Source organism: Piliocolobus tephrosceles, chromosome 12 (genome assembly GCF_002776525.5).
Source record: "Piliocolobus tephrosceles isolate RC106 chromosome 12, ASM277652v3, whole genome shotgun sequence".
Classification (NCBI taxonomy): Eukaryota; Metazoa; Chordata; class Mammalia; order Primates; family Cercopithecidae; genus Piliocolobus; species Piliocolobus tephrosceles.
This window is the reverse complement of record NC_045445.1, coordinates 100,256,029-100,399,036: the sequence shown is the minus strand read 5'-3', so window position 1 is coordinate 100,399,036 and position 143,008 is coordinate 100,256,029. Positions and strand designations below refer to the sequence as shown.

At 40.2% G+C, this 143,008-nt stretch overlaps 2 protein-coding genes and 1 pseudogene across 4 annotated transcripts; 1 reads left to right on the top strand and 2 right to left on the bottom strand.

The window, feature by feature from the left end:
- Positions 1 to 22,315: 22,315 nt before the first annotated feature.
- On the bottom strand, positions 22,316 to 23,026 carry LOC111535748. Its single transcript, XM_026451536.1, is given in 5 exon segments — positions 22,316 to 22,770; positions 22,773 to 22,858; positions 22,860 to 22,897; positions 22,899 to 23,005; positions 23,008 to 23,026. Coding segments are annotated over 5 exon segments (705 nt in total).
- Positions 23,027 to 23,147: 121 nt separating this feature from the next.
- On the top strand, positions 23,148 to 121,916 carry ZNF81 (zinc finger protein 81). Of its 3 annotated transcripts, none has more exons than XM_023201979.1 (5): positions 23,148 to 23,233; positions 32,383 to 32,599; positions 89,664 to 89,790; positions 97,865 to 97,960; positions 111,197 to 121,916. In XM_023201979.1, exons 2-5 carry the CDS (start codon positions 32,546 to 32,548, stop codon positions 112,903 to 112,905), a joined length of 1,986 nt encoding a protein of 661 aa, XP_023057747.1. In that variant the 5' UTR covers positions 23,148 to 23,233; positions 32,383 to 32,545; the 3' UTR covers positions 112,906 to 121,916. The 3 variants fall into 3 exon arrangements, with proteins under 3 accessions (XP_023057747.1, XP_023057749.1, XP_023057748.1); XM_023201981.1 differs by having other exon boundaries at positions 23,204 to 23,253; XM_023201980.1 differs by lacking the exon at positions 23,148 to 23,233 and having other exon boundaries at positions 31,508 to 32,599.
- On the bottom strand, positions 27,202 to 27,939 carry LOC111535741 (annotated as a pseudogene).
- Positions 121,917 to 143,008: the final 21,092 nt, after the last annotated feature.

Sequence of the window (143,008 nt, the reverse complement as noted above, 5' to 3'; positions counted from 1 at the left end):
TGGGACGGAGTTTCGCCCTGTCGCTGGAGTGCAATGGCACAATCTCAGTTCACTGCAACCTCTGCCTCCCGGGTTGAAGCGATTCGCCTGCCTCAGCCTCCTGTGTAGCTGGGACTACAGGCGCGTGCCACCATGCTCAGCTAATTTTTGTGTTTTTAGTTGAGACGGGGCTTCACCATGTTGGCCAGGATGGTCTCGATCTTCTGACCTCGTGATCTGCCCGCCTCGGCCTCCCAAAGTGCTGGGATTATAGGTGTGAGTCACCATGCCCAGCCTAAACTCTTTCTTCTTCTTTTTTTTTTTTTTGAGACAGAGTCTCCCTGTGTTGCCCAGGCTGGAGTGCAGTGGCGCGATCTTGGCTCACTGCAAGCTCCGCCTCCCGGGTTCACGCCGTTCTCCTGCCTCAGCCTCCGAGTAGCTGGGACTACAGGCGCCCGCCACCACGCCCGGCTAGTTTTTTGTGTTTTTTCCGTAGAGACGGGGTTCCACCATGTTAGCCAGGATGGTCTCGATCTCCTGACCTCGTGATCCACCCGCCTCGGCCTCCCAAAGTGCTGGGATTACAGGCTTGAGCCACCGCGCCGGGCCCTAAACTCTTTCTTTACTGCAATACTGTGGTCTTTCTTTGTGCAGTGGGCAGGAAGAACCCCTCAGGTGGCTACAGTTGCACAACAATGTGAATATACTTAACACTACTGAACTATAAACCTAGAAATGGTTAAGATGGTAAATTTTATGTTATGCATTTTTTACAATAAAAAATGGGATGTTACAATAAAAAGTGGGATGCAACATATGCACACCTTTGGGTGGTCCCCAGGTGTGCATACATTGTGACTGTACATGCTAGTATATATGTTACATGCCTTACATCTCCACCCAGGGGTGTATATATATATACATATATTTTACTATTAAAATGAGCAAAACGTTACCTTTAGGGCAAGCCAAGTTGAAGTGCATGTGCTTACTGCTGGAGAAAGTCCCTACTGAAGTTATGTCCTGCTAGGGCCAGATAAGTCCCAGTTAGGGCCAGATAAGCCTAACTGCAAGTCCAGATACGGCCATTGTTTTTTCTGATTGCTAGTAGGATAAGGTTTCCACGGCTTCCTTACTTTGAGGCTGCCTTTCCTGCTCATGTCTGTCTGTCTGTCCTGTCTGCCTATCTATTCTAACATCTGTCTATCTATCTACTCTAACGTCTGTCTATCTATCTATCTATCTATCTATCTATCTATCTATCTATCTATCTACTCTAACATCTGGAGGTTTTTTTTTCTGTCTTGTAGATGGAAAGATCTTAAATAACATTTTAGCAGTTTGAATCCAGCAAGTATGAAAAGAAAAATTTACCCCATGACCAAACTGGATTTTCCAGTAAGGCTGTTGATGGTGATTGTGAGTCCTCAGTTCTTGTCTTCTTGGTTTAAAGAATTTAAGCAAGAGACACATAGCAAGGGAGATACAGCCATAAAGCAGTTTATTGCAAAAGTGAAAGAGAACTCTGAGAGCTGAGTCAGAGTGAGCTGCTCAAGAGTGAGACAGCCCTGTCTGACACTAGGGAAGCTCCCTTTATGGGAGTTTTACATGATTATTCATAAGAGGGTGGGAAAGGGCATTGCTAGTAAGTATGTTATGGGTGGTCCTCTAGGTGCACATGTTCAGTAGCTGTACATGCTTGTTCATATACCACATCTCATTAGCATCTTAAATCTCCACCCAGTGGTGTGTTTTTCACTAGTATAATGAGCAAAAAGTCAGTCCAAGGACAAGTAAAATTAAAGTGCATGCTTTCTACAGGCTGAAGTCCCGACTGAAATTAGTTCTTGCCTAAGCCAGAGGAGCATGACCACAAAGCAAGCACTGTGTTAACACATCCTGATAGACATGGTTACTTTCTTGACTACGTCTCCTACTTCAAGGCAAAGATGGTTAATGTTAGTACATCTATCCATTTATTTCACTACACCAAGAAATAAAGGAGAAAATGACAAAATCACATCAATGGATACTAAAAAAGCATTTGACAAAATTTGGCAGTATTCTCAAACTAAAACCAGACTAAAATGGGAATATGAAAATTCAGAAAAGATTACAGACTGAAAATCGCCAGGAAGCCTATTACTAAAAGGTAAAATGCTGAAGCTGCTACCAATAAAACTAGTAACAATATACAGTTGTTCCTATCACAGTAGTGTTTTGAAAAAAGCTCTAGCTAATGCAATGAAATATGAAGATAAAATAAACTGATTATATATTAAGAAAAGAGAGAGAATCATTTTTATTTGTGGATGATATCATTGGAAGGGTGTTCATGCTATACAGTAAAAGAAGTTGTGGCTTCCCACCTCACAGAGCAGAACAGTGGTGCTTCCCTGGGAAGAAATGGCCTACCCTGCTGTTAGAGTAGGTAGATAGGCAGATATGAGCAGAAGATGATAGGGCCAGCCCCAAAGAATGTCAAGTGACTCTCAGTTGACTGTCAGGTGGTTGTCAGGTGGCTGATGACAGGGAGGGGAAAATTTCCTAACAAACAAGAGACATCTTGAGCTTATGGGCAACAATTTCCCAATAAGAACTTAAAATGGCCAAGCTTGATCTTCCTCTGGGAACATGTCCAGGCATGCACAGTAAGGGGCAAAACGGTGGAGTCTGACCTGTATATGATCTTCCTCCAGGGGTGTGGGGAAAAGAAAGAGAGATCAGCCTGTTACTGTGTCTATATAGAAAGAAGTAGACATAAGAGACTCCATTTTGTTCTGTGTTTGAGATGCTGTTAATCTGTGACCCTACCCCCAACCTTGTCCTTGCAAGAGACATGTGCTGTGGTGACTCAAGGCTTAATGGATTTTGGGCTGTGCAGGATGTGCTTTGTTAAACAAGTGCCTAAAGGCTGCTTGCTGGTTAAAGGTCATCACCATTCTCTTAATCTCAAGTAAGAGAAAAGCATTTGTCTCCTGCCCGTCCCTGGGCAATGGAACATCTCTGTGTAAAACCCAGTTGTATGCTTTGTTTACTGAACAAGGAGAAAACTGCCTTTAGGAATAAGGTGGGACTTTCTGGAGCAATGCTGCTAAAAGGTTTATGGAGATGTTTGCATATGCATCTCAAGGCACAGCATTTTCCTTTAAACTTATTCATGTCACAGGAATTTTTGTTCATATGTCTTATTGCTGATTTCCTCCCTACAATGATCCTATTGTCCAGCCACTCCCTTATCTTTTTGATGGTAAAGATAATTATCAATAAATACTAAGGGAACTCAGAGACCGGGGCGGCGTGGGTCCTCTGTAAGCTAAATGCCAGTCCCCTGGGCCCCACTTTTCTTCCTCTATACTTTGTCTCTGTGTCTTATTTCTTTTCTCAAGTCTCTGGTTCCACCTAACGAGAAACACCCACAGGTGTGGAGGGGCAGGCCACCCCTTCATCGGGGCACTAGACCAGTAAGTGAAAATTGCCCTAAGACAGCATGCATATAACTTCAATCATCAAATGGCTCACGCTGTCCCTCCCAGATACTGGCAAGTCACTGTGCCTGTGGTGAATAGCCAATGGCCTGTCCAAGAGGAAGGACGAGACTGGGAAGAATCAGGAAATAGTAACTCTATATTATAATTATTACATAAGAGCCCTGAGCCAACAATCAGGTGGGGCATTCCATCTTTTGAGTTGCTTGCTTGGTTCCTTTCAAGTGTACTTTGCTTCAATAAACTCTCATTTCTGCCTTAAAGCTACTTCTGTCTCCCGGCTGAATTCTTTCTCTCAAGAAGACAAGAATTGAGGACTGTAGACCCTGCCCAGACTCACTGCCAGTAACACTTCTTTGGGTAGACAGATTCATCCTCTCCTGGGTGATACTACTGGATGTGAAAGGATGCAGTGGGAGTGGTACAGTCCCCATCTAGGAGATACCATGAGGAGAGAGGGGAGATAAATCAGAGTGGTACTGTCCAGTCCCACTGTGTTGGTGATGGGAGGAGAGGGATGGGGTTGAAGTGAGAACCTAAACATCCTCATAATCTCCATCGGCCTCCCCCACAAGCCATCTTAACTGAAATAATAATAGGTATCAATTAAATAAGTCTCAAGTTGATATGGCTACTAGTTGTTTTCTTTAATATGAGTCAACTAAAACATCTTTTAGAAAATTTTGTTGTTATAATTCCTATGGAAGCATAGTGTTAAGACACATTTCTGACCCTGCCCCAAAACCAGTTTGCTTCTTCTTAGCACCTCAAATAGAAAATTATGGAGATGCCAGTGCCTCTCTGGGAGATGTCAGAGGGGCAGAGGTAAGAAGAATCCATATATCCCCTCAGTGGATGAACTGCTACACATTCTGCAACACCTAGTTCAAGTACCTCCTATGAGAAGCCCTCCCTGACTGTGGTAGGAGACTCTACGCTAGCTGAAGGACCCTTTGACCCAGCAAGTAGGGAAGACTTTTTTAAAGGGCCTGTTCCTAAGCTCTGGTGTCTTCTATCTTCATGCCCTCAGATCAGTCACACCCTTTTTGGAGCCCAGTTCAACATTCTGGACATTAGAGGGTTAGAGTCTAATTATCACATAGTTCTCTGTCTTTCCTACAGCCCTGGACTGGATAATTTTTTGTTTGGTGAATGACATGGTTTGACTGTGTCCCCACCCAAATCTCATCTTGAATTGTAGCTCCCATAATTCCCATGTGCTGTGGGAAGGACCTGGTGGGAGATAATTGAATCACAGGGGCAGTTTCCCCCATATGGTTCTCATGGTAGTGAGTAAGTCTCATGAGAGCTGATGATTTTATAAGGGGTTTCCCCTTTTGCTTGTCTCTCATTCTCTCTTGTCTTCCACCATGTAAGACGTGTCTTTTGCATTCCACCTTCCACCGTGATTGTGAGGCCTCCCCAGCCCCATGGAACTGTGAGTCCATGAAACCTCTTTTTTTTTTTATAAATTACCCAGTCTCAGGTATGTCTTTATCAGCAGCATGAAAACAGACTAATATAGTTAATGAATAAAAGAAGAAATTGAATCAGTGGAAGCTTGCTAGCACACGTATACATATCTAAAAATGTTTCAGGCACAGGAGAGAAAGAGGAGAAAAAGAAAAGGAAAGTGACCTAGTGTTATGTTAAAGGTTTATACTGAAGTGTATGGATGAAATGATATGAAGTCTGGTATTGGCTTTAAAATACTCAACCAATGGGGCTGTTTAACTAGGAGTGGAGAAGTGATGAAATAAAATAGAATGTTGATAACTGTTGCAGCTGAGTTTCGGGTACATAGGAAGTCACTATTCTATTTGCTCTACTTTGGTGTATATATACATAAAGTTTACACTGAAAAGGTTTTAAATGAAGAAAAGGATGGAAATATTCACAAGTAACAATATTAACATTAGACAAAATAGATTTTGAAGTATAGAATTTTAAAAGGGATAAACAGAAGGAGTTCTTAATTTAAAACCATGCAAGCCACCAAGAAGATGCACCAATCGTGAGCATTTATATGTGTGTGTATGTGTGTGTGTGTGTGTGTGCTTTTGAAATACATAAAACAAAAACTGACACAATGGGGAAAATTTTACGAGTGTTCAGTTACAATGGAAGAATAATATATCTCAGACTCTTGTCAGAAACTGACAAGATCAAATAGATGAAATATATAAGACACAAAGACTGGAATAATACAATCAATAAACTTGGTATTTTTTTTTTTTTTTTTTTTTGAGACGGAGTCTTGCTGTGTCTCCTGGGCTGGAGTGCAGTGGCCGGATCTCAGCTCACTGCAAGCTCCGCCTGCCGGGTTCACGCCATTCTCCTGCCTCAGCCTCCGTCCGGAGTAGCTGGGACTACAGGCGCCCACCACCTCGCCCGGCTAGTTTTTTGTATTTTTAGTAGAGACGGGGTTTCACCGTGTTAGCCAGGATGGTCTCGATCTCCTGACCTCATGATCCGCCCGTCTCGGCCTCCCAAAGTGCTGGGATTACAGGCTTGAGCCACCGCGCCCGGCCTTAAACTTGGTATTTGATATAGCTATATTCAATCTTTATTTTGTACTCAAGAGAATGCACGTTTTAAACATGAATGAGACACTCTTAAAAATCCTTGCACTAGACTACAAAATAATAAATCTTTAAAATGATATCACAAGGCAATATTCATAACCCACAATGAAATAAAAATGGAGATAAAAGCAAAGAGACAATAAGTATTTCAAATACCTGGACATTAAAAATACTCACGGCCGGGCGCGGTGGCTCAAGCCTGTAATCCCAGCACTTTGGGAGGCCGAGACGGGCGGATCACGAGGTCAGGAGATCGAGACCATCCTGGCTAACACGGTGAAACCCCGTCTCTACTAAAAATACAAAAACTAGCCGGGCGAGGTGGCGGGCGCCTGTAGTCTCAGCTACTCGGGAGGCTGAGGCAGGAGAATGGCGTAAACCCGGGAGGCGGGAGGCGGAGCTTGCAGTGAGCTGAGATCCAGCCACTGCACTCCAGTCCGGGCGACAGAGCAAGACTCCGCCTCAAACAAACAAACAAACAAACAAACAAACAAAAAAAAACACTCACATACAATTAATACTTGGGTTAAGGAGGAAATTAAAATGGATTACCAACCACCTAGTATTATGAGAGCACTACATATAACATCTATGGGCTGGGAAGATTAATATACTTAAGATTATTTATATCATAAAATGCATTTATTAGTAAACAAGAAATTCTGAAGATGAATTATCTAAACTTTTAGTACACACTGTAGGAAAGGAAAATGAAATATCCACAAAGGAAGTAAATAAATGTTAAAAACAGAAATTAATAAAATAATGAGCAAAACATTACTAATCAAGGAATTGCCTATTGAGAACATACTGAAATACTCTCTTATATCCATTCATTTGGTAAAAATAAAGCAGTTGGGCAAAATTAAATGTTGGTGAGGATCTCTTATACACTTTTGGTGGGAATATAAATTAGGGAAACCACTTTGGAAAGAAGTTTAGCATTTCCTTCTATAATTGGACATTCACATACCTCATCACACAGCGTCCACTCCCAGGAATAGCCCCAAGAGAAGTTCTTGCCCAGGTGCCCCACAAAATATGTAAAAGGACATTCATGAAAGCCTATTAAGGACATAAAAACCTGGACACAAACCAGATGCTCACCAAAGGAGTAAAAATTAACAAACTACAGTAATAGTTAACATGAAGGGATGCTAAGTGAAAAAGTGTAAATTGCCAAAAGATTATATAAAGTATGATATATTCATTACAATATTTTATTATGAACATTTTGGGACATAAAGAAAAGTTAAAAGAATTTAAAAGTGAGTGTGCACAAAACCACAACCTAAAAATCCATAACCAAGATTTCAGTATATTTGCTTTATCTCATATCTATTCATATACATATCTTTTTTTCATTCGTCAACCCATCTTCTTTTTTTGATGCATTTCAAATTATGTTACAGTCATCAGCACACATCACCCCTAAAATTTCAACATGCATATCATAAACTAGAGTTTAGTATTTGTTTATATTCTAAGGCAAAATTTACATACAGTAAAACACACAACTCCTATGTGCACTATTTGATGAGATTTAACAAGTGAACACAAACTTCTACTTTCAGCTCTGACATGTTAAGAGCTTGGAAGTAATCACTCCCATCCTTGCAACAATAATAAAGGCTGAACAAATTGAAACTCAATGACTTTTCATAGGCCCTCAGAGAGTTTAGGTCACAAGGCAAACTGCCACCCCCAAATCTGGAGAGACAGACAAATACAGAGAATCACAGCTGAGATCAGCTTACTTTACCTGGAGCAGAAGCTGCTGGATCCCTAAGCAGATAGGAACACTTCACTGGTAATTTTGACAAATTGCTGGAGGCTGAGTATGAATTAGCTTGAGAATGAGAAATCTCTTACAGAGGTCTCAGGCTTTCCTGGGTTTTACCTCCAGGAAGCCAAAAAGGTCCTCAGGTGACGATCTAAAGACAATCCCCTCAGGTTTCTGCCAAGAGGAGGGTAGGAGGGTAAGAGGGTTCAAGTTGCCATTTTGAAACACACTCAGAGCTTTCTCTCTAACAAAGGACTGCTTTCTAGGGGAAGAAATTTTTCCAGAAACTTGTCTACCTGGGTGAAGGGCACCCAGTCAAAAACATCCTGTATAATCTAAGGGGAGAAAAAAAGGCTAAGAAATACTTCTGAAGGTCACAGTCCAGGGACTAAGGCCCACAAAAAAAGTGAGATTTAATCATAAGATAATGGAACTTTCCTCTCTTTCACTCTTTACTACTGCAGTATAATAACAGCGAATTAAAACTGAAAGAGCTGCAAGACACAGACCCTATTTAATGAAGGAATTCTTAGGGAAACTCAAACACACCAGGGGAGGGAAGAAATAAGAAAGCTGGAGAAACCTGAAACCTCTGGCATCTAGAACTACAGCAAACATTAAACACAGACCAGCTCTTAGATTAACATAAAACCTCATATTAAACATCTGTATTTGTTAGATACCTAATACATCATGTCTGGCATTCAACAAAAAATTATAAAACCATGCTAAAAGGCAAGAAAAAATATAGTCTGAAGAGGCAAAGCAAGCATCAGAACCAGACTCGGATATGACACAGATTTTGAAATTATCATGTAGGGCATTTAAGAGAACTATGATTAATATGTCAGAGGCTCTAATGTAAAATGTGGACAACATGTGAAAACAAATGGGTAATTTAAAAGAGAGATAGGAACTCTAAGAAAATCAAGAGGAAACGCTAGAAATAAAAAAACTCTATAAAATAAATGAAAGAATGGCTTTCGTGGGCTTATAAGTAGCCTGGACACAGCAGAGGAAAGAATCAGTGAGCTTGAACAAAGGTCAATAGAAATGTCTTAGACTGAAAAGCAAGGATAAGAAAAAATGAAAAAAAAGCACAACAGAATATCCAAGAACTGTGGGATAATTACAAAGAGTGTAAAACATGCACAGTTGGAAAGCAAAAAGAGGAGAAAGGAGCAGAAGAGAAATATTTGAATAACTAATGACAAGAATTCTACAAAATTAATGGCAGACACTAAACTGCAGATCCAGTAAGCAAGATGTCTTAGTCCATTTAGTGTTGTTATAAAGGAATACCTGAGGCCGGGTTATTTATAAAGAAAAAAAGATTTATTTGGCTCATGACTCGGATGATTGGAAAGTTTAAGATTGGGCATCTACAGCTGGTGAGGGTCTCAGGGTGCCTCTACTCATAGTGGGAAGCTGGCATGTGCAGAAATCACATGGTGAGAGAAGAAGCAAGGGAGAGTGGGTAGGTGCCAGACTTTTTAACAACCAGCTCTTCTGGAAACTAATAGAGTGAGAATTCACTGACCGCTGAGAGAGAGCATTAATCTATTCACGAGGGATCGACCTCCATGACCCAAACACCTCCCGTAAGGCCCCTCCCCCAACACTGGGGATCAAATTTCAACATGAGGTTTGGAGGGGACAAACATTCAAACCATAGCACGGGATAAATACCAAAACAATCTACACTAGTCATATGATAGTCACACTGAAGAAAACCAACAACAGAAAATATTGAAATAATCCAGAGGAGGGGGAATCTTACCCCTAGAAGAACAAGATTAAGAATTACATTGGAGTACTTGTTGGAAACCATGAAAACAGTAAGAGAGTGGAAAGGCACATTTAAAGTGTCAAAATAAAAAATCCAACAACCTAAATTCTAGATCCAGTGAAATTATCCTTTGAAAATGAAGGAGAAATAAAGACTTTCTCAGATAAACAAACACTGAAGAAATTCATTGCCAGTAGATCTGCCTTGCAAGAAATGTTGAAAGGGGTTCCTCAGAAAGAAGGAAGATAATATAGGTCAGAAACTCAGAACTACTAGGAAGAGTGTCAGAGGAAGAATAAAGTTAAAATAAAGTATTTCATTTTTCTTATTCTTAATTGATCTAATAGACAACTGTTCAAAGTAATGTATTATATGATTATAGCATATTTATAAGTGAAATAAATGACAGCAATGTTATAAAGGATGAGAGGAAGGAATTGGGAATACTCAGCTATAAAATACCTGTACTACCCATGAAGCAGTACAGTGTTAGTTGAAAGTGGACTTAGATTAGTTGTAAATGTATATTGAAAAGTCTACGGCAACTGCTAAAAAGTGTAATTGACAGAGGAGAGAGGAGAGATGATGGAATCATATAAAACGATTAATTAAAACCAAAGAAGGCAGAAAAAAGGGGAAGATAAAAAAGGAAAAAGTACAAGTACAATAAATAGAAAACAGTTTAAAAGATGGTAGATAATTAAACTACATCAATCATCACCTTAAATGTTGTATTAGTCTGTTTTCACACTGCTATAAAGAACTGCCCAACACTGTGTAATTTATAAAGGAAAGAGGTTTAATTGATTCACAGTTCAGCATGGGTGGGGAGGCTTCAGTAAACTTACAATTATGGCAGAAGGAGAAGGGGAAGCAAGGCACCTTCTTCGCAAGGTGCCAGGAAGGAGAATGAACACAGGAGGAACTACCACACACTTATAAAACCATCAGATCTTGTGAGAACTCACTCTCTATCACGAGAACAGCATGGGGGGAACCATCCCCATGATTCAATTGCCTCTACCTGGTCTCTCCCTTGACATGTGGGGATTATGGGGACTACAATTCAAATTAGATTTTGGGTGGGGGACAGAGCCAAACCATATCAAATGTGAATCATATAAATACACCAATTAAAAAACAGGGAGTGTCAGAGTGTATAAAAAACCAAGACCCAACTATATGCCAATCTATAAGAAGCCCACTTTACATATAAATATACAGATAGTTTAAAAGTAAGGGGATAAAGAAAGGTATATCGTGCTAACACTAAGTTTAGAGCATTCTAATTTAGGAACATTAAACAAAAACATTCCTAAATGAAATATTAGCAAATAGATTCCAATAGTACATTAAAATAATAATAATATATCTGTACATCTATTATGTATCAATAATTTTTTAAAAGAATAATACATCATAACTAAGTAGAACTATATTAGGATTAAAGGGGAGTTTTAAAATTTGGCAGTATATTAATGTCATATTAACTGAATTAAACATAGGCAAAATTCATTGAGAGAAAAACCAATACACAGGAATTTAATAACATGAAAGCATGCTCAACCATCCTAATACTAAGACAAAAGTAAATTAAAATTACACTTGAGATGTCATTTCCCACCTCCCAGACTGGCAAAATCTAAAAGCTTAATAACCCATTCTTTTGGTGAAATTATTAGAAAACTAATACTCTCATCTATTGCTGGGATAAGTCAAAACAATACAATCCTATGGAGATGAATGTGGCAATATTCAATAGTTCAGGTGTTTGTCAGTAGAGCTCAAATAAATCAATGAAATCAAGTCATCAGCATGACTCCAGTCACTAGAATCAAGAAGCATGAAGACATTAGATTAGAAGTAAGAAAAAAATGTGCTTTCAGAGCCAAGACAAAGATCTGAGGACCAGTATATCTGACATACTGCAATTGGGGAAGAAAACTGGAATTGATGAGTATAGATTATGTGTCCAGGAGTTCTAGTAGAATATTATAGCAGTACTTATTTATGCAGCCAACAGACGCATGAAAAAAATGCTCATCATCACTAGCCATCAGAGAAATGCAAATCAAAACCACAATGAGATACCATCTCACACCAGTTAGAATGGTGATCATTAAAAAGTCAGGATACAACAGGTGCTGGAGAGGATATGGAGAAATAGGAACACTTTTACACTGTTGGTGGGATTGTAAACTAGTTCAACCACTGTGGAAGACAGTGTGGTGATTCCTCAAGGATCTAGAACTAGAAATACCATTTGGCCCAGCCATCCCATTACTGGGTATATACCCAAAGGATTATAAATCATGCTGCTATAAAGACACATGCACACGTATGTTTACTGCAGCACTATTCACAATAGCAAAGACTTGGAACCAACTCAAATGTCCATCAGTGACAGATTGGATTAAGAAAATGTGGCACATATACACCATGGAATACTATGCAGCCATAAAAAAAGGATGAGTTTGCGTCCTTTGTAGGGACATGGATGCAGCTGGAAACCATCATTCTCAGCCAACTATTGCAAGAACAGAAAACCAAACACCACATGTTCTCACTCATAGGTGGGAATTGAACGATGAGATCACTTGGACACAGGAAGGGGAACATCACACACTGGGGACTGTTGTGAGGTGGGGGGAGAGGGGAGGGATAGCATTAGGAGATATACCTAATGTAAATGATGAGTTAATGTGTGCAGCACACCAACATGGCACATGCATACATATGTAACAAACCTGCACATTGTGCACATGAAAAGATTAAAGCGCACACACTAAAAAAAAGAAAAAGAAAAAGAAAAAAAAAGATAAGTAGGCTGGGTAAAGTCTTACAGCCTAGTCATTTTTAAGCCACTTATGAATATTTGGTTAGAGTCACTGTGTTTTGGCTATTCATATTTGAATGCATGAAGAAATGTTAATTCTGTGTTAAAACTGAAAAATTAAAATTTATTCAAAAAAAGAATATTATAGCAAGCATTTATCATTTATTCATTGCACTGATATTTCTTAAGCACTAATTGTGTGTTATGCAATGTATCTGCAAACAGAAAAGCAGTAAATCTGATGCTGGGACATGACTATAATTATTCTCAAAAAAATCCCCTACATGGACAGGTAGGGAAAACTCTTTAACAAAAAATGCCAGCTAATATGGAAAAATAATAGAATTAGAGAAGCACATTTTGCCACCCTCAAGTTAATAATTATTTTAGGCAAAGATCATCAATGGACCCAAATTAAGGCTGTTGAGGTAGAAATAATTTGGAAAAGGTTTACTGGAAGCCAAATGTGAGAATCAACCCAGGAAGACACACCAACAAAGTTGATCATGTTCAAGTTTGCTATAGGCTGAAAAGCTTTTATGGGAAAATTTAGAAGAAGGGAGAAGGACTCTTCAAGTCAGAGTTGTCCTTTTTATTGGAGGGTATAATATAGAGGTTATAATCATTAACTATAGATTAAAACACATAGGCTAAAATGTTCTACATGTAAGACAAGCAGTAAAACTTTATGACTTTGCAAAAAAATTGTAAAACATCATGATTTAGACACAAATTAGTGTCCTTTTTAGTGTCAGTAAGTTATGTATTAATCAGTTTGTCAATAGCTTGAGGAACTCATATGATTTTTTACTCCAGGGACAGGAAGTAAGCTATGAATTCTAAGACTTCCCCAGGTGGGTTAATTTGGAAGCCTGCTACATGTGACCTGTTGGTTTTAAGTGCTAAAACCATTTTTGTGAATGCTTCTTGGGGAACAGATTATTCACAGGGTTCCCAAAGAATGACCCCACAGCTAAATACAAAGGGCAGAGGTGGCTTTTTTTTACAATGGAGAGATCTGGTGGACCATCCCTCAACCAAAAAGTCAAACTTAGTATAATATTACCAACAGAGTGAACTGACACATGCCTCCAGATATGACTTACCAAGAGGGACACAGCACCCATGTAGTTTTCTTTTCCAAGTCATTTGGCCTGAATCTGTTTTTGAGAAAACAGTTAGAAATGCAGAACCATCTGTAACTGTAATCATCTGTAACAATTGACATAAGCCCTTCAAAAATATTAACAATGTGACAGACAAAAAAGGCTGGGAAACTACTATAGATTAAGACTAAAGAAGAGATTAGAGACTAAGGAGATATGACAACCAAATGCAATGCATGAACCCTGTTTGGATACAGGATGTGTTTTTTTAAGTTGTAAAAAAAAAAATTGGAGCTAACTAGAAAGAAATGGAATTTGGACTGTGTAATATTTCTGTATCATTGTTAAATTTCTTAGATGTGATGAGATTTTTTTTGTGGGGGAGGTGTCATGGAACTGTTCTGTATGCAGGTGGTGGCGATGGTTACACAAATCTACACATGAATTAAAATTTATGAAACTGGGCTGGGTGTGGTGGCTCATGCCTATAATCCCAGAACTTTGGGAGGCCAAGGCAGGAGGATTGCTCGAGGCCAGGGGTTTGAGGCTGCAGTGAGCCATGATCGTGCTACTGAACTCCAGCCTGGGCAAGAGAGCAAGACCTCCACTCAAAAATAAATTAATTAGGATGGGCATGGTGGTTTATGCCTGTAATCCCAGTACTTTTGGAGGCTGAGGCAGGAGGATCACTTGAGGTTAGGAGTTCATGACCAGCCTGGCCAACATGGTGAAACTCCATCTCTACTAAAAAAATACAAAAGTTAGCTGGGCATGGTGGTGGGCACCTATAAGCCCAGCTACTCAGGTGGCTGAGGCAGGAGAATGGCTTGAACCTGGGAGGTGGACGTTGCAGTGAGCTGAGATCAGGCCACTGTACTCCAGCTTGGGTGGCAGAGCCAGACTCCATCTCAAAAATAAATAAATAAGGTAATTAATTAAAATGTACACCAAAAAGTCAATTTTACTGTATAATTAAAAAATAAAAATTTAAATAGTTTTAAAAAGCCTCTCAAATTTCTTAGGGGTGAGAATGGGCTTGTGGCTATGAAAGAAAATGTCGTTATTCTTAGGAGAGTGGAAATATACACAGATGATCCAAATGAGAAAAAGCAGAGACTTTTCAGAGCTTACTATAGTAAGGTATTGGGCCATTATCACTTGGCGTTTGTCAAAGACTCAAAGGCAGGCAGGAGAATGAGAAAGCTTAATACATAGTAGAAAAAGGGGAAAGCTTCAGGTGTGTCCTGATTGGAGGGTGTTGGAGTGCACAAGCTGGAGGTGGACTAACTGAAGTGGGGCATCCTACGCGATTGATTTGGGAGGTAGATTCGGCTTTTTCTGGTTGGTCCTGAGTTGGAAATTGGGTTAAAAAAATGAGAAGCTGGATGTCATCAACCAAATCCTGACCATCTGGGCTGATTGCTATTGAGGTTGTGGTTTGGCTTCCCAGGCTTATTGCTGCAGAGGTTGTAGGTCAGGATTCTATTGTTATATACGGTCTGGTCATTGCCTGTTTGTATATTTATTCCCTCAGGAGATACATGCTGAGTATATCTCCTTGAAGGAGCATGATGTCTGCAGCTTACTGTACAAAGCTATTGTAAAACAAACACGGGGGAGTCCTCAGTTTCTCTGTTGCCTTCTACCTTCCAACTTTCATCCTTTTTTGCTATCTCTCCCCTGCCTCCATGAGCTCTGACTAGCAGACAAGCCACAATGTTTACAAAAATAATACTCTGAATATACTGTTCTGAAGGGTTCTGACTGAGCAAGGGGCACGAAAACAGGAACGACCCTGCCACCAACTACGAGTTTCACTTAAAGTCAAAAACTGCCAGGCATGGTAGCTCACAACTATAATCCTAGCACTTTGGGAGGCTGAGGCAGGAGGATCGCTTGAGGACAGGAGTTTGATACCAGCCTGGGCAACATAGCGAGACCCCGTCTCTCTCTAGCATGTGTGTGTGTGTGTGTGTGTGTGTGTGTGTGTGTACACACACGCACAGCTACCTAAGCCAAAAGCAAGAACGCATACTCCACTTTCCCTCATAAAAACCCTGACCCTGCTTCAATCAGGACATTACCTGATGCACCTCAGCTGAATAAAGCCTTTAAGCTCTATAGCAGTCACTTCAATCATTTTCTTTTGACTCTGTTTTTAAATGATGGGGCCTGTATATATGCATACAGAAATATAAGGCAAATATGACATAGATGAACAGTTGTTACTCCTAGGTGGAGGGTATTTGAATATTCATAGTGCAATTCTTTCAACTTTTGTGTAGGTGTGAAAATTTTCCAATAAAAAGCTGGGTGTAAAATAAATAAGGTATTATTGCTTGCTATCTACTGAAGTATGTAAATGGTTGTGGCTACTGGTCCTGAGGTCACTGCTCAGCCATTGAACCTGATACTTTTCACAAAGCAGTCTTTGACTTCTGTCTGTGGAAGACTTTGTAAAATGTTTTCTCCTACTAAAGGGAGGCACATAAGACAAGAGTGACCAGGAGACCTTGCCTGTGGATTAATTCTTGCATCCGCTCTAGGACACAGGTGCTCATCATTATGTCCTTAGCTGCAGATATAAAAATACTCAGACTTTGCATTCTTTTTGGTTTTCAACTGGGTACCCACATAAATGTAAAGAATGCCGACTGACCTCTCTATTTAAAGTGGCAGTTCTGTAAATCAGTATATGGAAGAAATATCTGCACTCCTATGTTTGTTGCAGCACTGTTTACAATAGCTAAGATTTGGAACCCACCTAAAGGTCCATCAGCAGATGAACGGACAAAGAAAACATGGTACTTATACATAATGGAGTACTATTTAGCCATAAAAAGAATGAGATCCAGTCTTTGCAACAACATGGATGGAACTGGAGATCATTATGTTAAGTGAAATAAGCAAGGCACAGAAAGACAAACATCGCATGTTCTCACTTATTTGTGGGAGCTATAAATCAAAACAATTACACTTACGGAGATAGAGAGTAGAAGGATGGTTACCAGAGGCTGGGAAGGATAATGGGGGTCTGGTGGGGAGGTGGGGATGGTTAGCAGGTACAAGAAATATAGTTAGAAAAAATGAATAAGATCTACTATTTGATAGCACAATAGGGTGACTATAGTCAATAATCACTTAATTGTACATTTAAAAATAACTTAAAAGAGTGTAATTGGGCCGGGCGCAGTGGCTCACGCCTGTAATCCCAGCACTTTGGGAGGCCAAGGCGGGCAGATCGCGAGTTCAGGAGATTGAGACCATCCTGGCTAACACGGTGAAACCCCGTTTCTACTAAAAATACAAAAAACACAAAATTAGCTGGGCGTGGTGGCGGGCACCTGTAGTCCCAGCTACTAGGGAGGCTGAGGCAGGAGAATGGTGTGAACCCGGGAGGTGGAGCTTGCAGTGAGCCGAGATCGTGCCACTGCATTCCAGCCTGGGTGACAGAGCGAGACTCCATCTCAAAAAAAAAAAAGAGTGTAATTGGATTGTTTGTAACTCAAAGGATAAATGCTTCCTGGGATAGTAATCCCATTCCCCATGATGTGCTTATTTCACATTGCATGCCTGTATCAAAATATCTTGTGTGCCCTATAAATATATACACCTACTATGTACCCACAAAAATTTAAAACATAATTTTTTTTGAGATGGAGTCTTGCTTTGTCACCCAGGTTGGAGTACAGTGTCAGAATCTTGACTCACTGCAACCTCCACCTCCAGGGTTCAAGCAATTATCTGCCTTAGCTTCCCGAGTAGCTGGGATTACAGGTGCCTGCCACCATACCTAGTTAATTTTTGTATTTTTAGAAGAGACGGGGTTTCACCATCTTGGCCAGGCTGGTCTTGAACTCCTGACCTCATGATCCACCTGCCTTGGCCTCCCAAAGTGCTGGGATTACAGGTGTGAGCCACTGCGCCCAGCCAATCTTTTTTTTTTTTTTAATAAAAACTAAAAACATAAAGTAGCAGTTCTCCCAGCATTTCCAACTCATATCACTCCCTTATAATATCCCCTCTTTAGCAGTTATCACCTTTGTAATTTGCTCTTTTAAAATCTTATTGCCTCTATTCCCTGCTAGGATGTTAACTCCATGAAGTTAGGGATTTGGGGACTGTTTTGTTGCACCAAACATCAAGTACCAAGAACAGTCCTGATGATCAATTCATCAAGTATATATAAGTTCTCCATCTCTTTGTTATTTCATGCATTACTTATACCAAATTAATTTTATTATAGCAGTCATGTCATGCAGAGACGCCTGCAGAGTCTTTTGGGGAAATCATTAATATTTTAAGAAAATGACTCTGATGTGTGTATTTTGCTGCCCTCTACATTGTATAATAAAGATACTAGAAATAAAGCAGTTGATTACTCCATATATGTAAGAAGCAGAAATCACTGCGGTGTATCAGCATGAACAAGTAAATGAGCAAATAGTAAACAAATAATTTCTGATACAAAGGAAGGCTATGAAGAAAACTGAAGCCTGGTGAAGAGCTCGAGTGTTGGGATAGACCAGGGAAGAAAGACCTCTGAGGAAGAGACATTTGAGAGGTAAGTGACTTGGTAGAGTGACCCATGGAGCCAGGGGCAGCAGTAAATGTGAAGCCCATGGAGTGCCTGCCTCCCTGTTCATCCCACCACTAGGTGGCATCTCTGGGCTGGAGCCAAATGTTTTCTTGCCCCATTAAAGGGAGAGATGCCACTTTTCTCCATACAGATTTTTTCTTTTTATCATTTAGATATTTATCTGTATTAGTCAGGGTTCTCTAGAGGGACAGAAGTAGTAGGTGAGGTATATATATGAGTTTATTAAGTAGTATTAACTCACACAATCACCAGGTCCCACAATAGGCTATCTGCAAGCTGAGGAGCAAGGAAGCCAGTCCGAGTCCCAAAGTTGAAGAACTTGGAGTCTGATGTTCGAGGGCAGGAAGCATCCAGCAGGGGAGAAAGATGTAGGCTAGGAAGCTAAGCCAGTCTAGCCTCTTCACATTTTTCTGCCTGCTTTATATCCTGGCTGTGCTGGCAGCTCATTAGATGGTGCCCACCCAGATTAAGGGTGGGTCGGCCTTCTCCAGCCCACTGACTCAAATGTTAATCTCCTTTGGCAATACCCTCACAGATACACCCAGGATCAATACTTTGCATCCTTCAATCCAATCAAGTTGACACTCAATATTAACTATCACATTATATAACACATTAATTTTCCCAATTAATTTAAATATTGAGTTACTTTTAATTATCTAATTAGCTATGATGGTGCCACTGCATCCCAGCCTGGGCAACAGAGTGAGACTCAGTCTCTAAAATGAATGAGTGAATGAATGAATATATGCACCTACCACCCAAAAGAAACGGTACAGACTTGATGATAACCTCCATCTATCCATGGAGTCCCCCAATTCGTTGCCTTGCCCCCACCCTCAACTGAGGTAAATATCATCCTGAATCCCATGTTCATCGTTTTTAAATTTCTTTTTAATGTAATTTTATTACAACTACACAAAATCCTAAATAGTTCATATCCTTTATATTAGTAGCTTTTTTTTTTTTTTAAGAGACAGGGTCTTGCTCTGTCACCCAGGTTGGAGTGCAGTGGCACTATCATAGCTCACTGAAGCCTTGAACTCCTCAAGAGGCTCAAGGGATCCTCCCACCTCAGCCTCCTGAGTAGCTGTGATTACAGGCACACACCACCACACCTGGCTAATTTTTAAAATTTTTGTAGGGACAGGGAATCTCACTTTATTGCCCATGCTGGTCTTGAACTCCTGGCTTCAAGAGATCATCCCACCTTGGCCTCCCAAAGTGCTGGGATACAGGCATGAGCCACTGTGCCCAGCCTATATTAGTAGCTTTTAAGTTTATAAAAGTGTGTTAAGCTTTATGTAATCTTTTGGGATTATAGTTCCTCCCCCTTAATATTCATTCATATTGTTGGGTGTTGTTCTAGTTCATTCATTATGACTCCTGTTGATGAGCATCATTTTTGTTTCCAGGTTTTCCTGTTGTGAACAGGATGCCATGCTGGTATGGTTTGAATATTTGTCCCCTCCAAAACTCACGTTGAAATTTAATCCCCAATGTAGCCGTATTGAGAGGTGGGGCCTTCAAGAGGTGACTGAGTGTTGAGGTCTCTGCCCTGCCCTCATAAATGGATTAATCCATTAATGAGTTAGTAGATTAATGGGTTATCATGGGAGTGGGACTAGTGACTTTATAAGAAAAGGAAGAGAGGCCGGGTGCAGTGGCTCACACCTGTAATCCCAGCACTTTGGGAGGCTGAGGTGGGCAGATCACAAGGTCAGGAGTTCAAGACCAGCCTGACCAACATGGTGAAACCCCGTCTCTACTAAAAATACAAAAATTAGCCGGGCATGGTGGCACATGCCTATAATCCCAAGTACTCAGGAGGCTCAGGCAGAAGAATCGCTTGAACCCAGGAGGCAGAGGTTGCAGTCAGCTGAGATCGCACCACTGGACTCCAGCCTGGGTGACAGAGAAAGAATCTGTCTCAAAAAAAAAAAAAAAAAAGAAGAGGAAGAGAGACCTTAGCTAGCATGCTCAGCCCCTTCCCTGTGCTACCTTGGGACTCTGCAGACTCCCTACCAGAAAGAAGGCCCTCACCAGTTACAGCCCTTTAATCTTGGACTTCTCCGCCTCCAGAACTGTAAGAAATAAATTCCTTTTCTTTAGAAATTACCCAGTTTCAGGTATTCTGTTGTAAGCAACAGAAAACAGACTAAGAAACATACATATCCTAGGTGTCTTGTGCAAGTGTTTCTCTTGGCTACATTCATGAGAGTGGACTCACTGGATTGTAAGGTATGTATATATTCACTATAGGAGAAAATGCAAAAATATTTTCTAAAGTGGTTGCACTGATTTACATTCCTTCAACAGGGCAAAAAGATCCTGTTGGCCCACATACTCTCCAACTCTTGTTATTATCAGACTTTTACGTTTTTGCAATTTGAATGGGTATAAAATGTCATTTTATCAGATCTTGATTTGTATTTCCCTAATCACAAATGACTTTGAACATCTCTTTATATGTTTGCTAGCTCTATATTTCCTTCTTCTCTGAAATGGTCTAACAGAACTTTTTTTTGGTACCATTATGACATCCGAGAACACTAACAGTGATTCTTGGCACTCTATTAGAAGTGCATGCATGCCAAATATGCTTCCACTGATTCCATTTCTTCTTTCATTTATTCATTCAACAAACATTTGCCCAGACCAGGGATGCAAGGGCAGAATGACAAGCTGGGATAATCAAAGTTCAACTGCTATGGTTCGAATGTTTGTCTCCTCTGAAACTCATATTGAAATTGTCATTGTAACAGTATTAGGAGGTGGGGCCTTTAAAAAGCGAATAGGTCATGGAGGCTCCATTCTCATAAACTGATTAATGCTGTCACTGAGGGAGAGGGTTAGTCGCCTCAAGAGTGGGTTGTTATAAAGTGAGCCCAGTCCCTTGTGCTTTCTCTTTGTTCATACACTTGCTTGTCCTCTTGTCCTCTGCCATGGAATAATGCAGCAATAAGGCCCTCACCAGATGCTGGCACGACGTTGGACTTCCCAATCTCCAGAATTATGAGCCAAATAAGTTTCTTTTCTTTATAAATTACCCAATCTGTGATATTCTGTTATAGTAGCAGAAAATGGACAAAGATACCAACTCTCTAAGAAAATAAAAATGAAATCGGACTATAAAAATCTGCCTTGCTATTCATCAGGATGGAAAACAGACACATATAAAGCCAAATGCAAAATTCACAGGAAACATTTCTTCTAAGGACATGCTGCAGTTGTAATGCCATAAAGAACCCCTACTTTAAGTGCCTATTGCTCTCTTAGTCAATGAGAAACTTTGTTCTCTACAATCATAGACTATCAGAAACTGCTGTTTGAAATGATATCAGTAAGAGTGAAACATCTGACTCATGGGAGATTCTAAGTCACTACCAGACAGAGAAGCAAGATTCAATTTTCAACCCAGGTGCAAAGCTTTAGGCAAGAGTTATCTGGGGACACAAAATTCTACATCTAAATTGTTCCCAAGGAAACAGCACTCTGGGTTCACTTCACAGTTGAGACCTATCAATGACCCTTTACATACAGCCCTGCTTTGCTTTGAACCCACTAAAACACTGCTTCATTTAAATTCCATCTGAACTCCACTATTCCTCAAAATCCTATAAGAAATCTATCTTTTCCTTTGCTTACTGAGCTGCCCATGGTGCCCCTGGTGTGCAATCTCCCTTACTGATTGCTGGATCTGTCAGACTACAAATTAGTTTGAGGCTAACTGGACTAGGACACCTCTGACCTTCAAGATTGTTAAACCGAGGACCAGAGGGGATAAGACTGGATTGAGAGCCCCCAGCAAGTCCACACTTCAGCCTACACCAGGTCCTCTCAAAATATTTTTTTCATCTGAGGATTCAGAAAGGCTTTCAGGAGAGCATACAGGCTTCTAGCTGTCAGGAGGATTCTCTGGAGGAGGAGATATTTGAACTTGGTTTTGAAGGATGAATAGGCATTCTTAGGTGAAGGGCTGCACGACTTCTTCCCCTTCTGCTCCAGTGACATCTCCCAGAGGGCAGGGGCATCTCCAGAATTTACACATTGGAGGTGGTATGGGGCAGCAAACTGGTTGAAGGGTATAAGCAGAGCCTTGTATTAAAGCTACATTTCCAAAGTAAGGGCACCATGACCGCATATATTTTACTTCATGAGGAAATAAAAATAATAAAGTTTCCTAAATATTTTTATTGACATATTGCATTGGACTAAGGACACATTAAAAATTATTAGTATTGCTACATAGTCCCTTTTTAGTTGGGGTAGATGGAGTGGGAGATAAGGTAGATTGCTGGAGCATTCAAACCCCGCATCCAAGCCCCACAGGCACAGCAGGAGGGGAGCCCAGCACTCTGAGTTCTCCCCTTTTCCCACCTCATGGCATATCCTAGGAGGGCTTGCACAGCCCTGATTTCTCCTCCTCCTTCCCTTGTGGTATGTCCTAGGAAAAGCCTGTAACCAGCCTGACATCTCCCCGCTTCTCATCCTGTGGTATCTGCCAGGAGATAGCCGCAGCCGCCCCTGATTCTTTCCAAGAGGCCCTTCAGTGTCTCGGAACGGTATCACCCAGATCCGTAGACTACAGATCCAAAGACCCCTCCTCCAGTTAGCCCGCCCAGAGAAACGTCCCCACCCCTGCTCCCCGCCACCAGCGGGACAGCTCCACCTGAGTTTAGAGCAGACAGCCTGCTCTGTGAGTTTAGAGGTGTCCTCATCCTCAATACGGAATGGACACTCCTCCAACATGGTGTACCCCATGGGGAAGCGCGACGTGGGCGCGGCCATGTTCCCCACCTGACCACGCCGCCGAGGGTCACCCAACGTCCCAAAGCACCACTTCCGTAACTTCTCCATGTTGACTCCTGGCTAACAGCAGCTTCAAAGGTGGTTTTGCGCACGCGCGGACCCCCCTCCCTTTCCCTCACTCATGCGAAGTCCCAAACCCCGAAAAAGGGCGGTGCTAGGGGTAGTGACCGGAAGCGGCTGCGGTTCTCGCCGGTTCTCAGCCGGGGTTTGATAGTTGTCAGGAGGATTCGACGTTCAGTGCCCAGGGATGTGGAGGTGATGGGGGGCCGGGGAGGGTGAGTGCTGGGCGATTCTGTGTGGTCAGTGATGGAATCGTTTATCTAGCTTGAGTCAGATGATTCGCTCATCATTTTGCAGGCTTTTCTCTTTTCTAATATCACCGTTAAGGTCTTAAAGTTCATTCTAAGCCCCATTGGGTTTGGAGCATTATGTTTTTTAAGAGTGTTAACTTGTATTCATTTGTCTTTTACCCAGGAGTTATTCAAAAGTGGGGTTTCAGTGTGCAAAAGTTTATCGTTGTAATGGATTTCTAACCTTAGTTTTCTGTGTTAGAAAAATATCTACGTGAAGCTCATTCCTTGAAATATAAGGAGACTTATGGCCTAGTCGTGGTGAATTTTTAGAAACGTTCTGTATATAACTTGAAAATAATATTTAATTATTTAGTCGTCAGTTGTGTCATAGAAAATCTAATCTATTCTTTTTTGTCTGCTTCTATTACTTTGAGGAGAGAGAAATTCTCCACTGTGATGGTGATTTGTCTATGTCTCCTTACTGTTGTCTGTGATACACTGTGAGTTACTTTTATATAAAGTATGAGACTTAGGTCGAGGTGCATTAATTTGCTTATGGATATCCAGACTCAAGCACCATATGTTGAAAAGACTATCTTGCCTCCATTGACTTGTCTTTCACGATTGTCAAAAATAAGTTGGCCATACTTGTGTGTAGGCTCTTTCTGGGTTTGCTGTTCAGTTCATTGTCTATGTGTCTATCCCTCTGCCAGTACTACCATGCTGTCTTGAATTGGATAGAGTGATTCCTCTCACTTTATTCTTTTTCAAAATTGTTTTAATGCCTGTGGTTCCCTTGCCTTTCCTATATGCATTTTAGAAAATCTTGTCTCTATCTGCAAAGCATCTTGCTTGGATTTTGATAGGAATTACATTAAACCGGTATACCAACTCAGGAAGAAGTTAAGTCTTAACTGTGTCAAGTGTTCTAATCCACGTACATAGTAGGTCTCTCTATTTATTTAGATCTTTTAAAATTTCTGTAAATGGTGTATAATTCTCATCACCCAAGTTCTATACATCTTATTAAATTTATACCTAAGTATTTAATTTTTTTTGCAGTGGTTGTAAATGGTGTTATCTTTCAAATTGCTGCTTATATGTAGGAATACAATTGAGTTTTGTCTGTTGGTCTTGTATCCTGCAATCTTGCTGAGCTCACTTATTAGGTTTTACTCCCTTTTTGGTAGATTCCTTGGGTTTTCTGCATGAGCAATCATGTCATATACAAACAGGGATAGTTTTATGTCTTTCTTTGCAATCTCTATACCTCTGCTTTTCTTCCCTTATTACACTAGCAAGAAGTTCCAGTACTATGTTGAATAAGAGTGGTGAGAGTGGACATCTTTGCTTTGTTTTCAGCCTTAGGGGGAAAATATTCAACCTTTTACCACTAAGTATGATTTTAGCTGTAGGGCATTCTTTTTTTGGACCCTCTTTTTTGAGCTGAGGAAGTTCCCCTCTATTCTTAATTTCAAAAGTAGTTTTTATCATGAATGGGTGTTGAATTTCATCAACACTTGTATGAATTTTTATGATCTTGTGATTTTTTTCTTTTTTAGCTTGTCAGTATGGAGGGTTACGCTGATTTAGTTTTGAATATTGAACTAGTCTTACATTCCTGGAATAAATCCTACTTGGTTGTGATGTATAATTCTTTGGATATATTGAAGGAATTGATTAGCTAATGCTTTTCTGAGGATTTTTGCATCTAAGTTCATGGGAAATATTTGTCTATAGTTTTCTTTTTTATACTATCTTCATCTGGTTTTATTTTTTATTTTTGAGACAGGCTCTCACTCTGTTCCTCAGGCTGGAGTGCAGTGGTGTGATCATGGCTCACTGCAACCTTGACTTCCCAGCCTCAAGTGATCCTTCTGCCTCAGCCCCCTGAGTAGCTGGGACTGCAGGCACATGCCACCACACCCAGCTAATTTTATTATTTGTTGTAAATGGGGTCTCACTATGTTGCCCAGGCTGGTCTCAATCTTCTGGGCCCAAACAGTCCTTCTGCCTCAGCCTCCCAAAGTGCTGGGATTACAGGTGTTAGCCACTGCTCTTGGCCTTGTCTGGTTTTAGTATTAGGGTAATACTGGCCTCATTGAATGAGTTGGGGACTATTTTCTTCTCTTCTATTTTCTGGAAGAGATTGTGTAGAATAACTACTAATTTTTATTTAAATGTTTAAATATTTGGTGGACTTCTCTGGTGAAGCCATCTGGGCCTGGAAACTTCCATTTGGAAGCTTTCTGATCATGGCTTCAATGTCTGAAATAGTTATGTAACGATTCAGATTATCTATTTAATATCATTTTAGACTATCTACAGGTTAAGCATCCCTAATTCAAAAATCTGAAATTCAAAATGCTTCAAAATCCAAAACTTTCTGAGTGCCGACATAATGCCGCAAGCAAAATTTCACACCTGATTTTGTGACAGGTCACAGTCAAAATGCAGTGAAAACTTTGTTTCATGCACAAAATTATTAAACATGTTATATAAAATTACCTTCAGGCTATGTTATAAGGTAACATAGTGTACATGAAACATAAATGAATTCTGTGTGTATACTTGGGTCACATTCTGCAAGATACTTCGTTATGTATATGCATATATTCCAAAATTTTAAAAAAATCTGAAATCTGAAACACTTCTGTTCCCAAGCATTTTGGATAAGAGACATTCAACTTGCATTTAATAGTGGGTTAATTGTGGTACTTTGAGTTTTACAAGGAATTGGACTGTTTGATCCAAATTGTTGAATTTATGTGCACAAAATTGTTGTGATATTCCCTTACTATCCTTTTAATGCAAGCTTGTCCAGCCTGCGGTCCGTGGGCCACATGTGGCTCAGGGCAGTTTGGAATGCAGCCCAACACAAATTTGTAAACTTTCTTAAAATATTATTGAGAGTTTTTTTTTTTTGCAATTTTTTTTAAGCTCATCAGCTATCGTTAGTGTTACTGTATATTATGTGTGGCGAAAGACAATTCTTCTTCTTCCAGTGGGCCCAGGGAAGCCAAAAGATTAGATACCCCTGTTTTAATGGCTGTAGGATCTGTAGTTACATCTCTGTGTTTCATTTCTAATATTGGTAATTTGTGTCTTCGTGTCTTCTCTCTCTCTCTTTTTTTTTTTTCCACAGAGACAAGTGAACATTTATTTTTGTGCCTTTCTTCCTATGTGTATTCCACGTCTTTTTCAAAACAAGGCCTTAGAAATCTCCAGATTCAATCATGTCCCTGGGCTTGGTCGACTGCTGCAGGAGTCTTAGGAAGCCTTATACAAATGTTAGAGTTATTCATTAACCAACATTAAACCCTAGGATAGAAGATGCAGCAAAGCAGGACTCCTCCCTCCGTGTAATGTGCTGATTTCAGATGAGGCGGCAGTCAATGTAGAAAATACTGGAATTTTTCCTTGGAACTAGACTGTGATGAGAGGTGCTTGCCATGAACATAAGCTACTGTCTTTTCTTTTCTTTCTTTCTTTCTTTTTTTTTTTTGAGACGGAGTTTTGCTGTTGTTGCCCAGGCTGGAGTGTAATGGCGCAATCTTGGCTCAGCGCAACCTCCGCCTCCCAGGCAGGTTCAAGCAATTCTCCTGCCTCAGCCTCCCGAGTAGCTGGGATTATAAGCATGCGCCACCATGCCCGGCTAATTTTTGTATTTTTAGTAGAGACAGGGTTTCTCCATGTTGATCAGGCTGGTCTCGAACTCCCGACCTCAGGTGATCCGCCCACCTTGGCCTCCCAAAGTGCTGGAATTACAGGCATGAACTACTGTCTTTTCTTTGACCCTTCCTTTCCAGTTTTTGAAGATAAAGCAGGAAAGAAACTTCTCTGAAGATACTTGATAAAAATTCCCCCCCAAAATAAAAACACATGCTTCAACTTCATTGATATAAATTTACTGCAGTTTGGCACCTGGATCTAGTTCAGCTGGCGGCTGAGCTGATTGATGTGTTCACCCAGATAGCCAGGTGTGCCCATCTCCTTGAGGAAGCCCACTCTGTTTTTGGTAGCATGATGGGCCACTGAGAGGTGGAAAGGGCTTAAGAACCATGAGATCTGGAAATGCTTCCCTGGGAAGGCAATTTCATAAATGAGGTCTTCCAAGCAAATAACACCAAACTGCCCCAGGTGCTCCTCAATCACTGTGTTGTCTGTCAGAGGGATGATCTTATTCTTGACCTTGGCTTGTCCACGTTTAAAAATGAGTTCCCGAACAGACTTCAGATTTGGAAATGCCCAGGTCATGTAAGTTTCCACTATATGCAACATTTTTAGGTTCTGGGAGGTAACTTTTACAAAGACACCACTAAAAATTTTCTTTAGGCGAAGTCTTGCAATGGTTCTCTGCACCAGTAAATTCATGCCATCAATCCTTTTGATGCGTACAGCAAAGGCCAAGGAATGTTTATCTGGCAATTCTAAGGCATGAGGTTTCACTTCTAGTCACACACCTTGTCACCTTTCTGCCGCCAGGAATCATGTAGGAATGATTCCAGTCACTTAAACCTGAGCCCTTTTCCTTTTCTCTGCTCCTTCTTTGCCAAAAGTGCCTGCTTTGCCTGGGTGGCTTTGAGGGCTTGATAAGCCTTCCTCTTTTTCAGGAGATTTTCTGGAACCAAAGGGATTTTTCTTTGCTCTTGCTCTGCCATCTTTCTAGTCGTGTCTTCTCTTTTTTATCTTTGTCAGTCTTGCTGGAGGATTACAAGTTTTATTGTTCTTTTCAAGAGACCAGCTGTTGGATTTATTTTTTTCTATTGTTTTTCTGTTTTAAATTTCGTTGATTTCTGCTCTTGTATTTATTACTTCCTTCTGCTTAGTTTGAGTTTTCTTTTTCTAGTTTCTTGAGGTGGGAGCTTAGATTATTGATTTAAGACCTTTCCTCTTTTCTCATAGAAACATTTAGTGCTATAATGTTCCCTCTCAACAGTGCTTTATCTGTACCCCACAAATTTTGATATGTTACATTTTTCATTTTCATTCATCATGTTTTAATTTCCCTTGGGACTTCATCTTTGATGAAGATATATAGAAATATATAGAAATATATTATTTAATTTTAAAGTATCTGGAGATTTTCCTGTTATCTTTCTGTTATTGATTGATAGTTCTATGCTGTTATAATCAGAGAACATACTCTGTACGACTTCAATTTGTGGAGGTGTTTTATGACCCCCGGTATGGTCTATTTGCAGAATGTTCAACAGGTGATTGAAAGGAATGTTCATTCCATTAGTGTTTGGCTGGGGAAGGCTGGGTATCTTCAAAGAGGTTTTCTGTTCAGTGAAGTCACCTTTTTCCTGGTCCTTTAACAGGAATGGCTTTTCTTGGAGCCATATATATATATATATATATATATATATATATATATTTTTGGCGGGGGGAGGCTGTTCCTGTTGATAGTTCTGAGTTGTAAGTTTCTCCAGTACCTTTTGATGATGTATGGGAGGATAAAGGAAAACCCAGGGAACTCAACCACTGTGCTGTTCAAGTCCTGAGGTCTGTAAGCTGTCCTCCTTACCTTTCTACCTTTCAGAGTCTTCCGATTTGTGTTTGTTGTTTCACTTAATTTTTTTTCTGGTCTCTTCTACATGTACTAGTCTCTTCCTTCTTTTCTGTTTTTTTTGCTTTGTTTTGTTTTTTAATAGAGTCTCACTCTGTCACCCAGGCTGGAGTGCAGTTTGTACGATCTCAACTCACTGCAACCTCTGCCTCCTGGGTTCAAGCGATTCTCCTGCCTCAACCTCCCAAGTAGCTGGAATTACAGGTGCGTGCCACCATGCCCGGCTAATTTTTGTACTTTTAGTAGAGATGGGGTTTCACCATGTTGGCCAAGCTGGTCTTGAACTCCTGGCCTCAAATGATATCAGCCAGCCTTGGCTTCCCAGAGTTCTGGGATTACAGGTGTGAGCCACCGCACCTGGTCTCTTTTCTTTTCTTATATTAACTTTATTAATTTGCATTTTACTAGGGAAGTACTTGTTTTATGGCAGTATTAAAATGCATTGCTATACAGTTTGCATAATGTTCTGCAATAACTGCTTTAAACACCTTCCTATCTGGGAAAGATTTTCCTCTCATTTCAAATACATGTATATGCATATGTGTGTGTGTGATTTCTATGGTTTCAAGGCTCTTCCATGTTGTAGTAGGTATCCATACTTCATTATTACCAAATAATAATATTCTATTGTATATATATGGCAAATTTTGTTTATCCATTCCTCAGTTGATGGACATTTAGATTATTTCCGCTTTTTGGCTATTATGAGTAATGCTGCTGTGACTATTTGTGTATAAGTTTTGGAATGGACATATGTTTTCATTTATCTTGCACAGACATGGTCTCCTAATCAAATGGAAGATTTGGGTTTTGATTTATATTTTCCTAATGACTGATGATGACAATTATCTTATGTTATTCCTATATCTATCTACACACACACACACACACACACATTCTTGACTCCTTTATCTGATTTGCTAGAGAGTTTTTTAAATGACATTGGTCATTTCCATTTGTTTATTTTTTTTTTGAGACAGGGTCTCACTCTGTCATCCAGGCTGGAGTGCAGTGGTGCAATTGGGGCTCATTGCAGCCTCAACTTCCCAGGCTCAAGCAATCCTCCCACCTCAGTCTTCCTGAATAGCTGGAACTCCAGGTGCACACAACCATGCCTGGCTAATTTTTCTATTTTTTTTGTAGAGATGAGGTTTCACCATGTTGCCCAGGTTGGGCTCAAACTCCTGGGCTCAAGTGATCCTCCCACCTTGGCCTCCCAAAGTGCTGAGATTATAGGCATGAGCCACTGTGCCCGGCTACATTGGTCATTTCATTTCTTTTTTTTCTTTAAGCCTTCTATATTTATTTGATTTAGTTAAGGTTTTATTTTTATTGATTACTTCCTGGTTTTGATTTTTGTTTTGCTTAATTTTGTTTTTTCTAATTCTAATGTTTTAGGTTGAATATATAGCTCATTTTGGGGTTGTATTTATTTTTAATTAAAAACAAAGCTATTTAAAGCAGTAAATTTCACTCCAAATACAATGCTGTATTCCGTAACTTCTGGTAAAATTTGTATAGCTTCTGTATTGATTTCCCACTTTGATCCTGGGTTATTTAGGAAAAAGTTTCTTTTCTCCCCCTTTTAAAAAATAAGATTTATTTAGGTATATTCCAATACCATAAAATTCACCCACTTAAAGTATGCAGCTCAGTGGTTTTTAGTATATTAACAGAGTTGTGCAGCCATCACCACAATCTAATTTTAGGACCTTTTCAACACCCCCAAAAGAAATCCTGTCCTCATTAGTAGACATTTACCATTCATGCCAGCCACCTCATACTCCCAGCCCTAGGTAACCACTATTCTATTTCTGTCTCTGTGGATTTGCCTATTCTGGATATTTCACATGAATGGAATCACAAACGTGGTCTTTTGTGATTGGCTTCTTTCACTTAGGGTAGAGTTTTCAGGATTCATCCATGTTGTAGTATTAGTACTTCTTTTGTATTACCAAATGTTGTAATAGTCCATTGTGTATATATGCCAAATTTTGTTTATCCATTCATCAATTGACATCAAACATCTGGATTGTTTCTACTTTTTGGCTGCTATGAATAATGCTGCTGTGAATATTTGTATACAAGTTTTGGAATGGACATGGGTTTTAAAAATTTCTCTTGCATAGATACCTGTGAGTGGAATTTCTGGGTTATATAGTGACTTTATGGTTGATATTTTGAGAAACTGCCAAACTGTTTTTCAGAATGAGTGTACCATTTTACAATCCAACCAGCAATGTATGAGAGCCCCAATTTATTCACAGCTCACCAATACTTGTTATTGTCTTTTCTTATGTTAGCCATTTTAGTAGATGTGACATGGTTTCCTAATACATGAAAGATTTTGGTTTTGATTTGCATTTTTCTAATGACTGATGTTGTTGAACATCTTATGTTACGATCAGAGAATGTAAGCCTGTCAATTCCCAACATTAAAACATTTATCAGATTTTTTGGTGGCCAAGTTATCTGAAGGAATTTTGTAAAAGTTCCATTACTATAAGAGAAGAAAGTATATTTTCCCTCTTGTTTTGGTATAACATCCTTTTTATGTTTTTAAAATTTAACTTATTCATGCCTTTTATTTTATTTTACTCCTTATTTATTTTACTTTCAATTTTCCTCTTCATCCCATTCTTACTTCTGTTGTCTTAAGTTCCTCTTCTTTTTAAGTAGATATTTTTCATTTCTTAACAAGAATGACTGAATCTACAGTGCCTCTAATAATTGATCAGAATAAAATTGTACCTCAACTTGGACACAGAGACACTAGTTCCCTCAATGAGGAAACAGTTTTACCTCTGGATATTTTTGAGTTAATTAAAAAACTTTAGTCCCAGGCTATTAATATTTTTCTTATAGCGTGTCTCTTCTGTCTCAAGAAATTTTACTTAACTTTTTAATTCTGAACTCAGGGTCATATTTTCACCATCTGTTAAACAGAACCACATTTATTTTGAACCTACCATGGAAAAGGTATCATGTGATATAACTTTGACAACGTGAACTTTGGAGCCTGGTGACTGGGTTTGACTTAACACCACTAAACCTCTAATTCTGTATGCATAAAGTGAAATAATAATGATTTTAACAACACATAGATGAAAGGTTTGTTGTGCAAATTACCTGCTTCTGCACATTACATGTTTCCTTATAACAATACTTGCTAACATGTATTAAGTGTTTACCTGGGGCCAGTTCAGTGCTAAGTACCATTGAAACATAATCTCATCTAATTTTCATAGCCACTTGAGATATAAATATTTCAAATTCATTTTCAAAAATAAACCTGAAGAAGCTTTTTCATGTTCTCATAGCTAAAAGTTGGCAGAGCTAGAATTTAAACCTTTATTAATTTTAGTCCAAATCTCATGCTCTTGCTCATATTCTATTTTAATTGATAAGCAGAATATGTGTTTCTTGGACTTTATCTACCTCACAGTATCCAGTGCAGTGAACTGTACTTTGGTTCCCCCAGGAGATGTCTGTGTAGTGAGTGCTATCTGCCTCTGATCATATGGACACTGTCTTTCCAGGGTTCTTGGAGTCTCTGCAGAGTCCCTGGGCCAGATCTCATAGTGAAGGCTGCAGGATCTTCCTTCTGACCCCAGCAGTCCCCGTTGAGTCCACTGATTCCACTGGAATTATAGAGTTATCAGCAAGAAAGCCCCAGGGCTGACGTCCAAGTCCGTCGGGAACATGCCAGCTAATGAGGACGCTCCCCAGCCAGGGGAACATGGCAGTGCCTGTGAGGTGAGGAGGAGGAAGAGGTGCCCAGGGGTTGGAATTCATCCAGAGCCCTGAAGGAAAGATACTATCTCATAGTTTTCATTTCTAGTACTTTTTTTACCAGGCAGGGAAATTTCCTCCACCCCCATTTGTATTGGTCATTTATTTCCCTTTTGTGAATTTCCTTCTCCTGTCCATTGCTGATTTATTTATCTTAGCTTATGGATTTTAAAAGAGGCTTTTGAAAATACTCAGGTTAATAGCCCTTTATCATTCTTGCATATTTTTATGAATATTTGTTGCCACTTCGTAATTTGCAATTAGCTCTTAGTTTCATTTAATCAAATAGTTCTCTAAGTCTTGTTTAAAAAAAAAAAAAAAAAACCTCTTCCATGCTTTGTTTTCTGCCAGATTCCAGCTCCCCAGAAGCAAGCACCCTTACTCTTTTTAATAGTTTTAAAGAATGTTTGGGTGTTATCTATTGGCTTTCCACTATGGAAGATAGAGATTGAGCTTTTCTTTACTCCCCCACTCACGTACCCATTTCCTAACCCCACCTCCCTAAGATAGGTATATCATTGTTTTGGTGAGATTCATGGTCGGTGTTGATCATTGAATCCCATGGTATCCATGCTGTGATGACTATTTCTACACAACTTTTTTCTTTTCCTTGGAATTAACAATTTTCTGTCTCAGTCATTTGTTTGCGTTACTATATACATATCAATCATTCAACTCCAAATTCTTCCCTGGTGTTTAGATCTCCTTTCTATATATTCAAACACATTAGGTGATAATCACAGTGATAATAATTAAAAGCAGTCATACAACATTTACTGCATGCCAAGCACTGTTACACATACTCTACGTGTGTTCACCCATCTTCACAACAACCTCATGAAGTAGGTGCCATTGTTATTATTATCTTTAGAGACAGAGTCTCACTCTGTTGCCCAGGCTGAAGTGCAGTGGCACAGTCATAGCTCACTGCAACCTCGAACTCCTGAGCTCAAGTGATCCTCCTACCTCAGCCTCCCAAGTAGCTGGGACTACAGGTCCGAGCCACCATGCCCAGTAAGTGCCATTATTATCCCCATGTCACAGAGCGGAAAACTGGGGCATAGGAGAAAACTGGGGCACAGAGAAAAACCGTTTGGCCCAGGTTTACACAGTAAATAGCCAGTAATAGGTGGGGCTGCTCTCACTTCTGGGCATCCTTGTCTTCTCTTTGAAGCAATCTCTCCTGGAGCTTGACTTGCTAAAGTCTGGACTGGTGACTTTCTCAGTTTGATACAGAGCTGTTACCTTGGTGTCTTCCTTTTACTATCTCCCAGGAAATCCCCTTGATTTCTCTCTTGGGTCAGATCTGTTTCCTGGAGCTTGTGTCTTCCTCTTTCTTGGCTTGCCCCTTCATTTTGTGGGGAGCACATCCTCCAGTATATCCTTGAAAATGGATGCCCGACAGGTACATTTTATGAAACTTTGCATGTCTGAAAATGTCATGTAGAAATATATTTACTGAATACATATAACTGTATAAATTTATGTGTAGAAATATAAATATGAATGCCATGGAAATATACCTATTTGATCCTGACACTAAACTTGTCTTTTTGGCTGAGAATAGAATTCTAGATTGGAAGTAATTTTTTTTTTTTTTGAGATGGAGTCTCACCCTGTCGCCCAGGCTGGAGTGCAGTGGTGTAATCTCGGCTCACTGCAACCTCCGCCTCCCGGGTTCACACCATTATCCTGCCTCAGCCTCCCGAGTAGCTGGACTACAGGCACCCACCACCACACCTGGCTAATTTTTTTGTATTTTTAGTAGAGACAGGATTTCATCGTGTTAGCCAGGATAGTCTCGATCTCCTGACCTTGTGATCTGCCCGTCTCAGCCTCCCAAAGTGCTGGGATTATAGGAGTGAGCCACCGTGCCCAGCCTAGAAATCATTTTTATGCCCTATTTGAAAGCCCGTCCAAAGTCTTCCTAGGCCTTTTCTACTCACACGTACATTTTCTCTGCTTTTCTAAAACTCTTTTTATTTGGTTTTCGATGCTGCTTTGTAAAAATTATTTGCTTTACTGATATCCATTTCTATCTCTTTTGCTCTCCCTTTAGTAGTATTTTTAAAAAAACTTTATCTTCCAAACCTTCTTTTCTATCTCTTATTAATGCTGTTACATTTTTTAAGTAGCTCTTTTTGTCTTCAGAATATTCCCGTGCTATTTTTGTTTTATAGATGCAGCATCATATCATTCTAAAGATAGTAGTAGTAGTTTTTTAAAAAACGTAATTTTTTGAATAGTAATATAGAAAAATGACTCAAAAAATTAAAGACATATAAAAAGCTATACAGGTTAAGTATCCCTAATCCAAAAATACAAAATCCAAAATGCTCCAAAATCCAAAACTTTTTGAGCACTGACATGACATTCAAAGGAAATGCCCATTTGGATTTTGGATTTTCAGATTAGGGATACCCAACCTAAGTATAATGCAGATATTCTAAAATCTGAAAAAAATCCAAAATCCCAAACACTTCTAATCCCAAGCATTTTGGATAAGGGCTACTCAAGCTCTATGGTCTAAATTCTCTTATCCATCTTTCTCCTGTCTGCTCAGCTCTCTCTAATACATATAACCAGGTTAGTTAGTTTTTCTCTGTATGATTAGGGTTTCTTTATGCAAATAACAGCAGCTGAGAACACGTTCTTATTTTCTCCTTTTTATGTCACAGAAGGTAGCCAATTAAATAAATTTTTATCAATTTTTGTTAATTTAAAATATTTCAGTGAAATATAATATGGATTATAAGCAATGCTGCTAGGAACATTCTTCATCATGTCTCCGTGCACATGTGTACACCCTCTCTTAAATATATACAGGGGGGTGAATGGGTCATAGTTATGCTTAAAAACGTCTTTATTGTGACATATTACATACCTACAGAAAAACACACAGAACAGGCATGTATGGCCAAGTGAGTTATCCTTCCATAGGCCTAGAAAGAGTCCATAGTTAGCATTCCACAATCCCTCTACTCCCAGAGCTAACTACTACCCTGACTTTTATGATAATCACTTCCCCAAAGAAAATCACAGCTGGGCGCGGTGGCTCACACCTGTAATCCCAGCACTTCAGGAGGCTGAGGTGGATGGATCACCTGAGGTCAGTCAGGAGTTCAAGACCAGCCTGTCCAACATGGTGAAACCCTGTCTCTACTAAAAATACAAAAATTAGCCGGGCATGGTGGCAGGCGCCTGTAATCTCAGATACTTGGGAGGCTGAGGCAGGAGAATTGTTTGAACCCAGGAGGCAGAGGTTGCAGTGAGCTAAGATCGCGCCATTGTACTCCAGTCTGGGTGAAAAAAGTGAGACTCCGTCTCAAAAAAAAAAAAAAAAAGAAGAAAATTGCAATCCACAGAGTGGGAGAAGATATAAACAACAGAGGACTTATACCCAGAATATATAAAGAACAACAAAACAACAAGAAAAAGCAGAATACCCACTAGTCAGAGGCCTTCTTGAACAGATATGTAACAGATGAAGATATTCAGATGGCTATTAGACACGTGAGACAGTGCTCAATCTCATTTTTCATCAGGGAAATGCAAATTTCAACCACAATGTAATACAACTACTCCTTACCACCACCACCAGAATGGCTATAATTTAGAACACTGACAATGACAAGTGTTAATGAGGAGGAGGAGCACTGCTGATGAGAATGTAAATTGGTACAATCTCTGGGGACCTTTTAGCCTTATTCATCCATGCGTATGTAGACCATATGAGGAAACAGTTCTAGGAAAACACCCACCAGAAATCCTTGGCTGATGCACCAGGACCCATGTATAAATGCTCACTGTAGCGTTACTTGTAACAGCCAGAAACTGGAAATAATGCAAATGCCCATCAATAATAGAGTGGGGCCAGGTGTGACAGCTCATACTCATAATCCCAACACTTTGAGAGGCTGAGGCAGGAAGATCATTAGAGGCCAGGAGTTCAAGACCAGCCTGGGCAACATAGTGAGACCCCATCTCTAAAAAAAAAAAAAAAGAAAGAAAAAATTTAAAAAATAGAATGGATAAATAAATTGAACATAATGTTGAGTGAAAGAAGGTAGACACCAAAGAATTTATTGTGTTTCAATTTATATGAAGTTTTAAGACAGGAAAAGCAAAAGCATATAGTATAGAGGGGTACATTTGTAGGTGATAAAACTTGAAAGCAAAGTGAGGAAGTGCTCACCATCTGAGGCAGAATAGTGGCTTTCTTGACCAGGGGCATTGCAGGGAGGGAGGGAAGGAGGCATGAGAAAGGCTTCCGAAAAAATGTGCCCTCCAGTTTTGACCCCAGTAGCCCATATATTCTTTCCCAAGACAGATACAGATAGTCTGTCCATACAAACGCATGCAATAAACAGAAATATTAGCATACAAAATTTCCAGCACTTGCTTTTCTCCCTTAACAATAAAGCTTGGTGATTATTCAATGTCACTACATGTAATGAGTTACCTCATTCCTTTACAAGGCCACGTCTTATTCTATTATATGAATATATCAAAATATGCTAACCAGTTTTCTATTAATAGACATTTAAAGGGTTTCTAATCTTTTGCAATTGTATAGAACACTGCAATGAATATCCTTATACAAATCTTAGTTAGCACAAGAGAGAGTATGTTTAAAGAGAAATTTCTCCAAGTAGAATTCCCAGGACAGATGATATATACATTTTTACTCTTTTCATTTTGTTTTGTTTACACATTTTTATTCTTAATAGATATGGAAAAATTGCCTGCCTTGTGGGTTGTGTCAGTTGTATGAGTGTCTGTTTTCACCATACCCAAGCAACACAGTGTCTTGTCATATTCGTTTTTTCTTTTTGGCCAGTCTGGTAGGTCACAACACAGTATCTCAGTATAGATTTAATTTGCATTTCTCTTGTGGCCAAGGTTGAATATATGTGACTGTGTTTAAAGAGCCATTTATATGATTTTTTTCTGAGACATTTTAAAATTTCCTTTTCCCATTTTTTTCTATTAGGTTGTTGCTATTTATGGAAGGATGTTACATGTGTCCCAGTTATTTTTCCCAACTTCCCATTTGTCTTTTAAATGAAAATGTTAGTGTTTTCTCTGTGCATTGAGTTTATGAATCTTTTCTGTTCTCCAAGTTTTGTATCATAACTAGAAACGCCTTCCTCATTGTTCCCCATTGCTTAGCGGTATTTGGGGGAAAAAAAAACTCTTATATTTTCTATTTAATATTTAATTGTTTTTAGTTTTTACTTTTACAGCTGCGACTAGCTGGATTGTTTTTGCTGTTGTTGTAAAGCCTTAGCCAGGGATCTATCTTAATTTTTCTTCAAGATGCCTACACATTTGTCCCAACACCATTTATTGAATAATCTATATTTCCCCCCCAACATGCAATACTACATTAGCATATACAGGCATACCTTGGAGATATTGCAGGTTCGATTCCAGACCACTGCAATAAAGCGAGTATCTCAGTAAAGAGTTAAAAAATTTTGTGGCTTCCCACATAAAAGTTATGTTTATAGTATGCTATAGTCTATTAAGTGTACAATAGCATTATGTCTAAAAACTGTGTATATACCTTAATTAAAAAATACTACTACAAAATGCTAACAATCACGTAAGCCTTTGGTGGGTCATAATCTTTTTGCTGGTGAAAGGTCTTGCCTTGATGCTGATGACTGCTGACCGATCAGGGTGGTGGTTGCTGAACATTGGGGTGGCTATAGCAATTTAAAAAAATAAGACAACAATGAAGTTTGCCACATCAATTAACACTTTCCTTCCTGAAAGATTTCTCTGTACTATACAACACTGTTTGATAGCATTTTATCCACAGTAGAAATCCTTTCAAAATTGGAGTCAGTCCTCTCAAACCCTGCCCCTGCTTTCTTTCAGTTTATGTAATATTCTAAATCACTTGCTGTCATTTCAACACTGTCCACAGCATCTTCACTAGGAGTAGATTCTGTCTCAAGAAATCATGTTCTTTGCTTATCCATAAGAAAAAACTCCTCATCCATTAAAGTTTTATCATGAGATGGCAGCAGTTCAGTCACATCTTCAGGCTTCACTTCTAGTTCTCTCGCTATTTCCACCATCTCTGTAGCTATTTCCTCTAGTAACGTCTTGAATCCCTGAAAGTCATCCATGAGGGTTAGAATCAAGTCTTTCCAGACTTCTGTTATTGCTGATATTTTAATCTCCTCCCATGAATCGTGAGTGTTCTTAATGGCTTCTAGAATGATGAACTGTTTACAGGAGGTTTTCAATTTACTCTGCCCAGATTCATCCAAGGAATCACCATCTATGGCAGCTATAGTCTTACAAAACATATTTCTTAAATAACACTTGAAAGTTGAAATTACTCTTTGATCTATGGGCTCCAGAATCATGTTGTGTTAACAGGCATGAAAACAACATGAATCTCCTTGTACATCTCTATCAGAGCTCTTTGGTGACCAGGTGCATTATCAGTGAGCAGTGATATTTTGTAAAAAATCTTTTTTGTCTAGCAATAGGTGTCAAGAGTGGTCTTAAAATATTCAGTAAGCTATGCTGTAAACAGATGTGTTATCATCCAGGCTTTGTTGTTCCATAATTCTTTTTTTATTTTTTTTGAGATGGAGTCTCGCTATGTTGCCAGGCTGCAGTGCAGTGGCGTGATCTTGGCTCACTGCAACCTTGCCTCTGCCTCCTGAGTTCAAGCGATTCTCCTGCCTCAGCCTCCCAAGTAGCTGGGACTACAGGCACATGCCACCATGCCCAGCTAATTTTTGTAATTTTAGTAGAAACAGGGTTTCATCATGTTGGCCAGGATGGTCTCAATCTCTTGACCTTGTGATCTGCCCGCCTCGGCCCCCCAAAGTGCTGGGATTATAGGCGTGAACCACCGCCCACCTTGGCCCCCCAAAGTGCTGGGATTACAGGTGTGAGCCACCGCGCCTGGCCGATTTGGCATAATTCTTAAGGATCTTAGGATTTACAGAATGGTAAATGAGCATTGGCTTCACCGTTTTTGTTGTTGTTTGTTTGTTTGAGACAGGGTCTCACTCTGTCAGTCAGGCTGGAGTGCAGTGATGTTATCATAGCTCACTGTAACCTTGAGCTCCTGGGCTCAAGGAATCCTGCCTTAGCCTCCTGAGTAGCTGGGACTACAGGCATGTGCCACTGTGCCTGGCTAATTTAATTTTTTTTTTTTTTTTTGAGATGGGGTCTTGCTATGTTGCCAGGACTGATCTCAAACTCCTGACCTTAAGCAGTCCTCCCACCTCAACCTCCCAAAGTGCCGGGATTACTGGTGTGAGCCACCATGGCTGGCTGGCTTCAACTTAAAGTCACCAGCTACATTAGTCCCTAACAAGAGAGTCAGCCTGTCCTTTGAAGGTTTGAAGCCAGGCATTTACTTCTCTTCTGTAGTTGTGAAAGTCCTAGCTGGCATGTTCTTCCAATATAAGGCTGTTTAATCTGCACTGAAAATCTGTTGTTTAGTGTAGCCACCTTCATCAATTATTTTAGCTAGCTCTTCTGGATAACTTGCTACGTACAGCTTCTATGTTAGCACTCGAGCACTTGCTACTTCACCTTGTGCTTTTTATGTTATGGAGATGGCTTCTTTCCTTAAGCCTCATGAACCAACCTCTGCTAGCTTCAAACTTTGCTTCAGCAGCTTCCTCACCTCTCTCAACCTTTGCAGAATTGAAGAGAGTTCAGGCTTTGTGCTGGAGTAGGTTTGGTTTAATTAAGGGAATGTTGTGGCTGGTTTGGTCTCCTTTCCAGACCACTCAAACTTTCTTCATATCAGCAATAAGTCTATTTCACTTTCTTATCTTTCATGTGTTCACTGGAGTAGGACTTTTAATTTCCTTCAAGAATTTTTCCTTTGCATTCACAACTTGTCTGATTGGTGCAAGAAGCCTAGCTCTTCAGCCTAGCTTGGCTTTCAACATTCCTTCCTCAGTAAGCTCAATCATGTCTAGCTTTTGATTTAAAGGGAGAGACATGTGACTCTTCCTTTCACTTGAATACTTAGAGACCATAGGTTATTAATTGGCCTAATTTCAATATTGTGTCTTAGGGAGTAGGGAGGCCGGAGGAGAGGGCGAGACAGGGAACAGGCCAGTAGGTGGAGCAGTCAGATCACACACAGCATTTATCAATTCAGCTCACCATCTTCTATGGGCATGGTTTGTGGTGCCCCGAAACGACAACAATAGTAACATCTAAGATCACTGATCACAGATTATCATAACAGATATAATAATAGGCCGGGTGCAGATATAATACAGGCTGGGTACACCTGTAATCCCAGCACTTTGGGAGGCGAAGGTGGGCGTATCACGAGGTCAGGAGTCCAAGACCAGCCTGGTCAAGATGGTGAAACCCCGTCTCTACTAAAAATACAAAAAAATTAGCCAGGCACGGTGGCGGGTGCCTATAATTCTAGCTACTCGGGAGGCTGAAGCAGAGAATTGCTTGAACCCAGGAGGCAGAGGTTGCAGTGAGCCGAGATCACGCCAGTGCACTCTAGCATGGGTGACAGAGTGAGACTCTGTCTCAAATAAAAAATAAATAAATAATTAAAAATAAAAAATAACCAAATCTTCCACCTTAAAAAAAAGAGAAGAAACCGATATAATAATAATGAAAATGTTTGCAATATTGTGAGGATTACCAAAATCTGACATAGAGACATGAAGTGAGTACATGCTGTTGTACAAATGGTTCCAATAGACTTGCTCTATCAGGGTTGCCACAAACCTGCAATTTACAAAAAACACAATAATCTCTGAAGTGCAGTAAAGTGCAATGAAACCATGTATGCCTGTGCATACATTCCAAGATATAACTCTGAGTATATTGGGTATATTTCTGAACCTTATCCTGTTCCACTGAGCTAATAGTCATAATCTTTATTATTCTAATTTCTCTATATTCATAATTTCTTCTAATAGATGATAGGGCTGCCTCTGATTACCCTTTTTTTCAGGAATTTACTGCTTTCTTGATTGCTTTCTTTTTTGTACACAATTTATAATTCACTTACCAAATTTAAAAATAATTATATTGCCATTGCAAATGAACTTGCATTAAATAGGGCCATTTGCTTCTTTATGATAATTCAGATTTCCTACTAAAGAATTGAGTATGGGCAGGGTGTTGTGGCCCATGCCTGTAATCCCAGCACTTAGAGAAGCTGAGGCAGGTGGATCATTTGAGGTCAGGAGTTTGAGACCAGCCTGGCCAACGCAGTGAAACTCTGTCTCTACTAAAAATACAAAAATTAGCCAGGCATTATGGTGCATGCCTGTAATCCCAGCTACCCAGGAGGCTGAGGTACAAGAATTGCTTGAATCCAGGAGGTGGAGGTTGCAGTAAGCCGAGATCACGCCACTGCACTCCAGCCTGGGGAAAAAAAAAAGAATTGAGTATGTTTGCTTTTTTTCAAGTAATCTTTGCATTTCCAATTAATGTGTTAACATTTTCTTCAAACATGTTTTGACATCAGTTTTTGTTTTTATTTTCTAAATGGAAAAAATACAAACATATATGAATGTATAGCATTATAAATTGAAACTAAAATTACAATTATTCCCATAGAAGAGATATTTGAAAGAAAGTAAGTGAAAGGAAAAGCAAAGAATCCTATGATTCTCTTATTCTTTTTCAGAAGAATATAGATATTGATAGACCTTGGGAGAGAAACATGCATATAATTCTGGTCTTATGTTGGGATGAGTGATAAGGCTAAATGTAGAATGAATAGTAATTTTCAAATGAGCATTAAGGGGGAAAACACCAAAAATTTTATGTGCCAAGGAAATTAAAGGAAACCAAAAGAAATATTTAAATAGCAGAAATTCATCCTAGTGTTCCAATAATTACATATGGGTTAAAATCATTCATTAAACGACAAACATCATCTGATAGGAAAAAACAACTGAAAATTCCCCAAGGTCCAGCATTGTTTTATAAATGTGAGTTACATTTGAAATTAAAAGACCCAGCCAGGCGTGGTGGCTTATGCCTGTAATCTCAGCACTTTGGGAGGCCGAGGCAGGCGGATCACCTGAGGTGATCTAGGCCAGACTGGTCAACATGGCGAAACCCCATCTCTACTAAAAATACAAATATTAGCCGGTGCTCACCTATAATCCCAGCTACTTGGGAGGCTGAGGCAGAAGAATTGCTTGAACCTGGGAGGCAGAGGTTGGCAGAGGTTGCAGTGAGCTGAGATCACGCCACTGCACTCCAGCCTGCGTGACAGAGCGAGACTCCTTCTCGAAAAAAAAAAAAAAAAAAAAAAAGACCCCAGAAAATATGAAAACGAAGGGGGATAGAAAATGATAGACTTGGCCAAAAAACACCAATAGAAGCCTGTGGCTGCAATTTTAAAACCTGAGCAGAGGGAATATAAGGTGAAAAACATCACAAGGTATGAAAGTAGATGGTTCTTCAAACTGTGAAATATCAAGAATTATAACATTTATCAACACATATATAGCTAATGATATATCCTTAAACTATGTAAAACTGAAACTAGGCGGAATAGTTAATTTGACCACTAGCCACTTTAACCCACCCTTTTCAGAAACTAGATGATGAAGCAAAGAAAAAAAGTTTTTAAAGCTTTGCTGTAATATGGATCATCACACAGAGCATGAAAGCATGATAAAAATAAAGAGCAGCTAGTGAAAAATAAATATTCTCTATACACATTAAAATATTTTACATAAATATGTTTAAAGAGAAAGCATAAATCATCTTACAAAATACATACAAATAAGCATCAGGAGGCACATTTCAAGGTTTATGCAGTAAAGCTAAACTTACAGGTGGATGGAAAATTATAGGCTTGAATGTCCATTTATTCCTTTCCTATACCCATGAACTTTCCTTCCTGTTAGAAAGAAATGATCTTTCCACTGAACCCTTTCCCCTCCCTTCCAGTTATCTCCTCTCTTTCCTATCACATCACTTTTCCCCTTCTATGCTGGGCCATTCTCACAAGCATGCAACATGCAGAAATATTTTCCATCTGAAAAAATCTGCCCTTGACCCCTCATCCACTCCCAGCCAAGGTGTTTCACCAGAGGAATAAGTAATTCCTGCAAGCTCACTGACAAAACCTGTGATTTGCAAAAAAGTTTAATGTCTTCTCCTTTAGGTGGGTTTTGGGCCAGGGACACGTTTCCTCAAAGTGGGGCGAGGCTGGGGATTACTCCCCTATAATCTCTGTGATACACTTCTTTGCAGGTCCTGGCAATCTCAATTATGCAAACCCCTGACCCTCAATTCTTCCCCTTTTATTCTGTAAGCTGCCATTCTTACTACCAAGGGTCTCTCATACTTTCTGCCAATGTTGTGGTATAATAGCCTGCTAAAGAGAACATCAGCAATTACAGATCAGCCTTACTCGTGAATAGTGATGGAACAGTTATAAATGAAATACCACCAAGTAGAATCCATCAATTCCTTTAAAAGTCACTCATTCTGACTATGTGGTCCAATATTATAAAATCTATAATCCACCATATTAACATGTCATCAGAGAAAAGCAATGTCACAAAATTCAACATCCATTCTTGATTTTAAAAAGTATCGGCCGGGCGCAGTGGCTCATGCCTGTAATCCCAGCACTTTGGGAGGCCGAGGCGGGTGGATCACCTGAGGTCAGGAGTTCGAGACCAGCCTGACCAACATGGAGAAACCCCGTCTCTACTACAAATACAAAATTAGCTGGGCCTGGTGGCACATGCCTATAATCCCAGCTACTAGGGAGGCTGAGGCAGGAGAATTGCTTGAACCTGGGAGGTGGAGGTTGCGGTGAGCCGAGATCGTGCCATTGCACTCCAGTCTGGGCAACAACAGTGAAACTCTGCCTCAAAAAAAAAAAAAAAAAAGTATCAAAGTTGAGCATCCCACACTTCCAGTTCCTTCCCCAAACTCACCCTAGGGATTGTCACTGAAGTAGTGAAGGCTAATTAAGAACATCCAGAACTCTTCATTTGGGATTGAGTCCTTTATAAGTCGTCTTCCTTTGTCTTGTCTTACACTTTTCCAGAATTTGGCTGATTAAGATGAAGACCATGCCTCCTTTCTTTTGGTACTCCCTTATACACTGATGATGTTCAGAATGTTTTATTTTAGATTGAGTCTTTTATCTTTATAAAGTGTCTTCCTTTGTCTTGTTACATTCTTTTGCACCGGAATTCTACTCTGGTTGATATTAAGATGGAAGCCTTGCTTCCCTTCTTTTGGCTTTTTCTAATACACCTTTGCTTATCCTTTTACCATCATTCTGAATCTTTGTTCATTTTTCTATATGATATGTAAAAGATGTGTTTTATATTATACTTTCTAATTTTAATGTTCTTTTTTAATATGTTTCATTATATACTCTATTTTGCTTTGTTTTTTGTTCTTTCTAATAATCTGAAAGGGTTGGCCGGGCATGGTGGCTCATGCCTGTAATCCCAGCACTTTGGGAGGCCGAGGCAGGCGGATCACCTGAGGTCGGGAGTTTGAGACCACCCTGACCAACATGGTGAAACCCTGTCTCTACTAAAAATACAAAATTAGCCGGGTGTGGTGGTGCATGCCTGTAATCCCAGCTACTTCGGAGGCTGAGGCAGGAGAATTGCTTGAACCCGGGAGGCAGAAGCTGTGGTGAGGCGAGATCGTGCCATTGCACTCCAGCCTGGGCAACAAGAGCCAAACTCTATCTCAAAAACAAAAAACTAGAAAAGAAAGGAAAAGAAAGGTTTAAATTATTTTTTTTTTTTGTTCTTTAAGTGGTTCCCTTTATAACATTAATTTTATAAATTATAATTAATATTCTTCTTATTATAACAGTATCTATTAACTGTCCACCTTGAGTAGTGACAAGATTTGTATATATTGTTTCAAGAATTCTTTTATTAGTTTTCCTTCAGCCTTATATTTGAAGGCTTATCAGTTCAACTTGCCTGGGTCAACTTTTTAAGAACAAATTACATACTGATTTTCCTCTCTTCCATATTTCTATCATTTTTTCCTATTATATTTTGAAGTATTTGTTGATTTGTACTTCATTTTGTTTACTGGCCATAATCCTTTCTTTGTTCCTACCTGCTTTGACAGGAACTGTTAAAGACATTCATACCTGTATTGATTTTTTTTATCACTTCAAATGGTCATGTCAATGTCTTTTCAAAGTTGATGACTTCAAATCAGAATCCAAATAAGGTCCACACATTTGTTCCTATGTCTCTGTCAAGAACTGTGAAGAGTCTGAGATTTTTACCCTACTTGTGAGCTAATGAATTAGCCTGCCACAGTGTCCTGGATGCTGGCAAAAGAGATATGAAACTCTGGGCTAGAGTAAAGGACTTTATTACTCACGGCAGTCGTGGTAGCTAGAGTCTTAATATTTGTGCCAGCTCCCCAAGCCCCGATTCCTCCAGGGTGATGTGAAGAGACCCAGGTGATGCACAGTGGATCGCTTAGGTATCCTGAGTCTTTTATACTGAATAGTAAGCAACCTTGTCCTTTGCTCTGGAGGGAGACACAATATATTTCCAAGGCTGTTTGCTCTGGAAACATCCTCGAAAAGATGGCCTGGAACAAAAGGCAATGTGGCATAATAAAAAATATATATTTGGTCTCTGCTGCTGGTTCCTGGCACAGAGCTCTGAAAACTCTTGTAATTTCCTGAGTGGATAGGGGTGCTAGGAACATCTGTTGTTCTAATATTTGGTCTTTGATCCTGGTTCTTGACACAGAGCTCCTAATCCCATGTAATTTCCTGGTGATAGGAGCATCTTTTGTTCTAATGAGATGACTTTTGATGGGCTCCTGGATAGCTTCAGGAGCAGGGCTGATCACCAGAAAGACCAAGCCGTGATTAGAAACTTGGAACTTTCAGCCTCACCCTCGTCCTCTGGGGAGGGAAGAGGGGCTGCAGATTGAGATAATCATCATGCCTATGTGATGATGTATCCATAAAAATCCCTATAAACCAATCCCTGATTTATAGCCAGTTGGCCAGAATTACGGAGGCCTGGACTTGTGATTGGTGTCTGAAGTGGGACAGTCTTGTGGGACTGAACCTTAACTTGTGGGCATATTAAATTATAGAACACCTGTTGGAGTCTACAAAAGATGTGGTTTGGAGAACACATGGAGGTGCTGGGTGGGTGGCACGCCCGGAGAGGACGCAGAAGCTCCACGCCCCTTCCCACATACCTTGCCCTATGTATGTGGATAGGGGTGCTAGAAACATCTGGTGTTCTAATATTTGGTCTTTGACCCTGGTTCTTGATACAGAGCTCCTAATCCCATGCAGTTTCCTGGGTGGTAGGAACATCTTTTCTTCTAATCAGGCTGTTAATCTGGCTGTTCATCTGTGTCTTTTGTAATATTCTTTATAATAAACTGGTAAATGTAAAGTGTTTTACTGAGTTCTATGAGCTATTCTAGCAATTATTGAACCTGAGGAGGAGTTTGTGGGAATCCCCAATTTATAGCCAGTTAGTGGGAAGTACGGGAGACCTGGACTTCTGATTGGTGTCTGAAGTGGGGACAGTCTTGTGTGACTGAGCCTTAACCTGTGGGTGTCTGTTCCAACACTGGGTAGTTAGTTCAGTATTAAAGTGTGGAACATCTGTTAGAGTCTGCAAAGAAGTGCTTGGTGTGGAAAACCCCACACATTTGGTGTCAGAAATGTTCTGTGTGAGTGGAAGGAAAAACAGTTGTTTTTTTTTTTTCCCTTTTTCAGGCAGTCAGTGCCTGTCCTCACAAGATCTGCAGAAATGTGAGAGCCCCGTAGAGAACTATCTCACAATATCTCCCCGTTTCTACACTCTCTTTGATTCTGTACATGTTCCCATGAGTACACTACACTACTCCACTGGCTACTTTAATTATTCTGACAGTCAGAGGCTAGGGCCAAATCTGTGCAATTTGTCTCATGCAGCACTTAATTAAGGGTTTATCAGCAGTGCTTCAAGCAGCAGTCTGGCCAATACTGGGTCAATGCCAGCAATACTGGGCCAATCCCCAGTATTTTCCTCAACTGTAACCCTTAGGGTCCCAGGCCCAACCAGCTGAACAAATCCCATAAACCACTAAGGTCTGTCTCCCTGATAAAACCAGGTGTTTTTCTCCTTAACTTTCTAGCTTGACCTTTCTACTTGGCCTCAGGCACAAATCCAGGTAACAGGATGTATTAATATTAGCAATCGCACAAAATCTGTCTTGGCCCCAAAGGGCAATTTTGTCATCCATAACGACCTTGGACAGCAAATTGGGGCTGACCAGAATGTTTCCTCGGCCAAGGTAGCATTATTGATCACCTCGACTAAAATCAGGGACAGATTTGCTACCACCTTTTCTAACTGGATGATTCCTGTCATGGGAATAACTGCTTGCAGGGTACACATAAATAACAAGCCAGTTTATCGCTCTAGGAAGTTCTTCCTAGCAACAATGGGTAGCCTTGTTTTGGTAAGGTCTCAAGAGTCATTTGAGGGTTTCGTGAACCCCTGGTAGTGATTCCTTACACACTTGCAGGTCTCTAATGAGCCCCACTCAAGGTGCAAATCACCATATTTTGGGAGGAAACAAGTTAATGTCTGACTTCCACACAAAGAGTACAATCTCAGCTGGGCGCGGTGGCTCATGCCTGTAGTCCCAGCACTTTGGGAGGCCCGAGGCAGGCGGATCAGCAGTTCGAGACCAGCCTGGCCAACATAGTGAAACCCCATCTCTACTAAAAATACCAAAAAAAATTAGCCGGGCGTAGTGGCGGGTGCCTATCATCCCAGCTACCCAGGAGACTGAGGCAGGCGAATCACATGAACCTGGGAGGCAGAGGTTGCAGTGAGCCAAGATCACGCCATTGAATTCCAGCCTGGGTGGCAGTGCAAGACTCCATCTCAAAAAAAAAAAAAAAAAAAAAAAAAGAAAGAAAGAAAGAAACTACAATCTCAGGGTGACCCTGGGAAGAAAGTGTTGTTTAAAACTGAGGGGGCTCCCTAAATGGGAACCATAGCAGTCCAGGGACACAGGGTGAGAGTACCTCCAATGTGATCTCACAGCCCACGGATAGTCTTTAATTATTTAAGATAAAAACCAAGAAATGTAAGAAATTGAATGTATTCAGGCTACTGCAATAAAGAGAGTGCCTTAGATTTGGAGATCAGAGTGTCTGAGAGGGGTGGTTTTGAATTTTACTTTTGTAGGGAAGAGTAGACAGGTTTGAGTGGGGAGAGTTCCAGTGTGGAGGTGGGTTGTTGTTTTTGCATTCAGGGGAAGCCCTAGTCAGCTGAACAGGGAAATGTTTATCTTTGTGGCTAGCTAGTTTCAGGAAAACAAGCTTCCAATCTCAGGTAATCATTCATGAGACACAGAACAGGACGTTGGAGGGTCTGTCTCAGGCGTTTTGGCAGGTTCAGGCAAAAAGAGAGTGGTCTGTTTGGCTTTTTCACAGGTAACCCCAGGAGTCATGAAAAAGAGTAGACAGCAAGCTTTATCTAAGCCACGTGGGGGAGAGGGGTCTTTTGCAGTCAGTTTCCAGAACATGAAATGGGGAGGGGTGGTTCTTAACTGTTGCTATTTTCAGGGCTCAGGTGGAATTCAACGTTGTCAGACCCCTTGTTCAAGGCAGCTATAAGGTTGTCCTTGAACAACTGTCTGGAAATGAGGCTACTGGGGATACCAGTTCTACACCATTGTCAGTCTAGATTTGATCTCCACAGGTAACTTTGTTGGCTCAGATTTGGCCTCTGGGCACGAAGTCAGTTGGCAGTGCAGTTGTTGTCAGGTCTGCTGGATTGTGATATATTGAATCATTTGTCGAGACTGGCTGCAGAGTGGCACTAAGACTCTGGGCAGGCTGCATCCCCAATTGCAAAGTGTAAGATTATACACAGGAGAAGGATTAGTAATCCCTGCCATCTAGCTCAAAGCTAAGATCTTCTACTTCCAAATTCTGGCCAGGAGAACATGCCCCATAGGCTGTTCATATGAACCTTAGAGAGGAAGTAGCCTTTCCCTGGAGTTTAGTGATTGACTATTCTACAAGGCCTGTGGTGTTCATCCAAGTAGAGCAAGAGGTGTTGGCTATGGTGCAGACACCTCCTTGACCAGCTAGGAGGAAGGCAAGAGCTACATGATTGTACTAATTTGAGCCAGTGAGTTTCAACTTATTTGCTATGTTATAGGGCAGAGGTGGTATCATATCATTTATTACTTCTGCAAGGGTTTAGGAGAGATTTGGAACTACTTTTTCTAATTGCATAATTCCTTGAGTGGGTAAAATCCTTATAGTGTGCATAAAGAGAAAATTGTTGATTCCCCTGGGGGGTTCTCCTGAATACCCTTTAGTTGTGTCATTTTGGAATGATTAAGTCTCCAGAGGGACATGTGGTTGACAGGTGAGGTGGTAGTTTTCAATATTTGGAGGTCCTGGACAAGGATTCCAAAGACACTGAAAAGATTAATGTCGGGAAGGCAGGTGTAGACTGGCTGGCCATATACAAAGTAGTACCATAGGGGTCACAGACAGTGTTTATGGTTTAGGAATTCTTCATAATGGTTGCAGTTAGTCAAGGGGTGGACCCCTCTGGAGGGCACAGTCTTTGTGTAAAATTGAACAAAGTCTATGAGGCTGATTGAGAAGTGGTGGAGGAGAAAATGGTGGATAAAAGCTCTGCTTTTATCCTTTGACTGATTTTTTTTTTCCTTTGACTGATTTTTTTTTTCCTTTGACTGATTCTGAGGAAGTGGAGTCTATTATAAATAATGTACTGGGATATTTTCTCTTTTCCTCTACCCTGTTTGGTTACAAATTATTGCTGGAGATTTCAAGAGAAGCATTAATTATGTTAGGAGATACAGTGTCATTACTATGTGGTGAAAGGTTGGGGTTGGTGAGGTGAGATGGTTTAATACCCATATGAACCATTAAGGGGAAATGGGATGTGCTAAGGGGAATGGCGATCAAATGTTGGTGCTGAAAGTGAAGTGAGGGTTGACACATCCAACAACTGGCGAGACTGCGAGTGGTAGCTGATTTGCTCCAGACGACCACCAGAGTAAGTGCCAGAGAACAGGCAAGTAGGCAGGGTAAAAGAAAAGTTTATTAACTAGCCAATGTGAAGGAGGGGCGAGGTTCACCGGTCTCCGGCGGCGGCCAAGGAAGTCGCTCCGGCGTTCTCCGACGAGGTTCCTGGGTCCCAGGTACGAGGAGGGGCCGAGGAAGTTCCCGCCGCGTGCCCGCCCGGAGGAACAGCTTTTATGTCCTGGGCCTGGGAGTGGGGGGGGGCAGTGGGCGGAACATAGGCGGGTCGGGGGCGGGGCGGTAGGCGAGGCTAGGTAGGTTTCAATTTTCTCCGTCAGACTGCGCCTGCACAGTCAACCTGTCTTTCCCCGGTGTGGGAAAGTTGACAATGAAGAACCCGGAAATGCGCCATTTTAGTCCCTTTGTTCTTTTGTTCCCTCCCTCCCTCCATCCAGACAGTCCAACCTTTTATTGATTATAGTGATAGGGGGCGTCGTTGTCTGTCTAGCTGCTTCCTGCTGTTAGGGGGCGTTGTTATGAGGGTCTATGGTTGGCACCTGGACATAGGGATGTAGGAGCATCTGGTTGAAGGCAACACGGGTGATCTCTTGAACTTTGGCTCGGAGAAATTTGATTAAAACAGGAGTGAAACATAAGACAGAGGATTAGTATGGGAATTAGGAATGGGAGCATCTGCTGTATTACCGGCAGCAGCCATACCAGTGGTCCGGGGGTGAAGGGGGTATTGTAGGTTTTTAATTCTGCTTTAATCCTGTTTAGGGTTTGGATGTTAGTGTCTACTAGGCCTGACTCATTTACGTAATAGCAGCATTCTTCTCCTAAGAAGAGACATGTTCCTTCTTTTTCGGCAGTAAGTAAATCTAATGCTCGCCTATTTTGTGCTGCTACCTGGGCCACTGAGGTAATTTGACGCTGCAGAGAGGCCAGGCTTTCAGCTGAAGCCTCTATGGCTTCTCGGATTTGAGCTGTCAGAGATCGGGTAGACTGTACCCAGTGGGCAAGTGCCCCAGTTCCAAGCCCTGACGCCACTAGGGAGGAGGCCAGGGAGACTCTGATGATTAGGGGAAGGAAGACAGCCCATTTTTGGAGATCATTAGGAGGAGGGTTAAATTGTATGACGAGTTCAGCTACTTCTGCTTTGCTATATAAGGTTAAACTAGGTACTAGGGACACTGGGACACAGAGGGATTGACCGATGGATGTGTGATTAAGGACCTTGAAGAGTTGCACCAGAAATAACCTCCGACGGGAGCCGTCTGGGTCTTAGCGGGTGGCTGGGTATAATTACACCAGGAGGTGTTTGGGGTGGAGTAGCAGAAAGGAAGGATTGGACTTTCTGGGTTTTGGTATAGTGGGACTTGGAGTAAGAACGGTTTTTGGGAGGTGCCTATAAAGTTAGTTGTAGCCTTGAAAGCAGTAGGTAAGGGGACTGCCACTAAGGGGGCTCTTTCAAGGGCCACACAGAGGAAACAGTGGGAGAGATTTGTTAGGTTGGCTGCCCGTGTTAGGTTTAACCCTTGATGGGCTAGTTTTAAGCATGAGAAGGGGTCCTTATTGGAGGAGTGTAATTAATCTTGTAAGGCCTGTTCTTGTGATTGTATGGCTAAGGTTAAATTCTGTAGGACTTGTATGTTTTGAGGAAGGGATTTTTGCTGGACAAGTGCTCTTTTTATCAGGAGAGTAGCCATGGGATATGAACTAAGAATTGTGTAGCCTGTGTAGAGTCCGCCTTTGACTCCGTCTGCCCATCGGGGGTCCCATGGGTCTTTGGTATTTAATTGGTATTGAAGGGTGGTTCGTTGATTCGTAATGGTGAAGAGAGCAGTGGGTTTCTCCTGTCTGAAGGTTGCATAATGGATCCTACAATAAATATAAGGGCATCCTAGGTTCTTTTGTTTCCAGTAAGTCTTACAATTGTAATGTGTCTGATCGTGCAGGAAGCAGAGAGCCTTAGCTCCGGCCGCACTGCAACACGATAGGGTGAAATTTATAGTAAGATGGGGTTGGCAGCCTGAAGGGGGGGCAGTCAGCAGTGCCTTGTAGCTGTGAGTGCTGTTTATTTTTGCGTGACCAAGTTTCAACTGTAGAGAATCTCCATATGAAAGTTGGGTTAGTAATAGAGATTGAAATACAAGAGAGATAGTAATATAAGCATGAGATAAGACTTCATCTTCAGTGTAATCACAGAGTACACCTTGCCACTGAAGATGTTTTATAAAAGTAAGTGGGAAAACCACTGTGATGGGCTACTATCTGGAGGCAAGTAGGGATCTGGGGTAATATATTGGAATTCTGTTATGTTTATATAGAGTATGGCGAGAAATCAGGATAAGCGCAAGAGGTCAGGGAGCATGTGGTGGTTGAGGGAGTTTGGTGATTTTGAGGCAGGTAGGGGTAAGTCTAGTAGATGTCCACTGATTGTCTTCGGTGGGGGCCTTTTTAAATTGTGATATATGGACTCAGTGCGTTTGTCCTAGAAGTTTGGCTGCTGTGTATGTGGATAGGAGGACAGTATAGGGGCCTTTCCACCTGGGCTGAAGATCTTTGGCTTGGATATCTTTTAAGTATACTTGGTCTCCTGGGCTGAGAGAGAGATGTGGGCTATAGGTGTCTGTTGGAGGGGGGTGTGCTAGTTCTGCATGTTGTCACAGGAGTTGTCTCAAGAGGGTGAGGTATGGAAGATAAGTTGCCAGCGGGGAAGAAAGGGTGGGTAACTGCTGGAGGGTGAGGGGCCGGCCGTAAACTAATTCAAACGGACTGAGGCCTGTTGGACTCTGTGGGGCTGCTCACAGCTGGGTTAGGGCCAGGGGAAGGAGAGTTACCCACGATTGTTGAGTCTCGAGGGAGAGTTTGGTGAGTTGCTGCTTGATGAGCCCGTTGGCCTTCTCTACTTTACCGGAGGACTGAGATCTATAAGGGATGTGAAGTTTCCAGGTAATGTGTAGAAGGGTTGCCACTTGCTGGACTACTTTGGAGATGAATGCTGGGCCGTTGTCAGACTGAAGAGTGAGTGGGAGGCCAAACCTAGGAATAATGTGTTCAATGAGTATGGAGGCAACTATATTGGCGGTTTCTTCTGTAGTAGGATAGGCTTCTATCCATCCTGAAAAGGTATCAATGAGGGTTAAGAGATATTTGAATTTTTTATGCCTTGGCATGTGGGTAAAGTCAATTTGCCAATCTTCGCCTGGTCGGTGCCCTCTGAGTTGATGGCTCGGATGGGGGTTGCGCAATGAGCCTTGAGGGTTTGACTTGAGACGTGGAGCACTGTCGGTTGATTATAATTAGGTGTTTCATGAGTGTGGGGCAGTGAATGAGGGGGCCTTAGGAGGTTATATAGAGCTTTGGGTCCTATGTGTAGGGAATTATGTATGTCTTTTAGAATGGTGTGGAGTTGAATTTCAGGAATAACTAATTTATTACTGAGGTAAATCCAATTGTCTGTGGCTAGTTTGGCTGTTGAATCTTGTAATAGTTTGGTCTTTTCCTCTTGGGTATAAGTAGGGGTATATTGAGGAGAGAGAAAACAAATAGAGGGAAGCGTGGGAGTGGAGAATCTGGCAGCCGACTTGGCAGTGGTGTCGGCAAAATTATTGCCAGCCGCTACCGAGTTAGATGGAGTCTGATGACCTTTACAGTGTATGATGGCTGCTCTGGAAGGCGCTGATAAAGCGTCTAGCAGTTTGAGTATCTGTTTTTTGTTGACTATAGGGGTGCCACTGGTGGTTAGGAACCCTCTCTCTTTCCAGATGACAGAGTGGGTGTTACAGGGAGAATGAATGGTGATGAGGATGTGTTGGCTGAGTAACCTAGTAATGATTGGTTTTAGTCCTCGTAAGTGTTGTGGAGAGAGAGAGAACTGTGAGTGGGTTGGAAACTGAAATCGGTTTTTAAGTTTTATAAGTATTGCTGGATGATGGTCTGCCACGACAGGAGTGGAGGTGTCCCACACTTGGGGGTCGATAGGAATGGGGAAATCGGGGAAAGGGTTAGTAGGATTGTTGGAGTCGTTTGTCAATACTAGAAGCAGATGGCGGGTGGGGTGGGGGGCGCTAGTAGGGATGGAGATACAGGCTTTCAGTTGACTTAAAACATCTCGGCCCAGTAGGGGAGTGGGGCATGAGGGGATAATGAGGAACGAGTGTGCAAAATAGTTGTTGGCCAGGCAGCAATTAAGGGGTGGGGTTTTCCAAGGGCTGGATGGGGAGCCATTGACTCCTACAACAGAAATATTGGAGGGAAGGCTGGGCCCTTCGAAAGACGGCAAAACAGAGTAGGTAGCCCCACTGTCGATTAAAAAAATTAATTGTCTTACCCGCTACCAGGAGAGTTACCCGTGGCTCGGCGAGGGTGATGGGGGTCCCCGAGTCCCGGCACCTTCAGTCGTCATCCAGATGTAAGAGCTGGAAGGAGCTCCCAGGGTCCTGAGAAGGGACATCACGTTGAGGCGCCATGCCCGTTTTCAGGATGGGGCAGTCAGACTTCCAGTGCCCTTCTTCATGGCACGCTGGACAAGGAGTTGTTGGCAGATGAGGGTTAGGACACTTTTTAGCCCAGTGTCCAGCTACTCCGCACTTATAGCATGGCCGCATTGGCTCAGGTGGTTGGGGACCCTGGGGACATCTATTAGCCCAATGCCCTGGGTCACCGCATTTATAGCAAGCCCCTTTTATTGTCTTTGAGCCTCCAGGGGTTTTGCTCTCCGGTTTTGGGTTATGGCTAGGCTACAAAGCAGCAACTAAGGCTTGAGTCTGGAGCTGTACCTTCTGTCTTAAGCGGGCCTGTCGTTGGGCCTCAGCCGTTTTCTCCCTTGAATTATAGACCTTGAAGGCCGACTTGACTAGGTCTTGAATAGGAGTTTGGGGTCCATCCTCTGCCTTTTGGAGTTTTTTCCGAATATCCGAGGCCGATTGTGAAATAAAATATGATGCTAGAATAGTGGCCCCAGCTGGGGAAACTGGGTCTAACCGAGTGTATTGAATTAAAGCCTCAGTTAGCCTGTTTATAAATGTGGCCGGGTTCTCATCTGGACCTTGAATAATTTCTTTTAGTTTATTAAAATTTACTACCTTATTTGAGGCCACCTGCATAGCAGCCAGAAGACATTGAGTCATCATATCTCGTCTTCAGTGGCCTGGCTGGCCTACCTGATAGTCCCAGTCTGGGTCTATAGAGGGGACTGCTTGTTCCCCTAGCAGGAAGGCAGGGTCTGTTAAGTGTAATTGGTTGGCATGCTGCCTGGTGACCACTAGGATGTGCTCTTGCTCCTCAGGGTTTAGAGTAGAGGTAAGAATAACCTGGAGATCATGCCAGGTTAAATCGTAGGCCTGGCAAAGGTATCTAAATTCTTTGGTGTAAATTGTAGGATTGGCAGAAAAATCTCCTAAGCGTTTTTCAATCTTTGAAAGATCTGCTAGTGAGAAGGGAACATGAACTCTAACTACGCCCTCTGCTCCGGCCACCTCACGCAAGGGTGCTAAGACCGCAGGGGGGTTGGATAGGGTGGGAGTAGGAGCGGGGGCAGTTAGGCAATCTTTAGAGCGGGTATGGGCAGAGATAGGCGAACTAAGATGACCAGGCGGAAGTGCTGAGGGGTCGGAGGGAAGTGTAGCCTCAACAATGGTGGGAGGGGCTGAGGAGGGAGGTGGAACAACAGCAAGAGCGGGAGGTGGAGGTGGAGTCGAAACAGAAGGTGGGGCCGAAGCGGGAGGGGGAGGTGGAGTATACGGCAGGAGTGGAAGGGAGAGAGGGAGAGAGGGGAAGTAAGGTCTTCGGGCAACTCAGACAGGAAAGATGACTCCTCTTTTTCAGACTTTGTTAGGCCTGCATCCTTAGCCAACATGACTTGAGCCAAGGAACACTGGCTACACAGGTCCGGACGAGAACGCAAGGCCCAAAATCCTTGTATATAATTAATTTCGGACCACTTGCCTAAGCGTTGGCAGAAACTACTGAGGTCGATTAAAATGTTACGGTCTAGAGTGCCCTCAGGCGGCCATTGAGACTGATTGTCTAATTTATATTGTGGCCACGCCACAGTGGAGAGGAACACCAGTCGCCGTCACCTGAGATCTTGTTCTAATTGCAAAGTTTTGAGATTTTTTAGAAGACACCCTAAAGGGGAGTCTCTAGGTATTTTGGATTGGGGGTTTCCCATTGCCTTCCTCTCGCCTATAGGCGGAAATGGAAACCGAACTTTACCTGGCTACAAAGCGTCCCTTGGAGCCACTAGAGACCGGCGGGAGGCTCCTGGAGCCGGAATGGAGATTACCTCCAGGTGGACGTCTCCGTCCTGGACGGGTCTCCCACGGAACGGAATTGAGTTCCTTTGGGCAGACGGTTCTGCCTTTGGGAACTTCCCTGGGTCACCTGGTGACCGGAAAAAAAGCCTTGGGCTTGCGCAGGACTTCTGGCCAAGGAATATGAGAGGGAAGCAAAAGGTACTCACCCCTAGGAGACTTGGAGGTGGGGAAAGCGATGTCCAGGTCCTGGTCCATCTGAGGCATGGAAGGAGGAGGCTCCTCGGACCTTGGGGGGCCCTGAGGAGGGGGTCTCCTCCCGGGTTTCGGCACCACCTGATTTGCTCCAGACGACCACCAGAGTAAGTGCCAGAGAACAGGCAAGTAGGCAGGGTAAAAGAAAACTTTATTAACTAGCCAATGTGAAGGAGGGGCGAGGGTCACCGGTCTGCGGCAGCGGAGGTCGAGGAAGTCGCTCTGGTGTTCTCGGATGAGGTTCCTGGGTCCCACGTACGAGGAGGGGCCGAGGAAGTTCGTGCCACATGCCCGCGGAGAGCGGCTTTTATGTCCTGGGTCTGGGAGTGGGAAGGCATAGGCGGGTCAGGGACGGGGCGGTAGGTGCGGCTAGGTAGGTTTCGATTTTCTCCGTCAGAGGTCAGACTGCGCCTGCGCAGTCGACCTGTGTCTTTCCCCGGGCACGGGAAAGTTGACAATGAAGAACCCGGAAATGTGCCGTTTTAGTCCCTTTGTTCTTTTGTTCCCTCCCTCCCTCCGTCCAGACAGTAGCAATAGTTGAAAACCAAACAAGGGGCCGGGTGTGGTGGCTCACACCTATAACCCTAGCACTTTGGGAGGCCGAGGTGGGTAGATTACTTGAGGTCAGGAGTTTGAGACCAACCTGGCCAACATGGTGAAACCCCCTTTCTATTAAAAAATACAAAAATTAGCTGGGTGTGGTGGTGTTCCCTTGTAATCCCAGCTACTGGGGAGGCTGAGGCAGGAGAATCACTTGAACCCGGGAGGCAGAGGTTGCAGTGAGCCGAGATTGCGCCATTGCACTCCAGCCTGCGTGACGGGGCAGGACTCTGTCTCCAAAAAAAAAAAAAAAGAAAGAAAGAAAGGAAACCAAACAAGGGAACATCATTCCCTCTTTGTACAGTGGGAGTATAAAGGAGGGAGAGGACAGAAGGTACTGTGAGGGGCAAAGCCATCTTAGAGTACAGGATTATAAGGGGATGGGTGGGTCAGAGGTCAATGGAAAACAAGGAAAAATATGACAAAGAGCAGACAAAGAAGCAAGATGGCACGGGCTAAATAATTTTAACAGAGCAGAAACCAAATTCTAGTTTCATATCAGTATAATATTTGATATGAAAACTCATTTTGAAAATCTTACAAATAAACTCACTAAACCTTAGCAAACTTTGTCCACAACAAGTAAAATTCTTTCTGTGGACCTTCTACAACTTTCTATATTCATTCAAGTTTTGCCCTGTATTTTTCTCTTTCTCATTCTGGAACAACCAGTCATTTTACTTTAGGACAAAACTACTTACTTTTTCCTCAACAAAAGCATATCCTGTGTAGCTCAAATACAGAGTTATTCCTTTCTGCCACTGTTGCTCCTAGTAGGCTCATTGACATATATAGATTACAACTTTTAACCACAGTAACTTCTATTTCACAGAGAAAACTATGAACTGTGAATAAATGTGAATTGTCTGTCATACACCAGCATTTTGTAGCAGACTAGCAGAGCTTATGAATATATATCTCCCAATTTTTTATAGCCATACACATACTTTATAGTACAACTTCTCAAAATGACAAAGTTGAACATGTTCATTAACAGACCCAAATATGTATAGCCTCTCTGTACCATATAAAAATAAGACACAGGCCAGGCGTGGTGGCTCATGCCTGTAATCCCAGCACTTTGGGAGGCCAAGGTGGGCGGATCATCGGGTCAGGAGTTTGAGACCAGTTTGGCCAACATAGTGAAACCCCGTCTCTACTAAAAATCCAAAAAGTTAGCCAGGCGTGGTGGTGTGCACCTGTAATCCCAGCTACTGGGAGGCTGAGGCAGGAGAATTGCGTGAACCCAGGAGGAAGAGGTTACAGTGAGTTGAGATCGCGCCACTGCACTCTAGCCTGGGCGACAGTGTGAGACTCTGTCTCAAAAAATAAAATAAAATAAAAAAGACACAAAGGTTACATAAACTTTAAATTAAGCTTAATGTTTTAGTTTTCTTTCTTATTTAAAAATAACTTGGTATCTGGTGAATAATGATTAACTTACTTTGACATAAATCTAAGGCTTTAAGTCACCTAAAAATATTGGCACCTGTCTTCACACTGACATACTGACATGTAATTACTATAGAAATAAAGTTTGTCAGAATAATGATTCTGTTTGGTCAAAAATCTTGAACATGTAGTAGATGTAATGATAGCATATTCAACCAGTAAACCTGTATAAATGTAGAAAGAATATATCCAACTGGAATAGAAATGTATGTGTCTGTTCAGTTTCAATTTTTGATGTAGAAAATCACCCTAAAGGAAGTTTTTACGTCACTTGTGGATTTCAGTCTTTTATGCTATGGCCCTGTCTACTCTTACCTTGAATAATCAAGAATTGGTTAGCCTCCAGGGGACTGCAGTGATGTCAGTGATCTAGTGATGGATGGTATTTTGGAATAAAAAGCAAGATGGTTATTGTCCATGAAGCACTAACGTGATGAACAGCTCCCCAATATGCTGCTTGATAGATGGAGGGAGCTGCTGACTTTGTAGGCTTCAACCAGACATTCTAGATTCTTCAGGCAAATATTTTATCTAATGGAAAATGACATTGCAGCCTGTTGCTTTGCTTGTCCTTTAAGGTAACCTAGCAGATTGAGCAGAGGCTTTCAAACATTTTTTTCAAACGTTTCATTGAATTTTTTTCCAGACGTGTTTTACTGTGATGCACAGTGAGAAGTACATTTTACATGGTGATCTGTTTGTATGTGTACACATACACACACACACACATCCATCTACACATCATATGCATATACCATATATATATACCATATATATAAAATATATATGTGTATATGTGTGTGTGTGTGTGTGTATAAAACCTCTCCACTGTGCATTCACATATGCAGGCAGATGCACACGCGTGCACACACACACACACACACATGCACAAATGCAATAGAAAAAAAAAGTTTAGAAGCAATACTCTTCACAAATAATATACTGGAATATTTTCTTTTCCTCTACCCTATTTTGTTACAAATTTATGCTGGTTGCAATAAAAAAAAATGCTTGTATTGTACTTCATACTGATAATGCAAAAGACATGGCTGTTTTTATTAACAACATTAAGCTAGTCTTGTTTGGCAAAGATTTACCTCAATTATGTGAACTTCAATTCTGAAAACATTTGAACTGGTCTCTAAAAGTAGTGCCCCCTTATCTGCAGTTTTGCTTTCTGCAGTTTTAGTTACCCGCAGTGAACCAGGGCCTGAAAATATTAAATGGAAAATTCCAGAAATAAACAATTTCTGTTTTAAATTGCATGCTGTTCTGACAAGCATGATGAAGTCTCATGCCATCCCATTCTGTTCCATGTGGGATGTGAGTTATCCCTCCATGCAGCACATCCATGCTGTCTGCTTTCCTACCTGTTAGTTGCTTAGTAGCCGTTTCAGTTATCAGGTGGAAAAACTTAGTCTATACAGTGTTTGGTAGTGTCTAAATTTCAGACATCCACTGAGGGTCTTTCTTGGAACATATCTCTTGTGGATAAGGGGGAACTACTGTACTTTTATAAAAGCATATTAAGGCCAGGCATGGTGGCTCATGCCTGTAGTCCCAGCACTTTGGGAGGCCGAGGCGGGTGGATCACGAGGTCAGGAGTTCAAGACCAGCCTGGCCAACATGGTGAAACCCCGACTCTACTAAAAATACAAAAATTAGCTGGGCGTGGTGGAGCGTGCCTGTAATCCCAGCTACTTGGGAGGCTGAGGCAGGAGAATTGCTTGAACCTGGGAGGTGGAGGTTGTGGTGAGCTGAGATCATGCCACTGCACTCCAGCCTGGGTGACAGAGCAAGACTCCATCTCGAAGAAAAAAAAAAAAAAAGGCATATTAAAAGTATTAGAAGTTCAAGTTATTGGGGGCAAATTTTAGGAATATTCATTTTTTCTCAGAGATAGGAAAATATTACTTACTCACAGACACATAAACATACAGACAGACACAAATAGAGAGATTATAGCTTACTGGTTCATGTAAAAGAGCTGTTCTCTTCCCCGTGGGCTTACTGGGGCAGGGGGCTGAGCAGAAAGCTCTGCTGGGTTTTGAGAGGTCCTAGTGAGACAGAAGTCTAGAGGAAGGCAGGTCATGTAGTATATTATCAAGTTCCACCACACGTTGGTTTGTATGCTCTGAGGGAGGATAGTGGGAAAATAAGAGGCATTAATGGTGGAAAGTGTTGGCCTTGTGTCCGCTGGGAAGGTGGTAGGATGTCCATGCTGGGGATGATTTTCTCCCCTTGCAAACTGAGTCAGTTGTGGGCACAAGGGCAAGGGTTCCTCCAAGGAAAGTCACTAGGGAGGTGGATTTTTGGATTCTTGTTCCGTTTTGTGTTTTAGAGCTTGGAATTCCAAGTCCAGTGTCCCCACCCTATCTGTGGGGGTTGTGGGGAGAGCAGATTGCTCTGGCTTGTTCTGTTCTTAATGTTTGAGTTGTAAAGCCATGGGTTTGCATTGTGTTGATTTGGTCTTTTCTGTAGTGAAGCCCTTATGGTGTTGAACTAGTGTGCACATTTAGAAGAGAAGAGTATTTCACCAATTTACATTATGTTTTTGAATCATGTGTCTAATTTCTGGTTGTAAGCTATTAACGAAGTTAATGACCAAGGCAGATGTGGTTTAATCTTCAAGAACAAGACCAGAGTAGTCCTTCCAAACACGTTCTAATCTCTTTCCATACATAGAGATGTATTTATCTCTTTGTTGTGTACAATCTTGTGTCTTTAGTACATTTCTGAGAGGGAAGACAGTGGGAGTAGATTCTAAAAGCCTCTCCCCTATGGTTTTAACTTGCATGTAAGCCTCAGGGTATTTTCCCATCCAGGTACTAACCAGTCCTGATCCTGCTTAGTTTCTGAGAGATCAGATGAGACAGGGTGTGCAGGGAGGTATGGCTGTAGATTGCTTCAAGGTGTTCTGATTTCTTTGAAGGTCCACCTGCAGGGCCACTAGCAGTAGCACAAGTTGAAAAGAGTTAGAGAGCCCAGGAAAATATGCCCCAAGGAACACTCTGAATTGATTACAGAATTCTTCTTCATTCTTATAGGGGTTTAGAAAGTCCTTAACAGTTGCATGTAAATATGAGCAAGACCAAGGCCAAAAGAATACTTGGTTCACATGGGGGCTTAGGTCATTGACCTTCCATCACAGGTGGAGAAAGGCCAATAATACACATTAGGATGGGGACTTGGTAGCAGGAGAGTTTAATAGACCCAGAGAGGAGGAGTAGGGGGAATCCACAGGAGTAGGGAAAGGGCTTGGTGGCACACATGGAGAGTTCCAGATGAGAAGAGAGTTTTGAGGTTTAGTTGTGGGTGAAGGAGGAGCAGGAGGAGTGGACTGGTGGTTGAGAGACAGTTCTTAAGGGATTATGTAGTTCGAGATACATTGAAGACATTTTCTCATTTTTCAGCATCCTCATAGAAAACAAAACAAGCTGACCATTGGTGAGAAGAGACTGTAGAGCTCCAAGGTTTGTGAGCATTTCACAGATAAGTAAGTTTAGGGAGATCCTGAGGGCCTCAAGGGGCCACTGGAGTTCTAAGTTATCCTTAGTAAAATTATGGCATTTTTTGAGATCATGAACTGAATTGTTGCCATAGTAGTGAAGCATTTAATTGCCAAGAGTTTTTTGAAGGCGTTGATAATTGGATCAAGAGTTTCCGATGAGTACCAAGGTTAAACAAAAGCCAGCAATAAAACAAAACCAAAGGAGCACTCAAAGAATGAAAACCACATGCTTACTGTGCTACCATAGACAGTGTCCAGAGCATAGGGATCAGGGTCTGGACTTACCCAGATCCCTGAATCACCAGACAGGGAGGAGCACAGTGGGCTGGAGGCCTCGGTACCTGCTGGAGGAGGCGGCCAGAAAGTGGGCTTCCAGTCCTCTTCAAGTCATGGCACCAAACTGTCCAAGACAAAAACCGAGCAAGTAAGAAAGTGGATTTGATTCAAGCTATTGCAATAGGGAGAGCACCCTAGATCCAAATAGTAGAGTCTCAGCAGGGTGATTTTGCCTTACACTTTTGTAGGGAGGATAGACAAGTTGTAAGTGGAGAGATTTCCAGGGGAGATTGTTTTTGCCATGAGGGGAAGTCTCAGTCATTCAGCCGACCAGGAAATGTTGATCTTTGTATCTAGCTAGTTTCAGAAGGATAACAGTTTGGTTGATCATTCATGAGAAAAGAATGGGGAGTTAGAGGTCTGTGTCAGGCTTTGTGCACAGGTTCAAGCAAAAGGGGAAAGGTGTGTGTTTGGCCTCATCACAGGTAAACAATGGAGTCATCTGCAAGTCTTATAGGAGTTATGACAGAGAGGGGACAGCAAGCCTTAGCTCAGGTATATAGGGAAGAATGGCTCTTAGTGGTAAGTTGTTTCTCAAGAAGGAACTTAAACAGGTGGGGGGATTTCTTAACTCACTGTTTTCAGGGCTCAGGTAAAGTTCAGTGTTGTTGAGTGTTCTCAGTTCTGTTTGAAAACTTGAGTCCAGTTCTTGTTATTGGAGAGACTGCCTCAGGGCAGTCATTCCTACTGGTCCTGCATGCCCATGCCACCAGCCCCATGACATTCTTCTGCCCACAGAATGACTTAGTGACAGCTGGGGGAAGGGCTTGGGGAAGACATTTGGAGATGTTAATAGTTGTTCTGCATGTGAGATGCAGGAGCTGGGTGGAGGGAGGGTGGGGAGTGGCCTCAGCTGACAGTTATTTTTTTTTTCACTTTTAAAAAGTTAAAAAAATTTTTTTTTGAGGCAGCATCTCACTCTGTTGCCCAGGCTGGAGTGCAGTGGTGCGATCACGGTTCACTGCAGCCTTGACCTCCTGGGCTCAAGTGATCCTCCCACCTCAGCCTCCCAGGTAACTGGGATTACAGGCATGTGCCACCACGCCCGGATAATTGTTGTATTTTTGTAGAAACTGGGTTTCACCATGTTGCCCAGGCTGGTCTTGAACTCCTGGGCTCAAGCAATCCACCTGCCTTGGCCTCCCAAAGTGCTGGGATTACAGGTGGGAGCCAGCGTGCCCAGCCAACAGTCAGTTAAATTGAAGGCTCTTGCAACAGTTTGGGAGAGATTTATGAGGGAATTTTCCTTTTTGAGGAAGGCTCTAGGGGTAGTCCAGAAGACAAAGATCATTACGGTTCTTCCCTGTCTTGTGCCTCGTGGGGTTGAAGGTGTTTCCTCTTCAGATGCTGAGTTCTTGCTCTCCCTCTACTGATGTAAAATCTTTGTGAGCCTTTCTAGTAGCTATCAGTCATTTCCTAGTAGTTCCTAGACCTTTCATCTGAATGGATCAGGTGCAAGAGGGACAAGGACATTTTTAAGAATTTACAGAGGTCCATTATGTTCTTCCCTTTGGCCCATGTGGATTACTGTAGGGGGACACAGTCAGCAGTGTACTGAACCAATGGTACCTGTCCTTATGATCTAAGACAATGTCAGTCCAACCAGAGAATCCAGGTGGCTGAACCAGAATTAAACTTAAATCCCTTCAGTTCCCTTCTGGCTAGGCTGCCACCAGAGACCAAACACTCTAGTCAGGGTTTGCTGTTAGGGGAAAGAAGGAAGATAATATCCAGGAATGTTCAAGACAGAATCTCAGATTTTCAAAACCTGTTCATATGTCCCTCAACACTTTTTGTTCTGATCATTACCCAGGGAGAAGCTGAAAGAAAATGATCCCTTTCTGGGGTCAGGCATATTCATGACCAAACTGCCAAACTGCCTTACTGCCTCCTGGTTTGTGGACCAGGAGGAGGCAAGGGAGGTAGAATCTGAAGTCCTTTTGAGTTAGTTTTTGAGGAGGCTTTTCCAATGCTTAACGATACCAGATGCCTGTGGACAGTAGAGAATATGGAAGTCTATCGAATACCTTGACATCAGTCCATTGTCACATGGCTTTTGCAATAAAAGGTACACCATTTTCAGGCTGCAAATAGTCCAGAAAACTGAAAATAGCCACAATTATGAGGCCAGAATTGGCTGAGAAGATTGAAATAGCACCACTTTTACCTAAGAAGACGTCAACAGTGGTGCAACCTCAGTGAAAGCTCTTAGAACGGGCTTGAGGAATTATGCCATCAATTTGCCAGAAGTAAGCGGGGCCACACCTCATGTGATGTGACCTTTCTCATCACAATGGGTAATCTTTTAGAAGGAGTCAGAAGTTTGGCATGTAGTGGTAGCTTCTGCATCAGAAACTTAAGAATCTTGTAATTTGTGCCCAGTCTGCGACAATGGAGGCATTACCATCACCAATGGATGATGGATCCAGGCAGCAGTGGCAGTAGTATGAATAGTGTGGAATCAGCAGCTTGATTTCACTCAGTTTCATCAGAGAGCAGACCCTTACCATAGGCATCTATGGGGTGACCTGGACCACTCAACTAGTAGCTACAATTTGTTTCTACAGTCCATGGTTCCAAAAAGAGCTGACTGATCTCAGTCTGTAGTCTTCCAAGTGGGAGACTGAAAAGCTATGCCATTGGCAATAGCTCAAGAGTTAAGAAATATCAAAGAGAATATTGAGCAGAATTACAACAGTGGCCTTGCATTCTGCCCGCTGAGCAGAGCACCCACATCCATTCTCAGTTCTGCTGAGGCTGAACGGCCACAAGGCCCATTGGAAACAATCAGGTTTCATCTTAGCCAGACCATTAGCGGATCAGGTCCAGGCTTTTAGGGGAGCCTTTGTGAATTGAGGGCCCCATTAAGCCCAGCAGCCTTGCTCTAGTTGGCAGAGTGAGAAATAAATTTACCCCCAAAGGGATAGTTGTCCCGTTTTCATGTAAAACTGAGATGCCACTGGGGGCAGGCCAGTTGTACTCTTGAATATACTATTGGGCCCTTCCTACCTTGTTAGTCATCAAGTCTGAATCAGCCGACCCCAAAGTGGGAATGTCAGTCAGGCTGGAGAGTCACAAGGCCTCCACTGGTCAGGTGTTCAGTTTTGACAAGGGCCCAGTAGCAAGCTAATAGCTATCTCTCATAAGGGGTGTTGCTAGTGACTCTGTAAGGACAATGAAAAATGCAAAACCCAAAGGGCTCTTCTGGGTGGAGGTTGCCTCCCTTTGTTAGAGATCCCATTAGGCAAAATCACCAGTTACAAAGACTGGTAGCTCAACAGGGTCATTTAGGCTTTGGGGACCCTGAAGGTAAGGAGCAGAGAATGTGCCACAGCTTGCTGGACAGCATCCTCCACTGCCTGTTGGGTTGGGCCCTGCTCAAAGGACATTGGTTTGCAGTTTATCCAATATAAAGGATCTAGTAGAATGTCCAAGTGAGGCATATAATGTCTCCCATACCTAAAGCATCCAGAATGGTCTCTTTTGGGGCTTCCTTTTAGTTGTGAGGTTCAAAGAGATGGAAATTTTTCCTTGACTGAAAGAGAGACAGAGCATTGTGAATCCACCCAGAGGTCCCAGATGCTTTACTTGATGAGCAGACCCCTGAATTTCGTCAGAATTTACCAGCCACCTCTGATGGCAAAGGCGTGCTAATACCACTGTCAGAGCCACTGAGATGGAAGTTTCTGACTTGGCAACCAAGAGGACTGATCTCGATAGTGAAAATTTTGTACATCAGAGGATAGAGGGGGTCACACTAAAGCCTGGCCTACTCACTGGTGTTAAATGACAAGGTACTCATTGCCCCTGGGAGAGTACTGCAAACCTGTATTGAAGGCCTTTGCCACATGAATGAAAATTGATCTTGACCCTTGGTGTCAAGACCTGAGATTTTACCCTACTTATAAGCTAATAACTGGGCTTGCCACAGTTGCAAGTGTGCTGGCAGAAGTCACCAGATTCCTGAGTCAGTGATAAAAGACCATTACTCAGAGAAAAAGACATGGCCAGCATCAGCTTGGCTGCATGTTGGAGAAAAGATTAAAAATAAAATCTCCTGGCAACCCAGGAAATCCTCTCCACAAATATAGAATAGAAAGAAAAGAGTTTTATTATTGAATATGTACTAAACCTCACTGCAGTGTGCATCACAAGAAATCTGCTAATGAAATTGCAAAGACAGAAGGAAATCTCACTCTTGTATGTAGCCGAGGAGATTCATGTTCTCAAGATAAATAACTTGTCTCATGTAAGAGGAAGTGATAGCACCATTTGCTGTATATTCTTTCATAATTCATGCTAAGTTTACCTGGTAATTGGAGTTGCCATCTGTGCTAGTTAATTGCCTGTATCCAAAGGCAAAAATCAAACTTCTATCTATGACATGCAGGTAGTTACAGACTAGAGCCAGGCACCTAGGCTAAACTCCCAGGGTGACAGGGAGATAGGATCCTTGATGTTTATGTATCAAAGAGATGGCTCCTAAGCACTTAAGAAAAACATTCTTGGTACATGCATGCGTGTGTTCATTGCAACACTATTCACAACAGCAAAGACGAGGAATAAACCCAAATGACCATCAATGAGAGACTAGATAAAGAAAATGTGGTACATATATACCATGGAATACTATGCAGCCATAAAAAGGGACAAGATCATGTCCTTTGCAGGGACATGGATGGAACTGGAAACCATTATCCTCAGCAAACTAACACAAGAACAGAAAACGAAATACCGCATGTTTTCATTTATAAGTGGGAGCTGAACAGTGAGAACACATGGACACAGGGAGGGGAACAACACATACTGGAGCCTATGGGGGGTTGGGGGAGGGAGAGAATCAGAATAAATAGCTAATGCATGCTGGGCTTAATACCTAGGTGATGGGTTGATAGGTGCAGCAAACCATCATGGCACACATTTCCCTATGTAACAGACCTGCACATCCAGCACAGGTATGCTGGAACTTAAAATAAAAACATTCTTGGTTTGTAATACAGGCAGAAGACTTGTTTAGCTTTTTAAAATTCATATACATATCAAAGGGGCAGAGGAAAGATTTACAAATACAAGTTTTTTCAGGAAATGCTTTAAGAAAAGGGAAGAGGAAGGAAGGTCTCTTTCCCTTTTGGCAATAAGGAAAATTTAAATTTTTTTCTCCTTATGATTTCCCCTTCTTTTATAATAACACTACAGTTTTCTAATTTTCTCCATCACTCACCATTTCTACCTTTCTCTGGGCAGTTAGACATCTAAAGATCCAGCAAATCCATAGCAAGATGCACAGCAAAGCAATTATGAAAATTACCATAAGATGAATTTAAAATGTCAGTGCAACATTTGCATTGGGGGAAAATCCTTTAAGTATGTCTCACCAGTGGTGAATGGTTAAAGCACATTCTTGATTAGCAATGTGCAAAAATTCTCATTTCCTGATATGTTACTTTTACAGATTGCTGGTGGTGTCCTTATTGCTTGTTCTTTAAGATGATTGTTTAAGTATTGTTTTGTAGTTCTTTAGGAAGTCTTACCCAATCCAAGCCTAAGGAGTAGCTTTCCAGGGACCTGATATTCTAGTTTTTAATTAAGAGTTTTATAACACCCAATAAATTTCTCCTGAGTTCCTGTCAATAAGTAACACCACATTTACAAAACATAACCCTATAGTACTTGTTCCATCTTCCCAAATCATATTTCCAAGATGCAGAACACAAAGATACCCCTGGCTATTATTGAGCATATTATTATGAGGCATTCTTTGAAGGGTACAGATTGAATTTCCATTGTTTAATGTGCTTGGCTCTAATTAAGTCTTGAGGAAAACCCCCATCTGTGAGTCATTGCTTGCATTACTCTAAATCAATAGTAATACCAGGCATGTCAGTCCCCATGAGTAACAGGCATCCACCTGTGTTTATCTGTCCCAGTTTATCTCTGGGACTAGAGAGAATTTGCATTCTAAATTAATCCAGTGACATTAAACCTATTTTCTGCAGTCTCTATCTATGACTGCCAGATTTGTTTGTCTATTAAGTAGATGCTTTTTTATACTATTCTTCTGTCTCTTCTGGTATAGTCATAGTCTAATACCTATCTATTTCCTTAAAGATGAACAGCCCTCTGATTCTGAACTAGTGATGGTATCTGGGACTATTTTATAACCAATTGCCTTGGACTGTGCAAATGAGCCTCTGAGACCTTCGTGGTGATTTTTGGTTCCATCATTAAATTACTCCAAATAGTTTGATTCTATACTGTTCTCCATTTCCATTCCTATTGAGTTCCCCTTACTTTTAAAATATCTTACATGATGTGATTCATCCAGTTTGTGATTGTATTATGTGTTTTTGTCGTTGTCTCAAAGCAGTATGTTTGTTATTCAAAGTCTCAATCTCAAAAGAGTTAGGTATATCTGTGCTTAGCCCTATTCTTCCCAGGACTGTATTCTAATAAGTCTCCTTTTGCCCTTGGCTGTCCACAAACAGGCCCGTTAATAAATTTTATATTGGGAAGACTCAAGGGATACATGTCTAGCTGTGAAGACTGATAGCAGCCTCAGATAGTTCAAGAAAAATCATCTACCTATAATCCTGAGGGCTATTAAAATAGGCTTAGGGCATTGCCATGTTCCAAACATAGTGGCAGGGGGTGGGGGTGGGGGCTATATCTATTATATACATCTTGAGGAGTCTGTTGAAAGGATTCCTACCAGTATGGATGTAATTTACCATTGCTGTCTTTACAACTATCAGTAGTTTTATTGAAACAAACCTCTACCATAGTAACGGTGAGAGAATAAATCACAAGGCTTACTCCTATAGGTATTTTGATTGTTGTATAGTTAACAGATTCCTTTTTTTCCTCTAAGGATCCTTCCAATCAAACCAATTAACAAACATTTTTGTATCAAATTTAGGGCTTGAGTATCTGGATGCATATAATTTACTTTAGTATTATCAAACATTACTAGTGAAGATAGCTCTACCCTTACTCTGCCAATAATTTGACTGTTGGACTTAAAAGTCCAGTATTCCAAGGATATAATATGGAGTTCATCAGGAAAAACAGGACATGGCATGGGCACAGGACATGGTCTGTGTAATTGTTGAGACCATTACTGGGAGTACAAAAAAAAGCAGCATAACAAATAACAGATTTGTTTTCCAGTAAAATGAGATGCTTAAGTAATCAAAATAAGCCTATTAAGAAGAGGACAGCAAGGCAGTCTCTGAGGATAGTAGTAATACATTTTCCAGAATACCTCTTTTTAGCCAAATCTCAATACCAGTATAAGTTACTTTGGAAAACTTAAGTTTCAAGTCTTTTGTCAGTACTGACTTCACAAGAAAAGCATGGCTCCAACTGCATTTTTCATGTTTGTTTGTTTTTTCTTTTTTTGAGATGGAGTCTCGCTCTCTTGCCCAGGCTGAAATTCAGTGGTGTGATCTCGGCTCACTGCAATCTCCGCCTCCCGGGTTCAAGTGATTCTTGTGCCTCAGCTTCCCGAGTAGCTGGAATTATGGATGTGCACCACTGCACCCAGCTAATTTTTGTATTTTTAGTAGAAACAGCGTTTTGCCATGTTGTCCAGGCTGGTCTGAAACTCCTGGACTCAAGTGATTGCCTGCCTCGGCCTCCCAAAGTGCTGGGATTATAAGACTGAGCCACCACACCTGACGCAACTGCATTTTTCTTTTACTTTGATAGCAGAGTGGGTGATCAGCAGCACTTGAAAAGGTCAGTGACAGCCCGTCTTTCCCCAGGAACACTTTCACGTAGATGAAATGTCCTGGTTGATAGAGGTGGTAGACTTCTTCCAGCAGGTCCATCCAGGTCTTTATGACTTTATATCTTAGGGTTCCTAAGGAAGAGAGGAACTCTTTTAAATATTGAATATGATTATAAGAAGATTCAATTAAGTTAGGCACAGGACATGGTCTCAGACCCACATCATAGGTCTGCCAAACATAAGTTCAAAGGGAGTGATACCATGCTTGCTAGCAGGGGTTGCTCTAATTTTTAACAAGGCTAGTGGTAAAGCCATTGGCCATTTTAATCCAGGAAGTCAGTGAATCTTGGCCAATGAGTTTTTTTAGACTTTGATTCATTTGCTCCACTTGTCCAGAGGACTGAAGATGATTGATAGAGCATATAATAGTTTATAGGATTCTGTAAACATTTGCATAATTCCTGAATAACAGAAGATAAAAGATCTTACTGTGATTCAATCTGCTTTTGTATCCCCAAAGTGAGAATTATGTTTATTAAGGAAAACTTTACTACTGCCTGAACAATGACTTTTGAAGAGGGCAAAACTTCAGGGCATTCATACACATCATAACTAGACAAACATCTCTTACCTTCTGCAGGCATTGATTCTATGAAATCCAGCTGCCACCAGGTTCCTGGTATGTTGATTGGGGAAAAAGCACAGGAAGTTTTCCCTGTGCTTACCCTGGGAGTGGTCCGTGAAGACTTGTGCTGACAAATAGCACATCTCTTTACTACGTTTTGAATAAATTCATCTTTTTGGTAGGCATAGTGACAGTCTGATGCCTTTAAAATCCATCTTTTGTATAGCTAATTTTGTTGCTGACACAATACTAACCAAGTAAATAAAGACCAGGGAGTAGGAATTATATTGTTAGCTAATTCCCATAGTACAGCCCCTTCCTTGATCCATTTGCCCATTTTCTTTTGGAATGCTTATTTTTGAAAATAAATGGAAGTTTCTTGTATTTGAATTGGGGCTTCTGAGCTGGGTGTTGGCCATGTGTTAACCGTAGTTTTTACAGCTCTATCAGCAGAATCATTGCCTTTAGAAATTTTGTTGTTCTGCACTATGTGGTCTCTACAGTGGATTATTGCTATCTTACTCAGCCATTGTGAAGCCTCTCACAAATTGGATATTAATTTTCCATGAGATATTTTAGTTCCCATGACATCAAGAATCCCCTATTTTTTCAAATTTCCCATTATATGACAGACACCAAACACATGTTTATTGTCAGTATATAGATTCACTTTAAGTCTTGAACCAAGAGTTGTAGATCCCTAGTAGCTGCTATTAGTTTGGCTGCTTGTGCTGATTTAATTCCAGGCAAAACATAAGCATTCAAGATTTCCTGAGCAGTCACCACAGCATAAGAACCCTGAAGGTGGCCCTTCTCATCCCAGGTATATGCCCCTCATATATTATCAAATATGCATTTTGAACAGGAATATCAGAAAAATCAGGTTGCTGCCTAGTATCTTCTATTACTGTTGTATACTCATGATCATCTATTTGACCAGGATCTGGTAAAACAGTAGCTGGTGTTTGAAGATTGCATCTTCAAGCACAAGATTAGGATTGGGTAATAATGCTGATCCATAATTAATCAGATGGTACACCAATAAATGCTGGGTCTTATCCACTTATAAGATAGTTGTCATAGCATGAAGGGTATGCAGAAGAGTCAGGTGACCCAAGGTAAGGGTTTGAGCCTTTTCACTAAGTGTGGCAGCTGTTGCTACTGCTCAGGGGCATCCAGACATTCCCAACAGCATCCAGAAGAACTGGGAAATGAGCTGTCGGTCTATAGCCTAACCCTGCCTTGTGAGTTAAAATTCTACTAGCAGCACTTTTATTTTCATGATAAAACAAGTGGAAAGGTTTTAAAAATTTTGGAATCCCCAAAGCTAAGGGAGAGACCATAGCCAATCTTAGTTAGTCAAAAGCCTCTTCAGATTCTAGGGAACAAATCAGAACATTTGGAGAATTAACATGCAGTTGCTCCATCCGAGGTTTTCTGCTCTTTGCAGAAGCTGGAATCCTCTGTTCTCTAGTCCCCTAGCAGTTCCCAAAATGGTCTCAGTTGTTTATTGTAGTAGGCCCTTTCATCTGCAAAATTGCAGCCTTTACCTGACAACAGATTCCCTAAATATTTCACTTGAGTTTGGCAGTATTAGAGTTTGTTTAGTGAGGCCATATGTCCCAGCCAAGCAAGGAATTGTAACAAAGTCAAAGTATCAGTTTTGCATTGTTCTTCAGTTTTAGAGGCTACCAGCAAATAATCTACATATTGAATAATTACACATCCCTCCAGTGAGACAGATTTCCCTAAGTTTTCCTGTGAATGGCTTGAGAAAAAGAGTAAGAGAGTCCTGAAACCCTTGAGAGACCATTTGCCATAAATATTAGACTTCATCATAAGTAAAAACCAACTAGAATTTAGACTCATTAGCTAGAGGAACAGAAAAAAATGCAGAACACAGATATACTACACAGGAAAAATTTGCAGACAATGGCACTGAAGTCAGAGTAGTTGCAGGGTTAAGAAATAATGGGGTCAATGGAGCAACAAATGTATTTACTTCCCTAAGGTCTTGTATAAATCTATATAGTGGTTGTCAATCTTCATCAAATGTACCTTTCTTGACTAGAAGTCTGGGACTATTACAGGGTGAGTGCCCTTTTAAAATTATTCCTGAGTTTTCTAATTCTTTTATACATGGTTTTATTCCTTCTGATTGAGCTCTCAACAAAAGTTATTGTGTTATACATGGCCATAGCTTATCTTTTTGGTAAGCTATTTTTATTGATTTGATATCTTGAATTAAACCAGTATCATTATTCTATGGGTCCTATTGATTTGTTTCAGTTTGGGGTACTTTTCCAGCACAGTGTGAGACTGCTACCCTCTGCCATCCCCTTTTCTTTCTAAAGGCACCTAGTAACCAGATCAGGTGCCTTTTCCTCTAGGCATCTCCACAAGCACTCCATCTGGAGTAGAGAATATGGTAGCCTTTATTTTGCACAGCAAATCTGCAAGGAAGTCTCTCTTCAATAGCTTTACAGGAGGATCAGGAGAAAGTAAGAAAGCATATTCGTTATCAGAGGACCTATCTTTATGGGAACTGTGGAGGGAAAGAAACAAGTAGAAGGCTGACCTGAAATGTCAACAGCCTATATTAACCTGTCGCCAGATGGCAAGTGAGAAATTTGAGGCAATTGCAGAATAAGTAGCACCAGTATCTACCAGAAAAGGCAAGCATAGGTTAGCCTGAGGGGAAGTTATTGACACTTGCCGTTCACTAGTTTCCACCCCTGAAACTCCCTCAGTCTGCCAGTTTTGAGCCAATTGCCAGTTGTTCCTTAGTGGAGGGTTTTCTCCGGGGCTTTCCTGATGTCTCTCTGTTCCTGGAATTTCTGCATCCTCTGGGATCTCTACAATCCCTCTTCCAATGTTCTGGCTTCTTACTCTAATGACAGTTTTCTCATTGTCCTTGACTCCCTTTATATATTGTCCAGGGTAGCGTGATTCCTTTGGAAAATAGTTGTAACTGAACAGTTAACACAGTGGAGTTTGTTTGTTTGTTTTGTTTTGCTTTGCTTTGACACAGAGTCTTGTTGTGTCACCCAGACTGGAATGCAGTGGCACAATCTCAGCTCACTGAAACCTCCACCTCCTGGGTACAGTTAACACAGTGGAGTTTGTTTGTTTGTTTTGTTTTGTTTTGTTTTGTTTTGACACAGAGTCTTGCTGTGTCACCCAGGCTGGAATGCAGTGGCACAGTCTTGGCTCACTGAAACCTCCACCTCCTGGGTACAAGTGATTCTCCTGCCTCAGCCTCCCAAGTAGCTGGAACTACAGGCACATGCCACCATGCCTGGCTAATTTTTGTATTTTTAGTACAGACAGTATTTCGCCATGTTGCTCAGGCTCGTCTTGAAGTCCTTGGCCTCAAGCAATTTGCCCGTCTCAGCCTCCCAAAGTGCTAGGATTATAGGCGTGAGCCAGCATGCCTGGCCTCACAGTGGATTTTAATTGCTTCTCTTCTTCACCTTTCTCTGGCTTGTCCCAAAACTAAGTAGCTGCTGCTAAGATTTGAGTAATAATCTGTCCTTGGCTGAGACAAAGGTAGACAGGACCAGAGAGTATTTTTGATCCGTCCCTAGATTTGTACTGGTAAATTTTGAGAAAGCCTCAACAAACTGCTGAGAGAAATCAACAAGAAGCACACTCATCTTCTAGGTTCACTGCTGTAATTTCTGCCAGCTCACTTTTAGCAGAAAGGGGTTCAAGTATGGGTATTAGCAACCCTTTTTAATGGGTCCCTAAAGCCCTTGTTCTTCCATGGCCATGGGGGACGGCAGATAGTAGCAGTCTTTTGGCCACTATTCCTCCTATTGTGACAGGTCATCTTCCAATCCCTAACATGCCTGTTCCATCAAACAAGCACAGCCTGCTGGTTGCAGAATTCCATGTAGGAGCCAGTGTACATCCCCATATTCAGGGTTGTAAACTGGAAACACACAACCAAGTTCTTGTGCAAACTTCTGTGGCTCTTGCCTGGGCACAGGAAAGGAAGTCCTTATGTGAGTAATATTGGCCAAGTTGAAGGCATAGATTCTTACCATTTCAGGTTCCACTTGTGGAGGTCTGGGGTAGCTTTGTGATGGCATCAGCCTTATTGGTGATGCAGATAGGAAGGGCTGCTGTCCTGTCATTGAGTCAAGAAAGATGTAGAATTAGATAGCACTTGGGATTTCTTTTCTATGTTGGTATGTATCAGCCTAACACACCTTTTTTGTTTGTATTTTCCAAGTAACTACTGCAACTGCTCTCCATCTTGTCACCTGCATATGGGGACAGTCTTGTATCTCAGTTATTCTGACAGTTGGAGGTGCAATCTAGGCTAAGCATGAAATGGAATCAGGGCACACAAACCTCACACAGGGCAGATAATTCATTGCTGGTGAAAACAGTTGGGCTTTTGTCCCTCTTTGCAGGGAAACTCCCTAAGGGAACCACCCATCTCAAAGATTATGGCTTTCTTCTTACCAGGAGTCAATTTGAGGCCACAGGGGTAGGGGTGGGTAGAGATAAAGAGGTCAATGCAAGGGGAACAGAGTGAATGGGGACAGCAGAGCAAGGAGGAGCAGGAGGGTTTGGTGAAAGAGAAAGTACCTTTCATTCTCTCATTTGCTCTTCTGTTTTCCTCAATCCTTCCAAATAATTTTTAACTTTCTTCTTAGAATGACATTCATCCCATAAACATGAGTAATACATTTGCTTGCAATGAGGTCCTTTTAAGAATCATCACAAATAAGTTAATTCACCCAAATAAAAAGAATCATCCTCAGGTCACACTATAAGACTGGATTCTCATTCCAAATGTTATATACAGATATGTTAGCCCTTTAAGAGAAAGCCTTGCAGGCTTTCCCATAGTTTTCTACCATCAAAGCTAGTGGTGATCCTGATGGAGTTATAGGTTCTGCATTACACATGCTTCTCAGTCATAAAATCTGGAATTTGGAAAAGATGATTTGTCTGGCTTAGTATTTGAAAATAGCACAGAGCTAGAAGGGAGACATTTTATAATTTACCTTCAGCTGGTCTGCTCAATTCAGGAACTTCCAGGCCATCCTGTCCTCATCAGCAGATTGCTAGGGGAAAATTAAAAGTAAAATCTGGCAACCCAGGAAATCCTGACTACAAATGTAGGGAAGAAAGAAAACAGTTTTATTATTGAATAAGCATTAAGCCCACTGATTTGCATCACAGGCAATCTGCTAATGAGATTGCAAAGGTAGCAGAAAATCTCACCCTTTTATGTAGCCAAGCAGATCTAATCCATTACATGCATGTTCTCAGGATAAACGATAACTCATCCTCATGTGAGATGACTTGACAGCACCATTTGTTATATATTCTTTTATAGTTCATCCTTTTTACCTGGTAATTGGAGCGGCCACACATGCTAGTTAATTGCCTTTATACAAAGGCAAAAGTCAAACTCTGTCTCTATGAAAAGCAGGTAGTTACAGCTTAGAGCCTGGTGCCTACGCTAAACTCCAGGGTTACAGGGAAATAGGAGATAGGATTCTTGATATCTGTATTCAAAGAGATGCCTCATAAGCTCTTAAGAAAAACATTTCTGCATTGTAATGCTGACAGAAAGCTTATTTAGCTTTTAAAAAGATTTATGCCTGTAATCCCAGCACTTTGGGAGGCCAAGGCGGGCGGATCACGAGGTTAGGAGATTGAGACCATCCTGGCTAACATGGTGAAACCCCGTCTTTACTAAAAATACAAAAAACAATTAGCCGGGTGTGGTGGTGGGCGCCTGTAGTCCCAGCTACTCAGGAGACTGAGGCAGGAGAATGATGTAACCCAGGAGGCGGAGCTTGCAGTGAGCTGAGATTGCACCACTGCACTCCAGCCTGGGCAACAGAGCAAGACTCCGTCTCAAAAAAAAAAAAGATTTATGTACATATTGAAGAGAATATAAATCTTCTCAAGGAAATGCTCTAGAAAAGGGAAGAAGAGAAAAGGCATTTTTTTCCCCCTTGGCAACAGTGAAAATTCAACTCTTTTTTAACCTTATAGGCTAGGGGTTCTCCATATCCCAGTTCCCACAGGGGTGGCTCAGATTGTCCTTGATGAGTGCCTGCACATGCAGTGAGTGAGGTGCACTGCAGGAAATGAACACATCCCAGGGAACCTGCTGCTGAACAGCCGCCTGTAGGCAAGGTTCAAACTTGCTTGATGCAGATATAAGCCTGAGACGTATCCAGGTCAAGAGCAGTCCAGGCCTTGCTGTCTAGTCATACCCAGCAAGATGTGTAGGAGCACAAGAGACCCATGGAAGTGTCTTCCAACTCCAGTGGGGTAGAAAAGAAAACATAGGCAATGTCCAACACAGTGTCCCAAATGCCATTCGCTTGTGCAGTGTATTCAGTTATAGTCACTATGTTTGTAACAGCCAGGACTATGGGAGCAACAACTGAATTCAGTTGGCAGTAATCCCCTGTCAGCCTCCAGCTCCTGCTAATCTTTTTCACTGGCCATATAGGGCTGTTGTATTGACATCTTACATATCTCACTATGCCTGCTGCCTTTCTGTCCTTAATTGAAGCTGTGATTGCTCTTTGTCCTCCAGGGATTCTTTCTCTCCTTTTTGTTGGACCACCTGGGAGAGAAAGGTAGATGGGTTGGGGAGTGGCTTGCATGTCTCACTACCATGTGTCTACATATGGCAGTCCCTGAACAGGAGAATCCTCTTTGGACTGGATGAGCATTCACAGCACAGGCATGTAAAACATCATGCCAGTGATATACTCAGTCATGGAAGCCCCAATAACAGTACATTGAATTGGCCCAAAGGGCCCTACCCAGAAGGTCACTTTAGTTTCCCTTCCTCACTAATCCCTGCCTAAACCCCATCAGTTGAATTGGGTTCTCCCTTCCACACCTTGAGATCAGATGGGATGGTCCCTTGGGCGACTGTATCCAACCAAGCCTTAGAAGTCCGAGTCCCTCCCTTCCCTGAAGTTCTCCAGCACACTCAGAGGGACGTGTATGGTGGCCTTTGGTCCCTCTAGGAAACAGGGAGGACTCTGTCCCCTCTCTAATCATTTATTAAAAACAGCCGATTTCAGGGTAGAAGGAGACAGAGGGACCAAGCATGGAGTGAGAGGACGCAGCGCCATGCCAGTAAGCAAGTCTTCCCATTTACTTTCAGTTTCAAGCAATGCAGCAGCTGCTCAGGACTCAACCTAGTGAACCTCTCATGTTTTTAGTATGCCCAGAACTCTGTATCGGGCGGCAAGCTCAGCCTTATTGACACCATCTTTTTCGACCTGGGGATGCCTCAGTTCTACAGCCGTGGCCACATTGCTTTCTAGTCATGCCCATTGGTAAACTCAGGCTCTACTAGCACAGTAGCAACTTCTTACTTTCAAGATGTTCGCTTTAAACTGGCGCATTTGCTGCCCATTTTCCTGATAGCATACCTTAAGTTCTTGCTTAGTTTTAAACATAAAAATGAGGGGAGTTTTCCAGGACAGTGTGAGCTGACCTAAAAAAATCTTGAATTCTTTGGGTCAGTTTCTCATTTCCTAGCATTATAGATCCAATACAGGGCAGTAAGAGCCCAATGCTAGTCAATGCCTCATCTGTGATTTCCCATAAGAGTTCATCTCAGGCAGCTTACCAAGAGGGCTAACTATAGGCCTAATGACAGCAGCCAGAATCTACTGCAAAAAACCTCTGAGACCTTTTCCTGTTGCTTCTGAAGGGCTCTAAGGTTGGCATGATAGACTGCAGGAGGGGCCGAGCTGTGAACACCCCAGCTGTTGCCATTCTTCCTTAACAAGCTTTACATCCCCTCCTGCCTGTCGTGCAACCAGACCAGCCAAAGTTCTGCCCATTTTCCTGGTTTCTGTGCCTACCAGTCATGAACTTTCCTCTTTTTCTGTCTTGAGTGTAGATGTTCTTTTCTGTAACTATTGCCTGCAAAAGGGTTGGGAACTGCATCTCCACCCCTCCCACCAATGATCCTTAGTACTGGTCATTACTAAGGGTAGAAGGGGACAGAGGGACCAGGCATGGAGTGAGAGGGCGCAGCGCTATGCCAGTAAGCAAGTCTTCCCATTTACTTTCAGTTTCAAGCAATGAAGCAGCCTCTCAGGACTCAACCCAGTGAACCTCTCATGTTTTCAGTATGCACAGACCTCTGTATCGGGTGGCATTCCCCTCAGTGGCATCCCCCCATTGGGGGGAACCTGAGACTGACCATCAGATTGGTGAGGAAGTCCCCCACCTGGGTGAGAGTTTGGAATAACTAGGAGACTCTTTAAACCTTCTTCCTGTCACTTAGTGTGTAATAATTTCTCCAGTTCCTCCTCATTGACAAGCAGTAAAGTGGAAGACCATTTATTACACAGTTGACCATACAATTTAGTCAACATATTCACTGCTGATTCACCTTAAATCCTCTTAATTGCCCCATATATTAGTTTTCTATCACTGCTGTAACAAACTGCCACAAACTTAGTGGCTTAAAATAACAGAAGTTTGTTATCCTATAGTTCTGTAGTTCAGAAGTCCAAAATGGTTCTCACTGGTCTAAATTAATCAAGATGGCAAAGCTCATTCCTTCCTCAAGGCTCTAAGGAAAACTCCATTTCTTTGCCCTTTCCAACCTCTAGAGGCCACCCATATTCCTTGGCTTGTGGCTGCTTCCTCCATCTTCAAAGCCAGCAACAGTGAGTCCAGTTCTTCTCACATTGGATCACTCTAACCTTCTCTTCTTCCTCACTCTTCTTCTTCTTCTTCTTCTTCTTTTTTTTTTTTTTTGAGACAAAGTCTCACTCTGTTGCCCAGGCTGGAGTGCAGTGGTGTGATCTTGGCTCACTGCAACCTCCACCTCCTGGGTTCAAGCGATTATCCTGCCTCCTCCTCCCGAGTAGTTGGGATTACAGGTGTGCGCCACCATGCCTGGCTAATTTTTGTATTTTTAGTAGAGATGGGGTTTCACCATGTTGGTCAGGCTGGTCTTGAACTCCTGACCTCGTGATCCGCCAAAGTGCTGGGATTACAGGCGTGAGCCACCCCGCCTGGCCACTCTTCTTTTAAAGATCCTTGTGGTTACATTGGCCCCACCTGGATGATACATGATAATTTCCATATTTTAGGTCTGCTAATTTAAAACCTTAATACCATATGCAACCTTAATTTCCTTTTGCTATGTAGTATACTATATTCACGGGTTCCAGGGATTAGACAATGGACATCCATGGCAGGGAGTTGGGGGGATTATTTTTTCCTTCCAGGGGTCTACAAGGCCCTCATCTTTCCTTTTCCAGAAAGCTACATCTCTGTGAGTGGCCTCCTCACTGACCAGAGAGAACTTCCTAATCACCAGAACTTCCAAGAACTGTGAAGGGTCTGAGATTTTACCCTACTTGCAACATAAAAACCCAGCACAGTATCATGGTTGCTGGCAAAAAAATACAAGACTCCTCAGTAAGAGATAAAGGACTTTATAATACTTGTGGCAATAGTGGTAGCCGGAGTGTTAGCATTTGTGCTGCTTCTCTGAGCCTCAGTTTCCACAAGGCAATGCAGAGGGCTAGATGATACCTGCACATACAGTGGGTTCCATTATAGGAGAGAAAGCCTAAATTTATGGACACCAGATCTTTTATAATGGGCAATAAGTCTGCCTCTCCTTTGTTCTGAAGGGAGAAATTACATTTAGTATAATTTCTAGTATAACCTGCCCTTTGTTCTGGAGGGAGACTCTGTCTTCCAGGGCTGCTTGCTATATTAACAGTCTTGAAAAGGTAAGTTGGAAAAAAGGCAGTCAGTGAGTCTGCTTTCAAGATGTGCAGAGACCTGTGGAAAACCATCTCTCAACAGCCTCTCAAGTCCCTTTTAATCTATGGCAAATCTCCCAGATTCTCCTCTCTCTCGTTTTTCTCCTTGCTATTTATTTGTTGAAGAAACTGGGCCATTTGCCCTGTGCTATATCCCACATTTTGGAATTTGCTAATTGTATTCTTGTGGTGTTATTAATGTGTTCCTGTATCTTTATTTTAATATGAACTGATGAATCTAGAGGCTTGATCAATTCAGATTTAATTTTTTTTGGCAAGAATACTTCATAAGTGGTGTTGAACACACTTGCTGATTCATCCTTCCGGGAGGTGCATAATACTTAAGTATGTCTGTGTGTTCAGGGATTGTCAGCCTGGTTCATACATTATAAAATTTCTTCAGTCTTTGACTCAATGGTTTCAGCAGTCATTGATGATCAGTGCTTTTTTATTTGAGGCAGGGTCTTGCTCTGTCATCCAGGCTGGAGCACAGTGGTGCATCACAGCTCATTGCAGCCTTGACCTCCCAAGCTCAGGTTATTCTCCCACCTCAGCCTCCCAAGTAGCTGGGACTACAGGTGTGTGCTACCATGCCTGGTTAATTTTTTGTATTTTTTGTACAGACGGGGTTTTGCCATGTTGCCCAGGTTGGTCTCAAATGCCTGGGCTGAAGTGATCTGCCGGCCTTGGCCTCCCAAAGTGCTGGAATTACAGGCATGAGTCACTGCACCTGGCCTCATGATCATTGCTTTTATTAGCATTTCTCGGCTGGAATTCTTCTGTAAAGAATAAATTTCCAAAATCAACTATTTGTGTACCCTGAAATGAAGTAGTTGTGGGTGGGATAATAATTTTAGTATAAAACTCAGTAATGCCTCTTTCTTGATATATAAAACACTTCATTGGCAATCTGTTACTTAAAAGAATTCGTGCTATTTCCATGATCAGACTCCAGCATGCTTACCTGAATGTTTTTCTCATAATCACCTCCCTAACTGTTTAACTTCCATTTTCTGTTGCTTATAACAGAATACCTGAAACTGGGTAATTTATAAAGAAAAGGAATTTATTTCTTACAGTTATGGAGGCTGAGAAGTCCCAGGTCAAGGGACCACATCTGGTGAGGGCCTTCTCTTTGGTGGGGACTCTGCAGGGTCCTGAGGTGGTACAGGGTATCACGTGGCAAGGGGGGGCTGAGCATGCTAGCTCAGGTCTCTCTTCCTCCGAACTGTCTTTGGGTTGCTTTGATAGGAACAGCCATGTTATCTGCATGTTCAGGGTCAATAAAAACTATTTTCCAAAAAAAAAAATAAAAAAATAAAAAAATAAAAAAATAAAATAAAGCCACAAGTTCCACTTCTGTGATAACCCATTAATCTATGAATGGATTAATCCATTTTGGAGGGTGTGGAGTCCTAATTAGGGAAAAGGAGTTGGGCTAGTGGGACTGAAGGAAAGCAAAAAGAGAAAGCAGGTAAGCTACAAGTCTGCCTTTCTTCATGGTCCAGGACACATAGCCCTCCTGCACAAATAACTCACAATCTTCCTGCGCCCAACTATCACCAGACCTTCAGCTGGTGTTATCAGTACTGCACAAAGCCCTTTTCAGCATACATCATTAACACCATTCTATAAAATCCCCAGCAAGCCTTTCTTTCTGTGCAGTTAGCTCATCTCTTGCTGGTCTGCCCATTGCACCCTTGCAACATATTTTCCTACTCTCTCTAATAAATCTGCCTTTCTTCACCTACAACTGTCTTGGTAAATTCTTCTTACCCCTGTGCCACCGGCCCCAGATAGTTGCTGCTTATTTATGATAGAGGGGACAAATATTCAAACCATAGCACTGACATATAAATAGTCTTCTCTCTTTTTTACAGAGCTGTTTGCTCTTTACTTAATTCACCGTGTATTTTCTGTTTCCACACTATTCTTGTCTCTTCTGGAAAGTATTTCCCCCACTTATCTTCTCAATTATTATTTTTTTTCCAAGAGACAGTTTAAACTGCACCAACTTTTGGAACCTAAACCTACATCCCCAGTAGAATTGACTGTTTTCTATTTGGGGCCCACAGTGTACCCTGAATATATTTCAATATATTTATTTTATTTTATTTTATTTTTAGAGTCAGGTTCTCACTCTGTCACTCAGGCTGGAGTGCAGTGATGCATCCATCGCTCACTGTAACCTCAAACTCCTGGGCTCAAACGATCCTCCCTCCTCAGCCTTCCAGGCAATTGGGACTACAGGCTTATACCACCATGCCTGGCTAATTTTTAAACTTTTTTAGAGATGGGGTCTCACTGTGTTGCCCAGCCTAGTCTTGAGCTTCTGGCCTCAAGCGATTCTCCCAAAGTGCTGGGATTATAGGCATGAGCTACCACACCCAGCCTCTTGAATATGTTTCTAACATGTCCTTTTGTTTTTTTGTGGTTTTCGAAATTGAGTTATATTTGAAATATGCTGAATTGCTCAGATCTTAAATGTATAGTTTGATGAGTTTTGACAAGTATATGTGTGTGTGTATATATATGTACATATATATACACCCATATACACACATATATGTACATATATATACATACCCATGTAGCCAGCATACAAATTAAAATATAGAAAGTTCCCTCTTGACCAGTCACTATTCTCCCCTTGAGGCAACAACCATTGTTAAGGTTTAATCCCTGTAGATTAAAATCCCTATAGATTAATGTTAATCCCTGTAGATTAAAATTCTTGATTGTCCTGTCTTTGTAATGGAATCCTACCATCTGTGTCTGACTTCAGTGTTTGGCTTCTGTTTGTAAAATAGCATAATGCTTTTGAGATTCATCCAGGTTGTTGTGTCTATCCGTGGATTTTTCCTTTTTTGTTGCTGAGTATTCCATTGCATGAAGACACCACAATTTGTGTAGATATTCATGTGTTGATGAACATTTGGAATGTGTCTAGTTTCTGATTATCATGAATCAAGCCTGCTATGGGCATTCTTATAGAAGTTTTCTGAGGATGTATGTTTTCATTTCTTTTTAGTAACTACTAAGAAATGGAATTGCTAAATTATATGGTAGGTATATGTTTAACTTTATTAGAAACTGTCAAACAAGGTCCGGCACAGTGGCTCAGGCCTGTGATCCCACACTTTGGGAGGCTGAGGTGAGTGGATCACTTGAGGCCAGGAGTTCAAAACCAGCCTGGCCAACATGACAAAATTCTGTCTCTACTAAAAATACAAAAATTACCCGGGTGTGGTGGCACATGCCTGTAATCCCAGCTACTAGGGAGGCTGAGGCACGAGAATCCCTTGAACCTGGGAGGCAGAGGTTGCAGTGAGCCAAGATCGCGCCACTGCCTCCAGCCTGGGTGACAGAGCAAGACTGTCTCAAAAAACAAAAAAAGAAATTGTCAAACAAGTTTCCAAAGTGATGGCTTGGTTTTACATTCCCACCAGCAATTTTTGAGTTTCTTTTTAATTTTAGCTTTTCTAGTGAGTGTCTAGTGCTTTCTCAATATACCTTAAATTGCATTTCCCTTACAACTAATGATGGTGAACATCTTTTCATGTGCTTTATTGGCCATTTGTATATCTTTTTTGTGTCTACTCAAGTATTTTGCTCATTAAAAAAAAATTGGGCTATATGTCTTTTTCTTATTACTTTCTAGGAGTTCTTTCTACATTCTTAATATGGGTGTTTTGTATATGTATTGTAAATATTTTCTCCCAGTCTGTGGCTTGACTTTTCATTTTCTCAATACTGTCTTTTGATGAGCATAAGTTTTAATTTTGATAAGGTCCAGTTTTTGAAGATTTTCTGTTATGGCTGGGGTTTTTTGTACTATGTCAAGAAATCCATGCTTACGTCAAGGTTGCAAAGATATCCTCTTACATTTCCTTGTAGGGCATTTTTAGTTTCAGCTTTTATGTTTAGGTCTATAATCTAGCTCAAGTTAATTTTTTGTTAACTTTTTCTATGATTTGTTTTCTATTTCTGTTCTTTAGTATTTCCTTTCTTTTACTTCCTTTAGGTTTATTTGGTCCTTCATTTTCTATTAGCTAATGGCTTCTTGAGGGTAAATTTTAGGACACTGATTTAGACTTTTGTAATGTAAGTGTTTAAAGCTATAAATTTCCTTCTAAATTTGTCTTTTATCTGCTTCTCACAAATTCTGATACATTGTAGTAAGCAGCCTTCTAAAATGGCTCTCAGTGATCCCCACTACTCAATATTCACACCTTTGTGCAATCCACTTCCCTTTGTGTATGGGCTGGACCTAGTGACTTGCTTCTAATAAACAGAATATGGCAAAAGTGATGGGATGGCCCTTCTGAGGTTAGGTTATAAGAGATTGTGGCTGGGCGTGGTAGCTCACGCCTGTAATCCCAGCACTTTGGGAGGCCAAGGCGGGTGGATCATGAGGTTAGGAGTTCAAGACCAGCCTGGCCAAGATGATGAAACCCCATCTTTACTAAAAATATAAAAATTAACTGGGCGTGGTGGCAGGCGCCTGTGATCCCAGGTGCTTGGGAGGCTGAGGCAGAGAATTGCCTGAACCCGGGAGGCGCAGGTTGCAGTGAGCTGAGATCACACCACTGTACTCCAGCCTGGGCGACAGAGCGGGAAAAAAAAAAAAAAAAAAAAAAAGAGATTGTAAGATAGCTTGCTGGCATATTCTCTCTGTCTCTTCTTGCTTGCTCTGATGAAGGAAGCTGCCGTGTTGTGAGCATATTCTCTCTGGCTCTTCTCTCTGGCTCTTCTCGCTTATTCTCTCTGGCTCTTCTCGCTTGCTCTGATGAAGGAAGCTGCCATATTGTGAGCTGCCCTCATCTATTACCTCACAGTTTCTCTGGGTCAGGAATCCAGTTGTGGCTTAGGGTCTCTCACAAGGCTGCAGTCCATGTTGGCTGGGGCTACATCCATCTTGAAGATTGACTAGGGAAGGATCCACTTCCAAGCTTACTCAAGTGATTGTTGGTAAGATTCAGTTTCTTGCAGGCTGTTGTGCTGAGTGATTCAGTTGTTTTAACTTACTATGTTTTAGAGTGATTTAACACAGATTTTGGTACTGGGAATGGGGCAGCCTGAAAATGCAGGAGTGTCCTTCAAACTGAGAAGTTGGTGGAGGCTGGAAAAGATTTTAAGGAGAATGTTAGAGAAATGCTAAATTTCAGAGAGATCTATGGGTACAGCTTTTATCTAATGGAGTGAACCCAGTGAGATTCACAGAAAATAAAATTTTAGAGCAAACTGTATTAGCAGAAATACTACCACTTTGGACTGAAAGGGATATAAACAATAAAAAATGTGAAAACATGTTAGCCCCCCAATACTCTTCTGACAGGAAGCAGGTTGAGCACATTCTTTTGTTGCTTTTCATGAAAAAGGAAGGATGACTCAGATGGTGGTGCCAGGAACCCAGAGTGTGGAGCCAAAAGCCATGAAGAATTATTCCTAGGCCTTGAGAACTAATCAAAGAACTCCTAACATTTAACCAGCCAGATAATACTTTATTTTCTTCAGCATTTTAAAAGTACCATCCAACTGTATTTTAGCCTCCACTTCTTCTGTTGAGCAGAAAGTGGTCACTTGAATCACCATTTCTCTATGTGTAATATTTGTGGGGGTTTTTTGTTTGTTTTTTGCTTTTCCATCTGCTTTTAAAATCTTGTCTTCTTTGGTTCTCAATAGTTTGACTATGATGCTCCTAGGAATGGTTTTATGTGTATTATTCTGTTTGGAATTTGCAAAACTTATTGAATCTATAAACGTATGTCTTTCAACCAAATTTGAGAAATTTCTGCACATTATTTTTAAAAATGTCTTTTCTGCCCTTCTCCCCTTCTGGGTCTTAAATTGCATGTATGTTAGATCTTTTGATTTTTGTCTTACTCACCTGTCTTAGTCTGTTTGTCCTACTGTAACAACATCCCTGAGATTGGGTATCTTATAAACAATGGAAATGTATTTCTCACAGTTCTGGAGGCTGAAAAGTCCAAGATAAAGGCACCAGCAGCTTAGGTGTCCAGTGAGGGCTGCTCTCTGCTTCCAAGATGGCGCCTTGTTGCTGTGTCCTCCAGAGGGGGTGAATTCTGTGTCCTCATATGGTGGAAAGGGTAGAAGGTCAAAAAGAAAGGATGTAGCTAGTTCCCTCCAGCCCTTTTAAAAGAACACTAACCCATTCATGAGCCCTCATGACCTAAATACCTCCTAAAGGCCATACCTCTTAATACTGTTGCATTGGGATTAAGTTTCAACATAAATTTCGGAGGGATAACAAACATTCAAACCATAGCATCATCCCTGAGACTATTTGTTTTTATTTTCAATTTTGTTCTCTCTGCTTTTCAGATTGGATAATTTCTGTTGGTCTATCTTTAAGTTAATTACCTCTTCCTTCAGTTATCTGTATTCTTCTCTCAAGCCCATCCAGTGAACTTTTTAGGTTCAGATTGTATTTTTCAGTTTTTTTAATAGTTTGTATTTCTCAGTTGGCCTATCCTATGTATTCGTTCATTATGAACATATTTGTATGTTTTTGAGCATAATTATAACTAACTGATTTAAAGTGCTTTTCTGCTAATTCTAGCATCTGGATCACCTCAGGTCAGTCTCTGAGTGCATTTTCTCTTGAGCCTCTTCCCTTTCTCTCCACACCTTTCTGTGTCTCTCTGTTGAGTTGTTTTGGATTGTATCTTTGTTGTGAAACATATATTAGAGATGCTTGATTCTGTTTAATTCCTCTGACTATTGTTGATTATTTTTTGTTTTGCTTTGTGTAGGGAGCACTTAACTTGGCTAGGCTCGAACTGGGAAATGTTTTCTCTGTGGTATGTGGTAGCTCAAATTTCAGTTCATTTAGCTGGTCAACCAGAGATCTGGGCAGAGTTCATCACAGAATTTAGGCACCCTTCTCTCTTTCAATGCCTTTCTGGATTCCCCCTTGATTTTCCATGATAGTGATGACTGCAGAACTCCCCTTCGATTCTTCAAATCAGTAACACTGGTAGTTTTCTTTTCTTCTCTCTCTCTTTTTTTTTTTTTTTTTTTTTGAGACAGGGTCTTGCTCTGTCGTCCAGGCTGGAGTGCAGTGGTGCAATCATAGCTCACTGCAGCCTTGACCTCTCAGGTTTAATCAGTCCTCCCGCCTCAGCCTCCCAAGTAGCTGGGACCACAAGCATGTACCACTTCTCTTGGAATTTTAGTTGTGCCACATGGCACTGACTGGGCCTATTCACAAGCTAAAGTGCCAGCCTTTCTTCGAAGTGTCAGCTGTCCTCCCATAGATGCCTGAATTGGGTTGCTCCTTAGTATCTTAATATTTTTTGTTCAGAGTTTATAGTTGTTATGTGTATGAAGGTTGGTCTGATATAAGCAATGCAGTCATACTGAAACTTAATTTTTGTTAATTTTTGTATATGGTTTGAGGGGTGGGTCAAGGTTTGTGTTTTTTTCCTAATACTGATATCTATCTCTTCCAACACAATTTGTTGAAAAGACTTCCCTTTCGCCCATTGAATCACGTTGGCACTTTTGTCAAAAAACAATTGTCCGTACATGTGTGGGTCTGTTTCTGGACTTTATTCTGTTCTAATGATATATCTGTCTGTGCTTACATCGTCCCATACTGCTGGAATTACTGTAGCTTTACAGTAAATCTTAACATTAGGGGGTATAAATCCTTCATACTTTTCTTGCTTTTGGGTATTCTGGGTCCTTCACATAGCCATATAAACTTTAACATTTGTTAGTTTTTACCAAAATCTTGACAAATAAGTGATTAAACAAGTAGAAAACAAATCAGTAATGCGATAGGAAATTTCAGCAACACTCAACCAACTTGATTTATATATTACAGAAGACTACAGCCATCAATAGCCAAATAGATATTCTTTTCAGGGAGACATGGACCATTATCCTAGGTAGACCAGATGTTGAAATCATACAGAGTATACTTTCTGACCACCACGGAATTAAATTAGAAATGAGCAATAAAAGGGCATCAAGAGAAAAAGGCAGTATTTTTGAAGAGTAAATGAAAGCAACAGGAGAGGGAGCTATGTGAAACTGTTAAAAATTGGGATGGAGGGGATATATGTGCTTCCCTCTAAAAGTTATAGAGCACAAATTTCTCATAAAAATGAGCAACAAAATAGGATCAAGGTCAAATCCTTACTAAAAATTATAATTTTTAAGAAATGGAAGACTAAATGTCCTACATAATGAATAGCAGGAATTTATGATTAGATTTTTGTATTCTACACAATATTTTGTGTGTGTGTGTGTGTGTGTGTGTGTGTGTATATACACACTAAGTATTTAATGGGCATACCATATGGTATATTATGATGAAAAAGTATAAAAAGAACTTCCTATCTGTCTTCTCTCCATCCTCCAGTGCTGATCATGTTGCCTTGAACAAGATTGTGTTGTTACAGGTATCAGTGTCATTTAAGGATGTGACTGTGGACTTCAGTAGAGAGGAGTGGCAGCAACTGGACTCTACACAAAGACGCCTGTACCAGGATGTAATGTTGGAGAACTACAGCCACCTGCTCTCAGTAGGTAAGGACAACCATCCTGTGAAGTTGTGAGGAGCCTGTTATGGGTTAAATTGTGTCCCCCAAATAAAATATGTTGAAGTCCTAATCTCCCAGTCCCCTAGAATGTGACCTTATTTGGAAATAGAGTCTTTACAGAAGTAATCAAGCTAAAATGAGATCATTAGGGTAGGCTTTAATCTAATATAATTGGTGTCCTTATAAAAAGGAGAAAACTGGACACAGACACGTGCGCACACATACATACACACACACACACAGAGGGAAGACAATATGAAGATACACAGGGAGAAGATGGAATGTGACTAGAATGATACATCTGTAAGCCAAGAAACACTTGAGGCCACCAGAATTTCAGAGAGGCCTGGAACAGTTCCTTCCCTAGCACCTTCAAAGAGAGTATGGCCCTGCTAACACCTTGGTTTTGGAGTTCTGGCCTCCAGAACTGTGAGACAATAAATTTCTGTTGTTTTGAGCCCCCTAGTTTGTGGTACTTTGTTATAACAACCCTAGGAAACTAATACAGAGTTTTATACTTGGAAATGGGGTGCAGCTGTGATAAATACCTTAAAAATGTGAAAGTGGCTTTGGAATTGGGTAATGGGTAGAGGCTGAAGCTAGGGGCTAGGATTTGATATGCTTGACAGAAAAAGCCTAGATTGCCTTAACGAGACTATTGGTAGAAACATGAATGTTAAAGGTACTTTTAGTGAGATCTCAGATAGAAATAAGGAACATATTATTGCAAACTGGAAGAAAAGCAATCCTTGTTATAAAGTACCAGAGAACATGGCTGAATTGCATTCTGTTGGGTAAAAAGTAGAACTTGTGTGTGATGAACCTGAATATTTATTTGAGGAGATTTCCAAGCAGTGTTGAAAGCACAGCCTGGTTTCTCTGTGCTGCTATAGTAAAATGTGAGAAGAAAGAGATAAATTGAAGAAAGAATTGTTAGGAAAAAGGTACCAGAACTTGAAGATATGGAAAATTTTCAGCCTATCCATATGGCAAAAATTCAGAAAGTGTACTCTGGAAAGAACATACCAAGGGTGTGTCTGGACAACCAATTACTAAAGAGATTAGGTATGTGACTTGTGGATCCAGTCAACTGTCTCACTAGAAATGCTTCCAGGTTGGACTGAAGGGGACAGAGACAGGAGAAAATGAAGGAAGGCTCTTGGACTTCTGGGATTCTATATGCAGGAAATGTGATGGTAAAGCTGTTTTGACTGTGATCATGTGTTATCCTTCAAGAAAAGGGAAGAATGACTTTGAGGATAGTTCAGAAGCTAGTAGGGCTGTAGCTGCCACCACAGGCCCTGAAGGCACAGGCTGAGGAGATGGGGGGACCCATTGCCTCCTTAGTTTCAGAGAACAGGACCATCTCTTTGTTTTCAGGGCTGAGGGGGCAGGGCCAAGGTTATCATGTCTGATCTGAGGTTACACCATGTATTAGTCCGTTTGTTCTCACATTGCTATAAAGAAATGCCTGAGACTGGGTAATTTATAAAGAAAAGAGGTTTAATTGGCTCATGGTTCTGCAGGCTGTAAAGGAAGCATAGTGGCTCCTGCTTCTCAGGAGGCCTCAGGAAGCTTCCAATCATGGCAGAAGGCAAAGGGGAAGCAAGCATATTACATGGTGGGAGCAAGAGTAAGAGTGAGGGGGAGGTGCTGCATACCTTTAAACAACCAGATCTCATGAGAACTCATTCACTATCATGAGAACAGCACCAAGGGGATGGTGCTAACCCATTCATGAGAAATCTGCCCCATGATCCAGTCACCTCCCACCAGGCCCCATCTCCAACACTGGGGATTACAATTTGACATGAGATTTATAGGAGACACAGATCCAAACCATATCAGGTGATGAAGACCAAATATATATATCTTTTTAACTTTCCCTTATGGTTCTTGTTGACTGTCAATTTTGTACAGGTATTTAGCCTTAGTAGATGGAGTTTACTACCCACTTTGGGGTACATTCTCAAGCAACATGGCCCCAATAATGCCCAGGCCCAGTGCACCAGAGCCTGCTGCTGGCCTCAGACCATCAACAGGTTGGGCCTCAATCAGAAGGACTTGGGTGCTATCAGCAGCAGTGGGGAGTGGGTCTTCTCTATGCCACATTTCCAGCACCCCCACTGTGGGGCAGAGGTTCAGCACTGAGCTCTTCCATGTTCACTTGCTGTTACTGAGGAAATCCTTGTTAAGTTTCTTCTCCACTAACTAATATGCTTAAATTCAGTGGGTGAGTAAATTCTGGCCCGATAGCAAGCCAAAAAGTGTTTCTCAAAAGGAGAGTAGTTATCCACTACTAAAGGATGGCAGGACTTTGTTCCCAAATCCTAAAGATCTGCACTGTGATTCACCTATAGGGGATTGCCAAAGGCTCCAAACAGCATCCCCATCTGCCACTGTCACTTCAGGCACCATTGGATCTGCTGGATCCTATGGTCCAAGTGGCAGAGCAGCTTGCACAGCAGCCTGGATCTGTTGTAGAGTCTTCTCTTGTTCTGGGTCCCATTGAAAACTAGCTACTTTTTGGATAACTTGGTAAATGGACCAGAGTAGCTTTACCCAAATCAGGAATGTGTTACCTCCAAAATCCAAAGAGGCCCAGTAGGCATTGTGCCTTTTTTTTTTTCCTTATAGGAAGGTACAACAGCTTTTGCTTCACCTTAGAAGGGATATCTTGACATGCCCTGTACCACTGAACCCCTAGAAATTTCCCTGAGGTATAAGGCCCTTAGATTTTTTTTCAGATTTATTTCCCACTCTGATATGTAAATATCTTACCCATAAGTCTAGCATAGTTGCTGCTTCTTGCTTACTAGGTCCAATCAGCATTATCTCATTAATGTCATGGACCAGTGTGATATCTTGTGGAAGGGAAAGGTGATCAAGATGCCTGCAGACTAAATAATGACATAGGTCTGGAGAGTTGATATACCTCTGAGGTAGGACAGTACAGGTGTATAGCTGACCTTGCCAGCCAAAAACAAACTGCTTCTAGTGGTCTTTACTAACAAGTATCACAAAAAATCATTTGCCAGATCAATAGCTGCATACTGGGTACCAGGGAATATGTTAATTTGCTTAAGCAATGAAACCACATTTTGAAGAGCAAGTGTAATTAGAGTCACCACTTGGTGACATTTACAGTAATGTGTCATTCTTCAAAAGCCGTCTATTTTCTGCACAGGCCAAATAGGAAAGGTGAATGGGGATGTGGTGGGAATCACCATACCTGCATCCCTCATATCCCTGATGGTAGCATTGATTTCCGCAGTCCCTCCAGGAATGTGGTATTGCTTTTGGTTTACGATTTTCCTAGGTAGAGGCAGCTCTAGTGGCTTCCACTTGGCCTTCCCCACCATAGTAACCCTCATTCCACAGGTCAGGGAACCAATGTGGGGATTCTGCCAGTTACTGAATATGTCCTTCCAATTATGTATTCAGGAACTGGGGAAATAACCACAGGATAGGTTCAGGGACCCACTGGACGCACTGTGAGATGGACCTCAACTAAAACTCCATTAACCACTACACTTCTGTAAGCTCCTACCCTGACTAGTGGACCATAGTGGTGTTTGGGGTCTCCTGGAATTAGTGGCAGTTCAGAGCCAGTGTCTAGTAATTCCCAAAATGTCTGATTGTTCTTTTTTCCCAATACCTAGTTATCTTGATATAAAGGCCATAGGTCCCTTTGGGGAACACTGGGAGAAAGATTTCATAGTATAAGTTTTTGGCAGTGTACCAGGGTCCTTCCCTAAGGGGACCTGGCTTCCCCTTCATTCAAGGGGTTCTGGGTCTGAGTCAGTAAGTAGGCTCAAGTCTGGGAATTGATTGAAGGGCTGTGACTTTGTGCTTTTATGATTCAAGTTAGTTTTGTTCACTTGACCTAGAACTCCTCTGCTTATACAGATCAACTTATTATTGTGTAGACTGCCTGTCTGTTTCTTTTCTCAGGACACCATGATCAACTAGCCAATGCTATAGGTCTCTGTGAATCAGACTATTCTGATTGTTGCTTTGACTCTGCTGTCTATTGTGGTAGCCATGTTCACCTTGCATTTGGCGATTAAGTACCTCCCTTTAACCCCTGCCACCCCAGGATCCAACTATCCCCATTGCACTTAGGTTTCCCTACTCAGTGGCTGCAGTTCCCACTGTAAGTTCCAGCCTACAGACAAGAGCACTCAGAGCTCGTCAAGGATGCTTGAGCTCCCCTTACAAATTTGTTTCTCACCGTGGTGACAGGTGTGTCCTCTGGACCCTCCCAGAGTAGATGGACAGGTCTCACATGATAAATCCCCTCCAACAGTCCAATTCTTTGGATACCTTCCTCTGCAGAATACCCAGGCAGTTCTGGCATTTGAACTTCATTTAGTGTAGACCACCTTTTGGTCCATGTTTAGCCAGCCAGCCAACCAAACTGTTGGAGCCCTTTCTAATTCCTCCAGCAGCAATATCAAATTCAGAATCTCTGCTTAGTGAGCCCATATCAATCAATTCAGCCTGATCCAACTTTTTGTGGGCCCATATCAATCAATTCAGCCTGATCCAACTTTTTGTTTCTTCCACCTTTATCATACACCCTTGATATCCATATCCTTGTATAGTCTCTAGATCTGTCTGCATATATTAAATGAATCATGCCGTTCTTTTGGTGTACGCACATCCTCATGGGTCATTCTTTGTGCTTTACCTTTTGGGACCTGCTTTGACTTGAGTCCAGTTATATGTCTAAAAGCAAAGAAGGATGGTGAGCATAGGCTCTTAAGGGAATCGGCAGTGCCCGTCAAGGCAAGTACCTCAGGAGAAGCCACTGAAAGTGCTTCAGGAACAGTAGGGTTAATCTTCTCAGATGGGGTAGAAGGGCTGCTTCTACTGGCAAAGGAGACTCAAGAATTTAAAGGTTCAATGTCCAGTCTATTTCCAATTAGTTTTTTTTTTCTCTTTTAGTCTCAGGTGGTTGCTTTCAGGGTTCCCTCAGTCTCTTGAGAGCACCTGATGGGAGGAGGGGTCCCAAAGTTCAAGTGATTATAGGGAGTTAAGAGACTGAAGTAGGAAGGGAATGGTCTGGCAGGAATAGATAGAGGGGTGGAAGAGGTAGGGGTTTGAAGAGGGACCTATGAAAGGATTCAAGAGAGCTTAAGGGGAAGAACAAAGGTGGTAAAAGGAAGAAGGGGCAGAAGCAATGGGAAGGGAGAGGTTTTGGAGGAGACAGTTGGGGGAGATGTAAATTTTCCCAAGGAAGCCCTTGAAGTTCCAAACTATCCTTAGTAATATCATGCCAACAAGGTAGAGTTGGTGGAGCATATAGCCAGCAGGGGTTCAAAAAGGGATGTTTTGGTAGACTGAGAAGTTCCCATGTTTTTAAACTAATAGTACTTTTATGGTTTTAAATAGAGAAACTTGGGACTCAGACGCAGCTTCTGTTCCATACAGAACCCAACCTCTTACAAAGAGAAGTCTAGGAGACTAACCCAGCCTTTCCTTGCATGAGACTCTAACTTATTTTCTTGTAAACAGCTGCTTACCTGGAACTTTAACCTACCTTCTAGCATGAGGATCACTTGAACCTGGGAGGCAGAAGTTGCAGTGAGCCGAGATGGTACCACTGCACTCCAGCCTGGGTGACAGAGCGAGACTCTGTCTTAAAAAAATATATATCTATATCTATATATCTATATCTATATCTATATATATATCTGTCCTTACTGTGCTTCAATGGACTGTCATCCAGAGGCTCAGGAGTCGGACTCATCAATGGGTCCCCAGTTAGTCAGGAGTGAAGACAAAGGCTTCGAAGGTGCATACTTCAGATTCTGGGTGAGAAGTCTGGGTCCAGTGATCAATGATCTTATCTGAGTTGTGGCACCTGGTTATCTATACCAAAGAAAACCAGAGCTGGACAATAGTTAAAGCGGTGAAAATAGATTTTATTCAGAATTATTACAATAGGGGAAAAGATACTTTGGTATAGAACTGGGCTCAATTCCAAATACAACATAGATGAGTGGGGATTTATAAATATAGCCCAGGAGCAGAGTGGGGCGAGTAGATGGAAAATGACTAAGAGGAAACATCAGGGGAAAAGGGGGATTGTTACTAAACTGACCTGACAAGATTCTTGGAGAAGGCAGGTGAGGGTGATCGAATATTATGTGGGGGATAGGTCAGGAATTTGATCAGATATCAAGTGTGATTGGATATTGAGGTTGGGGGATTCTAGCTAAACTGACTTAACAGGAATCTTGCTAAAATTGGGCAATGTAAGGATTCCCCTTGGTAACCATGATCAAAGTTACCCCAGCCAAAACCATAGCTCCCTTGTTTGCCAGTTGATTCAAGAGCACGAGGGACCCGAAGTGGTCAGGTGGGAGTTTTAACTTTTAGTTTAGTGGAATCATTGTGTGTCTCCTGGTGGAAGTATTTCTCCCTTTGGAATTAAGACCTCTAGAACAGCAGAGCATAAGGTCACAGAGACAGGTAGCAAAAATTTTGCTAGTGGACCATTAGCGGTAATAGTGAAGGGTGTCATTCCTGGCTCAGGGCTGCCTGCCACCCAGTGGGCTCAGAGGACAGATCATGGAGCCAATGAGATTATTCACAAGCCTTAAAATCTAATCAAATTTTCCCTGCTAGGTTTCAGACTTGGGTCCCATGATCTCTTTTTTCATTCCAGTTTCTCCCTTTTGGAATGGGAATATCTATCCTATGCCTGTCCCACCATTGTATTTTGGAAGCAGATAACTTGTGGTCTGGTTTCATAGGTTCACAGATAGAGAGCAGTTTTTCCCCAGGATGAATTATATCCTGTCTCATCCATAACTGATTTGGATGAATTAGATGATGAGACTTGAGACTTTTTTTTTTTTTAATTATACTTTAAGTTCTAGGGTACATGTGCATAACATGCAGGTTTGTTACATATGTATATCTGTGCCATGTTGGTGTGCTGCACCCATCAACTCGTCAGCACCCATCAATTCATCATTTATATCAGGTATAACTCCCCAATGCAATCCCTCCCCCCTCCCCCCTCCCCATGATAGGCCCCAGTGTGTGATGTTCCCCTTCCCGAGTCCAAGTGATCTCATTGTTCAGTTCCCACCTATGAGTGAGAACATGCGGTGTTTGGTTTTCTCTTCTTGTGATAGTTTGCTAAGAATGATGGTTTCCAGCTGCGTCCAAGACTTGAGACTTTTAGTTGACGATGTCGAGATGTGATTTTTGACTTACGAGTTGATGTTAGAATGACTAAGGTTTTGGAGGATGTTGGGATGGGGTGAATGTATTTTGCATGTGAGAAGGACATGAATTTTGGGGAACTAGAGGGAAGACTCTTGTGGGTAGAATTTTGTCTTCCCCAAAAACTATGTGTAAATCCTACCCCTCGGTACTTCAGAATGTGACCATATTTGGAAATAGAGTCTTTACAGAGGTAATCAAGTTAAAGCGAGGTCATTAGGGTGGGCCCTACTGTAATCTGACTGATGTCCTTATAAAAAGGGGAAATTTGGACACAGGGAGAATGCCATATGAAGGTGAAGGCAGAAATTGGGGTATTGCTGCTACAAGCATGCGTAGAGGGAAGACAATGAGAAGATACGCAGGTAAAAGACAGCCATGTCACTGGGGTGATGTATTCACAAGCCAAGGAATGCCAAAGAGTGCTGACAAACACTAGAAGCTAGAAGATGCTAGAAAGCATTCTCTCCTAGATCCATCAGAGAGAGCATGACCCTGCTGACACCTTGATTTTGGATTTCTAGCCTTTAGACATGAGAGACAATAAATTTCTATTGTAAGCCACCAGGTTTTGGTACTGTGTCACAGCAGCCTTAGGACACCAATATAGAGCCTTGTTGTGTTTCCCTTCACCACCACTGAGCTATCTGGGACATCTGAACTGTATTATGGTGTCCTCCTTGATTTGTCTGAGATTCTTCAGTCCCTTTTCACCTCTATGATTATTACTCACTTCCCAATGAAATGTGGTTACTTCTCCAAAGAACAAATGGAGACCAATTTGCTGGACCCAATTCTCTATCATGTCCTGTTAACAGGGTTTGAAGTTCCCAAACCAGAGGTCATCTTCAAGTTGGAGCAAGGAGAGGGGCCATGGACATTGGAAGGGGAAGCCCCACATCAGAGCTGTTCAGGTGAGTGGGTGTGACCCAGGCAGATGGGGACACGAAGTAATTTTTTTTTTTTTTATCCTAAGGAAGACTGATGCCTTTAAAATGCTGTTATTGCTTAAAGGTTGGAAACTTTAGAAATTGCTTGAGGATAGGTAGCATTGGCCTCTTGGGTGCCAAATTGTTCTCTCCCTTTATTTCTCTTACTGTTATCACCTGTCTTCTTTGCTTGGCTTTCTTCCAGGAGAATTGTCCCATTTCCTGTACTCTGGATCATATGCCAGGCTTCTTCACTAGAGGTCTTGCTTTCTTGGATATTCTTTCCTTCCATCCCATTTTTATGTGTAATTCCTTAAACCACACCCCAGAGTCTTAGATTATTATCACATACATTTCAGTTTTACTGGATTTGACTTTTTGAAAATCTGTTGGTTGCCTGGCTTCTGTTCTTCCTAGTACTCTTGCACTTTATTCTTTCTTTTGTTCTCACCTTCTCACTCTAGGTACCAACAAACTCTCATCTACAACGAGCCTTACCTCCCTTTGCCTTTGTAAGTATCACCTTCAAATTCCTCACTCCTCTCTACCTTCCCATGGCCTAGTGCCTCTCTCCCATCTTCTGACTTTATGGTCACTATCACTTAGCATTTCTTCTTTTAAAATCCATTTTATTAAGGGAGAATTTACACAGAATGAAGTGTATCTATTTTAAGTGGACAGTTTGATGAGTTTTGATAAAGGTATACACCAGTGTAACCACCACCCCTATTGTGATATGTAACATTCCTTCACACAGAATGCTCCCTCATGCCCCTTGTAGTCAATACATACAGCCCCAGGCAACCACTGACATGCTTTTTATCACTCTAGATTCGATTTGTCTTTATTAGGGCTTTATATAAATGGAATAATACCTTACATACTCTTTTGGGTCTGGCTTCATTTGTTCAGCATAATCATTTTGCAATTCATCCGTGTTATTAAGTATATCTCTGGTTTATTCCTTTCAAATGATGAATAGTATCTCATGGAATGAATATATTACTATTTGTTAATCTCTACACCTATATATAGGTGGTTAATATTTGGTTATTATGAATGAAGCTGCAGTGAACATTCTGGTCTGTCTTTGTGTGAACATACGTTTACATTTTTCTTGGGTAGATACCTAAGATTGGAACTGTTAGGTCATATAATATGTGTATACTTACCTTTGGAAGAAATTGTCAAACTGTATTCCAAATTGGCTGTACCATTTTACATTCCTAGCAGCAATACATAAAGATTCCTGTTGCTCCACATCCTCGTCAACACTTGTTATCATCAAACTCTTTTATTTTTGCTATTATAGTGGATGTTATCATTTAAAGTTGCATTTATCTTATGAGAATAATTATATTAAGCATCTTTTTATGTGCTTATTGACCATAAACATTTTTTGGTGTGAAATATCTACTCATATGTTTCTCATTTATTAATCAGGTTGTTTGTCTTCTTATTAGTGATTTTTAATATATTTACGGGATACAACTCCTTTGCCAGATATATGTATTGCTAACATTTTGTTCCAATATGTGGCTTGAAATTTCATTTTCTTTTTGGTGCCCATCAAAGAGCAAACATTTTAATTTTGATGAAGTCCAATTTATTATCTGTTTCATTGTTAGTACCTTTTGCGATCTGTTTAAGAAATCTGGCCGGGCGCTGTGGCTCAAGCCTGTAATCCCAGCACTTTGGGAGGCCGAGACGGGCAGATCACGAGGTCAGGAGATCGAGACCATCCTCGCTAACACGGTGAAACCCCGTCTCTACTAAAAAATACAAAAAAAACTAGCCGGGCGAGGTGGCGGGCGCCTGTAGTCCCAGCTACTCGGGAGGCTGAGGCAGGAGAATGGTGTAAACCGGTGAGGTGGAGCTTGCAGTGAGCCGAGATCCAGCCACTGCACTCCAGCCTGGGTGACAGAGTGAGACTCCGTCTAAAAAAAAAAAAAAAAAGAAAAGAAATCTTTGCCTACCACAAGGCACAAAGATTTTCTCATACTTTCTTCTACAAGTTTTATCATTGTAACTTTTTCAGTTAGGTCTGTGATTCATTTTTCAATACTGATATCTAATTGTTCCAGAAACATTTGTTGAAGAGGCTTTCTTTTTCCTATTGAATTTCCTTGGTATGTTTATCAAAATCAATTCACTTTATGTGTATGAGCCTGTATCTGGTCTCTCTTTTCTGTTCAATTTTAATCTATTTGTCTGTCTGCTTTAAAAGATAGGTTTTATTATTATTTAGGTTTCATGAAGCCAACAGATTAGGAGACAACTGCCACTGGAAAGATAGTTTGTTACAGTTCCCAAGCGGCGGAGGCATACCACACCATACAGGGCCACACATATCACACATGTGGAAGCACCAGGGTCAGTTGGGATCTAGAAGAAGTGAGGGGAAAGCATGGGCCAGAGCCTTTATTTAGGTTTTGTGGGAAGGAATGGACTAGGCAGGGCCAGAAGGCTAGGCAGATTTAAGAGTGGCTAGTTTGAATAATTCCACTGGGCTCTAGGGTATAAGGACTGTCCCCAGTTGCTTGGTACCTGGCCCTGGAGTGATTAGAGCAGGGGGATAGTGGCTCAACCTGTGAAAGCTCAGTAAAAGAGGTAGTTGTGGATATGGGCTGTGTATTGGCTGTTTTGCATATGAAAGGCATCCTCAAGTTCAAGTTATTTCCGAATCTCTAGAATTAGCTATCACTGGGAGGGGGCAGTCTCTCCAGGATCAGTTAAGCCCTAGATACCAGAACATCAAGGGTACAGAAAATAAGAAAATATAGTTAATACATTGTCCTTTTAGCAAACCCATACTATCTTTATTACTGTAGTTTTTACAGTAAATCTTCAATCAGGTAGTATAAGTTCTTCAACTTTGCTTTTTAAAAATTACTTTGTTCTTCTAGGTCATTTGCATTTTCATATACATTTTATAATCAGTTTGTAATTTTTATAAAAAAGCCTACTGGGATTTTGTTTGGAGTTCAGTTGACTCTGTAGATCAATTTTAGGAGAACTGGCATTTTAACAATAGTGAGCCTTCTAACCCATGAACATGGCATATTTCTGCAGTTACTTAGATCTTTAATTTCATTTAGCAGAATTGTATAGTTTTCAGCATAGAGGTCATAGGAATCCTTCATTAAGTTTATCCCTAAGTACTTGATGTTTTTTATTCTGTTTTACATGACATTGTTTTAGTTTTATTTTTTGATTTTCATTGCTAATATAAAGTTTTTAAAATTTTATTTTTAGATTGTTTATTGCTAGTATAAGTTGCTAGTGATTGACTTTCGTGCATTAACTTTGTATCCTGAGGCACTGCTAAATCTACCTGTTAGTTTTCTTTTAAGTTCCTCAGGGTTTTTCATATAAGTAATGATTATCACCTAAAAATAGAGACACTTTTACATCTTCCTTTCCAAGCTCATGTTTTAATTTATTTTCCTTCTTTTACTGTCTAAGACTTTCAGTTCAATGTTGAATGGAAGGGGTGAGTGTGGGTATGTTTGTCTTGGTTCTGATATTGTGGGTAAAAACTTCAATGTTTCACCATTAATTATGATATTAGCTGTAGATTTTCTGTACCTGCCCTTTAGCAGGTTATGTAAGTTCCTTTCTAATCCTAGCTTGTTTCATAGTTTTTTTTTTTAATATCATGATTGAGTGTTGAATTTTGTCAAATGCTTTTTCTGCATCTGTTGGAGTGATATTAAATACATGAACATTTTTTGTTCTGTAATTGTGGTGAATTCATTGATTTTTAAATGTTGAATTAACCTTGCATTTCTGAGATAAATACTAGTTGATTATGATGTATTAGCTTTATTATATATTGTTGGACTCTACTTACTGATATTGGACTTAAAAGTTTGCCTTTTTCCTGAGTGATTTGGTTCATGGTTTTCTTTTTTTTCAATGTCTTTGTCATGTTTTGATATTATGGTTATACTGGCTACTAAAATGAGTTGTGAAGTGTTCCCTTCTCTATTTTCTGAAATACTTTGTGTGAGATTATTATTTCTTTTAATGTTTCATGGAATTAACCAAGAAAGCCATTTGGACCTAGAGTTTTCTTGACAGGAAGGATTTAATGACACACCCAATTTTTTAAATAGACATAGGGCTATTCAGATTTTTTGTTTCATCTTTTGCCAGACATAGTAAGTTGTACTTTTCAAGGAATTTTGTCTATTTCCTCTGTGTTGTCCAATTTAATCCTGTTGTGGTCTGAGAGCATACCCTTTATGATTTCAGCATATGGTCTACCTAGGGGAATGTTTTGTGTGTCCCTGCAAAGAATGTATGTTCAGCTGTTGATGGGTACGTTGTTCTATAATCTACAACTCAGGTTGGTTCCATGTTGTTGAAATCTTCTAATGCCTTACTAATTTGTCTTCTACTTGTTCATTCAATTATTGTAATTTGGGGGGGTTAAAACTGACAAAGAGATTTTAAAATTTATATGGATATGGAAAAGACCTGGAATGATCAACACAGTCTTGAGGAAGAAGGAAAAGTATGGAGGATTGATACTACCGAATGTTAAGATTTACTTTAAAGCTATAGCAATCTGGACAGTATGGTATTGGTGTAAAGACAGACTAATATATAAATGGAACAGAAGGGAGAGACTAAAAATAGACCCATTAATATACAGACAACTGATTTTTGACCAAGGTGCCAATGTAATTTGAAGGGAGAAATGAAAGTCTTTTCAAATTGTGCTGGAACAAATGGATGTCAGTATTAGGGAGAAAAATTCATACTTTGACCCATACTTCACATCCTATACAAAAATTAACTCAAGTTCTACTATTATAGAATTGTTTATATTGAAGTAATCTGTCAGACAGACAAAAATTGTTAACGCTGGAAAACATATTTTTAAAACTAACTACTAAAGATGCTGGAGAGTGATCAAAAGAACATTTTTCGGCTCCATCATATTTTGAGTAATTTTGGATTGTGTCCTGAACATTATCAATGTTATGGTAACATGGTATTCTGTTATATTGTTCTGAAGAATGCCAGTGTTCTTTTTTTTTTTTGAGTCGGAGTCTCGCTCTGTCGCCCAGGCTGGAGTGCAGTGGCCGGATCTCAGCTCACTGCAAGCTCCGCCTCCCGGGTTTACGCCATTCTCCTGCCTCAGCCTCCCGAGTAGCTGGGACTACAGGCGCCCGCCACCTCGCCCGGCTAGTTTTTTGTATTTTTTAGTAGAGACAGGGTTTCACCGTGTTAGCCAGGATGGTCTCGATCTCCTGACCTCGTGATCCGCCCGTCTCGGCCTCCCAAAGTGCTGGGATTACAGGCTTGAGCCACCGAGCCCGGCCGCCAGCCAGTGTTCTTATCACAGCAGGCAATTAACTAGGTTAAATTGACACTGGAAATGCTGTCTCACGAAAGGCGAGTGGCAACTCAGGTCGCAGTTCAGTCCTGCTTTCAGTTTGCTCTACCCATGCAAGGTTGAGGGGTCAGCCAGAGACTTAGGTAGATTTTATACACAGAATTAGGAATTTGCTTTTTTTGATTCTTTCTTTTGGAGTTGCCCCCTTAATCTCTAGTGGCCCTGGGTACCCAGACCACCTTTTCCTGATTCCTTTTGCAAAAGGATGACAAGCTTTCATGAGAATTTTAGCTGCTCCACATTGCTGCTAGGAGTGCAGCTACTCTCAACAGAAACCTGAGAAAGGGGGAACTCACTACATGCTAGTCACTTCCTCTAACTTTTGACTCCCCTCCAAAATCTGCCTGCTTTTGTTTGGTTTTTTATTTTTGTTTATTTTTCAAGAGGTTACATTTACTATCTGTAGAAGGGTCTTTTTCAGAAGCCTACTTCTCCATACTGGAAGTAGAACTCTTACCATCGATTCTTGTACATTGACCTTGTATTCCGAGACTTTGCTAAATTTTGCTTATTAATTCTAGTGGGTCTTTTTGTGAATAAATACCATAAAACTTTCTGCAAACATTATCATGCCTGTCACTCATTTTCTTTTTGGTCTATATGCTCTTTATTTTTATTTTATCTTGTTCCCAATCTGAAGGCAAAAACTTTCAGTCTTTCACCATTAGGTGTATTAGCTGTGATTTTTCTTAGATGCCCTTTATTAATTTGTGACAATTTCTTTCTATTCCTAGTTTGATGAGAGTCTTAAACATGAATTGATGTTGAATTTTCTAAATGCCAAATGCTTTTTATGTATTTTTTGAAAAGTGCATTTTGTTCTACTGATATGGTGAATTTTATTGATTTTTAGATGTCAAATTAAACTTACATTCCTGAGATAGGCCTTACTTCATCATGGTGTATTATCTTTTTATGGATTTCTCGATTTGATTTGCTAATATTTGGTAAGGATCTTAATCTCCATGTCTTTGAGAAATATTGGTCTTTAGTTTTGTGTGTGTGCGTGTGGGGGGGGTTCCCTTATAATATTATATCTTTGATTTTGGTATCATGTTAATTCTAGCTTCATAAAATGAGTTTGGAAATTTCATACCTGTTCTGTTTTCTGAAAGAGTTTACTATATTTGCTAGAATTTTTCAGTGTTCACGCATCTTGTGATTTTGTGTAAGATTACTTTAAATTTCTTTTTCTTAAATATGTGATAAAATTCACCAGTGAACTCATCTGGGTCATCTGAAGTTTCCTTTGTGGGACTGTCTTTAATTTCAAATTCAGTTTCTTTAATATAGGAATATTCAGATTTTTTATTTCTTCTTGTTTTAATAATTTGTTCTTTCAAGGAGTTTGTGTATTCCATCTAAGATGTCAATTTTTTGGCGTAAGTTTTTTTTTATTGTATTGTCACTTTAATGTCTTGTATCTTCGCCAGTGTGCCCTCTCTCTCTGAAGTTGATAAAAGTTCAATTCAACAGGAATATATATATATATAAACCTAATTTTGTATGTACTTAATATCATAGCCTCAAAATATATAGTAAACATTGACAGTATTAAAAGGAGAAGTAGACAAAATGCACAATCATAGTTGGAGATTTTAACATACCTATTTTTCTAACTGTTGAAACAAGCACACAAAATCTCTACAGAGGTAGAAGACTAGAACATGATAAACCAATATGATGTAATCGACATACATAGATTACTACATCCAACAACTACAGAATACACATTCTTTTCAAGTATACATGGCGCATTCACCAGAATAGACTATTTTGGGATATAAAGCTGTTTGCATCAAATTTCAAAGGATTGAAGTCATAGACTGTATGTTCTCTAACCACTGTTAAATTAAAACTCTAAACAGCAAACCAACTAAAAAATATCTAAATGTTTGAAAAGTAAGCAACACAGATCCAAATATCTCATAAGTCAAAAAAGATATCACAATGAAAATATATTGAGTGAAATGATAGTGAAAATATGACACATCCGAATTTGTGGGGCTGGGCGCAGTGGCTCACACCTGTAATCAGCACTTTGGGAGGCCGAGGCAGGTGGATCACCTAAGGTCAGGAGTTTGAGACCAGCCTGGGCAACATGGCAAACCCCATCTCTACTAAAAATACAAAAATTAGCTGGGCGTGGTGGCAGGTGCCTGTAATCCCAACCACTCGGGAGGCTGAGGCAGGAGAATCACTTGAACCCAGGAGGCAGAGGATGCAGTGAGCCAAGATGGCACCACTGCACTCCAGGCTGGGCAACAGAGTGAGACTCTATCTAAAAAAAAAAAAAAAAAAAAAAAAAAAAAAAAAAAAAAGAACTTGTGAGATGAAACTGAAGCACTATGATGAAAGTTTCTTATTTTATATATATCTACCAGAAAATTTAAAAGATTAAAAATTTTGGCCATCTAAGTTTGCACCTCAGGACATGGAAAAGTGAAAACTACCAAAGCCAAAATTTGCTTCTTTGAAAGATTAATACAATTGATAAATTTAGCAAGATCAATCAAGGAGGAGAAAGAGAAAACACAGATTATCAATGCCATGAATGAGAAAAGAAACATCATTACAAATCTTACAGGCCTTAAAAGTATACTAAGAAGATATTATGACCAACTTTATCCCCCAAAATTTGATAACCAAAATGAAATGAACAGTCTTAGAAAAACAGAAATTACAAGAAGTCACAAGAAAAAAGGTCAAAATCATAGTAGTATTTTTATGTATTAAAGAAATTGAACTTATAATTTAAAACCTATCCACAAACAAAGCTCTCAACCCACATGGCTTCATTGGTGAACTCTGGTCATTTAGAGAAGAAATAACACCAATATTATTCATGTTCTTTTGAAGGAAAAAAAGAGAGAACACTTCATATCTTATTTGATAGTAAATTGACCTATATTAGAATAAAGAATTACTCTTTGAAAGATATCATTAAGAAAGTTAATAGGGAAGCCACAAGCTGGGAGAAGATATTTGCAATACATATATTTGACAAATGACTTTGTATTCAGAATATATAAAGAACTCTCACAAATCAACAGAGAAAAAAATTGGTAAAAGGCATTTGGAAAAAGAGGTATTCAAATTGGCATTAAATATATGAAAAGGTACTAAAGATCATTACTCATCAGAGAAATGTAAATTAAAACTACAATGTGGCAGCCCTACACACATACATACATACAAAAAAGGGCTAAAATTTAAGACTGACGATTATCAAATGTTGATGAGTATTTAGAGCAACTGGAATTCACATTCATTGATGGTAGGAGTGTAAATTATTTCAACCACTTTGGAAGATAGGCATTACCTACTAACACTAAACGTATAACAATTCTGTGGCCCAGTAGTGCTGCTCCTAGTCATATATTTAAGAGAAACGAGCACATATATTCACTAAAAGAAATGTACAAGAATGCTTATACCAGCTTTAGCATAATTGCTGAAAATTTGAAACCACTCAAGTGTCCATCAGTAGAAGAATAGATGAGCATTATGCTACATTATTACAATGTGATACTACACAACAATGAAAAGAATGAACTACTGTTACCAGAACTTGGGCGAACCTCAAAAAATTTGTTGAACAAAAGAAGCCAGACATGAAAATGGGTATATGCTTTATGATTCAATTTATATAAAGTTCAAGCAAGGCCAAGCAAAACTAATCTGTGATTGTGATAATATTGATGATAAGTGATTGGCAATCTATGGTCAAAATGGTGGTTACCTCAGAGAGTCAATTATTGATGGGAAAGGGCCACCAGGGAATTTTCTGGGATAATTAAAATGTTTTCTACTTTCATCTGAGTTTTGATTACATGGATGTATACATATGAATACTGGAGTTCAGCTTTACAGCTAAGATCTATACTATATAGCTTTGCATACATTCATTGAGCTTTACAGTTAATATCTATACTTTACTATGTATAAATTATAACTCAATAAAAAATAATTAGCCTATGAGATTATTCCTCAGGAATGTTTATATAGAATTGGTATTGCTTGATCATTGGAGTATATGTGCAATCCACAAGTGTGCCTATTTTGCCACATTTATGCCAACACTCAGCATCGTTCAGATTTCTTATCTTGTGGCCAATATAATGGATGTAAAGTGGTATTGTGTTATTTTCCCCCCTTTTATTATCTGCTATCCATTTAGGTTTCCCCTCTGTTAATTGCTTGATCCTATTTTATCTTTTCTAACCATACAGTTTTTTCTCTTCCTTCTTTATTTGTACCTAATTGTCTTATTTACTTTTCATAGAGGCTTTTTTTCTCCACTAAGATGCACTACCTAGGAGTACCATTTACTGTCTTCAGGATATCTGTTCCAATAGTAATTAACTCAAAGGGGTCTTCCATTTGGAACACTTAAGGATTTTATTTGTATTCTGATGACTTCCATGTTGACACCACTAGGTGCTGTATTATAATTGTACTCTAGTACTTACTTACCTGCATACCACACAATTCCCATTGAATAGTCTACTTTATTCATCCTCAATATGGGAGGAATTGGCGTCATCATTACCCAAATCAGGAATCCTCACATTCCAAATTTTGTCAGATTCTGCTGTTTCTTGTTTCTTCCATCTTAGCTGTCTTGTCTTACTAATTACTATGCAATTCCTATTTTTTCTTTTTTAAAGAATACTAATTAGCCTCTCATCTTAGTTCCAGTAACATCACTCCAAAACAGGTCTGTATTTTCTTATGCTTGGATTATTCTGTTCCTAATGGAAGCTGCAGATTCCATTCTTGTTTCCAGTTTATCTTTGAAATGCTACTGATAGATTTCATTACCTAAGACATTGCATTTATCTTTGTCATTACCTTTATGAAGTAATCTTACAGTTATTCCATATTATATAACACATGACCAATAACTTTTCTCTCAGTGCCATCTATAAGATTACCATTATTCCCAATTTAAAATTTTATCTGTACAGTTTCCTTAATTTATGCTTACTTCAAATTGTTCACCTTGTTTTTAATGCCTGGCATATATGAAGTGTATCTGTGTATCTGGGCTTTTTATTATTTTGTGCTCTGCCTGTCCAGGTAATAGACATTTTTCTTTTGTGTTCAGGCTTTCATCTATTCCATGAAATGGCCTTACCTATTCCAGATTTATTACTCCATTATTTATTATTATTCCCCATTTCTGTTTCCCCATGTCCCAGATGCTTTTGCCCCCAGTAATTTTTGAAAGTCTCTGAAAATAAGAGCTCGTATCTTATTTTCATTATTCAAATGCTAAGCATGAAGAAAATACTTACCAATATAAACTAATTGAATTTGTGGGTGATAAGAATAGAATTTTGCTGTGTTTTAGAGGGATTTTTAAAAAAAATTCTACAGAGAGGAATTCAACAAAGATTGTTATTGGGAAGTAAACACAATGGCACCAAATATTTAAAAGTTTACCCTCTTACACATTGTGTTTCTGTTATAATTAGGAGTCTATTACAAGGATTAGCAAAATGAGTAGCATAGAGAGTGCCTGCTTTTGACATTCAGAAGAAAAAAATTTACTAGCAATATGATTAGATTAATTTTCCAAGTAAGAAATTCTTAAACTGCTTTATGAAGCACACATACCTTTTTTAATGGCACAAAAGAAAATGCTAAGCAGGCTTAATGGGGAAAGAGGGCAATATGTCCTTTGATTTGAAAATAAACTGCACTCTTTTTTGAGGCATCTTTGTGTGTGACAAGTAGAATGTAAGCTCGCATGAGCAGCTCTTTTTTCTAGACTGATGACTCTTCATTTATGTACTGTTCATAGAATCGGGGGCTCAGGAGAAGTATACAGAAGCTATTTATTGCAGGAACAAATTTTTTACGATGAACATTGGTACTAGTGATGTAATAAATAATTGTCTGGTACAGCAAGGGATTTATAATTTAAATAAAGTAAAAAGTAGAACTACTTCTAAAACCATGCCTAGGAATCCAGTGCTTAGTATTTCCAGAATAAATTAAATCCAGATGTGTGAGAATACAAATGCAACCTAAGAATAGGTGGATGAGATTTTGGATGGGACATGTGTCTGAAGTACGGTATCAAACCGACTAAAAGGGGACAAGTGGGTTTGATGACTCAGAGCATTCTCAGTATCTAAAAATCTCTTATTGAAAAAGTCAATGGTATAATTTATTCATGTTAAAATTATTTATCAATAATCTAATATGTCTCATGTACTGTACCAGGAACGGAAACATCTGTAATTCCTACCCTGGGCAAGAATAATGTCTGAATTATGCTAACGCTAATTTGTAGCAATCGATGGTCAAATATAGTGACTAAAATAGTAAAGAATTGCATTTCCCTCTTATAGGAAACCTCATTGCTCATGATTGTTCAGGAATCCAACCTCCTTCCAACACACATTACTCCACCATCTCTTAGGATTTTTGTGGGATCTGCGTGCTTGACTCTGTGTTTCTGCCAAGTCCAGGTTTTAGTAAGCAAGAAGGTAGAAGTGGATGTGGAGAAAACATGCCTGTGGTCTCAATGCTCCCATCTGAAAGTGGCACCGTCATTTTCTCTCACATTCTCTTGATGAGAACGTTGTCACATGGCCACACTAATTTCAAAGGAGACTGAGAAATGCTTTATGACTGGGCATCCGTATGCCTGGATGCTACTCTGTTTAATGCAAAAGAATGGGGAAACAGATTCTAGTGGATAGCTTTCAGTCTCTACCACAGATGACTTGTCTTCTCTGCTATTTTTTGTTATATATATATATAATGTAGATCCAAGAAAACAATTATACCTGGATGGAGAGTTGGAGTATAGACATCTATTTATTGTTTGTATAGGTTAGGATGGCTATGACTACAATATTTTTATAGACATGAATAAATTATTTTATCACATGAATTTTGTATTTTTGCTGATAAGCAAAATTAGTGAGGATTTAGAATTGAAAGCTAATGAGTACTTAAACTCCAAGCGTAGGCCCTCCTAGATCTTTCCCCTGAAAACTCTTGTATTATCAATCTTCTGTCCACCCTACCTAATAGCTAAGCTTCCTACCAAAATAGAACTAGACTGCTTATGTTGAACGCCAGCCTCCAACACTTAATAACCATGTTTTATGGCAAATTATGTAACTGTCATGAGCTTCACTTTTCTTATCTACAGAAGGTGGATAGTAGTAGTAGATACCTCATAGGACCTCTGAAAGGATTAAATGAGTTCATATGTACAGTCATGGACCACATAATGATATTGAGTGCCTTAAGATTGTAATGAAATTGAAAAACACCTATCACCTAGTTACATCACGGCCATTGCTGCATTGTAGTGCAATGCATTACCTTTTCTATGTTTAGATATGTTTAAACATACAAATACTATTGTATTATAGTTGCCTACAGTAGTCAGTACAGTCACATGCTATATGGGTTTGTAGCCTAGGAGTAATATTCTATACCATATAGCTTAGATGTGTAGTAGGTTATACCATCTGGGTTTTTATAAGTACTATATACTCTATGATGTTTGCACAACAACGAAATCGCCTAATGACAGCTTTCTCAGACAGTATCCCTGTTGTCACACAATGCGTGACTGCATATATTTCTTAGAACGGTGCCTGGAATATTGTAAGTGTCATGTAAGAGTTTGGCACATAAAAGTGCTATATATGTATTTCCTGTCATCATTGTCATCATGAGATTTACTGATTTCCATGTGTTCGGCTTGTATTAGCTTATGTGTACCTTTTAATCTCTTGCGGTCTATTGTTTGTGTCAATTTTACTTTTTCTTTCTCTTTTTAGATGGGAAATTTGGAATTAAGCCTTCCCAGAAGAGAATTTCTGGAAAATCTACACTTCATAGTGAAATGGAGGGTGAAGATACAAGAGATGATTCATTATACTCTATTTTAGAAGAATTGTGGCAAGATGCTGAACAGATAAAGAGATGTCAGGAAAAACAAAACAAACTTCTGAGTTGCACCTCTTTCATCAATAAGAAAATATTGAATACAGAGTGGGATTATGAATATAAAGACATTGGAAAATTTGTTCATCCAAGCCCAAACCTCATTCTTTCACAGAAAAGACCCCATAAACATGATTCATTTGGGAAGAGTTTTAAGCATAATTTAGACTTACATATTCCTAATAAAAGCAATGCAGCAAAGAACCTGGATAAAACTATTGGGCATGGTCAGGTTTTCACCCAGAGCTCTTCTTATAATCACCACGAAAATACACATACAGGAGTGAAGTTCTGTGAACGTAATCAATGTGGAAAAGTCCTCAGCCTCAAACGCTCACTCAGCCAAAATGTGAAATTTCCCATTGGAGAGAAAGCGAACACATGTACTGAATTTGGGAAGATCTTCACCCAGAGGTCACACTTCTTTGCTCCTCAGAAAATTCATACTGTGGAAAAACCTCATGAGCTTAGCAAATGTGTAAATGTTTTTACACAGAAGCCACTACTCAGTATATATCTGAGAGTTCATAGAGATGAAAAACTCTACATATGTACTAAATGTGGGAAGGCCTTCATCCAGAATTCAGAATTAATTATGCATGAGAAAACTCATACTAGAGAGAAACCCTATAAATGCAATGAATGTGGGAAATCATTTTTCCAGGTGTCATCTCTACTCAGGCATCAGACAACTCATACTGGAGAAAAACTCTTTGAATGCAGTGAATGTGGTAAAGGCTTCTCCCTGAACTCAGCCCTCAATATACATCAGAAAATTCACACTGGAGAGAGACATCACAAATGCAGTGAGTGTGGGAAAGCCTTTACCCAAAAATCAACACTCAGGATGCATCAGAGAATTCATACAGGAGAGAGGTCCTATATCTGTACTCAATGTGGGCAGGCCTTCATCCAGAAGGCACACTTGATTGCACATCAAAGAATTCATACTGGAGAGAAGCCTTACGAATGCAGTGACTGTGGGAAATCTTTCCCTTCTAAGTCACAACTCCAGATGCATAAGCGAATTCACACAGGAGAGAAACCCTATATATGCACTGAATGTGGGAAGGCTTTCACCAACAGGTCAAATCTCAATACTCACCAGAAGTCTCATACTGGAGAAAAGTCTTATATATGTGCTGAATGTGGGAAGGCCTTCACCGACAGGTCAAATTTCAATAAACACCAGACCATTCACACCGGAGAGAAACCCTACGTTTGTGCTGATTGTGGGAGGGCCTTCATCCAGAAGTCAGAGCTGATTACACATCAGAGAATTCATACTACAGAGAAGCCTTATAAATGTCCTGACTGTGAGAAATCCTTCTCCAAGAAACCACATCTCAAAGTACATCAACGAATTCACACAGGGGAGAAACCATATATATGTGCAGAATGTGGGAAAGCCTTCACTGATAGGTCAAATTTCAATAAACATCAGACAATTCATACTGGAGATAAACCATATAAATGCAGTGACTGTGGAAAGGGCTTCACCCAGAAATCAGTTCTCAGTATGCATCGCAATATTCATACATGAAAGTAATCCTGTTTCTTGAAAATGAGAGCCTTATAAGGCTGACAAAGGTCAGGTCTAACGATATATTACAAAATTCATCCAAGACAGATCCTATATGAATATGTTGTATAAGGAAAAGTATCAGGCTATCTAACTTGAGATGGAAAAAATTATTCAGAAGAAACTCTCTTAAAAATGCATTGATGGAGAGAGAATTTGCACAGCCTCATGAAATATAGTAGAAGTCATACTGAGAAAAACGTTGTCAGTTTGGTGTGTTAGGAAAAGCCTTCCTATAGAAACTATTATAAGTCAAATTGTTACCAAATTATTTATAGGAAGGATAATGCAAAATTATGTAAATGATGGTCATATTTACTGTGTTATATTAAGCAATTTAAAGTGATAACAAAATGAAAGGTAGTGCAGCAAATAATATAACTGATTAGACCTACTGTCAGTTCTATAGGGTGTTTGTGGCAGAACACAGTGCATAACAGGAGGAATATTAATTTTTTTTTCAAATTTATGTCCATCAAAAATTATGATGGACATATTTATGTCCATCAAATGTTTCTTATTGAATATGTCTATCAAATATGTTTCTTAATATTTCTATCAAGTGAATCCACAATTTAAAAGTCACTTTGGTTTTATATATACACACATCTGCAGATATCATTTTATAGGAACACACAAATATAATCCTATCATTTGTACTGGTTTCCATGACATAGTATTCTTATTTGTTTTCATTGTGGTACAATGCAAAGTAGCCACAGATTCCTCCCATCCCAAGTAGTGTCTCTTTGTCTACTACTTGACTTTGAACTTAGCCATGTGACTTTCTTTGGCCAATGGAAATTAGCAAAGAGAATCAATAAGAAGCTTGAGAAGTGTGCAAAGCCTGCCTTGAAGCTTACCCTCTCTTGCTGCTCTTTCCAAACCTGAAAAATCTCAAATTGCCCTACTGGGGGGTGAGGAACCACCACATGGAGCAGTGGTGAGCCGGCCTTGCTGAGGCCCCTTAGACCAAGTAGCCTACCAATTGTCAGAATTGGGAGTGAGGTTTTCCGAGACCTCTAGCCCCAGCTGAGCCAGCCTAGCCCAGAAGAGCCATACCAGTTATTCCAGCCAATTTACAGAATTGTGAGATAAATAAAATGAGTATAGTTTTAAGCAACATAAGTTTTAGGAGTAGTTTGTTGTACAGAAAATGCTAAGTAATATTTGAAAGTATATGTTTGGGGGAGGGGGCATAGTGGACCAAAACGTGACATGTGGCATTGACTTTGGGTCTGAGTCGCAGGTAGAAACTGGAAAAACAGTGAGGAAAACTGTTTTTCCTCAAATAACAAAGTTGGATAGGTGACAACCCATGTTATTTAGTAGGGAAAAATATAGAAAAACAGTTATCACCATACCCTATGGGAAGATAGAGAATGGACCAAACGAACTTATGGATCTGGCTAAGGAGATTTGCAGCAGAATATGGGAAGTATCAGCTTGCTTCTTTTAGCTGCATATGATAAGATACAGAAAGAGAGAAATGAACTAAAGAAATAACTGTTTCTTTGGCAAGCAGAATTCAGAAGAAATACGGAAAAGCCAAGGATTGCTGGGTTGAAAAATAATGGTTTCACATCGCTAGTTTCTCCAGCTATCTAAATATTCTCAAGGTAGATAATGGTCTCAGGGTAAAGATCAAATCATGGTTGTATCTGTAAGACTCTTTATTACAATGTGTGAAATAGTTCAGTTGGTGCTTAGGAGACCATCTCAGCTAAATTTAAGGGCTTCTAAAAATCATGACATTGTCCCATAGAAGCCTGACATACTGCTCAAAGTGGAGAGAGACCTATCTTAAAAAGAATTGCTGATGTGGCATTTGGGGAAAGGAGTAGATCCAAACCAGATTCATAGGAAACTCACAAAGTTTTTAATAGAGTTTTACTAGTAAAACCACCTCCAGGTTGGACTTCCAGGGACTGCAAAAGTTCAAAATGAAAAGTGGCCTCTGGATTCGCCTCCCTAACTTCTATGAATAGGATACAAGCTGAGAAAGTTACTCAGATGCAAACATGGTCCATTTCTTATGGAAAATGCAGGACATCTCAGAGGAAACACCCAAGAACAATATATTAAAATGGACTGGAGAGCCATTCCCAGGGAGAACTGTGTCGTAATCAAGAAACATTATCTGCCCCTGGAGCCAAGGGAACTGACAACATTTGCTCTGTGGGATTTCAGAATTGTTATGGAACAGTGACTGATATGTGCCTCTTGGTCCTCCTCTTTTTGAATGGGAGTGTCTATTATAGTTATCCTGTACCTATACCACCATTGTATATATTGGCTGTGTGTTGGGGGACATGTAACTTGTCATTTAGCTCACAGGTATCTGGATCAAGAAACTGAAAAACTGTACCCAAGGAACCTCAGCCACAACTGAACCTGATACAGAAGACTTGAGATCCTGGATTGGAACTTGATGCCACAATTTTGAATGAGAAATTTGGAGGTCCTGGAATAGGGGTGAACATTTTTGCATGGGGTGGTAATGTGAATAATTTGTGACCAGAAGACACACTGTGTTAGGTAGAAAAATGCTACAGATATCTTCATCCCTATATATGTGTCCTTCTTCAGTCTTTATTTCTCTTTGTGTTTCAGTTAGGATAATTTCTGTTGATCCATCTTCAAATCCACTGATGTTTTTTCCCTTACCCTGGCTCTGTCAAGTCTACTGATGAGCCCATTGAAGGCATTCTTCAACTCAGTTATGTTTTATTTTTATTTCTAATATTTCCATTTGATTCTTACAGTTTTCATATATCTGCCAAAATTCCCCATCTTTTCATGCATGTTCATGTTTTCCCCTATATCCTTTGTCTTAGTCAGTTTGAACTGCTATAATAAAGCACCATAGACTTGGTGGCTTATAAACAACAGAAATTTATTCCTCACAGTTCTGGAGCCTGGAATTCTGAGATCAGAATCTAGCAGGTTAGGTCTTGGTGACGGCCCTCTTCAAGGTTGCAAACTGCTGACTTCTCCTTGTATTTTCCCATGTCTACAGCTAGAGAACTCTTTGGGATCCCTTTTATAAGGGCACCAATCCCATTTATGAGGTCTCTACCCACATTACCTAACTACCTCCCAAAGACTTCACCTCCTAATACCATCACATTGAGGATTAGGATTTTAACATATGAATTTTGGGGAGGATGCAAACAGCCCATAATATCCTCTAACATATTAATCATAGTTATTTTAAACTCCCTGTCTGATAGTTCCAACTACTAGGTCAACTGAGTCTAGGTCTATTGATTGCTTTGTCTCTTGATGGTGAGTTGTCTTCTCTTGCTCTTTTGCATCTAATAATTTTTGGCTGAATGTCAGATGTTGTATGTAGGATAGTAGAAACTGAGGTAAACAGTAGTTATTCCTGGAAATAGCCATGGTTGCCCTTTTGATAGGCCATTAGCATGGGGAGATTGAATCCATCTAATCAGGAGTCGGGCTGAATTTGTGTTTCTTTGTTGCCAGTGTTACCTTTGCTGTACCATAGACTTAAAATTCCTCTAATGTTATCTTACGCTTGAGGTAGGCACTGGTTTGCCCAGAGAGTTTTTATTTTTCCCAGACCACACTTGCCTTTAGGCCTGTAGGCCTTTCCTGTGTGCCTGCATCTCAGGGAGGGTCTCGCTCCATGTTATTGCCTCTACGTTAGTAGTAGACAACTGTTATTACTTGGTTCTTGCTGACCTGGTGAGTTGGGGGCAGGGGTTTTCCTGGGCCAGCCTTGGTTTTTGTCAGGCCCTGAATCCCTGGGTCTTGAGGGTGGGATTTTTTAGTGATCCTGCCCTCTTCCACTGGTAGAAGGCCTTTAATGATCTGGGCCCAGGATGATTTCCTGCCTTTTTATCATGGGTGGAATTTTTTTTTCCATTTCCCTCACTCTAGTGACAGTGAATCTTCACCTGTGTCCTGAGGGCAACAGGGTTTGCTGCACTTCTTTTAGTGGTTTAAGGATTTTGTTCTGTAGGGGAGTAGGGTTCCATTGGAGCTTTGTGCCATTTCTATATTAGCAGCAGCCCCCTTGCAGGCCTACCCCACGGAGGTAGACTTTCTTCAGTCTTCTTCCTTGCCCCGGTGTTTCTTGAGGGCACTCAGTGGATGTCTATGGAGAAGTGCCTGCAAGTAGAGACCAACTACCCTTAGGTCTACAGCTCTCATGAGTCTCCTGCACTCAGCCTTTAGCAATTCATTAAAAATTCTTGTTGAATTCTTACTGCTTATATAGTGGCCTCATCTTCCTTCCTGCTGTAACACAGATGGCCCAGGAGAGGCACTTGTCTTTTATTATATTTCAAGCTAGTTGGTTGCTCTGTAATCTTAGCTTTCTGATGGGTTCAAGAAAACTTATGTTTTTGCAGATTACCCAGCTTTATTCTTGTTATAAAGATGGGAGCAGTGTTCTTTCCAGATGTCTACATGCTAGGCAGAAACTGGAAGTCTGGACAGTCTCCATTGTCTCCTACTATCCGAATATATGCCCCTTTTCAGTGTGACTTTGCCACTTCGCCCATCAAGAGGTAGAATCTATTTCTTCAACCCCTGCAACTGGGCTTGGCTATTTTGTTGGCCAATAGGACATTAACAAATATGATACAAGCAGAGACTTGAGAAGTGCCTGCACAATGAGGCTTGCCCTCTTTTGCAGCTCTTTGGAATCCTGAACCCATGTGTGGAAAAGCCTGAACTGTGCTGTTGGAAAATGAGAGAGATCACATGGAGCAGTAATGGAGCAAAGACCAGCCATCCCAGTTGAGATACCCTACACCAACCAGATTTTCAACCACCAGACATGTGAATGAAGCTACCCTAGGCATCCAGTCTTGGTCAAGGCAACTTTGGCTGGCAGTCTCTGAGATGACCCTGAATGATCCCCACCTCCTGGTATTCGCACTCTTATGTAATCCCCTCCTCTTGAGTTTGGACTGGAATTAGTGTCTTGGTTCTAGTGAATAGAATGAGGCAGAGGTAATGGGATGTCATACCCAAGATTAGTTGCAAAAAGACTGTGGCTTCCATTTTGGGTGCTTGGTTACTCTCTCAGATGGCTCATCATAGGGGAAACCTGCTGCTACATCATGAGATAGCCCTGTGGAAAGGCCCACATGTGTGAACTTTGAAGCATATCCTCCCCTAATTGAGCCTTTAGATGAGGACCACAGCCAGATAGCTTGACTGTAAGCCAGATAGCTTGATTCATGAGAGACCTTCAGTCAGAGGCATCTTTTGAGCCACACTTGAATTCCTGACCCACAGAAACTGCAAGATAATAAATGTTTTAAGCTGCTAAATTGTAAGTAATTTGTTACACAGTAATAGGTTAATAATACACTGGCCCAGATTAGGAAGGTTCTGCCATCCGTCCCAGCCATCCCAAACAACTACCAGAATAATGGATTAAAACGTTAATTGTTTTAAGTCACTAAGTTTTGGGTGGCATGATAACAACCCAGCAAAAAGCTAACTGATACATTCATTGTTTATTGCATTCCTTCCTCCACTATTCTTTCCCTAACAGATAACCAATACTAATAAACTACTGTGAACACTTCACTTTCATGTTTTAATCTCTGCTCTGTGCTCATAATCATATATAGACATACATATGTTCCCATGCCTGTAAGCAGAAGTTACATAAGGATTGTTTCCTTCTTTGATTTTCAAAAATGGGATCATAACATACAACCATCTCTGCAGCTTGCTTTATTATTATTCAACAATACTTCTTTTGAACGGTTGCATGATAGTTTATGGGGTGGATATACAATAATGTATTAAACTATTTGCATTGTTAAAATTTATTCACTCTCATTTGCAACCCTTTTTAGTCACTGGGAACAATGCTGTTAAAAATATTAAAAGATAGTTTGCATAGTGGTTAGGTAGATAGGCTCAGGAAGCCATCTGCCAGGGTTTCAATCCTCACTCTACCAATTTACTAGCTTATGTGACCTTGGGAAGGTTAGTTAACTTCTCTGTCCTGATGATTTTCATCTATAAAAGATGTACACACTAGCACCTACCATAGATTTGACTAAGAAGCATATTTCTTTCCTAGGGCTACTATAACAAAGTACCACATTTGGGCAGCCTAAAACAGCAGAAATTGTCTCATAGTTCTTGAGACTGGAGATCTGAATCACAGTGTTAGCAGGGCCATGCTCCCTCTGAAGGTGCTAGGGAAGGAACTGTTCCATGCCTCTCTCCTAGCTTTTGAGAGCCTCAGGTGTTATTTGGCTTATAGATGCATTATTCCTATCAGATGGCTGTTTTCTCCCTGTGTTTCTTCACATCATGTTCCCTCTGCGTGTCTGGCTCTGTTTCCAAATTTCCCCTTTTATAAGGACACTAGTTATATTGGATTGGAGTTCACTTTAATGGCCCCATTTTAACTTAATTACCTCTATACTCTATTTCCAAATAAAGTTATATTCTGATGTTCTGGGGATTAGGATTTCCACTTATCTTTTTTTGCAGGTACACAGTTCATTAACAAGAAGTTAATGCATATTGTGTAGAGCTCTTAGAACTATGCATGGAGAGAATTTCTTAATGGGTATTAGATACACCTCACTTCCTGAGCTCGCATAGGTCCCCCTACAACTCTGTGTGCTTGGGACATTGAGGTGGAAATCTTGAGAGCTTGTTTCTGGCATCTTAGTGTCATCCAACTAAAGAAAATGTAGGGAGTAACAGGAAAAGCAGGCGTAAGACCGAAGCTTGTGCTTTGGGTTGAGAAGGATATATCTATAGAAGATAATGAGAAGGAGCAGTCAGAGAGGTAAAAACATACCAGGTGAGCAAGGGGCTCATAGAAACAGTGTTTTAATGGAGGACTTGTCCAAATTGGATGTCAATTCATATGAGGATGGGAAAATTCGTTCTTGATTTTGTGACACAGAGGTTGTTGGCTTTGATGAATGCTATTTTGGAACTAAACAAAGCAACTGAGCAAACTCAGAGCAATTTCTGAATTCAGGTAGTGTTACTTCACCATAAAGCAATTTTTCTCATAGAAAAATACCAAGCTATTGGACTAGATTACACTGTCATTTGGGTTATACTGAGAAATGAGAGTTGGCTAAAGTAGGAATTACATGAGATTTGGAAAGTCAAAGGGAAGGAGCAACTATTGCTGTGAAAGTTTTTGAGATTAGAGACAGTGAAGGACAGATGCAGAGGTACCCAGCAGGTTCCAATTTTTCCTATCTTCCACTCTATATCCAGCCCTTCTTTCCATCTTCCAGCCCTGCTGACCAACAGTAGCCCCAGGTCTACCACTAGATGCTTGGCTGCAGGCTCACAAAGGCTTCTCATGGACTTCTCCATCAGCTTCTCTTGGCAGTCCCACATCAGCAGCTAGATGTGCCTGGCTTTTCAGATTTTCCTGAAAGCTCTGATTTATCCACCTATGCTAATGTCTCTAAAGGGCTGGTTTAGTGATTTCTCTAGTCTTCTAACTCCCGCTTCTAAACCTTCCCCAGCTACTTCTATAAATTTTGCATGCATCCCTTATTCCATAATACTCATAGTTGTTATGCTTCCCTGATTGACATATTTATACTTTCTTTGCCTGAGAATTTGGTAGATGCTGCTCTTCCAAAAATTGAGTGATATTATTGAGAAGTCTTAGACAAACTTGCTCTCTTTTTTCTTGTACATAATGTGCCTTTCTGCCATATGATTCTTTTTTTTATTCTTGAAGTTAAGGATCTATGGAAGCATGTGCTTTGGTCCTGATCTTTGTGTATTAATTTTACCTAAGTTATAGTGAGCCATTCCAATCATTCATTTCAGGGAAGTTTTATTTTGCTTAACATTTTTTTTCTGATCCATTTCTTCTCTTCTTCAGGGACATCAATTATGCATATGAAGATGTCTTTGCCATCTTCTACATTCATTTTCTGCCAATCAACATTCATTTCACATCATTATTCTTTTCAGTTTTGTGTGACTGACTCTAGCCTTCTCTTCAGAGACAATTCTCCTTGAATCTCATGTTCTTCATGTTTAGACATTAACAAGCAATTTGCTCAGATTTATTTACATTCCAGGATAGTAAAGATAGAGAATGTCTCCCTCCCTGGAGACTTTCCCAGAGAAGATTTGGTTGCATTCCAGGTTAATAAAGATTATATATATATACACCCAAAGAAGAGGACAGACAATAAAACAATATAACATTATTTCTTCCACATCTTAGTTATGTATATTTTCAATCATGTAGAAATATTGAAAACACAGTACAACCTATATAACATCCATCTAGATTTAACAGTTTATATGTAATTTTTCCTGAAATATCAGTGGTAAGTTATAGATATAACATATCCATAAATAATTGAGCATTCATCTCCTAAAAATAAGGACGTTCTCCCACATACCTGGAATATCATTATCAGTCTAACTCTATGATATCTTATATCTAGTCCATTTCCAAATTCTCCCATTGTCCCCAAAACATATTTTACAGTTGTAATGAGGTAGAATTCACATACAATAAGTGGAACTTGTTTAAAGTGTACAATTTGATGAGTTTTGACATGTGTGCACCTTTCCAACCATCACTACAATACAAATAATGAACATATCCATCACCCCAAAAAAGTTTCCTTATGCCTTTTTGTTATCCAGCCCTCTTTCCCCACATCCTTCCCCCATCCACAGGTAATCACGGATTTATTTTCTATTGTTATAGATTAGTTTGCATTTCCTACAATTTTATACACATGGAATAATACTATAAGCACTCTTGTTTGGCTCCTTCCATTCAGCATAATTAGTTTGAGATTCATTCATGTGGTTATATGTGTCTATGTTCATTCCTTTTTATTGCTAAGTGTTATTTCATTATATGGACATATCAGAATTTGTTTATCCATTCATGTTTTGATGGAAATTTATATTTCTAGCTTTTGGCTATTACAAATAAAACCGATGTGAACATTTGTTTACAAGTCTGTGTGGACATAGTTTTCATTTCTCTTGAGTAAATGCCTAGGAGTGAATGACTTAGTCATATGGTAGGTATATACTTAATTATTTAAGAAATTGTCAAACTGCTTTCCAAAGTGGTTGTACTATGTTACATTTTTACCAGCAGTATGTAAGTGCTACAGTTGCTTCATTGGGTATGATTATTATTTTTAATTTTAGTCATTTAATGGGGGTGTGGTGGTATTTCACTGTGGTTTTAATTTACACTTCCCTAATATGTAATGCTGTTGAGCATCTTTTCTTGTGTTTATTTACCATCTGTATACCATCTTGGTTGATGTATCTTTTTAAATATTTTGCCCATTTGTAAACTCAGTTATTTGTCTTATTATTGAGTTGTAAGTGTTCTTTATATATCCTAGGTATATGTCCTTTGTTGGATGTATATTTTGCAAACAGTTTCTTCTAGGTTTGCCTTTTCATTTAAATAACATAAGACCGAAAGTTTTTAATGTTAACAAGTTCAATTCATTTTTGTTTCCTTTTATAGTTCATGCTTTTTTGGTCATGGTTAAGAAATTTTTGCAAAGCTCGAGGTCATTAAGATAAAAGTTTTAAAAAGGATTTATCTTAGTTTTTTCTAGAAGTTTTATAATATTGGCTCTTATATTTGGTTACCTAATCCATTTTTATTTAATTTTGTATATGATGTAAATCCTTTCCAAAGATAAGGATTTAGGTTGATTTTGTTTTGCATATGGCTGTCCAGTTGTTCCTGAACCATTTGTTGAAAATGATAATGCACTGGATCGCCTTGATATTTTTATAAAAAAATTAATTGGTTGGTTCTATTTATGTTTTAGTTTTCTATTATGCCAGTACCACTACTGCCAGTACTTACACCATTACTGTAGCTTCTGTATTCCTGTAGCATTACTCTTTGCTGTAGCTTCATAAGTCTTGAAGTCAGATCATGTAAATCCTCTGACTTTATTCCTCTTTTTCACAGATGTTTTGGCTATTCTGATTTTTCTTTGAATTTCCATATAAACTTTAGAATCAACTTGTCAGTTACTATTAAAAGCCTGCTGGGATTTTGAGATTGAACTGAATTCATAGATCTATATGGAGAGAATTGACATCTTAATTACATTGTTTTCATATCCATAAACAGGATATATGGTTCCATTTACTTAGATCTTTAATTTTTCTTAGAAGTGCTTTGTAGTGGCTGGGTGCGGTGGCTCATGCCTGCAATCCCAGCACTTTGGGAGGCTGAGGTGGGCAGATCACGAGGTCAGGAGATTGCGATTCAGACCATCCTAGCTAGCACGGTGAAACCCCATCTCTAATAAAAATACAAAAAAATAGCCAGGCGTTGTGGCGAGCGCCTGTAGCCCCAGCTACTCAGGAGGCTGAGGCAGAATGGCGTGAACTGGTGAGGCAGAGCTTGCAGTGAGCCGAGATTGCGCAGCTGCACTCAAGCCTGGGCGACAGAGCGCGACTCCGTCTCAAAAAAAAAAAAAAAAGTTCTTTGTAGTTTTCAAGCATACAAACCTTAGACATATCTTGTCAAATTTGTCTCTAAATAATTCATATCTATGCTATTTTGAATACTAGTTATTTTTAATTTCAATTTCCACTATTTCTTTGCTAGTGAAATATAATTCACTTTTATGTGTTGATCCTGTATATGATAGCCTGGCTAAACTCACTTATTATTTCTAGTAATTTTGTAGATCCTGTAAGCTTTTCTACACAGATAATCGTGTCATCTGTGAAATGTGATAGTTTCACTTCTCCCTTTCCATTATAGGCGCTCTTTCTTTTTTTGTCTTATTGCATTGACTAAAACCTACACTATAATGTTGAATAGAAGTAGTCAGAGTGTATATATTTGCCTTTTTCTTGATCTTCAGAAGAAAACATTTAGTCTTTCACTATTGAGTATGATATTAGCTCTATGTTTTTCATACATGATCTTTATCAGGTTGATGAAGTTGCCTCTATTCCTAGTTTGTTGATAGTTTGTCAGGAATAGGTGTTAGATTTTGTCAAATGTTTTTTCTCCATCGAGATGATCATATCGTTTTTCTTTTTTAGTTTGTTAATTTTTTGAATTACATTGATTATTGATAGTTAAACAAATCTAGTATTCCTGGAATTAAACTCTTCTTGGTCATGATGTACTACCATTTTTATATTTTACTAGATTCACTTTGCTAAAAATTTTAAGAACTTTTGCTTATATGTTTATGTGGGATACTGGTCTATAGTTTTCTTTTCTGATACTTTCTTTGTCCGCTTTTGGTATCAGGGTAATGCTGGGCTCACAGAATGAATTGGGAAGTGGTACCTCCTCTGAAAGAGTTAGTGTGGAAATGGCATTATGCCTCCTTTTAATGTTTGATACAATTTTCCAGTGAAGTCATTTGGTCCTAGAATTCTTTTGTGAAAAGGCTTTTAACTACAAATTCAATTTCCTTAATAGTTAGGAAACTATTCGGGTTGTCATATTCTTCTTCATTAAGCTTTGTTTGTATATTTCAAAGAACTTGTCTATTTTACATAAGTTGTCTAATTTAGGAACATGAAGTTGTTTGTCACATCCCCTTTTTATCTGTAGAATTGGAAGTGATGTCTCTTCTCTCATTCTTGATATCAGTAATTTGTGTCTTCTCTTTTTCTCTCCTTATCAGTTTGGCTAGCAGTTTCTCGATTTTATTGATTTTCTCAAGAAGCTTTTAGTGTCCTTGATTTTCTCTATTGTTTTTCTATTTTGGACTTTATTGATTTATGCTCTTTTCTTTATTATTTCCTTTTTCTGCTTATTTGACTTAAACATGCTGATTTTTGGCCAGACGTGGTGGCTCACGCCTGTAATTCCAACATTTTGGGAGGCCGAGGTGGGTGGATCATTTGAGGTCAGGAGTTCAAGACCAGCTGGGCCAACATGGTGAGACTCCGTTCCTACTAAAAATACAAAAATTAGCCAGGCGTGGTGGCGCATGCCTGTAATCCCAGCTACTCGGGAGGCTGAGGCAAGAGAATTGCTTGAACCCGGGAGGCGGAGGTTGCACTGAGCCGAGATCACGCCACTGCACTCCAGCCTGGGTGACATAGTGAGACTCAGTCTCAGGAAAAAAAAAAAAAAAAAAAAGTGCTCATTTTCTAGTTTCTATGGTTGAAGCTGCAGCCACTGGTTTGAGATTTTCCTTCTTTTGTAGTATAAAATTTTAGTGATATAAATTATCCTCTAAGCACTCATTTAGTAGCAACTCATGTACTTCGATGTTTTTACACTTTTACGTTGATACTATATTGTAATGATATTTTTACATTGTTTTTACATTTTCATTCATTCAAAATACTTCCTAACTTACCTTAGGATTTCTTCTTTGTCCCATAGGTTACTTAGAAGTGTATTATTCAGTATGCAAATATTTGAGTGTTTTTTACTTATCTTTCCCTATGATTTATAATTTGATTCCATTGTGGTCAGAGAACATACTTTATAGGACTTGGATACTTACACATTAACTGAGATTTCCTCTATGGCCTTGAATATGGTCTGTATTGTTAAAAAGTTCCATGCATACTTATAAAGAATATGTATTCTACTATCATTGTATGACATGATCGATAAATGTGAATTAAGTCAAGATTTTTGATAGTGTGGTTCAAGCCTTCTGTAGACTTACAGATTTTCCTATACAGTAGTCCCCCTCTTATCCACGGGCGATATGTTTCAAGACTCCGAGTGGATGCCTGAAACCATGGATAGTACTGAACCCTATATACTATGGTTTTCTGATCTGATAACCAAGATGGCTACTAAGTGACTAGCAAGTGGATAGCATATTCAGCATGGAGATGCTGGAAAAATGGAGGATTCACTCCCAGGCAGGACAGAGTGGGACGGTGTAAGATTTTATCATGCTACTCAGAACTGTGCACAACTTAAAACTTAAGAATTTTTAATTTCTGGAAATTTCCCTTTGATATTTTTGGACTGCAATTGACTGTGGGTAACTGAAACTTTGGAAAGCAAAATCACAGATAAGAGGGGACTACTGTATTTATTCTATCAATTATTGAGGTAGAGTTATTGAAATCTCTAACTAAAATTATATTTTTTCTATTTCTCCTTTTATACTAGTTTGTACTTTGTCTATTTTGAAGCTCTGTTATTGAGTACACAAGCATTTAGGATTGTGAAGTCCTCTTTTTTTTTTTTTTGAGACGGAGTCTAGCTCTGTCGCCCAGGCTGGAGTGCAGTGACGCGATCTCGGCTCACTGCAACCAGTGCCTCCCGGGTTCAAGCAATTCTCTGCCTCAGCCTCCCCAGTAGCTGGGATCACAGGCACCCGCCACCACGCCCGGCCGATTTTTGTATTTTTAGTAGAGACAGGGTTTTACCGTCTTGGCCAGGCTGGTCTTGAACTCCTGACCTCAGGTAATCCGCCTGCCCTGGCCTCCCAAAGTGCTGGGATTACAGGCATGAGCCACCACGCCTGGCAAAGTCCTCTTGTTAAGTAGACACTTTATCACTATGGAATGACACTATTCTGGTAAAATTCTTGCATTACAATAGCCACTCCATTTTTCTTTTTCTCAGTTTTAGCAAGTATGTATTTTTCCACTACCTATCTACATATCTTCTTATTTTAAAATGATTTTATACTTACAGAAGATTTATAAAGATAACAGAGTGTTCCCATATACCTATCAGTCATCTTCCCCTAATGTTAACATTATACAAAATCCTGATAGATTTTCTCAAAATTAATAATAGTATTAATTAAACTACATACTTCATTGAGATTTCTCTTGTTATTTTATTACTGACTGTGAGTTTGGAGGTCCCAAAGACCACCTTCAGATTCAACAATTCACTAGAAGGACTCACAGAACTCTGAAAAGGCACTATACTGACAGTTACAGTTCATTACAATGAAAGGATACACACTGAAATCAACAAGGGCTTTGAAGAGGCACATCAGGCAGAGTCAAGAGAGACCAGGCATGGAGTTTCTAGTTGTACTCTCCCAGTAGAGTAATGCAGATAGCACTTATTTCTACCAGCAATGATGTGTGACAATACATATGGAATGTTGCCAACCAGGCAGATTACCTGAGCCATGTCTAGAGTTTTTATTGGGAGTTGGTTACATAGCCGTGACTGAGTGCCTGCATTGCTGACCTTAATTCTCCAGATCCTCCAGAGATTAAGCGATACTGCATGGCTGAAGACCCCCAGGTAACCAAGGATATTCTTATCAAGCAGGACATTCCAAGGGCTTAGAGGTTACCTCCTAGGAGCCAGGAACAAAAAGCCAAACCTTCTTTGAGCAAGATTAATCCTTTACTGCATACTGACCCTTTTCTGTTCCAGGATCCAATCCAGGATACCACATTGCACTTAGTTGTCATGTTTCCCTAGTCTCTTCCAATCTGTGACAGCTGTTGGTCTTTCTCTGTCTTTCATGACCTTGATGCTTTTGAGGAATAGTCATGAATATTGTAGAATGTTCCTCAATTTTGTTTTGTCTGATTTTTTTTTATCATGAGCAGATTGAGGTTATGAATTTGAGGGATGGATATCACCAAATCTTGGTCCCTTTTTAATGAATTATTTCAGGAAACAGATGATATCAACATGATTTATTACTAGTGATGTTCATCTTGATCACTTTGTTATGGTGTTGTCTCCTGAGTTTTTCTGTTGCAAAGTTATTATTTTTCCCCTTTCCATACTTTTCATTAGAAGTGAGCCAAAGTCCCACTCATACTAAAGGGGAGTGGCATTAAGCTCCAACTTCTGGACAGAGGGGTATCAAAGACTTTGTGGTCATATCTTAAAACTACCACAGGGGAATTGCTTTGATGTCACACAGATAATCTGTTTCTTCTTAAAGTTTTGCCCAGTAATTTCAGCATTCATCAGTGAATCGTGCCTTCAGCAACTACTGTTTTTCTAATAGTGATTTTCTGTTTCCTTCATTGCTTTCACAATTGTTAATTGGGATTCTTCTGTAAGAAAGATACGTCCTGTCTCCCCTGCCTATTTGTTTATTCAGTCATTTACTTATGTCAGTATGGATGAAGGGACATTTATTTTATTCTTTGTGTTATAATCGAATACTACATTATTAATTATGTGGCACAAATTGTTACAGGTTTGGCTATTGTTAGATCTTTCAGGTTGGTTCCTGTGTTCCTTGTACATGACCCCATCCTTTTATTGGTAGTTGGGGGGTACTTTTTTACTTCCTAGAACTATAAGGTGGTCCAGGCTCATCTTGTATTTTCCTTGTCCAAGACAAAGAATCCGCTATTTATTTCTCCAAGGAGATCTGGTTCCTTTTGCTGGAAAATGGCATTTGGAAATCAAGCTCTTAAGATTAGGTGTGTTCATTGTTACTGGTGTGTCACTGCTAGGAGTATCACAGAGCTAGGAAATTCATGTATGTATTCTAATCCGTGTGTGCACATATACCTATTTTTATTTCTTTAGCTATTTATCTGTATACATTTAAACATAAACATAACTGGGTGCTGTGGCTCATGCCTGTAATCCCAGCACTTTGGGAGGCCAAGGCGGGCAGATCACCTGAGGTCAGTTGTTAGAGACCAGCCTGGCCAAAATGGTGAAACCCCATCTCTACTAAAAATACAAAAATTAGCCGGGCATGGTGGCGGCCGTCTGTAATCCCAGCTACTCGGGAGGCTGAGGCAGGAGAATTGCCTGAACCCAGGAGGCAGAGGTTGCAGTGAGCCAAAATCATGCCACTGCACTCTAGCCTGGGCGACAGAGCGAGACTCCATCTCAAAAAAACTAACTAACTAACCAAATAAATAAATAAATAAGAACATAAGTTCATACTGACATCTCCAACTCAAACCCAGCACTACAGGGTTCCTTCTAGCCTTCTCCCTGCCCTTGCTTATTTGTACTTCTTTCTCCATAAGTCAGGAAAGAAAGACAGTTGACTACATTTGTGTTGGCCTATTTGGGGGTTCTCTATTCTGTTCTTTTGATCTTTATTTCTGGCTTTTTGTCAGTACCACACTGTCTTCATTACTGTAGCTCTACAGTGAGTCTCGAAATTGGTTAGTTCGAGTTCTCCAACTTTGTTTTCTTTTTTCAGAATTGTTTTGGCTATTCTTGCTCCTTTATTTTATCATGTTAATTTTAAAATCAGCTTGTTGGTACTTCAAAAGGGCTTTCTGGGAATGTGATTGAGATTATGTTGCATCTATAGATCAAATTAGGGAGAACTGCTATTTCAACTATATTGAGTCTAACAATCCATGAGCATGGTCTGTCTTTCCATTTATTTAGATCAGAGGTGTCCAATCTTTTGGCTTCCCTGGGCCACATTGGAAGAATTGTACTGGGCCACACTATAATAAAATACACTAACAATAATGATAGCTGATGAGCTAAAAAAAAAAAAAACAAATCACAAAAACATCTCACAATGTTTTAAGAAAGTTTACGAATTTGTGTTGGGCCACATTCAAAGCCATCCTGGGCTACATGTGGCCCGCAGGCCGTGGGTTGGACAAGCTTAATTTAGATGATCTTTTATTTTTCTTTTAAAATTTTTTCAGCATATAGATCTCACACATATTTATGTATATACACACACACACCCCTAAGTACTTCATTTTTGGCAATATTGTAGATGTTTCAAAATTCCAAATTCTGATTGTTCATAGATAGTACATAGGATACAACTGACTTTTGTATATGACAATGTATCCTGTAACCTTCCTAGCTCACTTACTAGTTCTGGGTAATTTTTTTGTGGATTTGTACTATTTTCTACATAGACAATAATGTCTGGATTAGAGTTATATTTCTTCTTTTCCAATCTGAATGCCTTTTATTTCTTTTCCTTATCTTATTGCGCTATCTAGAACTTGTAGCATAATGTTGAATAAGAATGATCAAAGAGAACACCTTTGCCTTCTGATCTTAGGAAGAATGCATGCAATTTCTCTTCATTCAGTATGATGTAACTTGTAGGTTTTTGTAGATGCCACTTATTGGGTTAAATAATTTTCATTCTATTCCTAGTTTGCTATGAGTTTTTAAAAATCACAAACGGATATTCAGTTTTGTCCAATCCTTTCTCTGCATCTACTGAGATAATTATATGATTTGTCATATTTAGTCTGTTAATATGGTGAACTACAATGACTGATTTTCAAATGTTGAAACAGCCTTGCATTCCTGGCATGAACCCCTCTGTTGTGACATGTTTTTATATCTATATATAAAATCATATTTACATATATCTATATATATAATGAATATCTTGGTGAAGATTTTTATGTCATACTCATGAGGGATATTGGTCTGCAGTTTTTTTCTGTCATATCTTTTTCTGGTTGTAGTATTTGGGCAATGTTGGCCTAATAAAATGAATTGGGAAGTGTTCCCTCTTCTTTTTTCTGGAAGCGTTTATGTATTGTGAAATGTTCGCAAGGATGTGGAGAAATTGGAACTCTCATGCGTTGTTTATGGGAATGTAAAATGGTACAGCCTCTGAGGAAGCAGTTCGGTGGTTCCTCAATAAATTAAATGTGTAGAATTATCATATGACCCGTTAATTCTACTCCTAGGTATATACCCAAAATACAGATTCTCCTTGACTTATGATGGGGTTATGTCCCGATAAACACACTATAAGTTGAACTATCACAAGTCAAAAATGCATTTAAACATTCCTAACCTACCGAACGTCACAGCTTAGCCCAGCCTACCTTAAATATGCTCAGAACACTTACATTAGCCTACAGTTGGGCAAAATTATCTGGCAACACAGAACACAATAGAGTATTGGTTGTATATGTTGGGTTATTGTAAACCACAAAAATAACCAAATTTATTTGTCAATTGTGTTTCTAACTGTATCCAAACTGGACATTTTGTTATTTGCAGACAATTGTTATTTTGTTTTAATTCTCTTCAAAACATGGTTTATATTCAAGCTGTGGGACTTTAACAGGTACTCTCAAATGCAGATTTCCGACAACAACACACACACACACAAAGTACAGAACTCATAAAATGCTAAAATGTTTATAAATATCAAGCAAAACAAAAGTTAATAAAATGGACTATAATAAAAAACAAAAACAAGTTTTTACCTTTTGCTTAGAACACTGCTAATCCTTATTTTACTTTTTGAAGTCAAGAAAACTTGTCTTGAGCTAGCTACAGCCTTTAACAACTAAGTAAATTATACTCTTGTAAATAGGATTTAAAGCGTGTTTGTTACTCTCTACCTAGTTCCTCTAGAATTTGAAAACTAGTTATAAGTATTCTTAAATGACAATATAGTTGTTTGCCTCAGTGCAATAAGAATCTGTTTTCTTTTGTAACAGAACACAATTGGAAAAACTGGTTATTTTACCAAGGCTTTGACTGGAATGGTGTGTTTTCCTTTAAGGAATCAAACTTAACTTATGGATCCAATAAAGCCCTTGGAAAACTGGCCTCATATTTTGTGTACACGGTCCCTGTACAGGGTTTCTGATCTGTAGTAAGTAAAGAATGTCACTTCCTGACAGGCCAGGAACCCCAAATTATCTTCTTAAAACCTCAAGAGAAAAGGAATTTGCCCACCTCATAGGTATTTGATTGTACAAATCCATGGCTGGGCTCGCTTTAAAAAGTCTTATGCCAAATTCCTTCTATGGAACAAAGTTCCATCAAAGCCAATTTAAAAGGCCTGTGTAGCAAATAATTATTCGTGCTGCACTGTATACAAATAATTAAGCCAAGTATAATAAAGCAAACCAGTCCTACCATAATTTGTCTTTTAATAAAAATGGGAAACTGGAGAATGAAAATTATGTTTCAAAAACTGTAGCACACCTGTTGTTAAATTCTAACCTTGCCTAATGTTGTTCAATTTTTATCATTTGCTACAGTTTAAATTATATCTGTTACAAAAACCAACTCCTGGTTACATCACACTCAAGTCAAAGCCTAAAAAGCTAAGGAAGCAACCCCTAACAGCCCAGAGAAACATCCTAAATATCAATGTAAAGAAATAAGAAATCTTAAGCTGAAAATCATAAAAAAATAAGTAACTGAGTGAGAATTACTCATCTTACTCAGTCTCACCCCTACTTTCTACATCTCCTTTTAAGCCAAATATTAAAACCTTTTTAATGTAAATTATTTACTATGCCCCCCCTTGTAGGAATTGCTTTACTCACTCTACTATTTGCAGTAGGACTATATGCTGTAGCACCATCAGGGTGGAATATCAGAAAATCTCAATTACTGTAGCATTTTGCTTAATTATTAGCCTCATAGCAGGAATAACAGTTACTAACAAAAAATAACACATGGGCCTTTCCAAACATGCGAATCTGCCTCTCATTGGGTGAGGAATGTTTCTATCTCAGCCAGTTGGGCCTAGTAAAACATGCTGTTGAAAAACTAAAAATAATAATAATAAAAAAGGGGGGGCTAAAGAGCTAAGGAAATACCAAAATAACCAAATAAATTATTGATTTAAAAACAAAATCATAGCATGGGTCAACCCATTCCTGGGCCCTCTCCTAATAATATGCCTGGGACTAATGTTCTTGCCCTGCCTAAGTAACATTTTTCAAATATTTTTAACTGACAAGATCATGGTCATCTCACAGGCAAGTACTCAAAACCATCTACAGATGGTGTTGCTCCAGCAGTCAATCCGAGACCAAGAAACTCTCCACACACCCCCTCCTCCGCTCAGCAGGAAGTAGCCAGAAAGAACACATCACCTGTCGTCCTTTTATAACTATAGGGTCTGCAATGACAGAGCAGGAGCACCATCATCTCAGACAAACACCACCACTTTAAGTTCCAGCTCCCTTTCTAGCCTCATGCATTTCAAGGAAAACACTTCTCTTCTAACTACAAGCAACCAGAAAACAGCAGACAGTAAAACACAGATAAGACAGCTCAGGCACTGAGCTGGGGTAGGGGCAGGGTGGGGGGTTGAGCTGGGGAGTCTCTTGGGTAACTGCCAAACTTCACCCTCATACAATGGGCCCCATGAAACAGTGGGCCTTAGTAAGCACATTCCTTTCCCTTCAGGTGCACTAAGATAGGGAAGCTAAAAGCAGACTTGGGGTGGCAGGGGGGTATGCCTGCAGCTGCAGGACGATGTGTGGGAACAGACACACAACTCTCCCTCCCAGGAAAGCACAACAAAGAGACACAAAAGCAGTTCAGGTCTCTGATAAACTCTCCTGCCCTGAATCCTTAAAAACTCTTACCCCTCTCAGGTGTATTTCTCTAAAATGAACCTGTCTTTGACTGTCGAGCCACCTTTCATGTTTCTTTCCTCTTTCTTTAATTCTTACAGTATACCCTTGTGAACACAGTGGCTCACTGCCACTGCCCAGCATCGTGAGAGACTATCATACCACTTTCTACTCAATGTGTCATGTTTACACTATTGTAAAATTGAAATGTTGTAAGTTGGGGACCATCTGTAATTGAAAACAGGTGTTCAAAGAAAAACTTGTACATTTACATTTGTAGAAGCACTAGTCACAATAACCAAAAGATAGAAACTACCCAGTGTCCATCAACCAATATATAGATAAACAAAATGTAGTATATTTATACAATGGAATATTATTCAGTTATAAAAAGGATTGTGTCATGAATATGTGCCACGATATGGATAAACTTTAAAACTATGCTAAGTGAAAGAACCCAAACACAGAAGGCCACAGTATTTTATGATTTAATTTATATGGAATATCCAGAATAGGCAAATCTGTAGAGACAGAAAGCAGTAGTGGTTTCCAAGGGTTGCAGTGAGAGGGGAGTGGGAAGTGATTGCTTAGTGGGTATAGAGTTTCCTTTTTGTAGTGGTGAAAATATTCTGGAATTAGATAGTGATGGTAGTTGCTCAAATTTGTGAATATACCAAATGCTACTGAATTATACACCTTAAAATGGTTAGCATGGTGAATTTTATATGTATATTTGACCACAGTAAAAAATGGATCATAGATCTAAATGTAAAACAAAAGTATAAAACTTCTAGAAGAAAACAAGGAAGAAAACCTCATGATCTTGGGTTTGCAAAGATTTCTTAGATATGACATGGAAAAGCACAATCCATTAAAAAGTATTGATAAATTGGATTTTTAAATAAAAACCCTGTACTATATTAAAAGAAAACAAGCCAAAGACTAGGGTAAAATAATTGCAACACATATATCTGACTCATACTAAGAATATATAGATCAGGCATGGTGGCTCATGTCTTTAATCCCAGCACTTTGGGAGGTCAAGGCAGGAGGACTGCTTGAGCCAGGAGTTTGAGACCAGCCTGGGCAACACAGAGAGACCTCATCTCTATAAGAATAAAAAACTAGCCAGGCACTGTGGTGCATTTCTGTAGTCCCAACTACTGGAGAGGCTGAGGCAAGCGGATCTCCTTGAGCCCAGGAGATCGAGGATACAGTGAACTATGAATGTGCCACTGCATTCCAGTGTAGGCAACACAGCAAGACCCTGTCTGAAAAAAATATGTAAAACAACTCTCAAGATGCTATAAGTAAACAACCCATAAAAATGGGCAAAAATCTTGAGCAGATGCTTTACCAAAAAATGACAAATAAGCACATGAAAATGTGTTCAACATTATCTGTCATTAGGGAAATGCAAACTAAAACCACAACGAAATACCCCTACACACCTCTTAGAATGACTAAAATGAAAAAGTCTGACCATACCAAGTGCTTCAAAGGATGTGGGCCAAGTGGAGTTCTTATACATTACACAGTTTCATATAAAATTAATCATACCACTCAGCAATCCCATTTTTAGGTATTCCACCCGAGATAAAGAAAAACTTATATATGCACTAAAACCTGTGCATGAATGTTTTAAGCAGTCTCACTCACAATTGTCAACCTGGAAAGAACTCATACGCCCTTCAACTAGTGTATCATGACTGTGGTGATGGCTCCATGCATTTATCAAAACCCATAGAAATGTATACCACAAGAAGCAGATTTTACTATATGTAAACATTTTAGGAAGGATTTGGGGGGAACCCAAAGTGGAACACGAACTTTAAAAAATGGACACAACTATCTTTGGCTGGGCCCAGTGGCTTGCACCTGTAATCCCAGCACTTTGGGAGGCCGAGGCAAGCAAATCACTTGAGGTCAGGGGTTCAAGACCAGCCTGGCCAACATGGTGAAACCCCATCTCTAAATACAAAAATTAGCCGGGCATGGTGGCACGTGCCTGTAGTCCCAGCTACTCGGGAGGCTGAGATGGGAGAATAGCTTGAACCCGGGAGGCAGAAGTTGCAGTGAGCCGAGATCATGCCACTGCACTCCAGCCTGGGTGACAGAACAAGACTCCATCTCAAAAAAAAAAAAAAGAAAAAGAAAGAGAAAGAAAGAAAGAAAGAAAGAAAGAAAGAAAGAAAGAAAGAAAGCTTATAAATTAATAACATTACACTGAAGGGGGTAGGGCAGAAAAGACAGAAATACATAACTTAGAAATAGTATTTTTACTGGATACTGTAAGGATATAGACAAAAATAACTGAACACAAATACTATTCTCTAGTTAGTAAATTTGTTGTTCCTAGGGGTATGAGTTAGCAATTCTGAAAGTTCTTTATGTTAATACTAGAGTTGAACAAATAAGTAAATATATCATAGTTAGTGAGAGCTAGATTTCTCACTGTTACAATTAAGGACATGAGAAAGGCTAGAATGAATCCTGTGCTGCTGGATTGGAATCAGAGGTGGAGAGAGACAGAGAGAGAGAGACACACAGAGAGAGAGAATGAGAATGAATATATGTGCATGCATAGGTTACTATATATACATATATTTCCAAGCTTTCAAGTTAGCTGAGAGGGTCTAGAAGCAATAATAACTCAGTACCAGTGAGCACATAAAGCAGTCAGATCTTCGTTTCTAAATACCATTCTCTAATAAAAGGAACCAGGGTTCCATGAAAAAGTAGTTGAATTGAAGCACCTTGTAGTCTGAGAAGGTAATGAAGTGCTTTTTAAAAAAGATGGAGGCATATCAAAAGAGCACCATAAACTAAACGGAAAGAGCTTGCAGTGGCCAAAGCTGGAATAATTTGAGACAGAAAATAAATAATGATAGATTACAATCCATAGATTAAAATAAATATGTGTGAGTCTAAATTGTTATAAATAAATAATTGAATAAATAAATAAATGGGGTAAAAGGGACAACTCTTTCTTACTGAATAATTCTAATTAACAAATGTAGAAAGAGTGAGGGAAGTAGAAAATTGCTATTAGAATACTACAGTAATAATTGTTGCAGGGAAGATCCACCTATGGGTGCTAAAATTAGTGGGTAAAACCTTGATGAGAAAGTGTATTTGCATAGTTTCAAAGTACCTTCCCAAGATATTTATTAATTACAAAGGAAAAAATAGTAACTGTATGGTGAAGGAACCTAGTAGATACCACTGGGTTAATCAAGTGATCTAAGTTAATATCACCAGTAAGATGATGTAGCCATTATGTGACCACTGATATAATGCACTGAGAAGGACACATTGCTTCTGTAGTATTCTTGCCAAAAATGTGTAACCTCAATCTAATAAGAAGAAGACGGGCCAGGCGTGGTGGCTCACACATGTAATCCCAGCACTTTAGGAGGCTGGGAAGGGTGGATCATCTGAGGTCAGGAGTTCAAGACCAGCATGGCTAACATGGTGAAAACCCATCTCTACTAAAAATACAATAATTAGCTGGGTGTAGTGGTGTGCACCTGTAATCCCAGCTACTCTGGAGGCTGAGGCAGGAGAATCGCTTGAACCCAGGAGGCAGAGGTTGCAGTGAGCCGAGATCGCACCATTGCACTCCAGCCTGGGTGACAAGAGCAAAACTCAGTCTCAAAAAAAAAAAAAAAAAAAGGCATAAGATAAACTCAAATTACAGGACATTCTGCAAAACAGCTGACAAGTACTCTTCAAAAGTGTCAAGGTCATGAAAGATAAAGAAAGAGGAAGGGCCTGCCACAGATTGGTGGAGACTAAAGTGACATGAAAACTAAATTCCATGTGGTATCTTGAATTGGATCCTGGATCTGAATAAGGGCATTAGTGGAAGAACTGGTGAAGTAGGAATAAAGTGTGTAAGTCACTTAATAATATTGTTCTCATGTCAATTTCTACTTTTTATCATTATATCACAGTTATGAAACATGTTAACATGAAGGGAAACTTGGTGAAGGGAATATAAGAACTCTGTACTATTTTTTCAATTTTCTGTAAGTCTAAAAGTATTTAAAAATAAACAGTTAAATAAAAGTTCATGAATAATCATGATTTAAGAAATCTAGGTGTGGAATTGTTGGTCACATGGTAAGTATATGCTTAACTTTACAAGAAACTGTTGAACTATTGAACTGTTGACCTTTACAAGAAACTGCTGAACTGAGGTGGTTATACCATTTCACACTCCCACCAGGAATTTATGGGAGTTCTAGTTGCTGTACATCTTCACCAACATGTGGTAGATTAATGTGTATTATGGTAGTCAGCTTCTAAGATGACAACAATGATACCCATCTCCTCATATTCACTCTCTCGTGTAATCCCTTCTCCTGAGTGTAGACTAGACTTACTGATTAACTTTCAATGAAGAGAATACAGCAAAGATTAAGTTATGAAAAGATTGTGGCTTCTGTCTTGGGTACTCTCTCTAGCTTGGATGACTTGCACTGGCAAAAGAAAGATCCCATGTTTTGAATAGCCCTATTAAGAGGCCCACGTGGTATAGCAAGGACCAAGGTCCTTAGTTCATCAGCCCACAGAGAATTGAGGCCCTCTGTTCAGGACCCATGTGAATGAGCTTAAAAGTGTCTCCTCCAGGTCCAGCCAATCGTTCAGATGACTGTATCCCCAGGTGACATCTTGACTGCAGTCTCGTGAGAGACCTTGAGTCAGAAGCACCCAGCCATACCACTCACAGATTCTTAACCCACAGAAACTGTGACATAATTACTATTTGTTATTTTAAACTGCTAAGTTTTGGGGTAATTTGTTACTCAGTGAAACCACACTGAGATATTATCCTTTACCTATAACGATGGCAAAAAACAAACAAACAAAAACACACAGTTTATGAGAGAGAGGGGGGCACATGCAGTCTCATACAATGATGTTGGAAGTGCAAAATAAAAATAGTACCGCTCTTTTGGGGCTAATTTAGCGCTTCTAACAAAATTAGAAAATTATTTACCTTTGACCAAGCAGTCCCACTTCTGGAAATTTATCCTACAGGTGTACAATGTAAAAAAACAAATAAAACGTGTCAAGAGAATAAAAAGACAAGCCACAGATTCTGAGAAAACATTTGCAAAAGATATATTATTTAAAAGATACAAAGAACTCTTAAAACTCAACAATAAGAAAACAAACAACCCAATTTAAAAATAGGCAAAAGACCTCAACAGATACCTCACCAGAAAAGATATACGGATGGCAAACAAATAAGCATATGAAAAGATGTTCTACATCATATGTCACTAGGGAATTGCAAATTAAAACAACAATTAGATGCCATCACACCTGTTAGAATGACCAAAACCAGAACACTGATAACACCAAATGCTGGCAAGAATGTGGAGCAACTCTCATTCATTGCTTGTGGGACAGCAAAATGGTACAGTAACTTTGGAAGACAGTTTGGCAGTGTCTTACAACACTAACACACTCTTATCATATGATTCAGAAATTGTACTCCTTAGTATTTACCCAAAAGATTTGAAAATTTGTGTCCATACAAAAACCTGCACATGGATGTTTGTAGCAGTTTTATTCATAATTCCCCAACTTGGAATGAATAAATTGGGGTATATCCAGACAATGGAATATTATTCAGCACTAAAAAGAAAGATGCTATTAAAGCCATGAAAATGCGAGGCTGAAACTTAAGTGCATATTACTAAGTGAAAAAATGTCAGTCTACAAGGCTATATACTGTATGATTCCAATTATATGACATTTTGGAAATGCACAACTATGAGACAGTAAAAAGATCAGATTGTCAGAGGCTGGGGAGAAGGAGGGATGAATAGGCAGAGCACAGAGGATTTTTTAGGTCAGTAAAACTACTCTGGATGATACTATAATGGTGCGTACATGTCATTTTACATTTGTTCAAACCCATAGAATGCACAACATAAAGTGTGAATCCTAATGTAGATGAGGCACTTTGAGTGATAATAATGTGTCACTGTAGGTTCATCAGTTCTCACAGATGTATCTCTCTGGTGAGAGATATTGATAGAAAGGGAAGCTGTGGGGGAGGACACGGAGAACGGGAACTCTTTGTACTTTCTGCTCCATTTTGCTATAAACCTAAAACTTCTCTAAAAATAAAGTCTATGAAAAAATGAAATATAGACATAGTTATATTGCAGCATTGGAATACATTGAAACCATGTAGAGACAGATCTCTACAATATATTGAGAAGAGAAAACCAGACTAGGTATAGAACAGTGTAGTAAGCTCAATTTTGTGTGAGAAAGGGAGTTTATATATATATATATATATATGTTAAATATATATGCGATATACATTTATAAATATATATTTTTATCTATTTGCAAATTATACATATTTACAAAAAGAAATCCAAGTAAACCCACGAGCTAATGAAGTAAAATTTTACCAGGATCTACACATGTCTGTATGTGTTAGACTTAACTTATGTGTTTTTATATCACGTTGCTTTTTGAACCACATAAATGTATTACCAATGTATTACCTATTCAAGAAATATAAAATAGTATAACCCTAGTGCGGGGGAAGTGGGAGAAGCTGTTAGAGTTCCAAAAACACTCCCCCACCGTCAGTTTCCCACTTAGGTAGGAAGTTATAGGTGTGAGTTCTAGGGAGGATTAAACAGCAAGAATATGGTTCACATGGACAGCCACCACCCAGGCCACAGTCCACTGTTGTTGGGTTTCCTGATGAATGTTTATGGAGAGAAAACACTAACAGAGATGGGGCCATTGTGTCCAGGGCACCAGATTAGTGTCCCTTCCTCCACTGGAACACAGGGTCCAGATCCCCTCCCCATCCTCACAGGCCTTTGAGAATCAAGAGAGGTAGATGCTCTCTGAGATAATCCTTGTCTTCTGCTAGAGGCAGATGGCAAGCTCGGCTGGGAGAAGTCATGCCTCAACTTCCCATCTTTGTTCCTGAAAGCTCCTAAGGTGGATTCCACCCAACTTTCTTGCTGACCTCTGCTTTGTTCCTCCTTCTGTCCATGATCACTCATGGGCAGGTCTGCAAATGTTACCTACTGCACATCAAGTCTGCTTAATGTGACTTGAACTTGAGTAAGTCTGGACAGACTCCTGAAAATCTCCTGTGATGGATGTCACAACAGGAGGCTCTAGAAGGACTGGGAATGCCACCTCTTGATATGGCTGTTTGGGAGTAGCCTGGGAGATAGGTCTGCACATTGTCTTCTAGAGACCTTGAATCTGTGAATCCCTGACCCATTTCTGCCCCCCTGCAGTTATTTTGACTCAATTCCTAACCAAACCCTCCATCACCTAGGCCATATACTATTACCTGACAAACTTCAGCAAAACCACCTGCCTACCTTTTTTCCACATCTGTCTCCCCACCAGAACACAAGCACCTCAACTCTGCTCTGGTAGTGGGAGTGGGGTGGATTACTGGAGCCCAATAGCTCCTATTGAACTGCTAAGAACTCAGCCCCTGACACCATAAACATCCCTCAGTCCCAGTGTTCCTTTTCCTCTTGCCCTTCAAAAACAATTAAGGCTCTTGAAAGGGCCAGAACCTCTGGTTCATGGAAAAATCCCAAAATAAAGATCAAAGTGGTTATATCTATCAGAGGACATACCCCAGCATGATATTTCTCATTGCAGGCACAAGTCTCATTCCCTTCCTGATATGGTTTGGTTGTGTCCCCACCCAAATTTCATCTTGAAGTGTAGCTCCCATAATCCCCACGGGTCATGGGAGGGACCCAGTGGGAGGTAACTGAATCATGGGGGTGGGTTTTTCCCATGCTGTTCTTGTGATAGTGAATAAGTCTTACAAGATCTGATGGTTTTATAAAGAGCAGTTCCCCTGCACATGCTCTCTTGCCTGCTGCCATGTAAGACATGCCTTTGCTCCTCCTTTGCCTTCTGCCGTGACTGTGAGGCCTCCCCAGCCGTGTGGAATGTGAGTCCATTAAACCTCTTTTTCTTTATGAATTACCCAGTCTCAGGTATGTCTTTATTAGAAGTGTGAGAACAGACTAATACACTTGCCCTCTGTCTTTCCCTCTGTAGAGAACTCTCCCTCTGGCCCAACTCCACCAGTGCAGGTATCCAGGGCTGCCCTCCCAGGAATGCCCCCTACTCCCAAGACACTGCCCCAAGGACCAGCCAACCACAGCTGAATCTATCCCCATCCCAGTATGTCCCGGCCCTCTGGAGCTGAACACTTTGTGCTGACCATTGGGACATGGCCACTGTCCCCTGAAGGATCTTTAGGAATGGGTCCCACAATCCTTTCTATTATCATTTTTGCTGTCCCAAATTTGATTTAGAAATATAATATGAATTCATGGTATATCTTCTCTTAAAATGTATATTTTCTCACTCTGTTTCATTAAAAAGAACTGGAAATCCAGAGCCATGAGCACTGGGTGCTACGCAGCACCCAGATTGTGATCTCACATATCATTTATCGCTAAGGCTCCTTGGAGAAATGTTTGATTCCAGGTCTGGACAGCAAAGATATATGATAAACCTGGAAACTGGAACATCAGAAAGCAAAGAAGCTCTCAAAAAGTACTAAATTCATGTCAGACTCAGAAGCCAACCCAAATATATTCCCATCAGCCAAAGATGGAACAACTATGCATCAATAGGAATAATAACTGTAATGGATTAAAATATACCAAATGTGTTTAAATTCATGAATTCACAATGATACTTTTAAAATATTATTGGTCATCTTTGGAGGATGCTAGAGAATCATCTCATTATTTGATAATTGGCTTGAAAAAGAAATAATTAAGCATTTACCCTGACTTTCTTAAGTGAAATATACTTCAATGAAATGACACAGTTATAGAAAGAATGAGAGAATTAGACTTCACCATGGTGAATTAATGGATATAGAAAGTGATCATCAACAGGCGATACCATTATAACAAGAGAGATGACCAGCCGGCTGTGGTGGCTCATGCCTGTAATCCCAGCACTTTGGGAGGCTGAGGCAGGTGGACCACTTAAGTCCAGGAGTTCAAGACCACCCTGGGCAACATGGCAAGACACTGTCTCTACAAAAAATACAAAATTAACCAAGCATGGTGGCGCATGCCTGTGGCCCCAGCTACTTGAAAGGCTGAGGTGGGAGGATCCCTTGAGCCTGGGAGGCAGAGGTTTCAGTAAGCTATGATCGTACCACTGCACTCCAACTTGGCCAACAGAGTGAGACCCTGTTTCAAAAAAGGAGAGAGAGAGAGAGAGATAACTAGTCAATATACATCTCTGGTCTACTATGCGATGGTCTTGCAAAAAAGAATAAAATTTGAATGCGATCAACCTCTAGAGAAGACTATCTATTTGTAGGAAATGCAAAGGATAGAAAAACATGTTTGACAACATCATAGGGATGTAACCAGCAATATGCATACTGTGGGAAACTGTACAGGACAAATGACCTGGGTTTTGCAACAACAAATAAAATGTAAGAAAAACCATTATAGAGGAGAATCTATAGATTAAATACATGTAAAGAAATATCGGCTGGGCGCGGTGGCTCAAGCCTGTAATCCCAGCACTTTGGGAGGCCGAGACGGGTGGATCACGAGGTCAGGAGATCGAGACCATCCTGGTCTACACGGTGAAACCCCGTCTCTACTATAAAATACAAAAAACTAGCCGGGCGAGATGGCGGGCGCCTGTAGTCCCAGCTACTCGGGAGGCTGAGGCAGGAGAATGGCGTAAACCCGGGAGGCGGAGCTTGCAGTGAGCCGAGATCGCGCCACTGCACTCCAGCCTGGGCGACAGAGCGAGACTCCTC

Excerpts from the sequence above, each read along its gene's own strand:
- ZNF81 (XM_023201979.1), top strand. The coding sequence starts at position 32,546 with ATGCCAGCTAATGAGGACGCTCCCCAGCCAGGGGAACATGGCAGTGCC. Across the intron at positions 32,600-89,663 it reads AACATGGCAGTGCCTGTGAG|GTATCAGTGTCATTTAAGGA; the intron begins GTGAGGAGGAGG and ends GTGTTGTTACAG. Across the intron at positions 97,961-111,196 it reads CCCACATCAGAGCTGTTCAG|ATGGGAAATTTGGAATTAAG; the intron begins GTGAGTGGGTGT and ends TTCTCTTTTTAG.